Genomic DNA, 141931 nt, shown 5'->3' with positions numbered 1-141931 from the left:
CTAGAAAAAAATCTAGAAAAAAATCTAGAAAAAAAATCTAGAAAAAAAATCTAGAAAAAAAATCTAGACAAAAAATCTAGAAAAAAATCTAGAAAAAAAATCTAGAAAGAAAATCTAGAAAAAAAATCTAGAAAAAAATCTAGAAAAAAAATCTAGAAAAAAAATCTAGAAAAAAATCTAGAAAAAAAATCTATAAAATAAATCTAGAAAAAAATCTAGAAAAAAAATCTAGAAAAAAAATCTAGACAAAAAATCTAGAAAAAAATCTAGAAAAAAATTCTTGAAAAAAAATCTAGAAAAAAAATCTAGAAAAAAAATCTAGAAAAAAATCTAGAAAAAAAATCTAGAAAAAAATCTAGAAAAAAAATCTAGAAAAAAAATCTAGAAAAAAAATCTATAAAATAAATCTAGAAAAAAATCTAGAAAAAACATCTAGAAAAAAAATCTAGAAAAAAAATCTAGAAAAAAATCTAGAAAAAAATTCTTGAAAAAAAATCTAGAAAAAAAATCTAGAAAAAAAATCTAGAAAAAAATCTAGAAAAAAAATCTAGAAAAAAATCTAGAAAAAAAATCTAGAAAAAAAATCTAGAAAAAAAATCTGGAAAAATATCTAGAAAAAAAATCTAGACAAAAAATCTAGAAAAAAAATCTAGAAAAAAATCTTGAAAAAAAATCTTGAAAAAAAATCTAGAAAAAAAATCTTGAAAAAAATCTAGAAAAAAAATCTAGAAAAAAAATCTAGAAAAAAATCTAGAAAAAAAATCTAGAAAAAAATCTAGAAAAAAAATCTAGAAAAAAAATTTAGAAAATAAATCTCGAAAAGAATCTAGAAAAAAAATCTAGAAAAAAAATCTAGAAAAAAATCTAGAAAAAAAATCTAGGAAAAAAATCTAGAAAAAAAATCAAAAAAAAAATCTAGAAAAAAATCTAGAAAAAAAATCTAGAAAAAAAATCTAGATAAAAAATCTAGAAAAAAAATCTAGAAAAAAAATCTAGAAAAAAATCTAGAAAAAAAATCTAGAAAAAAATCTAGAAAAAAAATCTAGAAAAAAAATCTAGAAAAAAATCTAGAAAAAAATCTAGAAAAATATCTAGAAAAAAAATCTAGACAAAAAATCTAGAAAAAAAATCTAGAAAAAAATCTAGAAAAAAAATCTAGAAAAAAAATCTAGAAGAAAAATCTTGAAAAAAATCTAGAAAAAAAATCTTGAAAAAAATCTAGAAAAAAATCTAGAAAAAAAATCTAGAAAATAAATCTAGAAAAAAATCTAGAAAAAAAATCTAGAAAAAAAATCTAGAAAAAATTCTAGAAAAAAATCTAGAAAAAAATCTAGAAAAAAAATCTAGAAAAAAAATCTAGAAAAAAAATCTAGAAAAAAAATCTAGAAAAAAATCTAGAAAAAAAATCTAGAAAAAAAATCTAGAAAAAAATCTAGAAAAAAAATCTAGAAAAAAATCTAGAAAAAAAATCTAGACAAAAAATCTAGAAAAAAAATCTTGAAAAAAACCTAGAAAAAAAATCTAGAAAAAAATCTAGAAAAAAATCTAGAAAAAAAATCTAGAAAAAAAATCTAGAAAAAAAATCTAGACAAAAAATCTAGAAAAAAATCTAGAAAAAAAATCTAGAAAAGAAATCTAGAAAAAAAATCTAGAAAAAAATCTAGAAAAAAAATCTAGAAAAAAAATCTAGAAAAAAATCTAGAAAAAAAATCTAGAAAAAAATCTAGAAAAAAATTCTTGAAAAAAAATCTAGAAAAAAAATCTAGAAAAAAAATCTAGAAAAAAATCTAGAAAAAAAATCTAGAAAAAAATCTAGAAAAAAATTCTAGAAAAAAAATCTAGAAAAAAAATCTAGAAAAAAAATCTAGAAAAAAAATCTAGAAAAAAATCTAGAAAAAAAATCTAGAAAAAAATCTAGAAAAAAATCTAGAAAAAAAATCTAGAAAAAAAATCTAGAAAAAAAATCTAGAAAAAAATCTAGAAAAAAAATCTAGAAAAAAAATCTAGAAAAAAATCTAGAAAAAAATCTAGAAAAAAAATCTAGAAAAAAAATCTAGACAAAAAATCTAGAAAAAAATCTAGAAAAAAATCTAGAAAAGAAATCTAGAAAAAAAATCTAGAAAAAAATCTAGAAAAAAAATCTAGAAAAGAAATCTAGAAAAAAAATCTAGAAAAAAATCTAGAAAAAAAATCTAGAAAAAAATCTAGAAAAAAATTCTAGAAAAAAAATCTAGAAAAAAAATCTAGAAAAAAAATCTAGACAAAAAATCTAGAAAAAAAATCTAGAAAAAAATCTAGAAAAAAATTATTGAAAAAAATTATTGAAAAAAAATCTAGAAAAAAAATCTAGAAAAAAAATCTAGAAAAAAATCTAGAAAAAAAATCTAGAAAAAAATCTAGAAAAAAATCTAGAAAAAAAATCTAGAAAAAAAATCTAGAAAAAAAATCTAGAAAAAATTCTTGAAAAAAAATCTAGAAAAAAAATTTAGAAAATAAATCTCGAAAAGAATCTAGAAAAAAAATCTTGAAAAAAATCTAGACAAAAAATCTAGAAAAAAAATCTTGAAAAAAATCTAGAAAAAAAATCTAGAAAAAAAATCTAGAAAAAAATCTAGAAAAAAATTCTTGAAAAAAAATCTAGAAAAGAAATCTAGAAAAAAAATCTAGAAAAAAATCTAGAAAAAAAATCTAGAAAAAAATCTAGAAAAAAAATCTAGAAAAAAAATCTAGAAAAAAAATCTAGAAAAATATCTAGAAAAAAAATCTAGACAAAAAATCTAGAAAAAAAATCTAGAAAAAAATCTAGAAAAAAAATCTAGAAAAAAAATCTAGAAAAAAAATCTTGAAAAAAATCTAGAAAAAAAATCTAGAAAATAAATCTCGAAAAGAATCTAGAAAAAAAATCTAGAAAAAAAATCTAGAAAAAAATCTAGAAAAAAAATCTAGGAAAAAAATCTAGAAAAAAAATCTAGAAAAAAATCTAGAAAAAAATCTAGAAAAAAATCTAGAAAAAAAATCTAGAAAAAAAATCTAGAAAAAAAATCTAGAAAAAAAATCTAGAAAAAAAATCTAGACAAAAAATCTAGAAAAAAAATCTAGAAAAAAATCTAGAAAAAAAATCTAGAAAAAAATCTAGAAAGAAAATCTAGAAAAAAAATCTAGAAAAAAAATCTAGAAAAAAAATCTAGAAAAAAAATCTAGAAAAAAATCTAGAAAAAAAATCTATAAAATAAATCTAGAAAAAAATCTAGAAAAAAAATCTAGAAAAAAAATCTAGAAAAAAAATCTAGAAAAAAATCTAGAAAAAAATTCTTGAAAAAAAATCTAGAAAAAAAATCTAGAAAAAAAATCTAGAAAAAAATCTAGAAAAAAAATCTAGAAAAAAATCTAGAAAAAAAATCTAGAAAAAAAATCTAGAAAAAAAATCTGGAAAAATATCTAGAAAAAAAATCTAGACAAAAAATCTAGAAAAAAAATCTAGAAAAAAATCTTGAAAAAAAATCTTGAAAAAAATCTAGAAAAAAAATCTAGAAAATAAATCTAGAAAAAAATCTAGAAAAAAAATCTAGAAAAAAAATCTAGAAAAAATTATAGAAAAAAATCTAGAAAAAAATCTAGAAAAAAAATCTAGAAAAAAAATCTAGAAAAAAAATCTAGAAAAAAATCTAGAAAAAAAATCTAGAAAAAAAATCTAGAAAAAAATCTAGAAAAAAAATCTAGAAAAATATCTAGAAAAAAAATCTAGACAAAAAATCTAGAAAAAAAATCTAGAAAAATATCTAGAAAAAAAATCTAGACAAAAAATCTAGAAAAAAAATCTAGAAAAAAATCTAGAAAAAAAATCTTGAAAAAAAATCTAGAAAAAAATCTAGAAAAAAAATCTTGAAAAAAAATCTAGAAAAAGAATCTTGAAAAAAATCTAGAAAAAAAATCTAGAAAAAAAATCTAGAAAAAAATCTAGAAAAAAAATCTAGAAAAAAATCTAGAAAAAAAAATCTAGAAAAAAAATTTTGAAAATAAATCTCGAAAAGAATCTAGAAAAAAAATCTAGAAAAAAAATCTAGAAAAAAATCTAGAAAAAAAATCTAGGAAAAAAATCTAGAAAAAAAATCTAGACAAAAAATCTAGAAAAAAAATCTAGAAAAAAATCTAGAAAAAAAATCTAGAAAAAAATCTAGAAAGAAAATCTAGAAAAAAAATCTAGAAAAAAAATCTAGAAAAAAAATCTAGAAAAAAAATCTAGAAAAAAAATCTAGAAAAAAATCTAGAAAAAAAATCTAGAAAAATATCTAGAAAAAAAATCTAGACAAAAAATCTAGAAAAAAAATCTAGAAAAGAAATCTAGAAAAAAAATCTAGAAAAAAATCTAGAAAAAAAATCTAGAAAAAAAATCTAGAAAAAAATCTAGAAAAAAATCTAGAAAAAAATCTAGAAAAAAAATCTAGAAAAAAAATCTAGAAAAAAAATCTAGAAAAAAATCTAGAAAAAAAATCTAGAAAAGAAATCTAGAAAAAAAATCTAGAAAAAAATCTAGAAAAAAAATCTAGAAAAAAAATCTAGAAAAAAATCTAGAAAAAAAATCTAGAAAAAAATCTAGAAAAAAATTCTTGAAAAAAAATCTAGAAAAAAAATCTAGAAAAAAAATCTAGAAAAAAATCTAGAAAAAAAATCTAGAAAAAAATCTAGAAAAAAATTCTAGAAAAAAAATCTAGAAAAAAAATCTAGAAAAAAAATCTAGAAAAAAAATCTAGAAAAAAATCTAGAAAAAAAATCTAGAAAAAAATCTAGAAAAAAATCTAGAAAAAAAATCTAGAAAAATATCTAGAAAAAAAATCTAGACAAAAAATCTAGACAAAAAATCTAGAAAAAAATCTAGAAAAAAATCTAGAAAAAAATCTAGAAAAAAATTCTTGAAAAAAAATCTAGAAAAAAAATCTAGAAAAAAAATCTAGAAAAAAATCTAGAAAAAAAATCTAGAAAAAAATCTAGAAAAAAAATCTAGAAAAAAAATCTAGAAAAAAAATCTGGAAAAATATCTAGAAAAAAAATCTAGACAAAAAATCTAGAAAAAAAATCTAGAAAAAAATCTTGAAAAAAAATCTTGAAAAAAATCTAGAAAAAAAATCTAGAAAATAAATCTAGAAAAAAATCTAGAAAAAAAATCTAGAAAAAAAATCTAGAAAAAATTATAGAAAAAAATCTAGAAAAAAATCTAGAAAAAAAATCTAGAAAAAAAATCTAGAAAAAAAATCTAGAAAAAAATCTAGAAAAAAAATCTAGAAAAAAAATCTAGAAAAAAATCTAGAAAAAAAATCTAGAAAAATATCTAGAAAAAAAATCTAGACAAAAAATCTAGAAAAAAAATCTAGAAAAATATCTAGAAAAAAAATCTAGACAAAAAATCTAGAAAAAAAATCTAGAAAAAAATCTAGAAAAAAAATCTTGAAAAAAAATCTAGAAAAAAATCTAGAAAAAAAATCTTGAAAAAAAATCTAGAAAAAAAATCTTGAAAAAAATCTAGAAAAAAAATCTAGAAAAAAAATCTAGAAAAAAATCTAGAAAAAAAATCTAGAAAAAAATCTAGAAAAAAAAATCTAGAAAAAAAATTTTGAAAATAAATCTCGAAAAGAATCTAGAAAAAAAATCTAGAAAAAAAATCTAGAAAAAAATCTAGAAAAAAAATCTAGGAAAAAAATCTAGAAAAAAAATCTAGACAAAAAATCTAGAAAAAAAATCTAGAAAAAAATCTAGAAAAAAAATCTAGAAAAAAATCTAGAAAGAAAATCTAGAAAAAAAATCTAGAAAAAAAATCTAGAAAAAAAATCTAGAAAAAAAATCTAGAAAAAAAATCTAGAAAAAAATCTAGAAAAAAAATCTAGAAAAATATCTAGAAAAAAAATCTAGACAAAAAATCTAGAAAAAAAATCTAGAAAAGAAATCTAGAAAAAAAATCTAGAAAAAAATCTAGAAAAAAAATCTAGAAAAAAAATCTAGAAAAAAATCTAGAAAAAAATCTAGAAAAAAATCTAGAAAAAAAATCTAGAAAAAAAATCTAGAAAAAAAATCTAGAAAAAAATCTAGAAAAAAAATCTAGAAAAGAAATCTAGAAAAAAAATCTAGAAAAAAATCTAGAAAAAAAATCTAGAAAAAAAATCTAGAAAAAAATCTAGAAAAAAAATCTAGAAAAAAATCTAGAAAAAAATTCTTGAAAAAAAATCTAGAAAAAAAATCTAGAAAAAAAATCTAGAAAAAAATCTAGAAAAAAAATCTAGAAAAAAATCTAGAAAAAAATTCTAGAAAAAAAATCTAGAAAAAAAATCTAGAAAAAAAATCTAGAAAAAAAATCTAGAAAAAAATCTAGAAAAAAAATCTAGAAAAAAATCTAGAAAAAAATCTAGAAAAAAAATCTAGAAAAATATCTAGAAAAAAAATCTAGACAAAAAATCTAGACAAAAAATCTAGAAAAAAATCTAGAAAAAAAATCTAGAAAAAAATCTAGAAAAAAATTATTGAAAAAAAATCTAGAAAAAAAATCTAGAAAAAAATCTAGAAAAAAAATCTAGAAAAAAAATCTAGACAAAAAATCTAGAAAAAAAATCTAGAAAAAAAATCTAGAAAAAAAATCTAGAAAAAAAATCTAGACAAAAAATCTAGAAAAAAAATCTAGAAAAAAATCTAGAAAAAAATCTAGAAAGAAAATCTAGAAAAAAAATCTAGAAAAAAAATCTAGAAAAAAAATCTAGAAAAAAAATCTAGAAAAAAATCTAGAAAAAAAATCTATAAAATAAATCTAGAAAAAAATCTAGAAAAAAAATCTAGAAAAAAAATCTAGAAAAAAAATCTAGAAAAAAATCTAGAAAAAAATTCTTGAAAAAAAATCTAGGAAAAAAATCTAGAAAAAAAATCTAGAAAAAAATCTAGAAAAAAAATCTAGAAAAAAATCTAGAAAAAAAATCTAGAAAAAAAATCTAGAAAAAAAATCTGGAAAAATATCTAGAAAAAAAATCTAGACAAAAAAATCTAGAAAAAAAATCTAGAAAAAAATCTTGAAAAAAAATCTTGAAAAAAATCTAGAAAAAAAATCTAGAAAATAAATCTAGAAAAAAATCTAGAAAAAAAATCTAGAAAAAAAATCTAGAAAAAATTCTAGAAAAAAATCTAGAAAAAAATCTAGAAAAAAAATCTAGAAAAAAAATCTAGAAAAAAAATCTAGAAAAAAAATCTAGAAAAAAATCTAGAAAAAAAATCTAGAAAAAAAATCTAGAAAAAAATCTAGAAAAAAAATCTAGAAAAATATCTAGAAAAAAAATCTAGACAAAAAATCTAGAAAAAAAATCTAGAAAAAAATCTAGAAAAAAAATCTAGAAAAAAAATCTAGAAAAAAAATCTTGAAAAAAACCTAGAAAAAAAATCTAGAAAAAAATCTAGAAAAAAATCTAGAAAAAAAATCTAGAAAAAAAATCTAGAAAAGAAATCTAGAAAAAAATCTAGAAAAAAAATCTAGAAAAGAAATCTAGAAAAAAAATCTAGAAAAAAATCTAGAAAAAAAATCTAGAAAAAAAATCTAGAAAAAAATCTAGAAAAAAAATCTAGAAAAAAATCTAGAAGAAAATTCTTGAAAAAAAATCTAGAAAAAAATCTAGAAAAAAAATCTAGAAAAAAAATCTAGAAAAAAAATCTAGAAAAAAATCTAGAAAAAAAATCTAGAAAAAAATCTAGAAAAAAATCTAGAAAAAAAATCTAGAAAAATATCTAGAAAAAAAATCTAGACAAAAAATCTAGAAAAAAAATCTAGAAAAAAATCTAGAAAAAAAATCTAGAAAAAAATCTAGAAAAAAATTATTGAAAAAAAATCTAGAAAAAAAATCTAGAAAAAAATCTAGAAAAAAAATCTAGAAAAAAATCTAGAAAAAAATTCTAGAAAAAAAATCTAGAAAAAAAATCTAGAAAAAAAATCTAGACAAAAAATCTAGAAAAAAAATCTAGAAAAAAATCTAGAAAAAAATTATTGAAAAAAAATCTAGAAAAAAAATCTAGAAAAAAAATCTAGAAAAAAAATCTAGAAAAAAATCTAGAAAAAAAATCTAGAAAAAAATCTAGAAAAAAATTCTAGAAAAAAAAATCTAGAAAAAAATCTAGAAAAAAAATCTAGAAAAAAATCTAGAAAAAAAATCTAGAAAAAAAATCTAGAAAAAAAATTTAGAAAATAAATCTCGAAAAGAATCTAGAAAAAAAATCTAGAAAAAAATCTAGACAAAAAATCTAGAAAAAAAATCTTGAAAAAAATCTAGAAAAAAAATCTAGAAAAAAAATCTAGAAAAAAATCTAGAAAAAAATTCTTGAAAAAAAATCTAGAAAAAAAATCTAGAAAAAAAATCTAGAAGAAAATCTAGAAAAAAAATCTAGAAAAAAATCTAGAAAAAAAATCTAGAAAAAAAATCTAGAAAAAAAATCTAGAAAAATATCTAGAAAAAAAATCTAGACAAAAAATCTAGAAAAAAAATCTAGAAAAAAATCTAGAAAAAAAATCTTGAAAAAAAATCTAGAAAAAAAATCTAGAAAAAAATCTAGAAAAAAAATCTAGAAAAAAAATCTAGAAAAAAATCTAGAAAAAAAATCTAGAAAAAAATCTAGAAAAAAAATCTAGAAAAAAAATTTAGAAAATAAATCTCGAAAAGAATCTAGAAAAAAAATCTAGAAAAAAAATCTAGAAAAAAAATCTAGAAAAAAATCTAGAAAAAAAATCTAGAAAAAAATCTAGAAAAAAAATCTAGAAAAAAAATCTAGAAAAAAATCTAGAAAAAAATCTAGACAAAAAATCTAGAAAAAAAATCTAGAAAAAAATCTAGAAAAAAAATCTAGAAAAAAAATCTAGAAAAAAAATCTTGAAAAAAATCTAGAAAAAAAATCTAGAAAAAAAATCTAGAAAAAAAATCTAGAAAAAAAATCTAGAAAAAAAATCTAGAAAAAAAATCTAGACAAAAAATCTAGAAAAAAAATCTAGAAAAAAATCTAGAAAAAAAATCTAGAAAAAAATCTAGAAAGAAAATCTAGAAAAAAAATCTAGAAAAAAAATCTAGAAAAAAAATCTAGAAAAAAAATCTAGAAAAAAAATCTATAAAATAAATCTAGAAAAAAATCTAGAAAAAAAATCTAGAAAAAAAATCTAGACAAAAAATCTAGAAAAAAATCTAGAAAAAAATTCTTGAAAAAAAATCTAGAAAAAAAATCTAGAAAAAAAATCTAGAAAAAAATCTAGAAAAAAAATCTAGAAAAAAATCTAGAAAAAAAATCTAGAAAAAAAATCTAGAAAAAAAATCTATAAAATAAATCTAGAAAAAAATCTAGAAAAAAAATCTAGAAAAAAAATCTAGAAAAAAAATCTAGAAAAAAATCTAGAAAAAAATTCTTGAAAAAAAATCTAGAAAAAAAATCTAGAAAAAAAATCTAGAAAAAAATCTAGAAAAAAAATCTAGAAAAAAATCTAGAAAAAAAATCTAGAAAAAAAATCTAGAAAAAAAATCTGGAAAAATATCTAGAAAAAAAATCTAGAAAAAAAATCTATAAAATAAATCTAGAAAAAAATCTAGAAAAAAAATCTAGAAAAAAAATCTAGAAAAAAAATCTAGAAAAAAATCTAGAAAAAAATTCTTGAAAAAAAATCTAGAAAAAAAATCTAGAAAAAAAATCTAGAAAAAAATCTAGAAAAAAAATCTAGAAAAAAATCTAGAAAAAAAATCTAGAAAAAAAATCTAGAAAAAAAATCTGGAAAAATATCTAGAAAAAAAATCTAGACAAAAAATCTAGAAAAAAAATCTAGAAAAAAATCTTGAAAAAAAATCTTGAAAAAAAATCTAGAAAAAAAATCTTGAAAAAAATCTAGAAAAAAAATCTAGAAAAAAAATCTAGAAAAAAATCTAGAAAAAAATCTAGAAAAAAAATCTAGAAAAAAATCTAGAAAAAAAATCTAGGAAAAAAATCTAGAAAAAAAATCTAAAAAAAAATCTAGAAAAAAATCTAGAAAAAAAATCTAGAAAAAAAATCTAGAAAAAAAATCTAGAAAAAAAATCTAGAAAAAAAATCTAGAAAAAAATCTAGAAAAAAAATCTAGAAAAAAAATCTAGAAAAAAATCTAGAAAAAAAATCTAGAAAATAAATCTAGAAGAAAATCTAGAAAAAAAATCTAGAAAAAAAATCTATAAAAAATTCTAGAAAAAAATCTAGAAAAAAATCTAGAAAAAAAATCTAGAAAAAAAATCTAGAAAAAAAATCTAGAAAAAAAATCTAGGAAAAAATCTAGAAAAAAAATCTAGAAAAAAAATCTAGAAAAAAATCTAGAAAAAAAATCTAGAAAAATATCTAGAAAAAAAATCTAGACAAAAAATCTAGAAAAAAAATCTAGAAAAAAATCTAGAAAAAAAATCTAGAAAAAAAATCTAGAAAAAAAATCTTGAAAAAAACCTAGAAAAAAAATCTAGAAAAAAATCTAGAAAAAAATCTAGAAAAAAAATCTAGAAAAAAAATCTAGAAAAAAAATCTAGACAAAAAATCTAGAAAAAAATCTAGAAAAAAAATCTAGAAAAAAAATCTAGAAAAAAAATCTTGAAAAAAACCTAGAAAAAAAATCTAGAAAAAAATCTAGAAAAAAATCTAGAAAAAAAATCTAGAAAAAAAATCTAGAAAAAAAATCTAGACAAAAAATCTAGAAAAAAATCTAGAAAAAAAATCTAGAAAAGAAATCTAGAAAAAAAATCTAGAAAAAAATCTAGAAAAAAAATCTAGAAAAAAAATCTAGAAAAAAATCTAGAAAAAAAATCTAGAAAAAAATCTAGAAAAAAATTCTTGAAAAAAAATCTAGAAAAAAAATCTAGAAAAAAAATCTAGAAAAAAATCTAGAAAAAAAATCTAGAAAAAAATCTAGAAAAAAATTATAGAAAAAAAATCTAGAAAAAAAATCTAGAAAAAAAATCTAGAAAAAAAATCTAGAAAAAAATCTAGAAAAAAAATCTAGAAAAAAATCTAGAAAAAAATCTAGAAAAAAAATCTAGAAAAAAAATCTAGAAAAAAAATCTAGAAAAAAATCTAGAAAAAAAATCTAGAAAAAAAATCTAGAAAAAAATCTAGAAAAAAAATCTAGAAAAAAAATCTAGAAAAAAATCTAGAAAAAAAATCTAGAAAAATATCTAGAAAAAAAATCTAGATAAAAATCTAGAAAAAAAATCTAGAAAAAAATCTAGAAAAAAATTATTGAAAAAAAATCTAGAAAAAAAATCTAGAAAAAAAATCTAGAAAAAAATCTAGAAAAAAAATCTAGAAAAAAATCTAGAAAAAAATTCTAGAAAAAAAATCTAGAAAAAAAATCTAGAAAAAAAATCTAGACAAAAAATCTAGAAAAAAAATCTAGAAAAAAATCTAGAAAAAAATTATTGAAAAAAATTATTGAAAAAAAATCTAGAAAAAAAATCTAGAAAAAAAATCTAGAAAAAATTCTAGAAAAAAATCTAGAAAAAAAATCTAGAAATAAAATCTAGAAAAAATTCTTGAAAAAAAATCTAGAAATAAATCTAGAAAAAAAATCTAGAAAAAAAATCTAGAAAAAAAATCTAGAAAAATATCTAGAAAAAAAATCTAGACAAAAAATCTAGAAAAAAAACCTAGAAAAAAATCTAGAAAAAAAATCTTGAAAAAAAATCTAGAAAAAAAATCTTGAAAAAAATCTAGAAAAAAAATCTAGAAAAAAAATCTAGAAAAAAATCTAGAAAAAAAAATCTAGAAAAAAAATTTAGAAAATAAATCTCGAAAAGAATCTAGAAAAAAAATCTAGAAAAAAAATCTAGAAAAAAATCTAGAAAAAAAATCTAGGAAAAAAATCTAGAAAAAAAATCTAGAAAAAAATCTAGAAAAAAATCTAGAAAAAAAATCTAGAAAAAAAATCTAGAAAAAAAATCTAGAAAAAAATCTAGAAAAAAAATCTAGAAAAAAAATCTAGAAAAAAATCTAGAAAAAAATCTAGACAAAAAATCTAGAAAAAAAATCTAGAAAAAAATCTAGAAAAAAAATCTAGAAAAAAAATCTAGAAAAAAAATCTTGAAAAAAATCTAGAAAAAAAATCTTGAAAAAAATCTAGAAAAAAATTATTGAAAAAAATTATTGAAAAAAAATCTAGAAAAAAAATCTAGAAAAAAAATCTAGAAAAAATTCTTGAAAAAAAATCTAGAAAAAAAATTTAGAAAATAAATCTCGAAAAGAATCTAGAAAAAAAATCTTGAAAAAAATCTAGACAAAAAATCTAGAAAAAAAATCTTGAAAAAAATCTAGAAAAAAAATCTAGAAAAAAAATCTAGAAAAAAATCTAGAAAAAAATTCTTGAAAAAAAATCTAGAAAAAAAATCTAGAAAAAAAATCTAGAAAAAAATCTAGAAAAAAAATCTAGAAAAAAATCTAGAAAAAAAATCTAGAAAAAAAATCTAGAAAAAAAATCTAGAAAAATATCTAGAAAAAAAATCTAGAAAAAAAATCTAGAAAAATATCTAGAAAAAAAATCTAGACAAAAAATCTAGAAAAAAAATCTAGAAAAAAATCTAGAAAAAAAATCTTGAAAAAAAATCTAGAAAAAAAATCTTGAAAAAAATCTAGAAAAAAAATCTAGAAAAAAAATCTAGAAAAAAATCTAGAAAAAAAATCTAGAAAAAAATCTAGAAAAAAAAATCTAGAAAAAAAATTTAGAAAATAAATCTCGAAAAGAATCTAGAAAAAAAATCTAGAAAAAAAATCTAGAAAAAAATCTAGAAAAAAAATCTAGGAAAAAAATCTAGAAAAAAAATCTAGAAAAAAATCTAGAAAAAAATCTAGAAAAAAAATCTAGAAAAAAAATCTAGAAAAAAAATCTAGAAAAAAAATCTAGAAAAAAAATCTAGAAAAAAATCTAGAAAAAAAATCTAGAAAAAAATCTAGAAAAAAAATCTAGAAAAAAAATCTAGAAAAAAATCTAGAAAAAAATCTAGACAAAAAATCTAGAAAAAAAATCTAGAAAAAAATCTAGAAAAAAAATCTAGAAAAAAAATCTAGAAAAAAAATCTTGAAAAAAATCTAGAAAAAAAATCTTGAAAAAAATCTAGAAAAAAATCTAGAAAAAAAATCTAGAAAAAAAATCTAGAAAAAAAATCTAGAAAAAAAATCTAGACAAAAAATCTAGAAAAAAAATCTAGAAAAAAATCTAGAAAAAAAATCTAGAAAAAAATCTAGAAAGAAAATCTAGAAAAAAAATCTAGAAAAAAAATCTAGAAAAAAAATCTAGAAAAAAAATCTAGAAAAAAATCTAGAAAAAAAATCTATAAAATAAATCTAGAAAAAAATCTAGAAAAAAAATCTAGAAAAAAAATCTAGAAAAAAAATCTAGAAAAAAATCTAGAAAAAAATTCTTGAAAAAAAATCTAGAAAAAAAATCTAGAAAAAAAATCTAGAAAAAAATCTAGAAAAAAAATCTAGAAAAAAATCTAGAAAAAAATTCTAGAAAAAAAATCTAGAAAAAAAATCTAGAAAAAAAATCTAGAAAAAAATCTAGAAAAAAAATCTAGAAAAAAATCTAGAAAAAAAATCTAGAAAAAAAATCTAGAAAAAAAATCTAGAAAAATATCTAGAAAAAAAATCTAGAAAAAAAATCTAGAAAAATATCTAGAAAAAAAATCTAGACAAAAAATCTAGAAAAAAAATCTAGAAAAAAATCTAGAAAAAAAATCTTGAAAAAAAATCTAGAAAAAAAATCTTGAAAAAAATCTAGAAAAAAAATCTAGAAAAAAAATCTAGAAAAAAATCTAGAAAAAAATTCTAGAAAAAAAATCTAGAAAAAAAATCTAGAAAAAAAATCTAGAAAAAATTCTTGAAAAAAAATCTAGAAAAAAAATTTAGAAAATAAATCTCGAAAAGAATCTAGAAAAAAAATCTTGAAAAAAATCTAGACAAAAAATCTAGAAAAAAAATCTTGAAAAAAATCTAGAAAAAAAATCTAGAAAAAAAATCTAGAAAAAAATCTAGAAAAAAATTCTTGAAAAAAAATCTAGAAAAAAAATCTAGAAAAAAAATCTAGAAAAAAATCTAGAAAAAAATCTAGACAAAAAATCTAGAAAAAAAATCTAGAAAAAAATCTAGAAAAAAAATCTAGAAAAAAAATCTAGAAAAAAAATCTTGAAAAAAATCTAGAAAAAAAATCTTGAAAAAAATCTAGAAAAAAATTATTGAAAAAAATTATTGAAAAAAAATCTAGAAAAAAAATCTAGAAAAAAAATCTAGAAAAAATTCTTGAAAAAAAATCTAGAAAAAAAATTTAGAAAATAAATCTCGAAAAGAATCTAGAAAAAAAATCTTGAAAAAAATCTAGACAAAAAATCTAGAAAAAAAATCTTGAAAAAAATCTAGAAAAAAAATCTAGAAAAAAAATCTAGAAAAAAATCTAGAAAAAAATTCTTGAAAAAAAATCTAGAAAAGAAATCTAGAAAAAAAATCTAGAAAAAAATCTAGAAAAAAAATCTAGAAAAAAATCTAGAAAAAAAATCTAGAAAAAAAATCTAGAAAAAAAATCTAGAAAAATATCTAGAAAAAAAATCTAGAAAAAAAATCTAGAAAAATATCTAGAAAAAAAATCTAGACAAAAAATCTAGAAAAAAAATCTAGAAAAAAATCTAGAAAAAAAATCTTGAAAAAAAATCTTGAAAAAAAATCTTGAAAAAAATCTAGAAAAAAAATCTAGAAAAAAAATCTAGAAAAAAATCTAGAAAAAAAATCTAGAAAAAAATCTAGAAAAAAAAATCTAGAAAAAAAATTTAGAAAATAAATCTCGAAAAGAATCTAGAAAAAAAATCTAGAAAAAAAATCTAGAAAAAAATCTAGAAAAAAAATCTAGGAAAAAAATCTAGAAAAAAAATCTAGAAAAAAATCTAGAAAAAAATCTAGAAAAAAAATCTAGAAAAAAAATCTAGAAAAAAAATCTAGAAAAAAAATCTATAAAATAAATCTAGAAAAAAATCTAGAAAAAAAATCTAGAAAAAAAATCTAGAAAAAAAATCTAGAAAAAAATCTAGAAAAAAATTCTTGAAAAAAAATCTAGAAAAAAAATCTAGAAAAAAAATCTAGAAAAAAATCTAGAAAAAAAATCTAGAAAAAAATCTAGAAAAAAATTCTAGAAAAAAAATCTAGAAAAAAAATCTAGAAAAAAAATCTAGAAAAAAATCTAGAAAAAAAATCTAGAAAAAAATCTAGAAAAAAAATCTAGAAAAAAAATCTAGAAAAAAAATCTAGAAAAATATCTAGAAAAAAAATCTAGAAAAAAAATCTAGAAAAATATCTAGAAAAAAAATCTAGACAAAAAATCTAGAAAAAAAATCTAGAAAAAAATCTAGAAAAAAAATCTTGAAAAAAAATCTAGAAAAAAAATCTTGAAAAAAATCTAGAAAAAAAATCTAGAAAAAAAATCTAGAAAAAAATCTAGAAAAAAATTCTAGAAAAAAAATCTAGAAAAAAAATCTAGAAAAAAAATCTAGAAAAAATTCTTGAAAAAAAATCTAGAAAAAAAATTTAGAAAATAAATCTCGAAAAGAATCTAGAAAAAAAATCTTGAAAAAAATCTAGACAAAAAATCTAGAAAAAAAATCTTGAAAAAAATCTAGAAAAAAAATCTAGAAAAAAAATCTAGAAAAAAATCTAGAAAAAAATTCTTGAAAAAAAATCTAGAAAAAAAATCTAGAAAAAAAATCTAGAAAAAAATCTAGAAAAAAATCTAGACAAAAAATCTAGAAAAAAAATCTAGAAAAAAATCTAGAAAAAAAATCTAGAAAAAAAATCTAGAAAAAAAATCTTGAAAAAAATCTAGAAAAAAAATCTTGAAAAAAATCTAGAAAAAAATTATTGAAAAAAATTATTGAAAAAAAATCTAGAAAAAAAATCTAGAAAAAAAATCTAGAAAAAATTCTTGAAAAAAAATCTAGAAAAAAAATTTAGAAAATAAATCTCGAAAAGAATCTAGAAAAAAAATCTTGAAAAAAATCTAGACAAAAAATCTAGAAAAAAAATCTTGAAAAAAATCTAGAAAAAAAATCTAGAAAAAAAATCTAGAAAAAAATCTAGAAAAAAATTCTTGAAAAAAAATCTAGAAAAAAAATCTAGAAAAAAAATCTAGAAAAAAATCTAGAAAAAAAATCTAGAAAAAAATCTAGAAAAAAAATCTAGAAAAAAAATCTAGAAAAAAAATCTAGAAAAATATCTAGAAAAAAAATCTAGAAAAAAAATCTAGAAAAATATCTAGAAAAAAAATCTAGACAAAAAATCTAGAAAAAAAATCTAGAAAAAAATCTAGAAAAAAAATCTTGAAAAAAAATCTAGAAAAAAAATCTTGAAAAAAATCTAGAAAAAAAATCTAGAAAAAAAATCTAGAAAAAAATCTAGAAAAAAAATCTAGAAAAAAATCTAGAAAAAAAAATCTAGAAAAAAAATTTAGAAAATAAATCTCGAAAAGAATCTAGAAAAAAAATCTAGAAAAAAAATCTAGAAAAAAATCTAGAAAAAAAATCTAGGAAAAAAATCTAGAAAAAAAATCTAGAAAAAAATCTAGAAAAAAATCTAGAAAAAAAATCTAGAAAAAAAATCTAGAAAAAAAATCTAGAAAAAAAATCTAGAAAAAAAATCTAGAAAAAAATCTAGAAAAAAAATCTAGAAAAAAATCTAGAAAAAAAATCTAGAAAAAAAATCTAGAAAAAAATCTAGAAAAAAATCTAGACAAAAAATCTAGAAAAAAAATCTAGAAAAAAATCTAGAAAAAAAATCTAGAAAAAAAATCTAGAAAAAAAATCTTGAAAAAAATCTAGAAAAAAAATCTTGAAAAAAATCTAGAAAAAAATCTAGAAAAAAAATCTAGAAAAAAAATCTAGAAAAAAAATCTAGAAAAAAAATCTAGACAAAAAATCTAGAAAAAAAATCTAGAAAAAAATCTAGAAAAAAAATCTAGAAAAAAATCTAGAAAGAAAATCTAGAAAAAAAATCTAGAAAAAAAATCTAGAAAAAAAATCTAGAAAAAAAATCTAGAAAAAAATCTAGAAAAAAAATCTATAAAATAAATCTAGAAAAAAATCTAGAAAAAAAATCTAGAAAAAAAATCTAGAAAAAAAATCTAGAAAAAAATCTAGAAAAAAATTCTTGAAAAAAAATCTAGAAAAAAAATCTAGAAAAAAAATCTAGAAAAAAATCTAGAAAAAAAATCTAGAAAAAAATCTAGAAAAAAATTCTAGAAAAAAAATCTAGAAAAAAAATCTAGAAAAAAAATCTAGAAAAAAATCTAGAAAAAAAATCTAGAAAAAAATCTAGAAAAAAAATCTAGAAAAAAAATCTAGAAAAAAAATCTAGAAAAATATCTAGAAAAAAAATCTAGAAAAAAAATCTAGAAAAATATCTAGAAAAAAAATCTAGACAAAAAATCTAGAAAAAAAATCTAGAAAAAAATCTAGAAAAAAAATCTTGAAAAAAATCTAGAAAAAAATTATTGAAAAAAATTATTGAAAAAAAATCTAGAAAAAAAATCTAGAAAAAAAATCTAGAAAAAATTCTTGAAAAAAAATCTAGAAAAAAAATTTAGAAAATAAATCTCGAAAAGAATCTAGAAAAAAAATCTTGAAAAAAATCTAGACAAAAAATCTAGAAAAAAAATCTTGAAAAAAATCTAGAAAAAAAATCTAGAAAAAAAATCTAGAAAAAAATCTAGAAAAAAATTCTTGAAAAAAAATCTAGAAAAAAAATCTAGAAAAAAAATCTAGAAAAAAATCTAGAAAAAAAATCTAGAAAAAAATCTAGAAAAAAAATCTAGAAAAAAAATCTAGAAAAAAAATCTAGAAAAATATCTAGAAAAAAAATCTAGAAAAAAAATCTAGAAAAATATCTAGAAAAAAAATCTAGACAAAAAATCTAGAAAAAAAATCTAGAAAAAAATCTAGAAAAAAAATCTTGAAAAAAAATCTTGAAAAAAAATCTTGAAAAAAATCTAGAAAAAAAATCTAGAAAAAAAATCTAGAAAAAAATCTAGAAAAAAAATCTAGAAAAAAATCTAGAAAAAAAAATCTAGAAAAAAAATTTAGAAAATAAATCTCGAAAAGAATCTAGAAAAAAAATCTAGAAAAAAAATCTAGAAAAAAATCTAGAAAAAAAATCTAGGAAAAAAATCTAGAAAAAAAATCTAGAAAAAAATCTAGAAAAAAATCTAGAAAAAAAATCTAGAAAAAAAATCTAGAAAAAAAATCTAGAAAAAAAATCTATAAAATAAATCTAGAAAAAAATCTAGAAAAAAAATCTAGAAAAAAAATCTAGAAAAAAAATCTAGAAAAAAATCTAGAAAAAAATTCTTGAAAAAAAATCTAGAAAAAAAATCTAGAAAAAAAATCTAGAAAAAAATCTAGAAAAAAAATCTAGAAAAAAATCTAGAAAAAAATTCTAGAAAAAAAATCTAGAAAAAAAATCTAGAAAAAAAATCTAGAAAAAAATCTAGAAAAAAAATCTAGAAAAAAATCTAGAAAAAAAATCTAGAAAAAAAATCTAGAAAAAAAATCTAGAAAAATATCTAGAAAAAAAATCTAGAAAAAAAATCTAGAAAAATATCTAGAAAAAAAATCTAGACAAAAAATCTAGAAAAAAAATCTAGAAAAAAATCTAGAAAAAAAATCTTGAAAAAAAATCTAGAAAAAAAATCTTGAAAAAAATCTAGAAAAAAAATCTAGAAAAAAAATCTAGAAAAAAATCTAGAAAAAAATTCTAGAAAAAAAATCTAGAAAAAAAATCTAGAAAAAAAATCTAGAAAAAATTCTTGAAAAAAAATCTAGAAAAAAAATTTAGAAAATAAATCTCGAAAAGAATCTAGAAAAAAAATCTTGAAAAAAATCTAGACAAAAAATCTAGAAAAAAAATCTTGAAAAAAATCTAGAAAAAAAATCTAGAAAAAAAATCTAGAAAAAAATCTAGAAAAAAATTCTTGAAAAAAAATCTAGAAAAAAAATCTAGAAAAAAAATCTAGAAAAAAATCTAGAAAAAAATCTAGACAAAAAATCTAGAAAAAAAATCTAGAAAAAAATCTAGAAAAAAAATCTAGAAAAAAAATCTAGAAAAAAAATCTTGAAAAAAATCTAGAAAAAAAATCTTGAAAAAAATCTAGAAAAAAATTATTGAAAAAAATTATTGAAAAAAAATCTAGAAAAAAAATCTAGAAAAAAAATCTAGAAAAAATTCTTGAAAAAAAATCTAGAAAAAAAATTTAGAAAATAAATCTCGAAAAGAATCTAGAAAAAAAATCTTGAAAAAAATCTAGACAAAAAATCTAGAAAAAAAATCTTGAAAAAAATCTAGAAAAAAAATCTAGAAAAAAAATCTAGAAAAAAATCTAGAAAAAAATTCTTGAAAAAAAATCTAGAAAAAAAATCTAGAAAAAAAATCTAGAAAAAAATCTAGAAAAAAAATCTAGAAAAAAATCTAGAAAAAAATCTAGACAAAAAATCTAGAAAAAAAATCTAGAAAAAAATCTAGAAAAAAAATCTAGAAAAAAAATCTAGAAAAAAAATCTTGAAAAAAATCTAGAAAAAAAATCTTGAAAAAAATCTAGAAAAAAATCTAGAAAAAAAATCTAGAAAAAAAATCTAGAAAAAAAATCTAGAAAAAAAATCTAGACAAAAAATCTAGAAAAAAAATCTAGAAAAAAATCTAGAAAAAAAATCTAGAAAAAAATCTAGAAAGAAAATCTAGAAAAAAAATCTAGAAAAAAAATCTAGAAAAAAAATCTAGAAAAAAAATCTAGAAAAAAATCTAGAAAAAAAATCTATAAAATAAATCTAGAAAAAAATCTAGAAAAAAAATCTAGAAAAAAAATCTAGAAAAAAAATCTAGAAAAAAATCTAGAAAAAAATTCTTGAAAAAAAATCTAGAAAAAAAATCTAGAAAAAAAATCTAGAAAAAAATCTAGAAAAAAAATCTAGAAAAAAATCTAGAAAAAAATTCTAGAAAAAAAATCTAGAAAAAAAATCTAGAAAAAAAATCTAGAAAAAAATCTAGAAAAAAAATCTAGAAAAAAATCTAGAAAAAAAATCTAGAAAAAAAATCTAGAAAAAAAATCTAGAAAAATATCTAGAAAAAAAATCTAGAAAAAAAATCTAGAAAAATATCTAGAAAAAAAATCTAGACAAAAAATCTAGAAAAAAAATCTAGAAAAAAATCTAGAAAAAAAATCTTGAAAAAAATCTAGAAAAAAATTATTGAAAAAAATTATTGAAAAAAAATCTAGAAAAAAAATCTAGAAAAAAAATCTAGAAAAAATTCTTGAAAAAAAATCTAGAAAAAAAATTTAGAAAATAAATCTCGAAAAGAATCTAGAAAAAAAATCTTGAAAAAAATCTAGACAAAAAATCTAGAAAAAAAATCTTGAAAAAAATCTAGAAAAAAAATCTAGAAAAAAAATCTAGAAAAAAATCTAGAAAAAAATTCTTGAAAAAAAATCTAGAAAAAAAATCTAGAAAAAAAATCTAGAAAAAAATCTAGAAAAAAAATCTAGAAAAAAATCTAGAAAAAAAATCTAGAAAAAAAATCTAGAAAAAAAATCTAGAAAAATATCTAGAAAAAAAATCTAGAAAAAAAATCTAGAAAAATATCTAGAAAAAAAATCTAGACAAAAAATCTAGAAAAAAAATCTAGAAAAAAATCTAGAAAAAAAATCTTGAAAAAAAATCTTGAAAAAAAATCTTGAAAAAAATCTAGAAAAAAAATCTAGAAAAAAAATCTAGAAAAAAATCTAGAAAAAAAATCTAGAAAAAAATCTAGAAAAAAAAATCTAGAAAAAAAATTTAGAAAATAAATCTCGAAAAGAATCTAGAAAAAAAATCTAGAAAAAAAATCTAGAAAAAAATCTAGAAAAAAAATCTAGGAAAAAAATCTAGAAAAAAAATCTAGAAAAAAATCTAGAAAAAAATCTAGAAAAAAAATCTAGAAAAAAAATCTAGAAAAAAAATCTAGAAAAAAAATCTATAAAATAAATCTAGAAAAAAATCTAGAAAAAAAATCTAGAAAAAAAATCTAGAAAAAAAATCTAGAAAAAAATCTAGAAAAAAATTCTTGAAAAAAAATCTAGAAAAAAAATCTAGAAAAAAAATCTAGAAAAAAATCTAGAAAAAAAATCTAGAAAAAAATCTAGAAAAAAATTCTAGAAAAAAAATCTAGAAAAAAAATCTAGAAAAAAAATCTAGAAAAAAATCTAGAAAAAAAATCTAGAAAAAAATCTAGAAAAAAAATCTAGAAAAAAAATCTAGAAAAAAAATCTAGAAAAATATCTAGAAAAAAAATCTAGAAAAAAAATCTAGAAAAATATCTAGAAAAAAAATCTAGACAAAAAATCTAGAAAAAAAATCTAGAAAAAAATCTAGAAAAAAAATCTTGAAAAAAAATCTAGAAAAAAAATCTTGAAAAAAATCTAGAAAAAAAATCTAGAAAAAAAATCTAGAAAAAAATCTAGAAAAAAATTCTAGAAAAAAAATCTAGAAAAAAAATCTAGAAAAAAAATCTAGAAAAAATTCTTGAAAAAAAATCTAGAAAAAAAATTTAGAAAATAAATCTCGAAAAGAATCTAGAAAAAAAATCTTGAAAAAAATCTAGACAAAAAATCTAGAAAAAAAATCTTGAAAAAAATCTAGAAAAAAAATCTAGAAAAAAAATCTAGAAAAAAATCTAGAAAAAAATTCTTGAAAAAAAATCTAGAAAAAAAATCTAGAAAAAAAATCTAGAAAAAAATCTAGAAAAAAATCTAGACAAAAAATCTAGAAAAAAAATCTAGAAAAAAATCTAGAAAAAAAATCTAGAAAAAAAATCTAGAAAAAAAATCTTGAAAAAAATCTAGAAAAAAAATCTTGAAAAAAATCTAGAAAAAAATTATTGAAAAAAATTATTGAAAAAAAATCTAGAAAAAAAATCTAGAAAAAAAATCTAGAAAAAATTCTTGAAAAAAAATCTAGAAAAAAAATTTAGAAAATAAATCTCGAAAAGAATCTAGAAAAAAAATCTTGAAAAAAATCTAGACAAAAAATCTAGAAAAAAAATCTTGAAAAAAATCTAGAAAAAAAATCTAGAAAAAAAATCTAGAAAAAAATCTAGAAAAAAATTCTTGAAAAAAAATCTAGAAAAAAAATCTAGAAAAAAAATCTAGAAAAAAATCTAGAAAAAAAATCTAGAAAAAAATCTAGAAAAAAAATCTAGAAAAAAAATCTAGAAAAAAAATCTAGAAAAATATCTAGAAAAAAAATCTAGAAAAAAAATCTAGAAAAATATCTAGAAAAAAAATCTAGACAAAAAATCTAGAAAAAAAATCTAGAAAAAAATCTAGAAAAAAAATCTTGAAAAAAAATCTAGAAAAAAAATCTTGAAAAAAATCTAGAAAAAAAATCTAGAAAAAAAATCTAGAAAAAAATCTAGAAAAAAAATCTAGAAAAAAATCTAGAAAAAAAAATCTAGAAAAAAAATTTAGAAAATAAATCTCGAAAAGAATCTAGAAAAAAAATCTAGAAAAAAAATCTAGAAAAAAATCTAGAAAAAAAATCTAGGAAAAAAATCTAGAAAAAAAATCTAGAAAAAAATCTAGAAAAAAATCTAGAAAAAAAATCTAGAAAAAAAATCTAGAAAAAAAATCTAGAAAAAAAATCTAGAAAAAAAATCTAGAAAAAAATCTAGAAAAAAAATCTAGAAAAAAATCTAGAAAAAAAATCTAGAAAAAAAATCTAGAAAAAAATCTAGAAAAAAAATCTAGAAAAAAAATCTAGAAAAAAATCTAGAAAAAAATCTAGACAAAAAATCTAGAAAAAAAATCTAGAAAAAAATCTAGAAAAAAAATCTAGAAAAAAAATCTAGAAAAAAAATCTTGAAAAAAATCTAGAAAAAAAATCTTGAAAAAAATCTAGAAAAAAATTATTGAAAAAAATTATTGAAAAAAAATCTAGAAAAAAAATCTAGAAAAAAAATCTAGAAAAAATTCTTGAAAAAAAATCTAGAAAAAAAATTTAGAAAATAAATCTCGAAAAGAATCTAGAAAAAAAATCTTGAAAAAAATCTAGACAAAAAATCTAGAAAAAAAATCTTGAAAAAAATCTAGAAAAAAAATCTAGAAAAAAAATCTAGAAAAAAATCTAGAAAAAAATTCTTGAAAAAAAATCTAGAAAAAAAATCTAGAAAAAAAATCTAGAAAAAAATCTAGAAAAAAAATCTAGAAAAAAATCTAGAAAAAAAATCTAGAAAAAAAATCTAGAAAAAAAATCTAGAAAAATATCTAGAAAAAAAATCTAGAAAAAAAATCTAGAAAAATATCTAGAAAAAAAATCTAGACAAAAAATCTAGAAAAAAAATCTAGAAAAAAATCTAGAAAAAAAATCTTGAAAAAAAATCTTGAAAAAAAATCTTGAAAAAAATCTAGAAAAAAAATCTAGAAAAAAAATCTAGAAAAAAATCTAGAAAAAAAATCTAGAAAAAAATCTAGAAAAAAAAATCTAGAAAAAAAATTTAGAAAATAAATCTCGAAAAGAATCTAGAAAAAAAATCTAGAAAAAAAATCTAGAAAAAAATCTAGAAAAAAAATCTAGGAAAAAAATCTAGAAAAAAAATCTAGAAAAAAATCTAGAAAAAAATCTAGAAAAAAAATCTAGAAAAAAAATCTAGAAAAAAAATCTAGAAAAAAAATCTATAAAATAAATCTAGAAAAAAATCTAGAAAAAAAATCTAGAAAAAAAATCTAGAAAAAAAATCTAGAAAAAAATCTAGAAAAAAATTCTTGAAAAAAAATCTAGAAAAAAAATCTAGAAAAAAAATCTAGAAAAAAATCTAGAAAAAAAATCTAGAAAAAAATCTAGAAAAAAATTCTAGAAAAAAAATCTAGAAAAAAAATCTAGAAAAAAAATCTAGAAAAAAATCTAGAAAAAAAATCTAGAAAAAAATCTAGAAAAAAAATCTAGAAAAAAAATCTAGAAAAAAAATCTAGAAAAATATCTAGAAAAAAAATCTAGAAAAAAAATCTAGAAAAATATCTAGAAAAAAAATCTAGACAAAAAATCTAGAAAAAAAATCTAGAAAAAAATCTAGAAAAAAAATCTTGAAAAAAAATCTAGAAAAAAAATCTTGAAAAAAATCTAGAAAAAAAATCTAGAAAAAAAATCTAGAAAAAAATCTAGAAAAAAATTCTAGAAAAAAAATCTAGAAAAAAAATCTAGAAAAAAAATCTAGAAAAAATTCTTGAAAAAAAATCTAGAAAAAAAATTTAGAAAATAAATCTCGAAAAGAATCTAGAAAAAAAATCTTGAAAAAAATCTAGACAAAAAATCTAGAAAAAAAATCTTGAAAAAAATCTAGAAAAAAAATCTAGAAAAAAAATCTAGAAAAAAATCTAGAAAAAAATTCTTGAAAAAAAATCTAGAAAAAAAATCTAGAAAAAAAATCTAGAAAAAAATCTAGAAAAAAATCTAGACAAAAAATCTAGAAAAAAAATCTAGAAAAAAATCTAGAAAAAAAATCTAGAAAAAAAATCTAGAAAAAAAATCTTGAAAAAAATCTAGAAAAAAAATCTTGAAAAAAATCTAGAAAAAAATTATTGAAAAAAATTATTGAAAAAAAATCTAGAAAAAAAATCTAGAAAAAAAATCTAGAAAAAATTCTTGAAAAAAAATCTAGAAAAAAAATTTAGAAAATAAATCTCGAAAAGAATCTAGAAAAAAAATCTTGAAAAAAATCTAGACAAAAAATCTAGAAAAAAAATCTTGAAAAAAATCTAGAAAAAAAATCTAGAAAAAAAATCTAGAAAAAAATCTAGAAAAAAATTCTTGAAAAAAAATCTAGAAAAAAAATCTAGAAAAAAAATCTAGAAAAAAATCTAGAAAAAAAATCTAGAAAAAAATCTAGAAAAAAAATCTAGAAAAAAAATCTAGAAAAAAAATCTAGAAAAATATCTAGAAAAAAAATCTAGAAAAAAAATCTAGAAAAATATCTAGAAAAAAAATCTAGACAAAAAATCTAGAAAAAAAATCTAGAAAAAAATCTAGAAAAAAAATCTTGAAAAAAAATCTAGAAAAAAAATCTTGAAAAAAATCTAGAAAAAAAATCTAGAAAAAAAATCTAGAAAAAAATCTAGAAAAAAAATCTAGAAAAAAATCTAGAAAAAAAAATCTAGAAAAAAAATTTAGAAAATAAATCTCGAAAAGAATCTAGAAAAAAAATCTAGAAAAAAAATCTAGAAAAAAATCTAGAAAAAAAATCTAGGAAAAAAATCTAGAAAAAAAATCTAGAAAAAAATCTAGAAAAAAATCTAGAAAAAAAATCTAGAAAAAAAATCTAGAAAAAAAATCTAGAAAAAAAATCTAGAAAAAAAATCTAGAAAAAAATCTAGAAAAAAAATCTAGAAAAAAATCTAGAAAAAAAATCTAGAAAAAAAATCTAGAAAAAAATCTAGAAAAAAATCTAGACAAAAAATCTAGAAAAAAAATCTAGAAAAAAATCTAGAAAAAAAATCTAGAAAAAAAATCTAGAAAAAAAATCTTGAAAAAAATCTAGAAAAAAAATCTTGAAAAAAATCTAGAAAAAAATCTAGAAAAAAAATCTAGAAAAAAAATCTAGAAAAAAAATCTAGAAAAAAAATCTAGACAAAAAATCTAGAAAAAAAATCTAGAAAAAAATCTAGAAAAAAAATCTAGAAAAAAATCTAGAAAGAAAATCTAGAAAAAAAATCTAGAAAAAAAATCTAGAAAAAAAATCTAGAAAAAAAATCTAGAAAAAAATCTAGAAAAAAAATCTATAAAATAAATCTAGAAAAAAATCTAGAAAAAAAATCTAGAAAAAAAATCTAGAAAAAAAATCTAGAAAAAAATCTAGAAAAAAATTCTTGAAAAAAAATCTAGAAAAAAAATCTAGAAAAAAAATCTAGAAAAAAATCTAGAAAAAAAATCTAGAAAAAAATCTAGAAAAAAATTCTAGAAAAAAAATCTAGAAAAAAAATCTAGAAAAAAAATCTAGAAAAAAATCTAGAAAAAAAATCTAGAAAAAAATCTAGAAAAAAAATCTAGAAAAAAAATCTAGAAAAAAAATCTAGAAAAATATCTAGAAAAAAAATCTAGAAAAAAAATCTAGAAAAATATCTAGAAAAAAAATCTAGACAAAAAATCTAGAAAAAAAATCTAGAAAAAAATCTAGAAAAAAAATCTTGAAAAAAAATCTAGAAAAAAAATCTTGAAAAAAATCTAGAAAAAAAATCTAGAAAAAAAATCTAGAAAAAAATCTAGAAAAAAATTCTAGAAAAAAAATCTAGAAAAAAAATCTAGAAAAAAAATCTAGAAAAAATTCTTGAAAAAAAATCTAGAAAAAAAATTTAGAAAATAAATCTCGAAAAGAATCTAGAAAAAAAATCTTGAAAAAAATCTAGACAAAAAATCTAGAAAAAAAATCTTGAAAAAAATCTAGAAAAAAAATCTAGAAAAAAAATCTAGAAAAAAATCTAGAAAAAAATTCTTGAAAAAAAATCTAGAAAAAAAATCTAGAAAAAAAATCTAGAAAAAAATCTAGAAAAAAAATCTAGAAAAAAATCTAGAAAAAAAATCTAGAAAAAAAATCTAGAAAAAAAATCTAGAAAAATATCTAGAAAAAAAATCTAGAAAAAAAATCTAGAAAAATATCTAGAAAAAAAATCTAGACAAAAAATCTAGAAAAAAAATCTAGAAAAAAATCTAGAAAAAAAATCTTGAAAAAAAATCTAGAAAAAAAATCTTGAAAAAAATCTAGAAAAAAAATCTAGAAAAAAAATCTAGAAAAAAATCTAGAAAAAAAATCTAGAAAAAAATCTAGAAAAAAAAATCTAGAAAAAAAATTTAGAAAATAAATCTCGAAAAGAATCTAGAAAAAAAATCTAGAAAAAAAATCTAGAAAAAAATCTAGAAAAAAAATCTAGGAAAAAAATCTAGAAAAAAAATCTAGAAAAAAATCTAGAAAAAAATCTAGAAAAAAAATCTAGAAAAAAAATCTAGAAAAAAAATCTAGAAAAAAAATCTAGAAAAAAAATCTAGAAAAAAATCTAGAAAAAAAATCTAGAAAAAAATCTAGAAAAAAAATCTAGAAAAAAAATCTAGAAAAAAATCTAGAAAAAAATCTAGACAAAAAATCTAGAAAAAAAATCTAGAAAAAAATCTAGAAAAAAAATCTAGAAAAAAAATCTAGAAAAAAAATCTTGAAAAAAATCTAGAAAAAAAATCTTGAAAAAAATCTAGAAAAAAATCTAGAAAAAAAATCTAGAAAAAAAATCTAGAAAAAAAATCTAGAAAAAAAATCTAGACAAAAAATCTAGAAAAAAAATCTAGAAAAAAATCTAGAAAAAAAATCTAGAAAAAAATCTAGAAAGAAAATCTAGAAAAAAAATCTAGAAAAAAAATCTAGAAAAAAAATCTAGAAAAAAAATCTAGAAAAAAATCTAGAAAAAAAATCTATAAAATAAATCTAGAAAAAAATCTAGAAAAAAAATCTAGAAAAAAAATCTAGAAAAAAAATCTAGAAAAAAATCTAGAAAAAAATTCTTGAAAAAAAATCTAGAAAAAAAATCTAGAAAAAAAATCTAGAAAAAAATCTAGAAAAAAAATCTAGAAAAAAATCTAGAAAAAAAATCTAGAAAAAAAATCTAGAAAAAAAATCTGGAAAAATATCTAGAAAAAAAATCTAGACAAAAAATCTAGAAAAAAAATCTAGAAAAAAATCTTGAAAAAAAATCTTGAAAAAAATCTAGAAAAAAAATCTAGAAAATAAATCTAGAAAAAAATCTAGACAAAAAATCTAGAAAAAAAATCTAGAAAAAAATCTAGAAAAAAAATCTAGAAAAAAAATCTAGAAAAAAAATCTAGAAAAAAAATCTAGAAAAAAAATCTAGACAAAAAATCTAGAAAAAAAATCTAGAAAAAAATCTAGAAAAAAAATCTAGAAAAAAATCTAGAAAGAAAATCTAGAAAAAAAATCTAGAAAAAAAATCTAGAAAAAAAATCTAGAAAAAAAATCTAGAAAAAAATCTAGAAAAAAAATCTATAAAATAAATCTAGAAAAAAATCTAGAAAAAAAATCTAGAAAAAAAATCTAGACAAAAAATCTAGAAAAAAATCTAGAAAAAAATTCTTGAAAAAAAATCTAGAAAAAAAATCTAGAAAAAAAATCTAGAAAAATATCTAGAAAAAAAATCTAGACAAAAAATCTAGAAAAAAAATCTAGAAAAAAATCTAGAAAAAAAATCTTGAAAAAAAATCTAGAAAAAAAATCTTGAAAAAAATCTAGAAAAAAAATCTAGAAAAAAAATCTAGAAAAAAATCTAGAAAAAAAATCTAGAAAAAAATCTAGAAAAAAAAATCTAGAAAAAAAATTTAGAAAATAAATCTCGAAAAGAATCTAGAAAAAAAATCTAGAAAAAAAATCTAGAAAAAAATCTAGAAAAAAAATCTAGGAAAAAAATCTAGAAAAAAAATCTAGAAAAAAATCTAGAAAAAAATCTAGAAAAAAAATCTAGAAAAAAAATCTAGAAAAAAAATCTAGAAAAAAAATCTAGAAAAAAAATCTAGAAAAAAATCTAGAAAAAAAATCTAGAAAAAAATCTAGAAAAAAAATCTAGAAAAAAAATCTAGAAAAAAATCTAGAAAAAAATCTAGACAAAAAATCTAGAAAAAAAATCTAGAAAAAAATCTAGAAAAAAAATCTAGAAAAAAAATCTAGAAAAAAAATCTTGAAAAAAATCTAGAAAAAAAATCTTGAAAAAAATCTAGAAAAAAATCTAGAAAAAAAATCTAGAAAAAAAATCTAGAAAAAAAATCTAGAAAAAAAATCTAGACAAAAAATCTAGAAAAAAAATCTAGAAAAAAATCTAGAAAAAAAATCTAGAAAAAAATCTAGAAAGAAAATCTAGAAAAAAAATCTAGAAAAAAAATCTAGAAAAAAAATCTAGAAAAAAAATCTAGAAAAAAATCTAGAAAAAAAATCTATAAAATAAATCTAGAAAAAAATCTAGAAAAAAAATCTAGAAAAAAAATCTAGAAAAAAAATCTAGAAAAAAATCTAGAAAAAAATTCTTGAAAAAAAATCTAGAAAAAAAATCTAGAAAAAAAATCTAGAAAAAAATCTAGAAAAAAAATCTAGAAAAAAATCTAGAAAAAAAATCTAGAAAAAAAATCTAGAAAAAAAATCTGGAAAAATATCTAGAAAAAAAATCTAGACAAAAAATCTAGAAAAAAAATCTAGAAAAAAATCTTGAAAAAAAATCTTGAAAAAAATCTAGAAAAAAAATCTAGAAAATAAATCTAGAAAAAAATCTAGACAAAAAATCTAGAAAAAAAATCTAGAAAAAAATCTAGAAAAAAAATCTAGAAAAAAAATCTAGAAAAAAAATCTAGAAAAAAAATCTAGAAAAAAAATCTAGACAAAAAATCTAGAAAAAAAATCTAGAAAAAAATCTAGAAAAAAAATCTAGAAAAAAATCTAGAAAGAAAATCTAGAAAAAAAATCTAGAAAAAAAATCTAGAAAAAAAATCTAGAAAAAAAATCTAGAAAAAAATCTAGAAAAAAAATCTATAAAATAAATCTAGAAAAAAATCTAGAAAAAAAATCTAGAAAAAAAATCTAGACAAAAAATCTAGAAAAAAATCTAGAAAAAAATTCTTGAAAAAAAATCTAGAAAAAAAATCTAGAAAAAAAATCTAGAAAAAAATCTAGAAAAAAAATCTAGAAAAAAATCTAGAAAAAAAATCTAGAAAAAAAATCTAGAAAAAAAATCTATAAAATAAATCTAGAAAAAAATCTAGAAAAAAAATCTAGAAAAAAAATCTAGAAAAAAAATCTAGAAAAAAATCTAGAAAAAAATTCTTGAAAAAAAATCTAGAAAAAAAATCTAGAAAAAAAATCTAGAAAAAAATCTAGAAAAAAAATCTAGAAAAAAAATCTAGAAAAAAAATCTGGAAAAATATCTAGAAAAAAAATCTAGACAAAAAATCTAGAAAAAAAATCTAGAAAAAAATCTTGAAAAAAAATCTTGAAAAAAATCTAGAAAAAAAATCTAGAAAATAAATCTAGAAAAAAATCTAGACAAAAAATCTAGAAAAAAAATCTAGAAAAAAATCTAGAAAAAAAATCTAGAAAAAAAATCTAGAAAAAAAATCTAGAAAAAAAATCTAGAAAAAAAATCTAGACAAAAAATCTAGAAAAAAAATCTAGAAAAAAATCTAGAAAAAAAATCTAGAAAAAAATCTAGAAAGAAAATCTAGAAAAAAAATCTAGAAAAAAAATCTAGAAAAAAAATCTAGAAAAAAAATCTAGAAAAAAATCTAGAAAAAAAATCTATAAAATAAATCTAGAAAAAAATCTAGAAAAAAAATCTAGAAAAAAAATCTAGACAAAAAATCTAGAAAAAAATCTAGAAAAAAATTCTTGAAAAAAAATCTAGAAAAAAAATCTAGAAAAAAAATCTAGAAAAAAATCTAGAAAAAAAATCTAGAAAAAAATCTAGAAAAAAAATCTAGAAAAAAAATCTAGAAAAAAAATCTATAAAATAAATCTAGAAAAAAATCTAGAAAAAAAATCTAGAAAAAAAATCTAGAAAAAAAATCTAGAAAAAAATCTAGAAAAAAAATCTTGAAAAAAAATCTAGAAAAAAAATCTAGAAAAAAAATCTAGAAAAAAATCTAGAAAAAAAATCTAGAAAAAAATCTAGAAAAAAAATCTAGAAAAAAAATCTAGAAAAAAAATCTGGAAAAATATCTAGAAAAAAAATCTAGACAAAAAATCTAGAAAAAAAATCTAGAAAAAAATCTTGAAAAAAAATCTTGAAAAAAAATCTAGAAAAAAAATCTTGAAAAAAATCTAGAAAAAAAATCTAGAAAAAAAATCTAGAAAAAAATCTAGAAAAAAAATCTAGAAAAAAATCTAGAAAAAAAATCTAGAAAAAAAATTTAGAAAATAAATCTCGAAAAGAATCTAGAAAAAAAATCTAGAAAAAAAATCTAGAAAAAAATCTAGAAAAAAAATCTAGAAAAAAAATCTAGAAAAAAATCTTGAAAAAAAATCTTGAAAAAAATCTAGAAAAAAAATCTAGAAAATAAATCTAGAAAAAAATCTAGACAAAAAATCTAGAAAAAAAATCTAGAAAAAAATCTAGAAAAAAAATCTAGAAAAAAAATCTAGAAAAAAAATCTAGAAAAAAAATCTAGACAAAAAATCTAGAAAAAAAATCTAGAAAAAAATCTAGAAAAAAAATCTAGAAAAAAATCTAGAAAAAAATTCTTGAAAAAAAATCTAGAAAAAAAATCTAGAAAAAAAATCTAGAAAAAAATCTAGAAAAAAAATCTAGAAAAAAATCTAGAAAAAAAATCTAGAAAAAAAATCTAGAAAAAAAATCTAGAAAAATATCTAGAAAAAAAATCTAGAAAAAAAATCTAGAAAAATATCTAGAAAAAAAATCTAGACAAAAAATCTAGAAAAAAAATCTAGAAAAAAATCTAGAAAAAAAATCTTGAAAAAAAATCTAGAAAAAAAATCTTGAAAAAAATCTAGAAAAAAAATCTAGAAAAAAAATCTAGAAAAAAATCTAGAAAAAAAATCTAGAAAAAAATCTAGAAAAAAAAATCTAGAAAAAAAATTTAGAAAATAAATCTCGAAAAGAATCTAGAAAAAAAATCTAGAAAAAAAATCTAGAAAAAAATCTAGAAAAAAAATCTAGGAAAAAAATCTAGAAAAAAAATCTAGAAAAAAATCTAGAAAAAAATCTAGAAAAAAAATCTAGAAAAAAAATCTAGAAAAAAAATCTAGAAAAAAAATCTAGAAAAAAAATCTAGAAAAAAATCTAGAAAAAAAATCTAGAAAAAAATCTAGAAAAAAAATCTAGAAAAAAAATCTAGAAAAAAATCTAGAAAAAAATCTAGACAAAAAATCTAGAAAAAAAATCTAGAAAAAAATCTAGAAAAAAAATCTAGAAAAAAAATCTAGAAAAAAAATCTTGAAAAAAATCTAGAAAAAAAATCTTGAAAAAAATCTAGAAAAAAATCTAGAAAAAAAATCTAGAAAAAAAATCTAGAAAAAAAATCTAGAAAAAAAATCTAGACAAAAAATCTAGAAAAAAAATCTAGAAAAAAATCTAGAAAAAAAATCTAGAAAAAAATCTAGAAAGAAAATCTAGAAAAAAAATCTAGAAAAAAAATCTAGAAAAAAAATCTAGAAAAAAAATCTAGAAAAAAATCTAGAAAAAAAATCTATAAAATAAATCTAGAAAAAAATCTAGAAAAAAAATCTAGAAAAAAAATCTAGAAAAAAAATCTAGAAAAAAATCTAGAAAAAAATTCTTGAAAAAAAATCTAGAAAAAAAATCTAGAAAAAAAATCTAGAAAAAAATCTAGAAAAAAAATCTAGAAAAAAATCTAGAAAAAAAATCTAGAAAAAAAATCTAGAAAAAAAATCTGGAAAAATATCTAGAAAAAAAATCTAGACAAAAAATCTAGAAAAAAAATCTAGAAAAAAATCTTGAAAAAAAATCTTGAAAAAAATCTTGAAAAAAAATCTAGAAAATAAATCTAGAAAAAAATCTAGACAAAAAATCTAGAAAAAAAATCTAGAAAAAAATCTAGAAAAAAAATCTAGAAAAAAAATCTAGAAAAAAAATCTAGACAAAAAATCTAGAATAAAAATCTAGAAAAAAATCTAGAAAAAAAATCTAGAAAAAAATCTAGAAAGAAAATCTAGAAAAAAAATCTAGAAAAAAAATCTAGAAAAAAAATCTAGAAAAAAAATCTAGAAAAAAATCTAGAAAAAAAATCTATAAAATAAATCTAGAAAAAAATCTAGAAAAAAAATCTAGAAAAAAAATCTAGACAAAAAATCTAGAAAAAAATCTAGAAAAAAATTCTTGAAAAAAAATCTAGAAAAAAAATCTAGAAAAAAAATCTAGAAAAAAATCTAGAAAAAAAATCTAGAAAAAAATCTAGAAAAAAAATCTAGAAAAAAATCTAGAAAAAAAATCTATAAAATAAATCTAGAAAAAAATCTAGAAAAAAAATCTAGAAAAAAAATCTAGAAAAAAAATCTAGAAAAAAATCTAGAAAAAAATTCTTGAAAAAAAATCTAGAAAAAAAATCTAGAAAAAAAATCTAGAAAAAAATCTAGAAAAAAAATCTAGAAAAAAATCTAGAAAAAAAATCTAGAAAAAAAATCTAGAAAAAAAATCTGGAAAAATATCTAGAAAAAAAATCTAGACAAAAAATCTAGAAAAAAAATCTAGAAAAAAATCTTGAAAAAAAATCTTGAAAAAAAATCTAGAAAAAAAATCTTGAAAAAAATCTAGAAAAAAAATCTAGAAAAAAAATCTAGAAAAAAATCTAGAAAAAAAATCTAGAAAAAAATCTAGAAAAAAAATCTAGAAAAAAAATTTAGAAAATAAATCTCGAAAAGAATCTAGAAAAAAAATCTAGAAAAAAAATCTAGAAAAAAATCTAGAAAAAAAATCTAGAAAAAAAATCTAGAAAAAAATCTTGAAAAAAAATCTTGAAAAAAATCTAGAAAAAAAATCTAGAAAATAAATCTAGAAAAAAATCTAGACAAAAAATCTAGAAAAAAAATCTAGAAAAAAATCTAGAAAAAAAATCTAGAAAAAAAATCTAGAAAAAAAATCTAGAAAAAAAATCTAGAAAAAAAATCTAGAAAAAAAATCTAGACAAAAAATCTAGAAAAAAAATCTAGAAAAAAATCTAGAAAAAAAATCTAGAAAAAAATCTAGAAAGAAAATCTAGAAAAAAAATCTAGAAAAAAAATCTAGAAAAAAAATCTAGAAAAAAAATCTAGAAAAAAATCTAGAAAAAAAATCTATAAAATAAATCTAGAAAAAAATCTAGAAAAAAAATCTAGAAAAAAAATCTAGACAAAAAATCTAGAAAAAAATCTAGAAAAAAATTCTTGAAAAAAAATCTAGAAAAAAAATCTAGAAAAAAAATCTAGAAAAAAATCTAGAAAAAAAATCTAGAAAAAAATCTAGAAAAAAAATCTAGAAAAAAAATCTAGAAAAAAAATCTATAAAATAAATCTAGAAAAAAATCTAGAAAAAAAATCTAGAAAAAAAATCTAGAAAAAAAATCTAGAAAAAAATCTAGAAAAAAATTCTTGAAAAAAAATCTAGAAGAAAAATCTAGAAAAAAAATCTAGAAAAAAATCTAGAAAAAAAATCTAGAAAAAAATCTAGAAAAAAAATCTAGAAAAAAAATCTAGACAAAAAATCTAGAAAAAAAATCTTGAAAAAAATCTAGAAAAAAATCTAGAAAAAAAATCTAGAAAAAAAATCTAGAAAAAAAATCTAGAAAAAAAATCTAGACAAAAAATCTAGAAAAAAAATCTAGAAAAAAATCTAGAAAAAAAATCTAGAAAAAAATCTAGAAAGAAAATCTAGAAAAAAAATCTAGAAAAAAAATCTAGAAAAAAAATCTAGAAAAAAAATCTAGAAAAAAATCTAGAAAAAAAATCTATAAAATAAATCTAGAAAAAAATCTAGAAAAAAAATCTAGAAAAAAAATCTAGAAAAAAAATCTAGAAAAAAATCTAGAAAAAAATTCTTGAAAAAAAATCTAGAAAAAAAATCTAGAAAAAAAATCTAGAAAAAAATCTAGAAAAAAAATCTAGAAAAAAATCTAGAAAAAAAATCTAGAAAAAAAATCTAGAAAAAAAATCTGGAAAAATATCTAGAAAAAAAATCTAGACAAAAAATCTAGAAAAAAAATCTAGAAAAAAATCTTGAAAAAAAATCTTGAAAAAAATCTTGAAAAAAAATCTAGAAAATAAATCTAGAAAAAAATCTAGACAAAAAATCTAGAAAAAAAATCTAGAAAAAAATCTAGAAAAAAAATCTAGAAAAAAAATCTAGAAAAAAAATCTAGACAAAAAATCTAGAAAAAAAATCTAGAAAAAAATCTAGAAAAAAAATCTAGAAAAAAATCTAGAAAGAAAATCTAGAAAAAAAATCTAGAAAAAAAATCTAGAAAAAAAATCTAGAAAAAAAATCTAGAAAAAAATCTAGAAAAAAAATCTATAAAATAAATCTAGAAAAAAATCTAGAAAAAAAATCTAGAAAAAAAATCTAGACAAAAAATCTAGAAAAAAATCTAGAAAAAAATTCTTGAAAAAAAATCTAGAAAAAAAATCTAGAAAAAAAATCTAGAAAAAAATCTAGAAAAAAAATCTAGAAAAAAATCTAGAAAAAAAATCTAGAAAAAAATCTAGAAAAAAAATCTATAAAATAAATCTAGAAAAAAATCTAGAAAAAAAATCTAGAAAAAAAATCTAGAAAAAAAATCTAGAAAAAAATCTAGAAAAAAATTCTTGAAAAAAAATCTAGAAAAAAAATCTAGAAAAAAAATCTAGAAAAAAATCTAGAAAAAAAATCTAGAAAAAAATCTAGAAAAAAAATCTAGAAAAAAAATCTAGAAAAAAAATCTGGAAAAATATCTAGAAAAAAAATCTAGACAAAAAATCTAGAAAAAAAATCTAGAAAAAAATCTTGAAAAAAAATCTTGAAAAAAAATCTAGAAAAAAAATCTTGAAAAAAATCTAGAAAAAAAATCTAGAAAAAAAATCTAGAAAAAAATCTAGAAAAAAAATCTAGAAAAAAATCTAGAAAAAAAATCTAGAAAAAAAATTTAGAAAATAAATCTCGAAAAGAATCTAGAAAAAAAATCTAGAAAAAAAATCTAGAAAAAAATCTAGAAAAAAAATCTAGAAAAAAAATCTAGAAAAAAATCTTGAAAAAAAATCTTGAAAAAAATCTAGAAAAAAAATCTAGAAAATAAATCTAGAAAAAAATCTAGACAAAAAATCTAGAAAAAAAATCTAGAAAAAAATCTAGAAAAAAAATCTAGAAAAAAAATCTAGAAAAAAAATCTAGAAAAAAAATCTAGAAAAAAAATCTAGAAAAAAAATCTAGACAAAAAATCTAGAAAAAAAATCTAGAAAAAAATCTAGAAAAAAAATCTAGAAAAAAATCTAGAAAGAAAATCTAGAAAAAAAATCTAGAAAAAAAATCTAGAAAAAAAATCTAGAAAAAAAATCTAGAAAAAAATCTAGAAAAAAAATCTATAAAATAAATCTAGAAAAAAATCTAGAAAAAAAATCTAGAAAAAAAATCTAGACAAAAAATCTAGAAAAAAATCTAGAAAAAAATTCTTGAAAAAAAATCTAGAAAAAAAATCTAGAAAAAAAATCTAGAAAAAAATCTAGAAAAAAAATCTAGAAAAAAATCTAGAAAAAAAATCTAGAAAAAAAATCTAGAAAAAAAATCTATAAAATAAATCTAGAAAAAAATCTAGAAAAAAAATCTAGAAAAAAAATCTAGAAAAAAAATCTAGAAAAAAATCTAGAAAAAAATTCTTGAAAAAAAATCTAGAAAAAAAATCTAGAAAAAAAATCTAGAAAAAAATCTAGAAAAAAAATCTAGAAAAAAATCTAGAAAAAAAATCTAGAAAAAAAATCTAGACAAAAAATCTAGAAAAAAAATCTAGAAAAAAATCTTGAAAAAAAATCTTGAAAAAAAATCTAGAAAAAAAATCTTGAAAAAAATCTAGAAAAAAAATCTAGAAAAAAAATCTAGAAAAAAATCTAGAAAAAAAATCTAGAAAAAAATCTAGAAAAAAAATCTAGAAAAAAAATTTAGAAAATAAATCTCGAAAAGAATCTAGAAAAAAAATCTAGAAAAAAAATCTAGAAAAAAATCTAGAAAAAAAATCTAGGAAAAAAATCTAGAAAAAAAATCTAAAAAAAAATCTAGAAAAAAATCTAGAAAAAAAATCTAGAAAAAAAATCTAGAAAAAAAATCTAGAAAAAAAATCTAGAAAAAAAATCTAGAAAAAAATCTAGAAAAAAAATCTAGAAAAAAATCTAGAAAAAAAATCTAGAAAAAAAATCTAGAAAAAAATCTAGAAAAAAATCTAGAAAAATATCTAGAAAAAAAATCTAGACAAAAAATCTAGAAAAAAAATCTAGAAAAAAATCTAGAAAAAAAATCTACAAAAAAATCTAGAAAAAAAATCTAGAAAAAAAATCTAGAAAAAAAATCTAGAAAAAAATCTAGAAAAAAATTCTTGAAAAAAAATCTAGAAAAAAAATCTAGAAAAAAAATCTAGAAAAAAAATCTAGAAAAAAAATCTTGAAAAAAATCTAGAAAAAAAATCTTGAAAAAAATCTAGAAAAAAATCTAGAAAAAAAATCTAGAAAATAAATCTAGAAAAAAATCTAGAAAAAAAATCTAGAAAAAAAATCTAGAAAAAATTCTAGAAAAAAATCTAGAAAAAAATCTAGAAAAAAAATCTAGAAAAAAAATCTAGAAAAAAAATCTAGAAAAAAAATCTAGAAAAAAATCTAGAAAAAAAATCTAGAAAAAAAATCTAGAAAAAAATCTAGAAAAAAAATCTAGAAAAATATCTAGAAAAAAAATCTAGACAAAAAATCTAGAAAAAAAATCTAGAAAAAAATCTAGAAAAAAAATCTAGAAAAAAAATCTAGAAAAAAAATCTTGAAAAAAACCTAGAAAAAAAATCTTGAAAAAAATCTAGAAAAAAATCTAGAAAAAAAATCTAGAAAAAAAATCTAGAAAAAAAATCTAGACAAAAAATCTAGAAAAAAATCTAGAAAAAAAATCTAGAAAAGAAATCTAGAAAAAAAATCTAGAAAAAAATCTAGAAAAAAAATCTAGAAAAAAAATCTAGAAAAAAATCTAGAAAAAAAATCTAGAAAAAAATCTAGAAAAAAAATCTAGAAAAAAAATCTAGAAAAAAAATCTGGAAAAATATCTAGAAAAAAAATCTAGACAAAAAATCTAGAAAAAAAATCTAGAAAAAAATCTTGAAAAAAAATCTTGAAAAAAATCTTGAAAAAAAATCTAGAAAATAAATCTAGAAAAAAATCTAGACAAAAAATCTAGAAAAAAAATCTAGAAAAAAATCTAGAAAAAAAATCTAGAAAAAAAATCTAGAAAAAAAATCTAGACAAAAAATCTAGAAAAAAAATCTAGAAAAAAATCTAGAAAAAAAATCTAGAAAAAAATCTAGAAAGAAAATCTAGAAAAAAAATCTAGAAAAAAAATCTAGAAAAAAAATCTAGAAAAAAAATCTAGAAAAAAATCTAGAAAAAAAATCTATAAAATAAATCTAGAAAAAAATCTAGAAAAAAAATCTAGAAAAAAAATCTAGACAAAAAATCTAGAAAAAAATCTAGAAAAAAATTCTTGAAAAAAAATCTAGAAAAAAAATCTAGAAAAAAAATCTAGAAAAAAATCTAGAAAAAAAATCTAGAAAAAAATCTAGAAAAAAAATCTAGAAAAAAATCTAGAAAAAAAATCTATAAAATAAATCTAGAAAAAAATCTAGAAAAAAAATCTAGAAAAAAAATCTAGAAAAAAAATCTAGAAAAAAATCTAGAAAAAAATTCTTGAAAAAAAATCTAGAAAAAAAATCTAGAAAAAAAATCTAGAAAAAAATCTAGAAAAAAAATCTAGAAAAAAATCTAGAAAAAAAATCTAGAAAAAAAATCTAGAAAAAAAATCTGGAAAAATATCTAGAAAAAAAATCTAGACAAAAAATCTAGAAAAAAAATCTAGAAAAAAATCTTGAAAAAAAATCTTGAAAAAAAATCTAGAAAAAAAATCTTGAAAAAAATCTAGAAAAAAAATCTAGAAAAAAAATCTAGAAAAAAATCTAGAAAAAAAATCTAGAAAAAAATCTAGAAAAAAAATCTAGAAAAAAAATTTAGAAAATAAATCTCGAAAAGAATCTAGAAAAAAAATCTAGAAAAAAAATCTAGAAAAAAATCTAGAAAAAAAATCTAGAAAAAAAATCTAGAAAAAAATCTTGAAAAAAAATCTTGAAAAAAATCTAGAAAAAAAATCTAGAAAATAAATCTAGAAAAAAATCTAGACAAAAAATCTAGAAAAAAAATCTAGAAAAAAATCTAGAAAAAAAATCTAGAAAAAAAATCTAGAAAAAAAATCTAGAAAAAAAATCTAGAAAAAAAATCTAGAAAAAAAATCTAGACAAAAAATCTAGAAAAAAAATCTAGAAAAAAATCTAGAAAAAAAATCTAGAAAAAAATCTAGAAAGAAAATCTAGAAAAAAAATCTAGAAAAAAAATCTAGAAAAAAAATCTAGAAAAAAAATCTAGAAAAAAATCTAGAAAAAAAATCTATAAAATAAATCTAGAAAAAAATCTAGAAAAAAAATCTAGAAAAAAAATCTAGACAAAAAATCTAGAAAAAAATCTAGAAAAAAATTCTTGAAAAAAAATCTAGAAAAAAAATCTAGAAAAAAAATCTAGAAAAAAATCTAGAAAAAAAATCTAGAAAAAAATCTAGAAAAAAAATCTAGAAAAAAAATCTAGAAAAAAAATCTATAAAATAAATCTAGAAAAAAATCTAGAAAAAAAATCTAGAAAAAAAATCTAGAAAAAAAATCTAGAAAAAAATCTAGAAAAAAATTCTTGAAAAAAAATCTAGAAAAAAAATCTAGAAAAAAAATCTAGAAAAAAATCTAGAAAAAAAATCTAGAAAAAAATCTAGAAAAAAAATCTAGAAAAAAAATCTAGACAAAAAATCTAGAAAAAAAATCTAGAAAAAAATCTTGAAAAAAAATCTTGAAAAAAAATCTAGAAAAAAAATCTTGAAAAAAATCTAGAAAAAAAATCTAGAAAAAAAATCTAGAAAAAAATCTAGAAAAAAAATCTAGAAAAAAATCTAGAAAAAAAATCTAGAAAAAAAATTTAGAAAATAAATCTCGAAAAGAATCTAGAAAAAAAATCTAGAAAAAAAATCTAGAAAAAAATCTAGAAAAAAAATCTAGGAAAAAAATCTAGAAAAAAAATCTAAAAAAAAATCTAGAAAAAAATCTAGAAAAAAAATCTAGAAAAAAAATCTAGAAAAAAAATCTAGAAAAAAAATCTAGAAAAAAAATCTAGAAAAAAATCTAGAAAAAAAATCTAGAAAAAAATCTAGAAAAAAAATCTAGAAAAAAAATCTAGAAAAAAATCTAGAAAAAAATCTAGAAAAATATCTAGAAAAAAAATCTAGACAAAAAATCTAGAAAAAAAATCTAGAAAAAAATCTAGAAAAAAAATCTACAAAAAAATCTAGAAAAAAAATCTAGAAAAAAAATCTAGAAAAAAAATCTAGAAAAAAATCTAGAAAAAAATTCTTGAAAAAAAATCTAGAAAAAAAATCTAGAAAAAAAATCTAGAAAAAAAATCTAGAAAAAAAATCTTGAAAAAAATCTAGAAAAAAAATCTTGAAAAAAATCTAGAAAAAAATCTAGAAAAAAAATCTAGAAAATAAATCTAGAAAAAAATCTAGAAAAAAAATCTAGAAAAAAAATCTAGAAAAAATTCTAGAAAAAAATCTAGAAAAAAATCTAGAAAAAAAATCTAGAAAAAAAATCTAGAAAAAAAATCTAGAAAAAAAATCTAGAAAAAAATCTAGAAAAAAAATCTAGAAAAAAAATCTAGAAAAAAATCTAGAAAAAAAATCTAGAAAAATATCTAGAAAAAAAATCTAGACAAAAAATCTAGAAAAAAAATCTAGAAAAAAATCTAGAAAAAAAATCTAGAAAAAAAATCTAGAAAAAAAATCTTGAAAAAAACCTAGAAAAAAAATCTTGAAAAAAATCTAGAAAAAAATCTAGAAAAAAAATCTAGAAAAAAAATCTAGAAAAAAAATCTAGACAAAAAATCTAGAAAAAAATCTAGAAAAAAAATCTAGAAAAGAAATCTAGAAAAAAAATCTAGAAAAAAATCTAGAAAAAAAATCTAGAAAAAAAATCTAGAAAAAAATCTAGAAAAAAAATCTAGAAAAAAATCTAGAAAAAAATTCTTGAAAAAAAATCTAGAAAAAAAATCTAGAAAAAAAATCTAGAAAAAAATCTAGAAAAAAAATCTAGAAAAAAATCTAGAAAAAAATTCTAGAAAAAAAATCTAGAAAAAAAATCTAGAAAAAAAATCGAGAAAAAAAATCTAGAAAAAAATCTAGAAAAAAAATCTAGAAAAAAATCTAGAAAAAAATCTAGAAAAAAAATCTAGAAAAAAAATCTAGAAAAAAAATCTAGAAAAAAATCTAGAAAAAAAATCTAGAAAAAAAATCTAGAAAAAAATCTAGAAAAAAAATCTAGAAAAAAAATCTAGAAAAAAATCTAGAAAAAAAATCTAGAAAAATATCTAGAAAAAAAATCTAGACAAAAAATCTAGAAAAAAAATCAAGAAAAAAATCTAGAAAAAAAATCTAGAAAAAAATCTAGAAAAAAATTATTGAAAAAAAATCTAGAAAAAAAATCTAGAAAAAAAATCTAGAAAAAAATCTAGAAAAAAAATCTAGAAAAAAATCTAGAAAAAAATTCTAGAAAAAAAATCTAGAAAAAAAATCTAGAAAAAAAATCTAGAAAAAAAATCTAGAAAAAAATCTAGAAAAAAATTCTTGAAAAAAAATCTAGAAAAAAAATCTAGAAAAAAAATCTAGAAAAAAATCTAGAAAAAAAATCTAGAAAAAAATCTAGAAAAAAATTCTAGAAAAAAAATCTAGAAAAAAAATCTAGAAAAAAAATCTAGAAAAAAATCTAGAAAAAAAATCTAGAAAAAAAATCTAGAAAAAAAATCTTGAAAAAAATCTAGAAAAAAAATCTTGAAAAAAATCTAGAAAAAAATCTAGAAAAAAAATCTAGAAAAAAAATCTAGAAAAAAAATCTAGAAAAAAAATCTAGACAAAAAATCTAGAAAAAAAATCTAGAAAAAAAATCTAGAAAAAAATCTAGAAAAAAAATCTAGAAAAAAATCTAGAAAAAAATTCTTGAAAAAAAATCTAGAAAAAAAATCTAGAAAAAAAATCTAGAAAAAAATCTAGAAAAAAAATCTAGAAAAAAATCTAGAAAAAAATTCTAGAAAAAAAATCTAGAAAAAAAATCTAGAAAAAAAATCGAGAAAAAAAATCTAGAAAAAAATCTAGAAAAAAAATCTAGAAAAAAATCTAGAAAAAAATCTAGAAAAAAAATCTAGAAAAAAAATCTAGAAAAAAAATCTAGAAAAAAATCTAGAAAAAAAATCTAGAAAAAAAATCTAGAAAAAAATCTAGAAAAAAAATCTAGAAAAAAAATCTAGAAAAAAATCTAGAAAAAAAATCTAGAAAAATATCTAGAAAAAAAATCTAGACAAAAAATCTAGAAAAAAAATCAAGAAAAAAATCTAGAAAAAAAATCTAGAAAAAAATCTAGAAAAAAATTATTGAAAAAAAATCTAGAAAAAAAATCTAGAAAAAAAATCTAGAAAAAAATCTAGAAAAAAAATCTAGAAAAAAATCTAGAAAAAAATTCTAGAAAAAAAATCTAGAAAAAAAATCTAGAAAAAAAATCTAGAAAAAAAATCTAGAAAAAAATCTAGAAAAAAATTCTTGAAAAAAAATCTAGAAAAAAAATCTAGAAAAAAAATCTAGAAAAAAATCTAGAAAAAAAATCTAGAAAAAAATCTAGAAAAAAATTCTAGAAAAAAAATCTAGAAAAAAAATCTAGAAAAAAAATCTAGAAAAAAATCTAGAAAAAAAATCTAGAAAAAAAATCTAGAAAAAAAATCTTGAAAAAAATCTAGAAAAAAAATCTTGAAAAAAATCTAGAAAAAAATCTAGAAAAAAAATCTAGAAAAAAAATCTAGAAAAAAAATCTAGAAAAAAAATCTAGACAAAAAATCTAGAAAAAAAATCTAGAAAAAAATCTAGAAAAAAAATCTAGAAAAAAATCTAGAAAGAAAATCTAGAAAAAAAATCTAGAAAAAAAATCTATAAAAAAAATCTAGAAAAAAAATCTAGAAAAAAATCTAGAAAAAAAATCTAGAAAAAAAATCTAGAAAAATATCTAGAAAAAAAATCTAGACAAAAAATCTAGAAAAAAAATCTAGAAAAAAATCTAGAAAAAAAATCTTGAAAAAAAATCTAGAAAAAAAATCTTGAAAAAAATCTAGAAAAAAAATCTAGAAAAAAAATCTAGAAAAAAATCTAGAAAAAAATTCTAGAAAAAAAATCTAGAAAAAAAATCTAGAAAAAAAATCTAGAAAAAATTCTTGAAAAAAAATCTAGAAAAAAAATTTAGAAAATAAATCTCGAAAAGAATCTAGAAAAAAAATCTTGAAAAAAATCTAGACAAAAAATCTAGAAAAAAAATCTTGAAAAAAATCTAGAAAAAAAATCTAGAAAAAAAATCTAGAAAAAAATCTAGAAAAAAATTCTTGAAAAAAAATCTAGAAAAAAAATCTAGAAAAAAAATCTAGAAAAAAATCTAGAAAAAAAATCTAGAAAAAAATCTAGAAAAAAAATCTAGAAAAAAAATCTAGAAAAAAAATCTAGAAAAATATCTAGAAAAAAAATCTAGAAAAAAAATCTAGAAAAATATCTAGAAAAAAAATCTAGACAAAAAATCTAGAAAAAAAATCTAGAAAAAAATCTAGAAAAAAAATCTTGAAAAAAAATCTAGAAAAAAAATCTTGAAAAAAATCTAGAAAAAAAATCTAGAAAAAAAATCTAGAAAAAAATCTAGAAAAAAAATCTAGAAAAAAATCTAGAAAAAAAAATCTAGAAAAAAAATTTAGAAAATAAATCTCGAAAAGAATCTAGAAAAAAAATCTAGAAAAAAAATCTAGAAAAAAATCTAGAAAAAAAATCTAGGAAAAAAATCTAGAAAAAAAATCTAGAAAAAAATCTAGAAAAAAAATCTAGAAAAAAAATCTAGAAAAAAAATCTAGAAAAAAAATCTAGAAAAAAAATCTAGAAAAAAATCTAGAAAAAAAATCTAGAAAAAAAATCTAGAAAAAAATCTAGAAAAAAATCTAGACAAAAAATCTAGAAAAAAAATCTAGAAAAAAAATCTAGAAAAAAAATCTAGAAAAAAATCTAGAAAAAAAATCTAGAAAAAAATCTAGAAAAAAAATCTAGAAAAAAAATCTAGAAAAAAAATCTAGAAAAATATCTAGAAAAAAAATCTAGAAAAAAAATCTAGAAAAATATCTAGAAAAAAAATCTAGACAAAAAATCTAGAAAAAAAATCTAGAAAAAAATCTAGAAAAAAAATCTTGAAAAAAAATCTAGAAAAAAAATCTTGAAAAAAATCTAGAAAAAAAATCTAGAAAAAAAATCTAGAAAAAAATCTAGAAAAAAATTCTAGAAAAAAAATCTAGAAAAAAAATCTAGAAAAAAAATCTAGAAAAAATTCTTGAAAAAAAATCTAGAAAAAAAATTTAGAAAATAAATCTCGAAAAGAATCTAGAAAAAAAATCTTGAAAAAAATCTAGACAAAAAATCTAGAAAAAAAATCTTGAAAAAAATCTAGAAAAAAAATCTAGAAAAAAAATCTAGAAAAAAATCTAGAAAAAAATTCTTGAAAAAAAATCTAGAAAAAAAATCTAGAAAAAAAATCTAGAAAAAAATCTAGAAAAAAAATCTAGAAAAAAATCTAGAAAAAAAATCTAGAAAAAAAATCTAGAAAAAAAATCTAGAAAAATATCTAGAAAAAAAATCTAGAAAAAAAATCTAGAAAAATATCTAGAAAAAAAATCTAGACAAAAAATCTAGAAAAAAAATCTAGAAAAAAATCTAGAAAAAAAATCTTGAAAAAAAATCTAGAAAAAAAATCTTGAAAAAAATCTAGAAAAAAAATCTAGAAAAAAAATCTAGAAAAAAATCTAGAAAAAAAATCTAGAAAAAAATCTAGAAAAAAAAATCTAGAAAAAAAATTTAGAAAATAAATCTCGAAAAGAATCTAGAAAAAAAATCTAGAAAAAAAATCTAGAAAAAAATCTAGAAAAAAAATCTAGGAAAAAAATCTAGAAAAAAAATCTAGAAAAAAATCTAGAAAAAAAATCTAGAAAAAAAATCTAGAAAAAAAATCTAGAAAAAAAATCTAGAAAAAAAATCTAGAAAAAAATCTAGAAAAAAAATCTAGAAAAAAAATCTAGAAAAAAATCTAGAAAAAAATCTAGACAAAAAATCTAGAAAAAAAATCTAGAAAAAAATCTAGAAAAAAAATCTAGAAAAAAAATCTTGAAAAAAAATCTTGAAAAAAATCTAGAAAAAAAATCTTGAAAAAAATCTAGAAAAAAATCTAGAAAAAAAATCTAGAAAAAAAATCTAGAAAAAAAATCTAGAAAAAAAATCTAGACAAAAAATCTAGAAAAAAAATCTAGAAAAAAATCTAGAAAAAAAATCTAGAAAAAAATCTAGAAAGAAAATCTAGAAAAAAAATCTAGAAAAAAAATCTAGAAAAAAAATCTAGAAAAAAAATCTAGAAAAAAATCTAGAAAAAAAATCTATAAAATAAATCTAGAAAAAAATCTAGAAAAAAAATCTAGAAAGAAAATCTAGAAAAAAAATCTAGAAAAAAAATCTAGAAAAAAAATCTAGAAAAAAAATCTAGAAAAAAATCTAGAAAAAAAATCTATAAAATAAATCTAGAAAAAAATCTAGAAAAAAAATCTAGAAAAAAAATCTAGAAAAAAAATCTAGAAAAAAATCTAGAAAAAAATTCTTGAAAAAAATCTAGACAAAAAATCTAGAAAAAAATCTAGAAAAAAAATCTAGAAAAAAAATCTAGAAAAAAATCTAGAAAAAAATCTAGACAAAAAATCTAGAAAAAAAATCTAGAAAAAAATCTAGAAAAAAAATCTAGAAAAAAAATCTTGAAAAAAAATCTTGAAAAAAATCTAGAAAAAAAATCTTGAAAAAAATCTAGAAAAAAATCTAGAAAAAAAATCTAGAAAAAAAATCTAGAAAAAAAATCTAGAAAAAAAATCTAGACAAAAAATCTAGAAAAAAAATCTAGAAAAAAATCTAGAAAAAAAATCTAGAAAAAAATCTAGAAAGAAAATCTAGAAAAAAAATCTAGAAAAAAAATCTAGAAAAAAAATCTAGAAAAAAAATCTAGAAAAAAATCTAGAAAAAAAATCTATAAAATAAATCTAGAAAAAAATCTAGAAAAAAAATCTAGAAAAAAAATCTAGAAAAAAAATCTAGAAAAAAATCTAGAAAAAAATTCTTGAAAAAAAATCTAGAAAAAAAATCTAGAAAAAAAATCTAGAAAAAAATCTAGAAAAAAAATCTAGAAAAAAATCTAGAAAAAAAATCTAGAAAAAAAATCTAGAAAAAAAATCTGGAAAAATATCTAGAAAAAAAATCTAGACAAAAAATCTAGAAAAAAAATCTAGAAAAAAATCTTGAAAAAAAATCTTGAAAAAAATCTAGAAAAAAAATCTAGAAAATAAATCTAGAAAAAAATCTAGACAAAAAATCTAGAAAAAAAATCTAGAAAAAAATCTAGAAAAAAAATCTAGAAAAAAAATCTAGAAAAAAAATCTAGAAAAAAAATCTAGAAAAAAAATCTAGACAAAAAATCTAGAAAAAAAATCTAGAAAAAAATCTAGAAAAAAAATCTAGAAAAAAATCTAGAAAGAAAATCTAGAAAAAAAATCTAGAAAAAAAATCTAGAAAAAAAATCTAGAAAAAAAATCTAGAAAAAAATCTAGAAAAAAAATCTATAAAATAAATCTAGAAAAAAATCTAGAAAAAAAATCTAGAAAAAAAATCTAGACAAAAAATCTAGAAAAAAATCTAGAAAAAAATTCTTGAAAAAAAATCTAGAAAAAAAATCTAGAAAAAAAATCTAGAAAAAAATCTAGAAAAAAAATCTAGAAAAAAATCTAGAAAAAAAATCTAGAAAAAAAATCTAGAAAAAAAATCTATAAAATAAATCTAGAAAAAAATCTAGAAAAAAAATCTAGAAAAAAAATCTAGAAAAAAAATCTAGAAAAAAATCTAGAAAAAAATTCTTGAAAAAAAATCTAGAAAAAAAATCTAGAAAAAAAATCTAGAAAAAAATCTAGAAAAAAAATCTAGAAAAAAATCTAGAAAAAAAATCTAGAAAAAAAATCTAGAAAAAAAATCTGGAAAAATATCTAGAAAAAAAATCTAGACAAAAAATCTAGAAAAAAAATCTAGAAAAAAATCTTGAAAAAAAATCTTGAAAAAAAATCTAGAAAAAAAATCTTGAAAAAAATCTAGAAAAAAAATCTAGAAAAAAAATCTAGAAAAAAATCTAGAAAAAAAATCTAGAAAAAAATCTAGAAAAAAAATCTAGAAAAAAAATTTAGAAAATAAATCTCGAAAAGAATCTAGAAAAAAAATCTAGAAAAAAAATCTAGAAAAAAATCTAGAAAAAAAATCTAGAAAAAAAATCTAGAAAAAAATCTTGAAAAAAAATCTTGAATAAAATCTAGAAAAAAAATCTAGAAAATAAATCTAGAAAAAAATCTAGACAAAAAATCTAGAAAAAAAATCTAGAAAAAAATCTAGAAAAAAAATCTAGAAAAAAAATCTAGAAAAAAAATCTAGAAAAAAAATCTAGAAAAAAAATCTAGAAAAAAAATCTAGACAAAAAATCTAGAAAAAAAATCTAGAAAAAAATCTAGAAAAAAAATCTAGAAAAAAATCTAGAAAGAAAATCTAGAAAAAAAATCTAGAAAAAAAATCTAGAAAAAAAATCTAGAAAAAAAATCTAGAAAAAAATCTAGAAAAAAAATCTATAAAATAAATCTAGAAAAAAATCTAGAAAAAAAATCTAGAAAAAAAATCTAGACAAAAAATCTAGAAAAAAATCTAGAAAAAAATTCTTGAAAAAAAATCTAGAAAAAAAATCTAGAAAAAAAATCTAGAAAAAAATCTAGAAAAAAAATCTAGAAAAAAATCTAGAAAAAAAATCTAGAAAAAAAATCTAGAAAAAAAATCTATAAAATAAATCTAGAAAAAAATCTAGAAAAAAAATCTAGAAAAAAAATCTAGAAAAAAAATCTAGAAAAAAATCTAGAAAAAAATTCTTGAAAAAAAATCTAGAAAAAAAATCTAGAAAAAAAATCTAGAAAAAAATCTAGAAAAAAAATCTAGAAAAAAATCTAGAAAAAAAATCTAGAAAAAAAATCTAGAAAAAAAATCTGGAAAAATATCTAGAAAAAAAATCTAGACAAAAAATCTAGAAAAAAAATCTAGAAAAAAATCTTGAAAAAAAATCTTGAAAAAAAATCTAGAAAAAAAATCTTGAAAAAAATCTAGAAAAAAAATCTAGAAAAAAAATCTAGAAAAAAATCTAGAAAAAAAATCTAGAAAAAAATCTAGAAAAAAAATCTAGAAAAAAAATTTAGAAAATAAATCTCGAAAAGAATCTAGAAAAAAAATCTAGAAAAAAAATCTAGAAAAAAATCTAGAAAAAAAATCTAGGAAAAAAATCTAGAAAAAAAATCTAAAAAAAAATCTAGAAAAAAATCTAGAAAAAAAATCTAGAAAAAAAATCTAGAAAAAAAATCTAGAAAAAAAATCTAGAAAAAAAATCTAGAAAAAAATCTAGAAAAAAAATCTAGAAAAAAATCTAGAAAAAAAATCTAGAAAAAAAATCTAGAAAAAAATCTAGAAAAAAATCTAGAAAAATATCTAGAAAAAAAATCTAGACAAAAAATCTAGAAAAAATTCTAGAAAAAAATCTAGAAAAAAATCTAGAAAAAAAATCTAGAAAAAAAATCTAGAAAAAAAATCTAGAAAAAAAATCTAGAAAAAAATCTAGAAAAAAAATCTAGAAAAAAAATCTAGAAAAAAATCTAGAAAAAAAATCTAGAAAAATATCTAGAAAAAAAATCTAGACAAAAAATCTAGAAAAAAAATCTAGAAAAAAATCTAGAAAAAAAATCTAGAAAAAAAATCTAGAAAAAAAATCTTGAAAAAAACCTAGAAAAAAAATCTTGAAAAAAATCTAGAAAAAAATCTAGAAAAAAAATCTAGAAAAAAAATCTAGAAAAAAAATCTAGACAAAAAATCTAGAAAAAAATCTAGAAAAAAAATCTAGAAAAGAAATCTAGAAAAAAAATCTAGAAAAAAATCTAGAAAAAAAATCTAGAAAAAAAATCTAGAAAAAAATCTAGAAAAAAAATCTAGAAAAAAATCTAGAAAAAAATTCTTGAAAAAAAATCTAGAAAAAAAATCTAGAAAAAAAATCTAGAAAAAAATCTAGAAAAAAAATCTAGAAAAAAATCTAGAAAAAAATTCTAGAAAAAAAATCTAGAAAAAAAATCTAGAAAAAAAATCGAGAAAAAAAATCTAGAAAAAAATCTAGAAAAAAAATCTAGAAAAAAATCTAGAAAAAAATCTAGAAAAAAAATCTAGAAAAAAAATCTAGAAAAAAAATCTAGAAAAAAATCTAGAAAAAAAATCTAGAAAAAAAATCTAGAAAAAAATCTAGAAAAAAAATCTAGAAAAAAAATCTAGAAAAAAATCTAGAAAAAAAATCTAGAAAAATATCTAGAAAAAAAATCTAGACAAAAAATCTAGAAAAAAAATCAAGAAAAAAATCTAGAAAAAAAATCTAGAAAAAAATCTAGAAAAAAATTATTGAAAAAAAATCTAGAAAAAAAATCTAGAAAAAAAATCTAGAAAAAAATCTAGAAAAAAAATCTAGAAAAAAATCTAGAAAAAAATTCTAGAAAAAAAATCTAGAAAAAAAATCTAGAAAAAAAATCTAGAAAAAAAATCTAGAAAAAAATCTAGAAAAAAATTCTTGAAAAAAAATCTAGAAAAAAAATCTAGAAAAAAAATCTAGAAAAAAATCTAGAAAAAAAATCTAGAAAAAAATCTAGAAAAAAATTCTAGAAAAAAAATCTAGAAAAAAAATCTAGAAAAAAAATCTAGAAAAAAATCTAGAAAAAAAATCTAGAAAAAAATCTAGAAAAAAAATCTAGAAAAAAAATCTAGAAAAATATCTAGAAAAAAAATCTAGAAAAAAAATCTAGAAAAATATCTAGAAAAAAAATCTAGACAAAAAATCTAGAAAAAAAATCTAGAAAAAAATCTAGAAAAAAAATCTTGAAAAAAAATCTAGAAAAAAAATCTTGAAAAAAATCTAGAAAAAAAATCTAGAAAAAAAATCTAGAAAAAAATCTAGAAAAAAATTCTAGAAAAAAAATCTAGAAAAAAAATCTAGAAAAAAAATCTAGAAAAAATTCTTGAAAAAAAATCTAGAAAAAAAATTTAGAAAATAAATCTCGAAAAGAATCTAGAAAAAAAATCTTGAAAAAAATCTAGACAAAAAATCTAGAAAAAAAATCTAGAAAAAAATCTAGAAAAAAAATCTAGAAAAAAAATCTAGAAAAAAATCTAGAAAAAAATTCTTGAAAAAAAATCTAGAAAAAAAATCTAGAAAAAAAATCTAGAAAAAAATCTAGAAAAAAAATCTAGAAAAAAATCTAGAAAAAAAATCTAGAAAAAAAATCTAGAAAAAAAATCTAGAAAAATATCTAGAAAAAAAATCTAGAAAAAAAATCTAGAAAAATATCTAGAAAAAAAATCTAGACAAAAAATCTAGACAAAAAATCTAGAAAAAAATCTAGAAAAAAAATCTAGAAAAAAAATCTAGAAAAAAATCTAGAAAAAAAATCTAGAAAAAAAATCTAGAAAAAAATCTTGAAAAAAAATCTTGAAAAAAATCTAGAAAAAAAATCTAGAAAATAAATCTAGAAAAAAATCTAGACAAAAAATCTAGAAAAAAAATCTAGAAAAAAATCTAGAAAAAAAATCTAGAAAAAAAATCTAGAAAAAAAATCTAGAAAAAAAATCTAGAAAAAAAATCTAGAAAAAAAATCTAGACAAAAAATCTAGAAAAAAAATCTAGAAAAAAATCTAGAAAAAAAATCTAGAAAAAAATCTAGAAAGAAAATCTAGAAAAAAAATCTAGAAAAAAAATCTAGAAAAAAAATCTAGAAAAAAAATCTAGAAAAAAATCTAGAAAAAAAATCTATAAAATAAATCTAGAAAAAAATCTAGAAAAAAAATCTAGAAAAAAAATCTAGACAAAAAATCTAGAAAAAAATCTAGAAAAAAATTCTTGAAAAAAAATCTAGAAAAAAAATCTAGAAAAAAAATCTAGAAAAAAATCTAGAAAAAAAATCTAGAAAAAAATCTAGAAAAAAAATCTAGAAAAAAAATCTAGAAAAAAAATCTATAAAATAAATCTAGAAAAAAATCTAGAAAAAAAATCTAGAAAAAAAATCTAGAAAAAAAATCTAGAAAAAAATCTAGAAAAAAATTCTTGAAAAAAAATCTAGAAAAAAAATCTAGAAAAAAAATCTAGAAAAAAATCTAGAAAAAAAATCTAGAAAAAAATCTAGAAAAAAAATCTAGAAAAAAAATCTAGAAAAAAAATCTGGAAAAATATCTAGAAAAAAAATCTAGACAAAAAATCTAGAAAAAAAATCTAGAAAAAAATCTTGAAAAAAAATCTTGAAAAAAAATCTAGAAAAAAAATCTTGAAAAAAATCTAGAAAAAAAATCTAGAAAAAAAATCTAGAAAAAAATCTAGAAAAAAAATCTAGAAAAAAATCTAGAAAAAAAATCTAGAAAAAAAATTTAGAAAATAAATCTCGAAAAGAATCTAGAAAAAAAATCTAGAAAAAAAATCTAGAAAAAAATCTAGAAAAAAAATCTAGGAAAAAAATCTAGAAAAAAAATCTAAAAAAAAATCTAGAAAAAAATCTAGAAAAAAAATCTAGAAAAAAAATCTAGAAAAAAAATCTAGAAAAAAAATCTAGAAAAAAAATCTAGAAAAAAATCTAGAAAAAAAATCTAGAAAAAAATCTAGAAAAAAAATCTAGAAAAAAAATCTAGAAAAAAATCTAGAAAAAAATCTAGAAAAATATCTAGAAAAAAAATCTAGACAAAAAATCTAGAAAAAAAATCTAGAAAAAAATCTAGAAAAAAAATCTACAAAAAAATCTAGAAAAAAAATCTAGAAAAAAAATCTAGAAAAAAAATCTAGAAAAAAATCTAGAAAAAAATTCTTGAAAAAAAATCTAGAAAAAAAATCTAGAAAAAAAATCTAGAAAAAATTCTAGAAAAAAATCTAGAAAAAAATCTAGAAAAAAAATCTAGAAAAAAAATCTAGAAAAAAAATCTAGAAAAAAAATCTAGAAAAAAATCTAGAAAAAAAATCTAGAAAAAAAATCTAGAAAAAAATCTAGAAAAAAAATCTAGAAAAATATCTAGAAAAAAAATCTAGACAAAAAATCTAGAAAAAAAATCTAGAAAAAAATCTAGAAAAAAAATCTAGAAAAAAAATCTAGAAAAAAAATCTTGAAAAAAACCTAGAAAAAAAATCTTGAAAAAAATCTAGAAAAAAATCTAGAAAAAAAATCTAGAAAAAAAATCTAGAAAAAAAATCTAGACAAAAAATCTAGAAAAAAATCTAGAAAAAAAATCTAGAAAAGAAATCTAGAAAAAAAATCTAGAAAAAAATCTAGAAAAAAAATCTAGAAAAAAAATCTAGAAAAAAATCTAGAAAAAAAATCTAGAAAAAAATCTAGAAAAAAATTCTTGAAAAAAAATCTAGAAAAAAAATCTAGAAAAAAAATCTAGAAAAAAATCTAGAAAAAAAATCTAGAAAAAAATCTAGAAAAAAATTCTAGAAAAAAAATCTAGAAAAAAAATCTAGAAAAAAAATCGAGAAAAAAAATCTAGAAAAAAATCTAGAAAAAAAATCTAGAAAAAAATCTAGAAAAAAATCTAGAAAAAAAATCTAGAAAAAAAATCTAGAAAAAAAATCTAGAAAAAAATCTAGAAAAAAAATCTAGAAAAAAAATCTAGAAAAATATCTAGAAAAAAAATCTAGACAAAAAATCTAGAAAAAAAATCAAGAAAAAAATCTAGAAAAAAAATCTAGAAAAAAATCTAGAAAAAAATTATTGAAAAAAAATCTAGAAAAAAAATCTAGAAAAAAATCTAGAAAAAAAATCTAGAAAAAAATCTAGAAAAAAATTCTAGAAAAAAAATCTAGAAAAAAAATCTAGAAAAAAAATCTAGAAAAAAAATCTAGAAAAAAATCTAGAAAAAAATTCTTGAAAAAAAATCTAGAAAAAAAATCTAGAAAAAAAATCTAGAAAAAAATCTAGAAAAAAAATCTAGAAAAAAATCTAGAAAAAAATTCTAGAAAAAAAATCTAGAAAAAAAATCTAGAAAAAAAATCTAGAAAAAAATCTAGAAAAAAAATCTAGAAAAAAATCTAGAAAAAAAATCTAGAAAAAAAATCTAGAAAAATATCTAGAAAAAAAATCTAGAAAAAAAATCTAGAAAAATATCTAGAAAAAAAATCTAGACAAAAAATCTAGAAAAAAAATCTAGAAAAAAATCTAGAAAAAAAATCTTGAAAAAAAATCTAGAAAAAAAATCTTGAAAAAAATCTAGAAAAAAAATCTAGAAAAAAAATCTAGAAAAAAATCTAGAAAAAAATTCTAGAAAAAAAATCTAGAAAAAAAATCTAGAAAAAAAATCTAGAAAAAATTCTTGAAAAAAAATCTAGAAAAAAAATTTAGAAAATAAATCTCGAAAAGAATCTAGAAAAAAAATCTTGAAAAAAATCTAGACAAAAAATCTAGAAAAAAAATCTAGAAAAAAATCTAGAAAAAAAATCTAGAAAAAAAATCTAGAAAAAAATCTAGAAAAAAATTCTTGAAAAAAAATCTAGAAAAAAAATCTAGAAAAAAAATCTAGAAAAAAATCTAGAAAAAAAATCTAGAAAAAAATCTAGAAAAAAAATCTAGAAAAAAAATCTAGAAAAAAAATCTAGAAAAATATCTAGAAAAAAAATCTAGAAAAAAAATCTAGAAAAATATCTAGAAAAAAAATCTAGACAAAAAATCTAGAAAAAAAATCTAGAAAAAAATCTAGAAAAAAAATCTTGAAAAAAAATCTAGAAAAAAAATCTTAAAAAAAATCTAGAAAAAAAATCTAGAAAAAAAATCTAGAAAAAAATCTAGAAAAAAAATCTAGAAAAAAAATCTAGAAAAAAAATCTTGAAAAAAATCTAGAAAAAAATTCTTGAAAAAAAATCTAGAAAAAAAATCTAGAAAAAAAATCTTGAAAAAAATCTAGAAAAAAAATCTTGAAAAAAATCTAGAAAAAAATCTAGAAAAAAAATCTAGAAAAAAAATCTAGAAAAAAATCTAGAAAAAAAATCTAGAAAAAAAATCTAGAAAAAATTCTAGAAAAAAATCTAGAAAAAAATCTAGAAAAAAAATCTAGAAAAAAAATCTAGAAAAAAAATCTAGAAAAAAAATCTAGAAAAAAATCTAGAAAAAAAATCTAGAAAAAAAATCTAGAAAAAAATCTAGAAAAAAAATCTAGAAAAATATCTAGAAAAAAAATCTAGACAAAAAATCTAGAAAAAAAATCTAGAAAAAAATCTAGAAAAAAAATCTAGAAAAAAAATCTAGAAAAAAAATCTTGAAAAAAACCTAGAAAAAAAATCTTGAAAAAAATCTAGAAAAAAATCTAGAAAAAAAATCTAGAAAAAAAATCTAGAAAAAAAATCTAGACAAAAAATCTAGAAAAAAATCTAGAAAAAAAATCTAGAAAAGAAATCTAGAAAAAAAATCGAGAAAAAAATCTAGAAAAAAAATCTAGAAAAAAAATCTAGAAAAAAATCTAGAAAAAAAATCTAGAAAAAAATCTAGAAAAAAATTCTTGAAAAAAAATCTAGAAAAAAAATCTAGAAAAAAAATCTAGAAAAAAATCTAGAAAAAAAATCTAGAAAAAAATCTAGAAAAAAATTCTAGAAAAAAAATCTAGAAAAAAAATCTAGAAAAAAAATCGAGAAAAAAAATCTAGAAAAAAATCTAGAAAAAAAATCTAGAAAAAAATCTAGAAAAAAATCTAGAAAAAAAATCTAGAAAAAAAATCTAGAAAAAAAATCTAGAAAAAAATCTAGAAAAAAAATCTAGAAAAAAAATCTAGAAAAAAATCTAGAAAAAAAATCTAGAAAAAAAATCTAGAAAAAAATCTAGAAAAAAAATCTAGAAAAATATCTAGAAAAAAAATCTAGACAAAAAATCTAGAAAAAAAATCTAGAAAAAAATCTAGAAAAAAAATCTAGAAAAAAATCTAGAAAAAAATTATTGAAAAAAAATCTAGAAAAAAAATCTAGAAAAAAAATCTAGAAAAAAATCTAGAAAAAAAATCTAGAAAAAAATCTAGAAAAAAATTCTAGAAAAAAAATCTAGAAAAAAAATCTAGAAAAAAAATCTAGACAAAAAATCTAGAAAAAAAATCTAGAAAAAAATCTAGAAAAAAATTATTGAAAAAAATTATTGAAAAAAAATCTAGAAAAAAAATCTAGAAAAAAAATCTAGAAAAAAATCTAGAAAAAAAATCTAGAAAAAAATCTAGAAAAAAATTCTAGAAAAAAAATCTAGAAAAGAATCTAGAAAAAATATCTTGAAAAAAATCTAGACAAAAAATCTAGAAAAAAAATCTTGAAAAAAATCTAGAAAAAAAATCTAGAAAAAAAATCTAGAAAAAAATCTAGAAAAAAATTCTTGAAAAAAAATCTAGAAAAAAAATCTAGAAAAAAAATCTAGAAAAAAATCTAGAAAAAAAATCTAGAAAAAAATCTAGAAAAAAAATCTAGAAAAAAAATCTAGAAAAAAAATCTAGAAAAATATCTAGAAAAAAAATCTAGACAAAAAATCTAGAAAAAAAATCTAGAAAAAAATCTAGAAAAAAAATCTTGAAAAAAAATCTAGAAAAAAATCTAGAAAAAAAATCTAGAAAAAAATCTAGAAAAAAAAATCTAGAAAAAAAATTTAGAAAATAAATCTCGAAAAGAATCTAGAAAAAAAATCTAGAAAAAAAATCTAGAAAAAAATCTAGAAAAAAAATCTAGGAAAAAAATCTAGAAAAAAAATCTAGAAAAAAATCTAGAAAAAGATCTAGAAAAAAAATCTAGAAAAAAAATCTAGAAAAAAAATCTAGAAAAAAAATCTAGAAAAAAAATCTAGAAAAAAAATCTAGAAAAAAATCTAGAAAAAAAATCTAGAAAAAAATCTAGAAAAAAAATCTAGAAAAAAAATCTAGAAAAAAATCTAGAAAAAAATCTAGACAAAAAATCTAGAAAAAAAATCTAGAAAAAAATCTAGAAAAAAAATCTAGAAAAAAAATCTAGAAAAAAAATCTTGAAAAAAATCTAGAAAAAAAATCTTGAAAAAAATCTAGAAAAAAATCTAGAAAAAAAATCTAGAAAAAAAATCTAGAAAAAAAATCTAGAAAAAAAATCTAGACAAAAAATCTAGAAAAAAAATCTAGAAAAAAATCTAGAAAAAAAATCTAGAAAAAAATCTAGAAAGAAAATCTAGAAAAAAAATCTAGAAAAAAAATCTAGAAAAAAAATCTAGAAAAAAAATCTAGAAAAAAATCTAGAAAAAAAATCTATAAAATAAATCTAGAAAAAAATCTAGAAAAAAAATCTAGAAAAAAATCTAGAAAAAAAATCTAGAAAAAAATCTAGAAAAAAAATCTAGAAAAAAAATCTAGAAAAAAATCTAGAAAAAAATCTAGACAAAAAATCTAGAAAAAAAATCTAGAAAAAAATCTAGAAAAAAAATCTAGAAAAAAAATCTAGAAAAAAAATCTTGAAAAAAATCTAGAAAAAAAATCTTGAAAAAAATCTAGAAAAAAATCTAGAAAAAAAATCTAGAAAAAAAATCTAGAAAAAAAATCTAGAAAAAAAATCTAGACAAAAAATCTAGAAAAAAAATCTAGAAAAAAATCTAGAAAAAAAATCTAGAAAAAAATCTAGAAAGAAAATCTAGAAAAAAAATCTAGAAAAAAAATCTAGAAAAAAAATCTAGAAAAAAAATCTAGAAAAAAATCTAGAAAAAAAATCTATAAAATAAATCTAGAAAAAAATCTAGAAAAAAAATCTAGAAAAAAATTCTTGAAAAAAAATCTAGAAAAAAAATCTAGAAAAAAAATCTAGAAAAAAATCTAGAAAAAAAATCTAGAAAAAAATCTAGAAAAAAAATCTAGAAAAAAAATCTAGAAAAAAAATCTGGAAAAATATCTAGAAAAAAAATCTAGACAAAAAATCTAGAAAAAAAATCTAGAAAAAAATCTTGAAAAAAAATCTTGAAAAAAATCTAGAAAAAAAATCTAGAAAATAAATCTAGAAAAAAATCTTGAAAAAAAATCTAGAAAAAAAATCTAGAAAAAATTCTAGAAAAAAATCTAGAAAAAAATCTAGAAAAAAAATCTAGAAAAAAAATCTAGAAAAAAAATCTAGAAAAAAAATCTAGAAAAAAAATCTAGAAAAAAAATCTAGAAAAAAAATCTAGAAAAAAATCTAGAAAAAAAATCTAGAAAAATATCTAGAAAAAAAATCTAGACAAAAAATCTAGAAAAAAAATCTAGAAAAAAATCTAGAAAAAAAATCTAGAAAAAAAATCTAGAAAAAAAATCTTGAAAAAAACCTAGAAAAAAAATCTAGAAAAAAATCTAGAAAAAAATCTAGAAAAAAAATCTAGAAAAAAAATCTAGAAAAAAAATCTAGAAAAAAATCTAGAAAAAAAATCTAGAAAAGAAATCTAGAAAAAAAATCTAGAAAAAAATCTAGAAAAAAAATCTAGAAAAAAAATCTAGAAAAAAATCTAGAAAAAAAATCTAGAAAAAAAATCTAGAAAAAAAATCTAGAAAAAAAATCTAGAAAAAAAATCTAGAAAAAAATCTAGAAAAAAAATCTAGAAAAATATCTAGAAAAAAAATCTAGACAAAAAATCTAGAAAAAAAATCTAGAAAAAAATCTAGAAAAAAAATCTAGAAAAAAAATCTAGAAAAAAAATCTTGAAAAAAACCTAGAAAAAAAATCTAGAAAAAAATCTAGAAAAAAATCTAGAAAAAAAATCTAGAAAAAAAATCTAGAAAAAAAATCTAGAAAAAAATCTAGAAAAAAAATCTAGAAAAGAAATCTAGAAAAAAAATCTAGAAAAAAATCTAGAAAAAAAATCTAGAAAAAAAATCTAGAAAAAAATCTAGAAAAAAAATCTAGAAAAAAATCTAGAAAAAAATTCTTGAAAAAAAATCTAGAAAAAAAATCTAGAAAAAAAATCTAGAAAAAAATCTAGAAAAAAAATCTAGAAAAAAATCTAGAAAAAAATTCTAGAAAAAAAATCTAGAAAAAAAATCTAGAAAAAAAATCTAGAAAACAAATCTAGAAAAAAATCTAGAAAAAAAATCTAGAAAAAAATCTAGAAAAAAATCTAGAAAAAAAATCTAGAAAAATATCTAGAAAAAAAATCTAGACAAAAAATCTAGAAAAAAAATCTAGAAAAAAATCTAGAAAAAAAATCTAGAAAAAAATCTAGAAAAAAATCTAGAAAAAAAATCTAGAAAAATATCTAGAAAAAAAATCTAGACAAAAAATCTAGAAAAAAAATCTAGAAAAAAATCTAGAAAAAAATCTAGAAAAAAAATCTAGAAAAAAAATCTAGAAAAAAAATCTAGAAAAAAATCTAGAAAAAAAATCTAGAAAAGAAATCTAGAAAAAAAATCTAGAAAAAAATCTAGAAAAAAAATCTAGAAAAAAAATCTAGAAAAAAATCTAGAAAAAAAATCTAGAAAAAAATCTAGAAAAAAATTCTTGAAAAAAAATCTAGAAAAAAAATCTAGAAAAAAAATCTAGAAAAAAATCTAGAAAAAAAATCTAGAAAAAAATCTAGAAAAAAATTCTAGAAAAAAAATCTAGAAAAAAAATCTAGAAAAAAAATCTAGAAAACAAATCTAGAAAAAAATCTAGAAAAAAAATCTAGAAAAAAATCTAGAAAAAAATCTAGAAAAAAAATCTAGAAAAATATCTAGAAAAAAAATCTAGACAAAAAATCTAGAAAAAAAATCTAGAAAAAAATCTAGAAAAAAAATCTAGAAAAAAATCTAGAAAAAAATTATTGAAAAAAAATCTAGAAAAAAATCTAGAAAAAAATTATTGAAAAAAAATCTAGAAAAAAAATCTAGAAAAAAAATCTAGAAAAAAAATCTAGAAAAAAAATCTAGAAAAAAATCTAGAAAAAAAATCTAGAAAAAAATCTAGAAAAAAATTCTTGAAAAAAAATCTAGAAAAAAAATCTAGAAAAAAAATCTAGAAAAAAATCTAGAAAAAAAATCTAGAAAAAAATCTAGAAAAAAATTCTAGAAAAAAAATCTAGAAAAAAAATCTAGAAAAAAAATCTAGAAAACAAATCTAGAAAAAAATCTAGAAAAAAAATCTAGAAAAAAATCTAGAAAAAAATCTAGAAAAAAAATCTAGAAAAATATCTAGAAAAAAAATCTAGACAAAAAATCTAGAAAAAAAATCTAGAAAAAAATCTAGAAAAAAAATCTAGAAAAAAATCTAGAAAAAAATTATTGAAAAAAAATCTAGAAAAAAATCTAGAAAAAAATTATTGAAAAAAAATCTAGAAAAAAAATCTAGAAAAAAAATCTAGAAAAAAAATCTAGAAAAAAATCTAGAAAAAAAATCTAGAAAAAAATCTAGAAAAAAATTCTAGAAAAAAAATCTAGACAAAAAATCTAGAAAAAAAATCTAGAAAAAAATCTAGAAAAAAAATCTTGAAAAAAAATCTAGAAAAAAAATCTTGAAAAAAATCTAGAAAAAAAATCTAGAAAAAAAATCTAGAAAAAAATCTAGAAAAAAAATCTTGAAAAAAATCTAGAAAAAAATCTAGAAAAAAAATCTAGAAAAAAAATCTAGAAAAAAAATCTAGAAAAAAAATCTAGACAAAAAATCTAGAAAAAAAATCTAGAAAAAAATCTAGAAAAAAAATCTTGAAAAAAATCTAGAAAAAAAATCTAGAAAATAAATCTCGAAAAGAATCTAGAAAAAAAATCTAGAAAAAAAATCTAGAAAAAAATCTAGAAAAAAAATCTAGGAAAAAAATCTAGAAAAAAAATCTAGAAAAAAATCTAGAAAAAAATCTAGAAAAAAAATCTAGAAAAAAAATCTAGAAAAAAAATCTAGAAAAAAAATCTAGAAAAAAAATCTAGAAAAAAATCTAGAAAAAAAATCTAGAAAAAAATCTAGAAAAAAAATCTAGAAAAAAAATCTAGAAAAAAATCTAGAAAAAAATCTAGACAAAAAATCTAGAAAAAAAATCTAGAAAAAAATCTAGAAAAAAAATCTAGAAAAAAAATCTAGAAAAAAAATCTTGAAAAAAATCTAGAAAAAAAATCTTGAAAAAAATCTAAAAAAAAATCTAGAAAAAAAATCTAGACAAAAAATCTAGAAAAAAAATCTAGAAAAAAATCTAGAAAAAAAATCTAGAAAAAAATCTAGAAAGAAAATCTAGAAAAAAAATCTAGAAAAAAAATCTAGAAAAAAAATCTAGAAAAAAAATCTAGAAAAAAATCTAGAAAAAAAATCTATAAAATAAATCTAGAAAAAAATCTAGAAAAAAAATCTAGAAAAAAAATCTAGAAAAAAAATCTAGAAAAAAATCTAGAAAAAAATTCTTGAAAAAAAATCTAGAAAAAAAATCTAGAAAAAAAATCTAGAAAAAAATCTAGAAAAAAAATCTAGAAAAAAATCTAGAAAAAAAATCTAGAAAAAAAATCTAGAAAAAAAATCTGGAAAAATATCTAGAAAAAAAATCTAGACAAAAAATCTAGAAAAAAAATCTAGAAAAAAATCTTGAAAAAAAATCTTGAAAAAAATCTAGAAAAAAAATCTAGAAAATAAATCTAGAAAAAAATCTAGACAAAAAATCTAGAAAAAAAATCTAGAAAAAAATCTAGAAAAAAAATCTAGAAAAAAAATCTAGAAAAAAAATCTAGAAAAAAAATCTAGAAAAAAAATCTAGAAAAAAAATCTAGAAAAAAAATCTAGACAAAAAATCTAGAAAAAAAATCTAGAAACAAAAATCTAGAAAAAAAATCTTGAAAAAAATCTAGAAAAAAAATCTTGAAAAAAATCTAGAAAAAAATCTAGAAAAAAAATCTAGAAAAAAAATCTAGAAAAAAAATCTAGAAAAAAAATCTAGACAAAAAATCTAGAAAAAAAATCTAGAAAAAAATCTAGAAAAAAAATCTAGAAAAAAATCTAGAAAGAAAATCTAGAAAAAAAATCTAGAAAAAAAATCTAGAAAAAAAATCTAGAAAAAAAATCTAGAAAAAAATCTAGAAAAAAAATCTATAAAATAAATCTAGAAAAAAATCTAGAAAAAAAATCTAGAAAAAAAATCTAGAAAAAAAATCTAGAAAAAAATCTAGAAAAAAATTCTTGAAAAAAAATCTAGAAAAAAAATCTAGAAAAAAAATCTAGAAAAAAATCTAGAAAAAAAATCTAGAAAAAAATCTAGAAAAAAAATCTAGAAAAAAAATCTAGAAAAAAAATCTGGAAAAATATCTAGAAAAAAAATCTAGACAAAAAATCTAGAAAAAAAATCTAGAAAAAAATCTTGAAAAAAAATCTTGAAAAAAATCTAGAAAAAAAATCTAGAAAATAAATCTAGAAAAAAATCTAGACAAAAAATCTAGAAAAAAAATCTAGAAAAAAATCTAGAAAAAAAATCTAGAAAAAAAATCTAGAAAAAAAATCTAGAAAAAAAATCTAGAAAAAAAATCTAGAAAAAAAATCTAGACAAAAAATCTAGAAAAAAAATCTAGAAAAAAATCTAGAAAAAAAATCTAGAAAAAAAATCTAGACAAAAAATCTAGAAAAAAAATCTAGAAAAAAATCTAGAAAAAAAATCTAGAAAAAAATCTAGAAAAAAAATCTAGAAAAAAAATCTATAAAATAAATCTAGAAAAAAATCTAGAAAAAAAATCTAGAAAAAAAATCTAGAAAAAAAATCTAGAAAAAAATCTAGAAAAAAATTCTTGAAAAAAAATCTAGAAAAAAAATCTAGAAAAAAAATCTAGAAAAAAATCTAGAAAAAAAATCTAGAAAAAAATCTAGAAAAAAAATCTAGAAAAAAAATCTAGAAAAAAAATCTGGAAAAATATCTAGAAAAAAAATCTAGACAAAAAATCTAGAAAAAAAATCTAGAAAAAAATCTTGAAAAAAAATCTTGAAAAAAATCTAGAAAAAAAATCTAGAAAATAAATCTAGAAAAAAATCTAGACAAAAAATCTAGAAAAAAAATCTAGAAAAAAATCTAGAAAAAAAATCTAGAAAAAAAATCTAGAAAAAAAATCTAGAAAAAAAATCTAGAAAAAAAATCTAGAAAAAAAATCTAGACAAAAAATCTAGAAAAAAAATCTAGAAAAAAATCTAGAAAAAAAATCTAGAAAAAAAATCTAGACAAAAAATCTAGAAAAAAAATCTAGAAAAAAATCTAGAAAAAAAATCTAGAAAAAAATCTAGAAAAAAAATCTAGAAAAAAAATCTAGACAAAAAATCTAGAAAAAAAATCTAGAAAAAAATCTAGAAAAAAAATCTAGAAAAAAATCTAGAAAGAAAATCTAGAAAAAAAATCTAGAAAAAAAATCTAGAAAAAAAATCTAGAAAAAAAATCTAGAAAAAAATCTAGAAAAAAAATCTATAAAATAAATCTAGAAAAAAATCTAGAAAAAAAATCTAGAAAAAAAATCTAGAAAAAAAATCTAGAAAAAAATCTAGAAAAAAATTCTTGAAAAAAAATCTAGAAAAAAAATCTAGAAAAAAAATCTAGAAAAAAATCTAGAAAAAAAATCTAGAAAAAAATCTAGAAAAAAAATCTAGAAAAAAAATCTAGAAAAAAAATCTGGAAAAATATCTAGAAAAAAAATCTAGACAAAAAATCTAGAAAAAAAATCTAGAAAAAAATCTTGAAAAAAAATCTTGAAAAAAATCTAGAAAAAAAATCTAGAAAATAAATCTAGAAAAAAATCTAGACAAAAAATCTAGAAAAAAAATCTAGAAAAAAGTCTAGAAAAAAAATCTAGAAAAAAAATCTAGAAAAAAAATCTAGAAAAAAAATCTAGAAAAAAAATCTAGAAAAAAAATCTAGAAAAAAAATCTAGACAAAAAATCTAGAAAAAAAATCTAGAAAAAAAATCTAGAAAAAAAATCTTGAAAAAAATCTAGAAAAAAAATCTTGAAAAAAATCTAGAAAAAAATCTAGAAAAAAAATCTAGAAAAAAAATCTAGAAAAAAAATCTAGAAAAAAAATCTAGACAAAAAATCTAGAAAAAAAATCTAGAAAAAAATCTAGAAAAAAAATCTAGAAAAAAATCTAGAAAGAAAATCTAGAAAAAAAATCTAGAAAAAAAATCTAGAAAAAAAATCTAGAAAAAAAATCTAGAAAAAAATCTAGAAAAAAAATCTATAAAATAAATCTAGAAAAAAATCTAGAAAAAAAATCTAGAAAAAAAATCTAGAAAAAAAATCTAGAAAAAAATCTAGAAAAAAATTCTTGAAAAAAAATCTAGAAAAAAAATCTAGAAAAAAAATCTAGAAAAAAATCTAGAAAAAAAATCTAGAAAAAAATCTAGACAAAAAATCTAGAAAAAAAATCTAGAAAAAAAATCTGGAAAAATATCTAGAAAAAAAATCTAGACAAAAAATCTAGAAAAAAAATCTAGAAAAAAATCTTGAAAAAAAATCTTGAAAAAAATCTAGAAAAAAAATCTAGAAAATAAATCTAGAAAAAAATCTAGACAAAAAATCTAGAAAAAAAATCTAGAAAAAAATCTAGAAAAAAAATCTAGAAAAAAAATCTAGAAAAAAAATCTAGAAAAAAAATCTAGAAAAAAAATCTAGAAAAAAAATCTAGACAAAAAATCTAGAAAAAAAATCTAGAAAAAAATCTAGAAAAAAAATCTAGAAAAAAATCTAGAAAGAAAATCTAGAAAAAAAATCTAGAAAAAAAATCTAGAAAAAAAATCTAGAAAAAAAATCTAGAAAAAAATCTAGAAAAAAAATCTATAAAATAAATCTAGAAAAAAATCTAGAAAAAAAATCTAGAAAAAAAATCTAGACAAAAAATCTAGAAAAAAATCTAGAAAAAAATTCTTGAAAAAAAATCTAGAAAAAAAATCTAGAAAAAAAATCTAGAAAAAAATCTAGAAAAAAAATCTAGAAAAAAATCTAGAAAAAAAATCTAGAAAAAAAATCTAGAAAAAAAATCTATAAAATAAATCTAGAAAAAAATCTAGAAAAAAAATCTAGAAAAAAAATCTAGAAAAAAAATCTAGAAAAAAATCTAGAAAAAAATTCTTGAAAAAAAATCTAGAAAAAAAATCTAGAAAAAAAATCTAGAAAAAAATCTAGAAAAAAAATCTAGAAAAAAATCTAGAAAAAAAATCTAGAAAAAAAATCTAGAAAAAAAATCTGGAAAAATATCTAGAAAAAAAATCTAGACAAAAAATCTAGAAAAAAAATCTAGAAAAAAATCTAGAAAAAAAATCTAGAAAAAAAATCTAGACAAAAAATCTAGAAAAAAAATCTAGAAAAAAATCTAGAAAAAAAATCTAGAAAAAAATCTAGAAAAAAAATCTAGAAAAAAAATCTATAAAATAAATCTAGAAAAAAATCTAGAAAAAAAATCTAGAAAAAAAATCTAGAAAAAAAATCTAGAAAAAAATCTAGAAAAAAATTCTTGAAAAAAAATCTAGAAAAAAAATCTAGAAAAAAAATCTAGAAAAAAATCTAGAAAAAAAATCTAGAAAAAAATCTAGAAAAAAAATCTAGAAAAAAAATCTAGAAAAAAAATCTGGAAAAATATCTAGAAAAAAAATCTAGACAAAAAATCTAGAAAAAAAATCTAGAAAAAAATCTTGAAAAAAAATCTTGAAAAAAATCTAGAAAAAAAATCTAGAAAATAAATCTAGAAAAAAATCTAGACAAAAAATCTAGAAAAAAAATCTAGAAAAAAATCTAGAAAAAAAATCTAGAAAAAAAATCTAGAAAAAAAATCTAGAAAAAAAATCTAGAAAAAAAATCTAGAAAAAAAATCTAGACAAAAAATCTAGAAAAAAAATCTAGAAAAAAATCTAGAAAAAAAATCTAGAAAAAAAATCTAGACAAAAAATCTAGAAAAAAAATCTAGAAAAAAATCTAGAAAAAAAATCTAGAAAAAAATCTAGAAAAAAAATCTAGAAAAAAAATCTAGACAAAAAATCTAGAAAAAAAATCTAGAAAAAAATCTAGAAAAAAAATCTAGAAAAAAATCTAGAAAGAAAATCTAGAAAAAAAATCTAGAAAAAAAATCTAGAAAAAAAATCTAGAAAAAAAATCTAGAAAAAAATCTAGAAAAAAAATCTATAAAATAAATCTAGAAAAAAATCTAGAAAAAAAATCTAGAAAAAAAATCTAGAAAAAAAATCTAGAAAAAAATCTAGAAAAAAATTCTTGAAAAAAAATCTAGAAAAAAAATCTAGAAAAAAAATCTAGAAAAAAATCTAGAAAAAAAATCTAGAAAAAAATCTAGAAAAAAAATCTAGAAAAAAAATCTAGAAAAAAAATCTGGAAAAATATCTAGAAAAAAAATCTAGACAAAAAATCTAGAAAAAAAATCTAGAAAAAAATCTTGAAAAAAAATCTTGAAAAAAATCTAGAAAAAAAATCTAGAAAATAAATCTAGAAAAAAATCTAGACAAAAAATCTAGAAAAAAAATCTAGAAAAAAATCTAGAAAAAAAATCTAGAAAAAAAATCTAGAAAAAAAATCTAGAAAAAAAATCTAGAAAAAAAATCTAGAAAAAAAATCTAGAAAAAAAATCTAGACAAAAAATCTAGAAAAAAAATCTAGAAAAAAAATCTAGAAAAAAAATCTTGAAAAAAATCTAGAAAAAAAATCTTGAAAAAAATCTAGAAAAAAATCTAGAAAAAAAATCTAGAAAAAAAATCTAGAAAAAAAATCTAGAAAAAAAATCTAGACAAAAAATCTAGAAAAAAAATCTAGAAAAAAATCTAGAAAAAAAATCTAGAAAAAAATCTAGAAAGAAAATCTAGAAAAAAAATCTAGAAAAAAAATCTAGAAAAAAAATCTAGAAAAAAAATCTAGAAAAAAATCTAGAAAAAAAATCTATAAAATAAATCTAGAAAAAAATCTAGAAAAAAAATCTAGAAAAAAAATCTAGAAAAAAAATCTAGAAAAAAATCTAGAAAAAAATTCTTGAAAAAAAATCTAGAAAAAAAATCTAGAAAAAAAATCTAGAAAAAAATCTAGAAAAAAAATCTAGAAAAAAATCTAGACAAAAAATCTAGAAAAAAAATCTAGAAAAAAAATCTGGAAAAATATCTAGAAAAAAAATCTAGACAAAAAATCTAGAAAAAAAATCTAGAAAAAAATCTTGAAAAAAAATCTTGAAAAAAATCTAGAAAAAAAATCTAGAAAATAAATCTAGAAAAAAATCTAGACAAAAAATCTAGAAAAAAAATCTAGAAAAAAATCTAGAAAAAAAATCTAGAAAAAAAATCTAGAAAAAAAATCTAGAAAAAAAATCTAGAAAAAAAATCTAGAAAAAAAATCTAGACAAAAAATCTAGAAAAAAAATCTAGAAAAAAATCTAGAAAAAAAATCTAGAAAAAAATCTAGAAAGAAAATCTAGAAAAAAAATCTAGAAAAAAAATCTAGAAAAAAAATCTAGAAAAAAAATCTAGAAAAAAATCTAGAAAAAAAATCTATAAAATAAATCTAGAAAAAAATCTAGAAAAAAAATCTAGAAAAAAAATCTAGACAAAAAATCTAGAAAAAAATCTAGAAAAAAATTCTTGAAAAAAAATCTAGAAAAAAAATCTAGAAAAAAAATCTAGAAAAAAATCTAGAAAAAAAATCTAGAAAAAAATCTAGAAAAAAAATCTAGAAAAAAAATCTAGAAAAAAAATCTATAAAATAAATCTAGAAAAAAATCTAGAAAAAAAATCTAGAAAAAAAATCTAGAAAAAAAATCTAGAAAAAAATCTAGAAAAAAATTCTTGAAAAAAAATCTAGAAAAAAAATCTAGAAAAAAAATCTAGAAAAAAATCTAGAAAAAAAATCTAGAAAAAAATCTAGAAAAAAAATCTAGAAAAAAAATCTAGAAAAAAAATCTGGAAAAATATCTAGAAAAAAAATCTAGACAAAAAATCTAGAAAAAAAATCTAGAAAAAAATCTACAAAAAAATCTAGAAAAAAAATCTAGACAAAAAATCTAGAAAAAAAATCTAGAAAAAAATCTAGAAAAAAAATCTAGAAAAAAAATCTAGAAAAAAAATCTAGAAAAAAAATCTAGAAAAAAAATCTAGAAAAAAAATCTAGAAAAAAAATCTAGACAAAAAATCTAGAAAAAAAATCTAGAAAAAAAATCTAGAAAAAAAATCTTGAAAAAAATCTAGAAAAAAAATCTTGAAAAAAATCTAGAAAAAAATCTAGAAAAAAAATCTAGAAAAAAAATCTAGAAAAAAAATCTAGAAAAAAAATCTAGACAAAAAATCTAGAAAAAAAATCTAGAAAAAAATCTAGAAAAAAAATCTAGAAAAAAATCTAGAAAGAAAATCTAGAAAAAAAATCTAGAAAAAAAATCTAGAAAAAAAATCTAGAAAAAAAATCTAGAAAAAAATCTAGAAAAAAAATCTATAAAATAAATCTAGAAAAAAATCTAGAAAAAAAATCTAGAAAAAAAATCTAGAAAAAAAATCTAGAAAAAAATCTAGAAAAAAATTCTTGAAAAAAAATCTAGAAAAAAAATCTAGAAAAAAAATCTAGAAAAAAATCTAGAAAAAAAATCTAGAAAAAAATCTAGACAAAAAATCTAGAAAAAAAATCTAGAAAAAAAATCTGGAAAAATATCTAGAAAAAAAATCTAGACAAAAAATCTAGAAAAAAAATCTAGAAAAAAATCTTGAAAAAAAATCTTGAAAAAAATCTAGAAAAAAAATCTAGAAAATAAATCTAGAAAAAAATCTAGACAAAAAATCTAGAAAAAAAATCTAGAAAAAAATCTAGAAAAAAAATCTAGAAAAAAAATCTAGAAAAAAAATCTAGAAAAAAAATCTAGAAAAAAAATCTAGAAAAAAAATCTAGACAAAAAATCTAGAAAAAAAATCTAGAAAAAAATCTAGAAAAAAAATCTAGAAAAAAATCTAGAAAGAAAATCTAGAAAAAAAATCTAGAAAAAAAATCTAGAAAAAAAATCTAGAAAAAAAATCTAGAAAAAAATCTAGAAAAAAAATCTATAAAATAAATCTAGAAAAAAATCTAGAAAAAAAATCTAGAAAAAAAATCTAGACAAAAAATCTAGAAAAAAATCTAGAAAAAAATTCTTGAAAAAAAATCTAGAAAAAAAATCTAGAAAAAAAATCTAGAAAAAAATCTAGAAAAAAAATCTAGAAAAAAATCTAGAAAAAAAATCTAGAAAAAAAATCTAGAAAAAAAATCTATAAAATAAATCTAGAAAAAAATCTAGAAAAAAAATCTAGAAAAAAAATCTAGAAAAAAAATCTAGAAAAAAATCTAGAAAAAAATTCTTGAAAAAAAATCTAGAAAAAAAATCTAGAAAAAAAATCTAGAAAAAAATCTAGAAAAAAAATCTAGAAAAAAATCTAGAAAAAAAATCTAGAAAAAAAATCTAGAAAAAAAATCTGGAAAAATATCTAGAAAAAAAATCTAGACAAAAAATCTAGAAAAAAAATCTAGAAAAAAATCTACAAAAAAATCTAGAAAAAAAATCTAGACAAAAAATCTAGAAAAAAATCTAGAAAAAAAATCTAGAAAAGAAATCTAGAAAAAAAATCTAGAAAAAAATCTAGAAAAAAAATCTAGAAAAAAAATCTAGAAAAAAATCTAGAAAAAAAATCTAGAAAAAAATCTAGAAAAAAATTCTTGAAAAAAAATCTAGAAAAAAAATCTAGAAAAAAAATCTAGAAAAAAAATCTAGAAAAAAATCTAGAAAAAAAATCTAGAAAAAAATCTAGAAAAAAATCTAGAAAAAAAATCTAGAAAAAAAATCTAGAAAAAAAATCTAGAAAAAAAATCTAGACAAAAAATCTAGAAAAAAAATCTAGAAAAAAATCTAGAAAAAAAATCTAGAAAAAAATCTAGAAAGAAAATCTAGAAAAAAAATCTAGAAAAAAAATCTAGAAAAAAAATCTAGAAAAAAAATCTAGAAAAAAATCTAGAAAAAAAATCTATAAAATAAATCTAGAAAAAAATCTAGAAAAAAAATCTAGAAAAAAAATCTAGAAAAAAAATCTAGAAAAAAATCTAGAAAAAAATTCTTGAAAAAAAATCTAGAAAAAAAATCTAGAAAAAAAATCTAGAAAAAAAATCTAGAAAAAAATCTAGAAAGAAAATCTAGAAAAAAAATCTAGAAAAAAAATCTAGAAAAAAAATCTAGAAAAAAAATCTAGAAAAAAATCTAGAAAAAAAATCTATAAAATAAATCTAGAAAAAAATCTAGAAAAAAAATCTAGAAAAAAAATCTAGACAAAAAATCTAGAAAAAAATCTAGAAAAAAATTCTTGAAAAAAAATCTAGAAAAAAAATCTAGAAAAAAAATCTAGAAAAAAATCTAGAAAAAAAATCTAGAAAAAAATCTAGAAAAAAAATCTAGAAAAAAAATCTAGAAAAAAAATCTATAAAATAAATCTAGAAAAAAATCTAGAAAAAAAATCTAGAAAAAAAATCTAGAAAAAAAATCTAGAAAAAAATCTAGAAAAAAATTCTTGAAAAAAAATCTAGAAAAAAAATCTAGAAAAAAAATCTAGAAAAAAATCTAGAAAAAAAATCTAGAAAAAAATCTAGAAAAAAAATCTAGAAAAAAAATCTAGAAAAAAAATCTGGAAAAATATCTAGAAAAAAAATCTAGACAAAAAATCTAGAAAAAAAATCTAGAAAAAAATCTACAAAAAAATCTAGAAAAAAAATCTAGACAAAAAATCTAGAAAAAAATCTAGAAAAAAAATCTAGAAAAGAAATCTAGAAAAAAAATCTAGAAAAAAATCTAGAAAAAAAATCTAGAAAAAAAATCTAGAAAAAAATCTAGAAAAAAAATCTAGAAAAAAATCTAGAAAAAAATTCTTGAAAAAAAATCTAGAAAAAAAATCTAGAAAAAAAATCTAGAAAAAAAATCTAGAAAAAAATCTAGAAAAAAAATCTAGAAAAAAATCTAGAAAAAAATCTAGAAAAAAAATCTAGAAAAAAAATCTAGAAAAAAAATCTAGAAAAAAAATCTAGACAAAAAATCTAGAAAAAAAATCTAGAAAAAAATCTAGAAAAAAAATCTAGAAAAAAATCTAGAAAGAAAATCTAGAAAAAAAATCTAGAAAAAAAATCTAGAAAAAAAATCTAGAAAAAAAATCTAGAAAAAAATCTAGAAAAAAAATCTATAAAATAAATCTAGAAAAAAATCTAGAAAAAAAATCTAGAAAAAAAATCTAGAAAAAAAATCTAGAAAAAAATCTAGAAAAAAATTCTTGAAAAAAAATCTAGAAAAAAAATCTAGAAAAAAAATCTAGAAAAAAATCTACAAAAAAAATCTAGAAAAAAATCTAGAAAAAAATTCTAGAAAAAAAATCTAGAAAAAAAATCTAGAAAAAAAATCTAGAAAAAAATCTAGAAAAAAAATCTAGAAAAAAATCTAGAAAAAAAATCTAGAAAAAAAATCTAGAAAAAAAATCTAGAAAAATATCTAGAAAAAAAATCTAGAAAAAAAATCTAGAAAAATATCTAGAAAAAAAATCTAGACAAAAAATCTAGAAAAAAAATCTAGAAAAAAATCTAGAAAAAAAATCTTGAAAAAAAATCTAGAAAAAAAATCTAGAAAAAAATCTAGAAAAAAATTCTTGAAAAAAAATCTAGAAAAAAAATCTAGAAAAAAAATCTAGAAAAAAATCTAGAAAAAAAATCTAGAAAAAAATCTAGAAAAAAAATCTAGAAAAAAAATCTAGAAAAAAAATCTAGAAAAATATCTAGAAAAAAAATCTAGAAAAAAAATCTAGAAAAATATCTAGAAAAAAAATCTAGACAAAAAATCTAGAAAAAAAATCTAGAAAAAAATCTAGAAAAAAAATCTTGAAAAAAAATCTAGAAAAAAAATCTTGAAAAAAATCTAGAAAAAAAATCTAGAAAAAAAATCTAGAAAAAAATCTAGAAAAAAAATCTAGAAAAAAATCTAGAAAAAAAAATCTAGAAAAAAAATTTAGAAAATAAATCTCGAAAAGAATCTAGAAAAAAAATCTAGAAAAAAAATCTAGAAAAAAATCTAGAAAAAAAATCTAGGAAAAAAATCTAGAAAAAAAATCTAGAAAAAAATCTAGAAAAAAATCTAGAAAAAAAATCTAGAAAAAAAATCTAGAAAAAAAATCTAGAAAAAAAATCTAGAAAAAAAATCTAGAAAAAAATCTAGAAAAAAAATCTAGAAAAAAATCTAGAAAAAAAATCTAGAAAAAAAATCTAGAAAAAAATCTAGAAAAAAATCTAGACAAAAAATCTAGAAAAAAAATCTAGAAAAAAATCTAGAAAAAAAATCTAGAAAAAAAATCTAGAAAAAAAATCTTGAAAAAAATCTAGAAAAAAAATCTTGAAAAAAATCTAGAAAAAAATCTAGAAAAAAAATCTAGAAAAAAAATCTAGAAAAAAAATCTAGAAAAAAAATCTAGACAAAAAATCTAGAAAAAAAATCTAGAAAAAAATCTAGAAAAAAAATCTAGAAAAAAATCTAGAAAGAAAATCTAGAAAAAAAATCTAGAAAAAAAATCTAGAAAAAAAATCTAGAAAAAAAATCTAGAAAAAAATCTAGAAAAAAAATCTATAAAATAAATCTAGAAAAAAATCTAGAAAAAAAATCTAGAAAAAAAATCTAGAAAAAAAATCTAGAAAAAAATCTAGAAAAAAATTCTTGAAAAAAAATCTAGAAAAAAAATCTAGAAAAAAAATCTAGAAAAAAATCTAGAAAAAAAATCTAGAAAAAAATCTAGAAAAAAAATCTAGAAAAAAAATCTAGAAAAAAAATCTGGAAAAATATCTAGAAAAAAAATCTAGACAAAAAATCTAGAAAAAAAATCTAGAAAAAAATCTTGAAAAAAAATCTTGAAAAAAATCTAGAAAAAAAATCTAGAAAATAAATCTAGAAAAAAATCTAGACAAAAAATCTAGAAAAAAAATCTAGAAAAAAATCTAGAAAAAAAATCTAGAAAAAAAATCTAGAAAAAAAATCTAGAAAAAAAATCTAGAAAAAAAATCTAGAAAAAAAATCTAGACAAAAAATCTAGAAAAAAAATCTAGAAAAAAATCTAGAAAAAAAATCTAGAAAAAAATCTAGAAAGAAAATCTAGAAAAAAAATCTAGAAAAAAAATCTAGAAAAAAAATCTAGAAAAAAAATCTAGAAAAAAATCTAGAAAAAAAATCTATAAAATAAATCTAGAAAAAAAATCTAGAAAAAAAATCTAGAAAAAAAATCTGGAAAAATATCTAGAAAAAAAATCTAGACAAAAAATCTAGAAAAAAAATCTAGAAAAAAATCTACAAAAAAATCTAGAAAAAAAATCTAGACAAAAAATCTAGAAAAAAATCTAGAAAAAAAATCTAGAAAAGAAATCTAGAAAAAAAATCTAGAAAAAAATCTAGAAAAAAAATCTAGAAAAAAAATCTAGAAAAAAATCTAGAAAAAAAATCTAGAAAAAAATCTAGAAAAAAATTCTTGAAAAAAAATCTAGAAAAAAAATCTAGAAAAAAAATCTAGAAAAAAAATCTAGAAAAAAATCTAGGAAAAAAATCTAGAAAAAAATCTAGAAAAAAATCTAGAAAAAAAATCTAGAAAAAAAATCTAGAAAAAAAATCTAGAAAAAAAATCTAGACAAAAAATCTAGAAAAAAAATCTAGAAAAAAATCTAGAAAAAAAATCTAGAAAAAAATCTAGAAAGAAAATCTAGAAAAAAAATCTAGAAAAAAAATCTAGAAAAAAAATCTAGAAAAAAAATCTAGAAAAAAATCTAGAAAAAAATCTAGAAAAAAAATCTATAAAATAAATCTAGAAAAAAAATCTAGAAAAAAAATCTAGAAAAAAAATCTGGAAAAATATCTAGAAAAAAAATCTAGACAAAAAATCTAGAAAAAAAATCTAGAAAAAAATCTACAAAAAAATCTAGAAAAAAAATCTAGACAAAAAATCTAGAAAAAAATCTAGAAAAAAAATCTAGAAAAGAAATCTAGAAAAAAAATCTAGAAAAAAATCTAGAAAAAAAATCTAGAAAAAAAATCTAGAAAAAAATCTAGAAAAAAAATCTAGAAAAAAATCTAGAAAAAAATTCTTGAAAAAAAATCTAGAAAAAAAATCTAGAAAAAAAATCTAGAAAAAAAATCTAGAAAAAAATCTAGAAAAAAAATCTAGAAAAAAATCTAGAAAAAAATCTAGAAAAAAAATCTAGAAAAAAAATCTAGAAAAAAAATCTAGAAAAAAAATCTAGACAAAAAATCTAGAAAAAAAATCTAGAAAAAAATCTAGAAAAAAAATCTAGAAAAAAATCTAGAAAGAAAATCTAGAAAAAAAATCTAGAAAAAAAATCTAGAAAAAAAATCTAGAAAAAAAATCTAGAAAAAAATCTAGAAAAAAAATCTATAAAATAAATCTAGAAAAAAATCTAGAAAAAAAATCTAGAAAAAAAATCTAGAAAAAAAATCTAGAAAAAAATCTAGAAAAAAATTCTTGAAAAAAAATCTAGAAAAAAAATCTAGAAAAAAAATCTAGAAAAAAATCTAGAAAAAAAATCTAGAAAAAAATCTAGAAAAAAATTCTAGAAAAAAAATCTAGAAAAAAAATCTAGAAAAAAAATCTAGAAAAAAATCTAGAAAAAAAATCTAGAAAAAAATCTAGAAAAAAAATCTAGAAAAAAAATCTAGAAAAAAAATCTAGAAAAATATCTAGAAAAAAAATCTAGAAAAAAAATCTAGAAAAATATCTAGAAAAAAAATCTAGACAAAAAATCTAGAAAAAAAATCTAGAAAAAAATCTAGAAAAAAAATCTTGAAAAAAAATCTAGAAAAAAAATCTAGAAAAAAATCTAGAAAAAAATTCTTGAAAAAAAATCTAGAAAAAAAATCTAGAAAAAAAATCTAGAAAAAAATCTAGAAAAAAAATCTAGAAAAAAATCTAGAAAAAAAATCTAGAAAAAAAATCTAGAAAAAAAATCTAGAAAAATATCTAGAAAAAAAATCTAGAAAAAAAATCTAGAAAAATATCTAGAAAAAAAATCTAGACAAAAAATCTAGAAAAAAAATCTAGAAAAAAATCTAGAAAAAAAATCTTGAAAAAAAATCTAGAAAAAAAATCTTGAAAAAAATCTAGAAAAAAAATCTAGAAAAAAAATCTAGAAAAAAATCTAGAAAAAAAATCTAGAAAAAAATCTAGAAAAAAAAATCTAGAAAAAAAATTTAGAAAATAAATCTCGAAAAGAATCTAGAAAAAAAATCTAGAAAAAAAATCTAGAAAAAAATCTAGAAAAAAAATCTAGGAAAAAAATCTAGAAAAAAAATCTAGAAAAAAATCTAGAAAAAAATCTAGAAAAAAAATCTAGAAAAAAAATCTAGAAAAAAAATCTAGAAAAAAAATCTAGAAAAAAAATCTAGAAAAAAATCTAGAAAAAAAATCTAGAAAAAAATCTAGAAAAAAAATCTAGAAAAAAAATCTAGAAAAAAATCTAGAAAAAAATCTAGACAAAAAATCTAGAAAAAAAATCTAGAAAAAAATCTAGAAAAAAAATCTAGAAAAAAAATCTAGAAAAAAAATCTAGAAAAAAAATCTAGAAAAAAAATCTAGAAAAAAATCTAGAAAAAAATCTAGAAAAAAATCTAGAAAAAAAATCTATAAAATAAATCTAGAAAAAAATCTAGAAAAAAAATCTAGAAAAAAAATCTAGAAAAAAAATCTAGAAAAAAATCTAGAAAAAAATTCTTGAAAAAAAATCTAGAAAAAAAATCTAGAAAAAAAATCTAGAAAAAAATCTAGAAAAAAAATCTAGAAAAAAATCTAGAAAAAAAATCTAGAAAAAAAATCTAGAAAAAAAATCTGGAAAAATATCTAGAAAAAAAATCTAGACAAAAAATCTAGAAAAAAAATCTAGAAAAAAATCTTGAAAAAAAATCTTGAAAAAAATCTAGAAAAAAAATCTAGAAAATAAATCTAGAAAAAAATCTAGACAAAAAATCTAGAAAAAAAATCTAGAAAAAAATCTAGAAAAAAAATCTAGAAAAAAAATCTAGAAAAAAAATCTAGAAAAAAAATCTAGAAAAAAAATCTAGAAAAAAAATCTAGACAAAAAATCTAGAAAAAAAATCTAGAAAAAAATCTAGAAAAAAAATCTAGAAAAAAATCTAGAAAGAAAATCTAGAAAAAAAATCTAGAAAAAAAATCTAGAAAAAAAATCTAGAAAAAAAATCTAGAAAAAAATCTAGAAAAAAAATCTATAAAATAAATCTAGAAAAAAATCTAGAAAAAAAATCTAGAAAAAAAATCTAGACAAAAAATCTAGAAAAAAATCTAGAAAAAAATTCTTGAAAAAAAATCTAGAAAAAAAATCTAGAAAAAAAATCTAGAAAAAAATCTAGAAAAAAAATCTAGAAAAAAATCTAGAAAAAAAATCTAGAAAAAAAATCTAGAAAAAAAATCTATAAAATAAATCTAGAAAAAAATCTAGAAAAAAAATCTAGAAAAAAAATCTAGAAAAAAAATCTAGAAAAAAATCTAGAAAAAAATTCTTGAAAAAAAATCTAGAAAAAAAATCTAGAAAAAAAATCTAGAAAAAAATCTAGAAAAAAAATCTAGAAAAAAATCTAGAAAAAAATTCTTGAAAAAAAATCTAGAAAAAAAATCTAGAAAAAAATCTAGAAAAAAAATCTAGAAAAAAAATCTAGAAAAAAAATCTGGAAAAATATCTAGAAAAAAAATCTAGAAAATAAATCTAGAAAAAAATCTAGACAAAAAATCTAGAAAAAAAATCTAGAAAAAAATCTAGAAAAAAAATCTAGAAAAAAAATCTAGAAAAAAAATCTAGAAAAAAAATCTAGAAAAAAAATCTAGAAAAAAAATCTAGACAAAAAATCTAGAAAAAAAATCTAGAAAAAAATCTAGAAAAAAAATCTAGAAAAAAATCTAGAAAGAAAATCTAGAAAAAAAATCTAGAAAAAAAATCTAGAAAAAAAATCTAGAAAAAAAATCTAGAAAAAAATCTAGAAAAAAAATCTATAAAATAAATCTAGAAAAAAATCTAGAAAAAAAATCTAGAAAAAAAATCTAGACAAAAAATCTAGAAAAAAATCTAGAAAAAAATTCTTGAAAAAAAATCTAGAAAAAAAATCTAGAAAAAAAATCTAGAAAAAAATCTAGAAAAAAAATCTAGAAAAAAATCTAGAAAAAAAATCTAGAAAAAAAATCTAGAAAAAAAATCTATAAAATAAATCTAGAAAAAAATCTAGAAAAAAAATCTAGAAAAAAAATCTAGAAAAAAAATCTAGAAAAAAATCTAGAAAAAAATTCTTGAAAAAAAATCTAGAAAAAAAATCTAGAAAAAAAATCTAGAAAAAAATCTAGAAAAAAAATCTAGAAAAAAATCTAGAAAAAAATTCTTGAAAAAAAATCTAGAAAAAAAATCTAGAAAAAAATCTAGAAAAAAAATCTAGAAAAAAAATCTAGAAAAAAAATCTGGAAAAATATCTAGAAAAAAAATCTAGACAAAAAATCTAGAAAAAAAATCTAGAAAAAAATCTTGAAAAAAAATCTTGAAAAAAAATCTAGACAAAAAATCTAGAAAAAAAATCTAGAAAAAAATCTAGAAAAAAAATCTAGAAAAAAATCTAGAAAGAAAATCTAGAAAAAAAATCTAGAAAAAAAATCTAGAAAAAAAATCTAGAAAAAAAATCTAGAAAAAAATCTAGAAAAAAAATCTATAAAATAAATCTAGAAAAAAATCTAGAAAAAAAATCTAGAAAAAAAATCTAGAAAAAAAATCTAGAAAAAAATCTAGAAAAAAATTCTTGAAAAAAATCTAGAAAAAAAATCTAGAAAATAAATCTAGAAAAAAATCTAGACAAAAAATCTAGAAAAAAAATCTAGAAAAAAATCTAGAAAAAAAATCTAGAAAAAAAATCTAGAAAAAAAATCTAGAAAAAAATCTAGAAAAAAAATCTAGAAAAAAATCTAGAAAAAAAATCTAGAAAAAAAATCTAGAAAAAAATCTAGAAAAAAATCTAGAAAAATATCTAGAAAAAAAATCTAGACAAAAAATCTAGAAAAAAAATCTAGAAAAAAATCTAGAAAAAAAATCTACAAAAAAATCTAGAAAAAAAATCTAGAAAAAAAATCTAGAAAAAAAATCTAGAAAAAAATCTAGAAAAAAATTCTTGAAAAAAAATCTAGAAAAAAAATCTAGAAAAAAAATCTAGAAAAAAAATCTAGAAAAAAAATCTTGAAAAAAATCTAGAAAAAAAATCTTGAAAAAAATCTAGAAAAAAATCTAGAAAAAAAATCTAGAAAATAAATCTAGAAAAAAATCTAGAAAAAAAATCTAGAAAAAAAATCTAGAAAAAATTCTAGAAAAAAATCTAGAAAAAAATCTAGAAAAAAAATCTAGAAAAAAAATCTAGAAAAAAAATCTAGAAAAAAAATCTAGAAAAAAATCTAGAAAAAAAATCTAGAAAAAAAATCTAGAAAAAAATCTAGAAAAAAAATCTAGAAAAATATCTAGAAAAAAAATCTAGACAAAAAATCTAGAAAAAAAATCTAGAAAAAAATCTAGAAAAAAAATCTAGAAAAAAAATCTAGAAAAAAAATCTTGAAAAAAACCTAGAAAAAAAATCTTGAAAAAAATCTAGAAAAAAATCTAGAAAAAAAATCTAGAAAAAAAATCTAGAAAAAAAATCTAGACAAAAAATCTAGAAAAAAATCTAGAAAAAAAATCTAGAAAAGAAATCTAGAAAAAAAATCTAGAAAAAAATCTAGAAAAAAAATCTAGAAAAAAAATCTAGAAAAAAATCTAGAAAAAAAATCTAGAAAAAAATCTAGAAAAAAATTCTTGAAAAAAAATCTAGAAAAAAAATCTAGAAAAAAAATCTAGAAAAAAATCTAGAAAAAAAATCTAGAAAAAAATCTAGAAAAAAATTATAGAAAAAAAATCTAGAAAAAAAATCTAGAAAAAAAATCGAGAAAAAAAATCTAGAAAAAAATCTAGAAAAAAAATCTAGAAAAAAATCTAGAAAAAAATCTAGAAAAAAAATCTAGAAAAAAAATCTAGAAAAAAAATCTAGAAAAAAATCTAGAAAAAAATTCTTGAAAAAAAATCTAGAAAAAAAATCTAGAAAAAAAATCTAGAAAAAAAATCTAGAAAAAAAATCTTGAAAAAAATCTAGAAAAAAAATCTTGAAAAAAATCTAGAAAAAAATCTAGAAAAAAAATCTAGAAAATAAATCTAGAAAAAAATCTAGAAAAAAAATCTAGAAAAAAAATCTAGAAAAAATTCTAGAAAAAAATCTAGAAAAAAATCTAGAAAAAAAATCTAGAAAAAAAATCTAGAAAAAAAATCTAGAAAAAAAATCTAGAAAAAAATCTAGAAAAAAAATCTAGAAAAAAAATCTAGAAAAAAATCTAGAAAAAAAATCTAGAAAAATATCTAGAAAAAAAATCTAGACAAAAAATCTAGAAAAAAAATCTAGAAAAAAATCTAGAAAAAAAATCTAGAAAAAAAATCTAGAAAAAAAATCTTGAAAAAAACCTAGAAAAAAAATCTTGAAAAAAATCTAGAAAAAAATCTAGAAAAAAAATCTAGAAAAAAAATCTAGAAAAAAAATCTAGACAAAAAATCTAGAAAAAAATCTAGAAAAAAAATCTAGAAAAGAAATCTAGAAAAAAAATCTAGAAAAAAATCTAGAAAAAAAATCTAGAAAAAAAATCTAGAAAAAAATCTAGAAAAAAAATCTAGAAAAAAATCTAGAAAAAAATTCTTGAAAAAAAATCTAGAAAAAAAATCTAGAAAAAAAATCTAGAAAAAAATCTAGAAAAAAAATCTAGAAAAAAATCTAGAAAAAAATTCTAGAAAAAAAATCTAGAAAAAAAATCTAGAAAAAAAATCGAGAAAAAAAATCTAGAAAAAAATCTAGAAAAAAAATCTAGAAAAAAATCTAGAAAAAAATCTAGAAAAAAAATCTAGAAAAAAAATCTAGAAAAAAAATCTAGAAAAAAATCTAGAAAAAAAATCTAGAAAAAAAATCTAGAAAAAAAATCTAGAAAAAAAATCTAGAAAAAAAATCTAGAAAAAAATCTAGAAAAAAAATCTAGAAAAATATCTAGAAAAAAAATCTAGACAAAAAATCTAGAAAAAAAATCTAGAAAAAAATCTAGAAAAAAAATCTAGAAAAAAATCTAGAAAAAAATTATTGAAAAAAAATCTAGAAAAAAAATCTAGAAAAAAAATCTAGAAAAAAAATCTAGAAAAAAATCTAGAAAAAAAATCTAGAAAAAAATCTAGAAAAAAAATCTAGAAAAAAAATCTAGAAAAAAAATCTAGAAAAAAATCTAGACAAAAAATCTAGAAAAAAAATCTAGAAAAAAATCTAGAAAAAAATTATTGAAAAAAATTATTGAAAAAAAATCTAGAAAAAAAATCTAGAAAAAAAATCTAGAAAAAAATCTAGAAAAAAAATCTAGAAAAAAATCTAGAAAAAAATTCTAGAAAAAAAATCTAGAAAAAAAATCTAGAAAAAAAATCTAGAAAAAATTCTTGAAAAAAAATCTAGAAAAAAAATTTAGAAAATAAATCTCGAAAAGAATCTAGAAAAAAAATCTTGAAAAAAATCTAGACAAAAAATCTAGAAAAAAAATCTTGAAAAAAATCTAGAAAAAAAATCTAGAAAAAAAATCTAGAAAAAAATCTAGAAAAAAATTCTTGAAAAAAAATCTAGAAAAAAAATCTAGAAAAAAAATCTAGAAAAAAATCTAGAAAAAAAATCTAGAAAAAAATCTAGAAAAAAAATCTAGAAAAAAAATCTAGAAAAAAAATCTAGAAAAATATCTAGAAAAAAAATCTAGACAAAAAATCTAGAAAAAAAATCTAGAAAAAAATCTAGAAAAAAAATCTTGAAAAAAAATCTAGAAAAAAAATCTTGAAAAAAATCTAGAAAAAAAATCTAGAAAAAAAATCTAGAAAAAAATCTAGAAAAAAAATCTAGAAAAAAATCTAGAAAAAAAAATCTAGAAAAAAAATTTAGAAAATAAATCTCGAAAAGAATCTAGAAAAAAAATCTAGAAAAAAAATCTAGAAAAAAATCTAGAAAAAAAATCTAGGAAAAAAATCTAGAAAAAAAATCTAGAAAAAAATCTAGAAAAAGATCTAGAAAAAAAATCTAGAAAAAAAATCTAGAAAAAAAATCTAGAAAAAAAATCTAGAAAAAAAATCTAGAAAAAAAATCTAGAAAAAAATCTAGAAAAAAAATCTAGAAAAAAATCTAGAAAAAAAATCTAGAAAAAAAATCTAGAAAAAAATCTAGAAAAAAATCTAGACAAAAAATCTAGAAAAAAAATCTAGAAAAAAATCTAGAAAAAAAATCTAGAAAAAAAATCTAGAAAAAAAATCTTGAAAAAAATCTAGAAAAAAAATCTTGAAAAAAATCTAGAAAAAAATCTAGAAAAAAAATCTAGAAAAAAAATCTAGAAAAAAAATCTAGAAAAAAAATCTAGACAAAAAATCTAGAAAAAAAATCTAGAAAAAAATCTAGAAAAAAAATCTAGAAAAAAAATCTTGAAAAAAATCTAGAAAAAAAATCTAGACAAAAAATCTAGAAAAAAAATCTAGAAAAAAAATCTAGAAAAAAATCTAGAAAAAAAATCTAGAAAAATATCTAGAAAAAAAATCTAGACAAAAAATCTAGAAAAAAAATCTAGAAAAAAATCTAGAAAAAAAATCTAGAAAAAAATCTAGAAAAAAATTATTGAAAAAAAATCTAGAAAAAAAATCTAGAAAAAAAATCTAGAAAAAAATCTAGAAAAAAAATCTAGAAAAAAATCTAGAAAAAAATTCTAGAAAAAAAATCTAGAAAAAAAATCTAGAAAAAAAATCTAGAAAACAAATCTAGAAAAAAATCTAGAAAAAAAATCTAGAAAAAAATCTAGAAAAAAATCTAGAAAAAAAATCTAGAAAAATATCTAGAAAAAAAATCTAGACAAAAAATCTAGAAAAAAAATCTAGAAAAAAATCTAGAAAAAAAATCTAGAAAAAAATCTAGAAAAGAATTATTGAAAAAAAATCTAGAAAAAAATCTAGAAAAAAATTATTGAAAAAAAATCTAGAAAAAAAATCTAGAAAAAAAATCTAGAAAAAAAATCTAGAAAAAAATCTAGAAAAAAAATCTAGAAAAAAATCTAGAAAAAAATTCTAGAAAAAAAATCTAGACAAAAAATCTAGAAAAAAAATCTAGAAAAAAATCTAGAAAAAAAATCTTGAAAAAAAATCTAGAAAAAAAATCTTGAAAAAAATCTAGAAAAAAAATCTAGAAAAAAAATCTTGAAAAAAATCTAGAAAAAAAATCTTGAAAAAAATCTAGAAAAAAATCTAGAAAAAAAATCTAGAAAAAAAATCTAGAAAAAAAATCTAGACAAAAAATCTAGAAAAAAAATCTAGAAAAAAATCTAGAAAAAAAATCTAGAAAAAAATCTAGAAAGAAAATCTAGAAAAAAAATCTAGAAAAAAAATCTAGAAAAAAAATCTAGAAAAAAAATCTTGAAAAAAACCTAGAAAAAAAATCTAGAAAAAAATCTAGAAAAAAATCTAGAAAAAAAATCTAGAAAAAAAATCTAGAAAACAAATCTAGAAAAAAATCTAGAAAAAAAATCTAGAAAAAAATCTAGAAAAAAATCTAGAAAAAAAATCTAGAAAAATATCTAGAAAAAAAATCTAGACAAAAAATCTAGAAAAAAAATCTAGAAAAAAATCTAGAAAAAAAATCTAGAAAAAAATCTAGAAAAAAATTATTGAAAAAAAATCTAGAAAAAAAATCTAGAAAAAAAATCTAGAAAAAAATCTAGAAAAAAATCTAGAAAAAAAATCTAGAAAAAAATCTAGAAAAAAATCTAGAAAAAAATCTAGAAAAAAATTATTGAAAAAAAATCTAGAAAGAAAATCTAGAAAAAAAATCTAGAAAAAAAATCTAGAAAAAAAATCTAGAAAAAAAATCTAGAAAAAAATCTAGAAAAAAAATCTATAAAATAAATCTAGAAAAAAATCTAGAAAAAAAATCTAGAAAAAAAATCTAGAAAAAAAATCTAGAAAAAAATCTAGAAAAAAATTCTTGAAAAAAATCTAGAAAAAAAATCTAGAAAATAAATCTAGAAAAAAATCTAGACAAAAAATCTAGAAAAAAAATCTAGAAAAAAAATCTAGAAAAAAATCTAGAAAAAAAATCTAGAAAAAAATCTAGAAAAAAATTCTAGAAAAAAAATCTAGACAAAAAATCTAGAAAAAAAATCTAGAAAAAAATCTAGAAAAAAAATCTTGAAAAAAAATCTAGAAAAAAAATCTTGAAAAAAATCTAGAAAAAAAATCTAGAAAAAAAATCTTGAAAAAAATCTAGAAAAAAAATCTTGAAAAAAATCTAGAAAAAAATCTAGAAAAAAAATCTAGAAAAAAAATCTTGAAAAAAATCTAGAAAAAAAATCTAGAAAGAAAATCTAGAAAAAAAATCTAGAAAAAAAATCTAGAAAAAAAATCTAGAAAAAAAATCTTGAAAAAAACCTAGAAAAAAAATCTAGAAAAAAATCTAGAAAAAAATCTAGAAAAAAAATCTAGAAAAAAAATCTAGAAAACAAATCTAGAAAAAAATCTAGAAAAAAAATCTAGAAAAAAATCTAGAAAAAAATCTAGAAAAAAAAAAATCTAGAAAAAAATCTAGAAAAAAATTCTAGAAAAAAAATCTAGACAAAAAATCTAGAAAAAAAATCTAGAAAAAAATCTAGAAAAAAAATCTTGAAAAAAAATCTAGAAAAAAAATCTTGAAAAAAATCTAGAAAAAAAATCTAGAAAAAAAATCTAGAAAAAAATCTAGAAAAAAAATCTTGAAAAAAATCTAGAAAAAAATCTAGAAAAAAAATCTAGAAAAAAAATCTAGAAAAAAAATCTAGAAAAAAAATCTAGACAAAAAATCTAGAAAAAAAATCTAGAAAAAAATCTAGAAAAAAAATCTTGAAAAAAATCTAGAAAAAAAATCTAGAAAATAAATCTAGAAAAAAATCTTGAAAAAAAATCTAGAAAAAAAATCTAGAAAAAATTCTAGAAAAAAATCTAGAAAAAAATCTAGAAAAAAAATCTAGAAAAAAAATCTAGAAAAAAAATCTAGAAAAAAAATCTAGAAAAAAATCTAGAAAAAAAATCTAGAAAAAAAATCTAGAAAAAAATCTAGAAAAAAAATCTAGAAAAATATCTAGAAAAAAAATCTAGACAAAAAATCTAGAAAAAAAATCTAGAAAAAAATCTAGAAAAAAAATCTAGAAAAAAAATCTAGAAAAAAAATCTTGAAAAAAACCTAGAAAAAAAATCTAGAAAAAAATCTAGAAAAAAATCTAGAAAAAAAATCTAGAAAAAAAATCTAGAAAAAAAATCTAGAAAAAAATCTAGAAAAAAAATCTAGAAAAGAAATCTAGAAAAAAAATCTAGAAAAAAATCTAGAAAAAAAATCTAGAAAAAAAATCTAGAAAAAAATCTAGAAAAAAAATCTAGAAAAAAATCTAGAAAAAAATTCTTGAAAAAAAATCTAGAAAAAAAATCTAGAAAAAAAATCTAGAAAAAAATCTAGAAAAAAAATCTAGAAAAAAATCTAGAAAAAAATTCTAGAAAAAAAATCTAGAAAAAAAATCTAGAAAAAAAATCTAGAAAACAAATCTAGAAAAAAATCTAGAAAAAAAATCTAGAAAAAAATCTAGAAAAAAATCTAGAAAAAAAATCTAGAAAAATATCTAGAAAAAAAATCTAGACAAAAAATCTAGAAAAAAAATCTAGAAAAAAATCTAGAAAAAAAATCTAGAAAAAAATCTAGAAAAGAATTATTGAAAAAAAATCTAGAAAAAAATCTAGAAAAAAATTATTGAAAAAAAATCTAGAAAAAAAATCTAGAAAAAAAATCTAGAAAAAAAATCTAGAAAAAAATCTAGAAAAAAAATCTAGAAAAAAATCTAGAAAAAAATTCTAGAAAAAAAATCTAGACAAAAAATCTAGAAAAAAAATCTAGAAAAAAATCTAGAAAAAAAATCTTGAAAAAAAATCTAGAAAAAAAATCTTGAAAAAAATCTAGAAAAAAAATCTAGAAAAAAAATCTTGAAAAAAATCTAGAAAAAAAATCTTGAAAAAAATCTAGAAAAAAATCTAGAAAAAAAATCTAGAAAAAAAATCTAGAAAAAAAATCTAGACAAAAAATCTAGAAAAAAAATCTAGAAAAAAATCTAGAAAAAAAATCTAGAAAAAAATCTAGAAAGAAAATCTAGAAAAAAAATCTAGAAAAAAAATCTAGAAAAAAAATCTAGAAAAAAAATCTAGAAAAAAATCTAGAAAAAAAATCTATAAAATAAATCTAGAAAAAAATCTAGAAAAAAAATCTAGAAAAAAATTCTTGAAAAAAAATCTAGAAAAAAAATCTAGAAAAAAAATCTAGAAAAAAATCTAGAAAAAAAATCTAGAAAAAAAATCTAGAAAAAAAATCTGGAAAAATATCTAGAAAAAAAATCTAGACAAAAAATCTAGAAAAAAAATCTAGAAAAAAATCTTGAAAAAAAATCTTGAAAAAAATCTAGAAAAAAAATCTAGAAAATAAATCTAGAAAAAAATCTTGAAAAAAAATCTAGAAAAAAAATCTAGAAAAAATTCTAGAAAAAAATCTAGAAAAAAATCTAGAAAAAAAATCTAGAAAAAAAATCTAGAAAAAAAATCTAGAAAAAAAATCTAGAAAAAAATCTAGAAAAAAAATCTAGAAAAAAAATCTAGAAAAAAATCTAGAAAAAAAATCTAGAAAAATATCTAGAAAAAAAATCTAGACAAAAAATCTAGAAAAAAAATCTAGAAAAAAATCTAGAAAAAAAATCTAGAAAAAAAATCTAGAAAAAAAATCTTGAAAAAAACCTAGAAAAAAAATCTAGAAAAAAATCTAGAAAAAAATCTAGAAAAAAAATCTAGAAAAAAAATCTAGAAAAAAAATCTAGAAAAAAATCTAGAAAAAAAATCTAGAAAAGAAATCTAGAAAAAAAATCTAGAAAAAAATCTAGAAAAAAAATCTAGAAAAAAAATCTAGAAAAAAATCTAGAAAAAAAATCTAGAAAAAAATCTAGAAAAAAATTCTTGAAAAAAATTCTAGAAAAAAAATCTAGAAAAAAAATCTAGAAAAAAAATCTAGAAAAAAATCTAGAAAAAAAATCTAGAAAAAAATCTAGAAAAAAATCTAGAAAAAAAATCTAGAAAAATATCTAGAAAAAAAATCTAGACAAAAAATCTAGAAAAAAAATCTAGAAAAAAATCTAGAAAAAAAATCTAGAAAAAAATCTAGAAAAAAATTATTGAAAAAAAATCTAGAAAAAAAATCTAGAAAAAAAATCTAGAAAAAAAATCTAGAAAAAAATCTAGAAAAAAAATCTAGAAAAAAATCTAGAAAAAAATCTAGAAAAAAAATCTAGAAAAATATCTAGAAAAAAAATCTAGACAAAAAATCTAGAAAAAAAATCTAGAAAAAAATCTAGAAAAAAAATCTAGAAAAAAATCTAGAAAAAAATTATTGAAAAAAAATCTAGAAAAAAAATCTAGAAAAAAAATCTAGAAAAAAAATCTAGAAAAAAATCTAGAAAAAAAATCTAGAAAAAAATCTAGAAAAAAATTCTAGAAAAAAAATCTAGACAAAAAATCTAGAAAAAAAATCTAGACAAAAAATCTAGAAAAAAAATCTAGAAAAAAATCTAGAAAAAAATTATTGAAAAAAAATCTAGAAAAAAAATCTAGAAAAAAAATCTAGAAAAAAAATCTAGAAAAAAATCTAGAAAAAAAATCTAGAAAAAAATCTAGAAAAAAATTCTAGAAAAAAAATCTAGAAAAAAATCTAGAAAAAAAATCTAGAAAAAAATCTAGAAAAAAAATCTAGAAAAAAAATCTAGAAAAAAAATTTAGAAAATAAATCTCGAAAAGAATCTAGAAAAAAAATCTAGAAAAAAATCTAGACAAAAAATCTAGAAAAAAAATCTTGAAAAAAATCTAGAAAAAAAATCTAGAAAAAAAATCTAGAAAAAAATCTAGAAAAAAATTCTTGAAAAAAAATCTAGAAAAAAAATCTAGAAAAAAAATCTAGAAAAAAATCTAGAAAAAAAATCTAGAAAAAAATCTAGAAAAAAAATCTAGAAAAAAAATCTAGAAAAAAAATCTAGAAAAAAATCTAGAAAAAAAATCTAGACAAAAAATCTAGAAAAAAAATCTAGAAAAAAATCTAGAAAAAAAATCTTGAAAAAAAATCTAGAAAAAAAATCTTGAAAAAAATCTAGAAAAAAAATCTAGAAAAAAAATCTAGAAAAAAATCTAGAAAAAAAATCTAGAAAAAAATCTAGAAAAAAAATCTAGAAAAAAAATTTAGAAAATAAATCTCGAAAAGAATCTAGAAAAAAAATCTAGAAAAAAAATCTAGAAAAAAATCTAGAAAAAAAATCTAGGAAAAAAATCTAGAAAAAAAATCTAGAAAAAAATCTAGAAAAAAATCTAGAAAAAAAATCTAGAAAAAAAATCTAGAAAAAAAATCTAGAAAAAAAATCTAGAAAAAAAATCTAGAAAAAAATCTAGAAAAAAAATCTAGAAAAAAAATCTTGAAAAAAATCTAGAAAAAAAATCTAGAAAAAAATCTAGAAAAAAATCTAGAAAAAAAATCTAGAAAAAAAATCTAGAAAAAAAATCTAGAAAAAAAATCTAGACAAAAAATCTAGAAAAAAAATCTAGAAAAAAATCTAGAAAAAAAATCTAGAAAAAAATCTAGAAAGAAAATCTAGAAAAAAAATCTAGAAAAAAAATCTAGAAAAAAAATCTAGAAAAAAAATCTAGAAAAAAATCTAGAAAAAAAATCTAGAAAAAAAATCTAGAAAAAAAATCTAGAAAAAAATCTAGAAAAAAAATCTAGAAAAAAAATCTAGAAAAAAAATCTAGAAAAAAATCTAGAAAAAAATCTAGAAATAAAATCTATAAAATAAATCTAGAAAAAAATCTAGAAAAAAAATCTAGAAAAAAAATCTAGAAAAAAATCTAGAAAAAAAATCTAGAAAAAAAATCTAGAAAAAAATTTTAGAAAAATATCTAGAAAAAAAATCTAGACAAAAAATCTAGAAAAAAAATCTAGAAAAAAATCTAGAAAAAAAATCTTGAAAAAAAATCTAGAAAAAAAATCTTGAAAAAAATCTAGAAAAAAAATCTTGAAAAAAAATCTAGAAAAAAATCTAGAAAAAAATCTAGAAAAAAAATCTAGAAAAAAAATCTAGAAAAAAAATCTAGAAAAAAAATCTAGACAAAAAATCTAGAAAAAAAATCTTGAAAAAAATCTAGAAAAAAAATCTAGAAAAAAAATCTAGAAAAAAAATCTAGAAAAAAAATCTAGAAAAAAATCTAGAAAAAAAATCTAGAAAAAAAATCTAGAAAAAAAATCTAGAAAAAAAATCTAGAAAAAAATCTAGAAATAAAATCTAGAAAAAAAAATCTAGAAAAAAATCTAGAAAAAAAATCTAGAAAAAAATCTAGAAAAAAAATCTAGAAAAAAAATCTAGAAAAAAAATCTAGAAAAAAATCTAGAAAAAAAATCTAGACAAAAAATCTAGAAAAAAAATCTAGAAAAAAATCTAGAAAAAAAATCTTGAAAAAAAATCTAGAAAAAAAATCTTGAAAAAAATCTAGAAAAAAAATCTAGAAAAAAAATCTAGAAAAAAATCTAGAAAAAAAATCTAGAAAAAAATCTAGAAAAAAAATCTAGAAAAAAAATTTAGAAAATAAATCTCGAAAAGAATCTAGAAAAAAAATCTAGAAAAAAAATCTAGAAAAAAATCTAGAAAAAAAATCTAGGAAAAAAATCTAGAAAAAAAATCAAGAAAAAAATCTAGAAAAAAATCTAGAAAAAAAATCTAGAAAAAAAATCTAGAAAAAAAATCTAGAAAAAAAATCTAGAAAAAAAATCTAGAAAAAAATCTAGAAAAAAAATCTAGAAAAAAATCTAGAAAAAAAATCTAGAAAAAAAATCTAGAAAAAAATCTAGAAAAAAATCTAGACAAAAAATCTAGAAAAAAAATCTAGAAAAAAATCTAGAAAAAAAATCTAGAAAAAAATCTAGAAAAAAAATCTAGAAAAAAAATCTAGAAAAAAAATCTAGAAAAAAAATCTAGACAAAAAATCTAGAAAAAAAATCTAGAAAAAAATCTAGAAAAAAAATCTAGAAAAAAATCTAGAAAGAAAATCTAGAAAAAAAATCTAGAAAAAAAATCTAGAAAAAAAATCTAGAAAAAAAATCTAGAAAAAAATCTAGAAAAAAAATCTATAAAATAAATCTAGAAAAAAATCTAGAAAAAAAATCTAGAAAAAAAATCTAGAAAAAAATCTATAAAATAAATCTAGAAAAAAATCTAGAAAAAAAATCTAGAAAAAAAATCTAGAAAAAAATCTTGAAAAAAAATCTAGAAAAATATCTAGAAAAAAAATCTAGACAAAAAATCTAGAAAGCAAATCTAGAAAAAAATCTAGAAAAAAAATCTAGAAAAAAAATCTAGAAAAAAAATCTTGAAAAAAATCTTGAAAAAAAATCTAGAAAAAAATCTAGAAAAAAATCTAGAAAAAAAATCTAGAAAAAAATCTAGAAAAAAAATCTAGAAAAAAAATCTAGACAAAAAATCTAGAAAAAAAATCTTGAAAAAAATCTAGAAAAAAAATCTAGAAAAAAAATCTAGAAAAAAAATCTAGAAAAAAAATCTAGAAAAAAATCTAGAAAAAAAATCTAGAAAAAAAATCTAGAAAAAAAATCTAGAAAAAAAATCTAGAAAAAAAATCTTGAAAAAAATCTTGAAAAAAAATCTAGAAAAAAATCTAGAAAAAAATCTAGAAAAAAAATCTAGAAAAAAATCTAGAAAAAAAATCTAGAAAAAAAATCTAGACAAAAAATCTAGAAAAAAAATCTTGAAAAAAATCTAGAAAAAAAATCTAGAAAAAAAATCTAGAAAAAAAATCTAGAAAAAAAATCTAGAAAAAAATCTAGAAAAAAAATCTAGAAAAAAAATCTAGAAAAAAAATCTAGAAAAAAAATCTAGAAAAAAATCTAGAAATAAAATCTATAAAATAAATCTTGAAAAAAATCTAGAAAAAAAATCTAGAAAAAAAATCTAGAAAAAAATCTAGAAAAAAAATCTAGAAAAAAAATCTAGAAAAAAAATCTAGAAAAATATCTAGAAAAAAAATCTAGACAAAAAATCTAGAAAAAAAATCTAGAAAAAAATCTAGAAAAAAAATCTTGAAAAAAAATCTAGAAAAAAAATCTTGAAAAAAATCTAGAAAAAAAATCTTGAAAAAAAATCTAGAAAAAAAATCTAGAAAAAAAATCTAGAAAAAAAATCTAGAAAAAAAATCTAGAAAAAAAATCTAGAAAAATATCTAGAAAAAAAATCTAGACAAAAAATCTAGAAAAAAAATCTAGAAAAAAAATCTAGAAAAAAAATCTAGAAAAAAAATCTAGAAAAAAAATCTAGAAAAAAAATCTAGAAAAATATCTAGAAAAAAAATCTAGACAAAAAATCTAGAAAAAAAATCTAGAAAAAAATCTAGAAAAAAAATCTTGAAAAAAAATCTAGAAAAAAAATCTAGAAAAAAAATCTAGAAAAAAATCTAGAAAAAAAATCTAGAAAAATATCTAGAAAAAAAATCTAGACAAAAAATCTAGAAAAAAAATCTAGAAAAAAATCTAGAAAAAAAATCTAGAAAAAAAATCTTGAAAAAAATCTAGAAAAAAAATCTAGAAAAAAATCTTGAAAAAAATCTTGAAAAAAATCTAGAAAAAAAATCTAGAAAAAAAATCTAGAAAAAAAATCTAGACAAAAAATCTAGAAAAAAAATCTTGAAAAAAATCTAGAAAAAAAATCTAGAAAAAAAATCTAGAAAAAAATCTTGAAAAAAATCTAGAAAAAAAATCTAGAAAAAAAATCTAGAAAAAAAATCTAGAAAAAAATCTAGAAAAAAAATCTAGAAAAAAAATCTAGAAAAAAAATCTAGAAAAAAAATCTAGGAAAAAATCTAGAAATAAAATCTATAAAATAAATCTAGAAAAAAATCTAGAAAAAAAATCTAGAAAAAAAATCTAGAAAAAAAATCTAGAAAAAAAATCTAGAAAAAAATTATTGAAAAAAAATCTAGAAAAAAAATCTAGAAAAAAAATCTAGAAAAAAATCTAGAAAAAAAATCTAGAAAATAAATCTAGAAAAAAATCTAGAAAAAAAATCTAGAAAAAAAATCTAGAAAAAAAATCTAGACAAAAAATCTAGAAACAAAATCTTGAAAAAAATCTAGAAAAAAAATCTAGAAAAAAAATCTAGAAAAAAATCTTGAAAAAAATCTAGAAAAAAAATCTAGAAAAAAAATCTAGAAAAAAAATCTAGAAAAAAATCTAGAAAAAAAATCTAGAAAAAAAATCTAGAAAAAAAATCTAGAAAAAAAATCTAGGAAAAAATCTAGAAATAAAATCTATAAAATAAATCTAGAAAAAAATCTAGAAAAAAAATCTAGAAAAAAAATCTAGAAAAAAAATCTAGAAAAAAAATCTAGAAAAAAATTATTGAAAAAAAATCTAGAAAAAAAATCTAGAAAAAAAATCTAGAAAAAAATCTAGAAAAAAAATCTAGAAAATAAATCTAGAAAAAAATCTAGAAAAAAAATCTAGAAAAAAAATCTAGAAAAAAAATCTAGAAAAAAATCTAGAAAAAAATCTAGAAAAAAAATCTAGAAAAAAAATCTAGAAAAATATCTAGAAAAAAAATCTAGACAAAAAATCTAGAAAAAAATCTAGAAAAAAATTATAGAAAAAAAATCTAGAAAAAAAATCTAGAAAAAAAATCTAGAAAAAAAATCTAGAAAAAAAATCTAGAAAAAAAATCTAGAAAAAAATCTAGAAAAAAAATCTAGAAAAAAAATCTAGAAAAAAAATCTAGAAAAAAATCTAGAAAAAAAATCTAGAAAAAAAATCTAGAAAAAAATCTTGAAAAAAATCTAGAAAAAAAATCTAGAAAAAAAATCTAGAAAAAAATCTAGAAAAAAAATCTAGAAAAAAAATCTAGAAAAAAAATCTAGAAAAAAAATCTAGGAAAAAATCTAGAAATAAAATCTATAAAATAAATCTAGAAAAAAATCTAGAAAAAAAATCTAGAAAAAAAATCTAGAAAAAAAATCTAGAAAAAAAATCTAGAAAAAAATTATTGAAAAAAAATCTAGAAAAAAAATCTAGAAAAAAAATCTAGAAAAAAATCTAGAAAAAAAATCTAGAAAATAAATCTAGAAAAAAATCTAGAAAAAAAATCTAGAAAAAAAATCTAGAAAAAAAATCTAGAAAAAAATCTAGAAAAAAATCTAGAAAAAAAATCTAGAAAAAAAATCTAGAAAAATATCTAGAAAAAAAATCTAGACAAAAAATCTAGAAAAAAATCTAGAAAAAAATTATAGAAAAAAAATCTAGAAAAAAAATCTAGAAAAAAAATCTAGAAAAAAAATCTAGAAAAAAAATCTAGAAAAAAAATCTAGAAAAAAATCTAGAAAAAAAATCTAGAAAAAAAATCTAGAAAAAAATCTAGAAAAAAAATCTAGACAAAAAATCTAGAAAAAAAATCTAGAAAAAAATCTAGAAAAAAAATCTAGAAAAAAAATCGAGAAGAAAATCTAGAAAAAAAATCTAGAAAAAAATCTAGAAAAAAATTATTGAAAAAAAATCTAGAAAAAAAATCTAGAAAATAAATCTAGAAAAAAATCTAGAAAAAAAATCTAGAAAAAAAATCTATAAAATAAATCTAGAAAAAAATCTAGAAAAAAAATCTAGAAAAAAAATCTAGAAAAAAATCTAGAAAAAAAATCTAGAAAAATTTCTAGAAAAAAAATCTAGACAAAAAATCTAGAAAAAAAATCTAGAAAAAAATCTAGAAAAAATATCTAGAAAAAAAATCTAGACAAAAAATCTAGAAAAAAAATCTAGAAAAAAAATCTAGAAAAAAAATCTAGAAAAAAATCTAGAAAAAAATCTAGAAAAAAAATCTAGAAAAAAAATCTAGAAAAATATCTAGAAAAAAAATCTAGACAAAAAATCTAGAAAAAAATCTAGAAAAAAATTATAGAAAAAAAATCTAGAAAAAAAATCTAGAAAAAAAATCTAGAAAAAAAATCTAGAAAAAAAATCTAGAAAAAAAATCTAGAAAAAAATCTAGAAAAAAAATCTAGAAAAAAAATCTAGAAAAAAATCTAGAAAAAAAATCTAGACAAAAAATCTAGAAAAAAAATCTAGAAAAAAAATCTAGAAAAAAATCTAGAAAAAAAATCTAGAAAAAAAATCGAGAAGAAAATCTAGAAAAAAAATCTAGAAAAAAATCTAGAAAAAAATTATTGAAAAAAAATCTAGAAAAAAAATCTAGAAAATAAATCTAGAAAAAAATCTAGAAAAAAAATCTAGAAAAAAAATCTAGAAAAAAATCTAGAAAAAAAATCTAGAAAAAAAATCTAGAAAAAAATCTAGAAAAAAAATCTAGACAAAAAATCTAGAAAAAAAATCTAGAAAAAAAATCTAGAAAAAAATCTAGAAAAAAAATCTAGAAAAAAAATCGAGAAGAAAATCTAGAAAAAAAATCTAGAAAAAAATCTAGAAAAAAATTATTGAAAAAAAATCTAGAAAAAAAATCTAGAAAATAAATCTAGAAAAAAATCTAGAAAAAAAATCTAGAAAAAAAATCTATAAAATAAATCTAGAAAAAAATCTAGAAAAAAAATCTAGAAAAAAAATCTAGAAAAAAATCTAGAAAAAAAATCTAGAAAAATTTCTAGAAAAAAAATCTAGACAAAAAATCTAGAAAAAAAATCTAGAAAAAAATCTAGAAAAAATATCTAGAAAAAAAATCTAGACAAAAAATCTAGAAAAAAAATCTAGAAAAAAAATCTAGAAAAAAAATCTAGAAAAAAATCTAGAAAAAAATCTAGAAAAAAAATCTAGAAAAAAAATCTAGAAAAATATCTAGAAAAAAAATCTAGACAAAAAATCTAGAAAAAAATCTAGAAAAAAAATCTAGAAAAAAAATCTAGAAAAAAAATCTAGAAAAAAAATCTAGAAAAAAATCTAGAAAAAAAATCTAGAAAAAAAATCTAGAAAAAAATCTAGAAAAAAAATCTAGACAAAAAATCTAGAAAAAAAATCTAGAAAAAAAATCTAGAAAAAAATCTAGAAAAAAAATCTAGAAAAAAAATCGAGAAGAAAATCTAGAAAAAAAATCTAGAAAAAAATCTAGAAAAAAATTATTGAAAAAAAATCTAGAAAAAAAATCTAGAAAATAAATCTAGAAAAAAATCTAGAAAAAAAATCTAGAAAAAAAATCTATAAAATAAATCTAGAAAAAAATCTAGAAAAAAAATCTAGAAAAAAAATCTAGAAAAAAATCTAGAAAAAAAATCTAGAAAAATATCTAGAAAAAAAATCTAGACAAAAAATCTAGAAAAAAAATCTAGAAAAAAATCTAGAAAAAAAATCTAGAAAAAAAATCTAGAAAAAAAATCTAGAAAAAAAATCTAGAAAAAAAATCTAGAAAAAAAATCTAGAAATATATCTAGAAAAAAAATCTAGACAAAAAATCTGAAAAAAAATCTAGAAAAAAATCTAGAAAAAAAATCTTGAAAAAAAATCTAGAAAAAAAATCTAGAAAAAAAATCTAGAAAAAAATCTAGAAAAAAAATCTAGAAAAATATCTAGAAAAAAAATCTAGACAAAAAATCTAGAAAAAAAATCTAGAAAAAAATCTAGAAAAAAAATCTAGAAAAAAAATCTTGAAAAAAATCTAGAAAAAAAATCTAGAAAAAAATCTTGAAAAAAATCTTGAAAAAAATCTTGAAAAAAATCTAGAAAAAAAATCTAGAAAAAAAATCTAGAAAAAAAATCTAGACAAAAAATCTAGAAAAAAAATCTTGAAAAAAATCTAGAAAAAAAATCTAGAAAAAAAATCTAGAAAAAAATCTTGAAAAAAATCTAGAAAAAAAATCTAGAAAAAAAATCTAGAAAAAAAATCTAGAAAAAAATCTAGAAAAAAATCTAGAAAAAAAATCTAGAAAAAAAATCTAGAAAAAAAATCTAGGAAAAAATCTAGAAATAAAATCTATAAAATAAATCTAGAAAAAAATCTAGAAAAAAAATCTAGAAAAAAAATCTAGAAAAAAATCTAGAAAAAAAATCTAGAAAAAAAATCTAGAAAAAAAATCTAGAAAAAAATTATTGAAAAAAAATCTAGAAAAAAAATATAGAAAAAAAATCTAGAAAAAAATCTAGAAAAAAAATCTAGAAAATAAATCTAGAAAAAAATCTAGAAAAAAAATCTAGAAAAAAAATCTAGAAAAATATCTAGAAAAAAAATCTAGACAAAAAATCTAGAAAAAAATCTAGAAAAAAATTATAGAAAAAAAATCTAGAAAAAAAATCTAGAAAAAAAATCTAGAAAAAAAATCTAGAAAAAAAATCTAGAAAAAAAATCTAGAAAAAAATCTAGAAAAAAAATCTAGAAAAAAAATCTAGAAAAAAATCTAGAAAAAAAATCTAGACAAAAAATCTAGAAAAAAAATCTAGAAAAAAAATCTAGAAAAAAATCTAGAAAAAAAATCTAGAAAAAAAATCGAGAAGAAAATCTAGAAAAAAAATCTAGAAAAAAATCTAGAAAAAAATTATTGAAAAAAAATCTAGAAAAAAAATCTAGAAAATAAATCTAGAAAAAAATCTAGAAAAAAAATCTAGAAAAAAAATCTATAAAATAAATCTAGAAAAAAATCTAGAAAAAAAATCTAGAAAAATATCTAGAAAAAAAATCTAGACAAAAAATCTAGAAAAAAAATCTAGAAAAAAATCTAGAAAAAAAATCTAGAAAAAAATCTAGAAAAAAAATCTAGAAAAGAAATCTTGAAAAAAATCTAGAAAAAAAATCTAGAAAAAAATCTTGAAAAAAATCTTGAAAAAAATCTTGAAAAAAATCTAGAAAAAAAATCTAGAAAAAAAATCTAGAAAAAAAATCTAGACAAAAAATCTAGAAAAAAAATCTAGAAAAAAAATCTAGAAAAAAATCTTGAAAAAAATCTAGAAAAAAAATCTAGAAAAAAAATCTAGAAAAAAAATCTAGAAAAAAATCTAGAAAAAAATCTAGAAAAAAAATCTAGAAAAAAAATCTAGAAAAAAAATCTAGGAAAAAATCTAGAAATAAAATCTATAAAATAAATCTAGAAAAAAATCTAGAAAAAAAATCTAGAAAAAAAATCTAGAAAAAAATCTAGAAAAAAAATCTAGAAAAAAAATCTAGAAAAAAAATCTAGAAAAAAATTATTGAAAAAAAATCTAGAAAAAAAATATAGAAAAAAAATCTAGAAAAAAATCTAGAAAAAAAATCTAGAAAATAAATCTAGAAAAAAATCTAGAAAAAAAATCTAGAAAAAAAATCTAGAAAAAAAATCTAGAAAAAAATCTAGAAAAAAATCTAGAAAAAAAATCTAGAAAAAAAATCTAGAAAAATATCTAGAAAAAAAATCTAGACAAAAAATCTAGAAAAAAATCTAGAAAAAAATTATAGAAAAAAAATCTAGAAAAAAAATCTAGAAAAAAAATCTAGAAAAAAAATCTAGAAAAAAAATCTAGAAAAAAAATCTAGAAAAAAATCTAGAAAAAAAATCTAGAAAAAAAATCTAGAAAAAAATCTAGAAAAAAAATCTAGACAAAAAATCTAGAAAAAAAATCTAGAAAAAAAATCTAGAAAAAAATCTAGAAAAAAAATCTAGAAAAAAAATCGAGAAGAAAATCTAGAAAAAAAATCTAGAAAAAAATCTAGAAAAAAATTATTGAAAAAAAATCTAGAAAAAAAATCTAGAAAATAAATCTAGAAAAAAATCTAGAAAAAAAATCTAGAAAAAAAATCTATAAAATAAATCTAGAAAAAAATCTAGAAAAAAAATCTAGAAAAAAAATCTAGAAAAAAATCTAGAAAAAAAATCTAGAAAAATATCTAGAAAAAAAATCTAGACAAAAAATCTAGAAAAAAAATCTAGAAAAAAATCTAGAAAAAAAATCTAGAAAAAAATCTAGAAAAAAAATCTAGAAAAGAAATCTTGAAAAAAATCTAGAAAAAAAATCTAGAAAAAAATCTTGAAAAAAATCTTGAAAAAAATCTTGAAAAAAATCTAGAAAAAAAATCTAGAAAAAAAATCTAGAAAAAAAATCTAGACAAAAAATCTAGAAAAAAAATCTTGAAAAAAATCTAGAAAAAAAATCTAGAAAAAAAATCTAGAAAAAAATCTTGAAAAAAATCTAGAAAAAAAATCTAGAAAGAAAATCTAGAAAAAAAATCTAGAAAAAAATCTAGAAAAAAATCTAGAAAAAAAATCTAGAAAAAAAATCTAGAAAAAAAATCTAGGAAAAAATCTAGAAATAAAATCTATAAAATAAATCTAGAAAAAAATCTAGAAAAAAAATCTAGAAAAAAAATCTAGAAAAAAATCTAGAAAAAAAATCTAGAAAAAAAATCTAGAAAAAAAATCTAGAAAAAAATTATTGAAAAAAAATCTAGAAAAAAAATATAGAAAAAAAATCTAGAAAAAAATCTAGAAAAAAAATCTAGAAAATAAATCTAGAAAAAAATCTAGAAAAAAAATCTAGAAAAAAAATCTAGAAAAAAAATCTAGAAAAAAATCTAGAAAAAAATCTAGAAAAAAAATCTAGAAAAAAAATCTAGAAAAATATCTAGAAAAAAAATCTAGACAAAAAATCTAGAAAAAAATCTAGAAAAAAATTATAGAAAAAAAATCTAGAAAAAAAATCTAGAAAAAAAATCTAGAAAAAAAATCTAGAAAAAAAATCTAGAAAAAAAATCTAGAAAAAAATCTAGAAAAAAAATCTAGAAAAAAAATCTAGAAGAAAATCTAGAAAAAAAATCTAGAAAAAAATCTAGAAAAAAATTATTGAAAAAAAATCTAGAAAAAAAATCTAGAAAATAAATCTAGAAAAAAATCTAGAAAAAAAATCTAGAAAAAAAATCTATAAAATAAATCTAGAAAAAAATCTAGAAAAAAAATCTAGAAAAAAAATCTAGAAAAAAATCTAGAAAAAAAATCTAGAAAAATATCTAGAAAAAAAATCTAGACAAAAAATCTAGAAAAAAAATCTAGAAAAAAATCTAGAAAAAAAATCTAGAAAAAAAATCTAGAAAAAAATCTTGAAAAAAATCTTGAAAAAAATCTAGAAAAAAAATCTAGAAAAAAAATCTAGAAAAAAAATCTAGACAAAAAATCTAGAAAAAAAATCTTGAAAAAAATCTAGAAAAAAAATCTAGAAAAAAAATCTAGAAAAAAATCTTGAAAAAAATCTAGAAAAAAAATCTAGAAAAAAAATCTAGAAAAAAAATCTAGAAAAAAATGTAGAAAAAAAATCTAGAAAAAAAATCTAGAAAAAAAATCTAGAAAAAAAATCTAGAAAAAAATCTAGAAATAAAATCTATAAAATAAATCTAGAAAAAAATCTAGAAAAAAAATCTAGAAAAAAATCTAGAAATAAAATCTATAAAATAAATCTAGAAAAAAATCTAGAAAAAAAATCTAGACAAAAAATCTAGAAAAAAAATCTTGAAAAAAATCTAGAAAAAAAATCTAGAAAAAAAATCTAGAAAAAAATCTTGAAACAAATCTAGAAAAAAAATCTAGAAAAAAAATCTAGAAAAAAAATCTAGAAAAAAATCTAGAAAAAAAATCTAGAAAAAAAATCTAGAAAAAAAATCTAGAAAAAAATCTAGAAAAAAAATCTAGAAAAAAAATCTAGAAAAAAAATCTAGAAAAAAAATCTAGAAAAAAATTATTGAAAAAAAATCTAGAAAAAAAATCTAGAAAAAAAATCTAGAAAAAAATCTAGAAAAAAATCTAGAAAAAAAATCTAGACAAAAAATCTAGAAAAATAATCTAGAAAAATATCTAGAAAAAAATCTAGAAAAAAAATCTAGAAAAAAAATCTAGAAAAAAATTCTTGAAAAAAAATCTAGAAAAAAAATCTAGAAAAAAAATCTAGAAAAAAATCTAGAAAAAAAATCTAGAAAAAAAATCTAGAAAAAAAATCTAGAAAAAAAATCTAGAAAAAAATCTAGAAAAAAATCTAGAAAAAAAATCTAGAAAAAAAATCTAGAAAAATATCTAGAAAAAAAATCTAGACAAAAAATCTAGAAAAAAATCTAGAAAAAAATTCTAGAAAAAAAATCTAGAAAAAAAATCTAGAAAAAAAATCTAGAAAAAAATCTAGAAAAAAAATCTAGAAAAAAAATCTAGAAAAAAATCTAGAAAAAAAATCTAGACAAAAAATCTAGAAAAAAAATCTAGAAAAAAAATCTAGAAAAAAATATAGAAAAAAAATCTTGAAAAAAAATCTAGAAGAAAATCTAGAAAAAAAATCTAGAAAAAAATCTAGAAAAAAATTATTGAAAAAAAATCTAGAAAAAAATCTAGAAAAAAAATCTAGAAAATAAATCTAGAAAAAAATCTAGAAAAAAAATCTAGAAAAAAAATCTAGAAAAAAAATCTAGAAAAAAATCTAGAAAAAAATCTAGAAAAAAAATCTAGAAAAAAAATCTAGAAACAAAAACCTAGAAAAAAAATCTAGAAAAAAATCTAGAAAAAAAATCTATAAAATAAATCTAGAAAAAAATCTAGAAAAAAAATCTAGAAAAAAAATCTAGAAAAAAATCTAGAAAAAAAATCTAGAAAAAAATCTAGAAAAAAAATCTAGACAAAAAATCTAGAAAAAAAATCTAGAAAAAAATCTAGAAAAAAAATCTAGAAAAAAAATCTTGAAAAAAATCTAGAAAAAAAATCTAGAAAAAAATCTAGAAAAAAATCTAGAAAAAAAATCTAGAAAAAAAATCTAGAAAAATATCTAGAAAAAAAATCTAGACAAAAAATCTAGAAAATAAATCTAGAAAAAAATTATTGAAAAAAAATCTAGAAAAAAAATCTAGAAAAAAAATCTAGAAAAAAATATAGAAAAAAAATCTTGAAAAAAAATCTAGAAGAAAATCTAGAAAAAAAATCTAGAAAAAAATCTAGAAAAAAATTATTGAAAAAAAATCTAGAAAAAAATCTAGAAAAAAAATCTAGAAAATAAATCTAGAAAAAAATCTATAAAATAAATCTAGAAAAAAATCTAGAAAAAAAATCTAGAAAAAAAATCTAGAAAAAAATCTAGAAAAAAAATCTAGAAAAAAATCTAGAAAAAAAATCTAGACAAAAAATCTAGAAAAAAAATCTAGAAAAAAATCTAGAAAAAAAATCTAGAAAAAAAATCTAGAAAAAAATCTAGAAAAAAAATCTAGAAAAAAAATCTAGAAAAAAATCTAGAAAAATATCTAGAAAAAAAATCTAGAAAAAAAATCTAGAAAAATATCTAGAAAAAAAATCTAGACAAAAAATCTAGAAAAAAATCTAGAAAAAAATTCTAGAAAAAAAATCTAGAAAAAAAATCTAGAAAAAAAATCTAGAAAAAAATCTAGAAAAAAAATCTAGAAAAAAAATCTAGAAAAAAAATCTAGAAAAAAAATCTAGAAAAAAAATCTAGAAAAAAATCTAGAAAAAAAATCTAGAAAAAAAATCTAGAAAAAAATCTAGAAAAAAATCTAGAAAAAAAATCTAGAAAAAAAATCTAGAAAAATATTTAGAAAAAAAATCTAGACAAAAAATCTAGAAAAAAAATCTAGAAGAAAATCTAGAAAAAAAATCTAGAAAAAAATCTAGAAAAAAAATCTAGAAAAAAATATAGAAAAAAAATCTTGAAAAAAAATCTAGAAGAAAATCTAGAAAAAAAATCTAGAAAAAAATCTAGAAAAAAATTATTGAAAAAAAATCTAGAAAAAAATCTAGAAAAAAAATCTAGAAAATAAATCTAGAAAAAAATCTAGAAAAAAAATCTAGAAAAAAAATCTAGAAAAAAAATCTAGAAAAAAATCTAGAAAAAAATCTAGAAAAAAAATCTAGAAAAAAAATCTAGAAACAAAAACCTAGAAAAAAAATCTAGAAAAAAAATCTAGAAAAAAAATCTAGAAAAATATCTAGAAAAAAAATCTAGACAAAAAATCTAGAAAAAAAATCTAGAAAAAAATTATTGAAAAAAAATCTAGAAAAAAAATCTAGAAAAAAAATCTAGAAAAAAATCTAGAAAAAAAATCTAGAAAAAAAATCTAGAAAAAAATCTAGAAAAAAATCTAGAAAAAAAATCTAGAAAAAAAATCTAGAAAAATATCTAGAAAAAAAATCTAGACAAAAAATCTAGAAAAAAAATCTAGAAAAAAAATCTAGAAAAAAAATCTAGAAAAAAATCTAGAAAAAAAATCTAGAAAAAAAATCTAGAAAAAAATCTAGAAAAAAATCTAGAAAAAAAATCTAGAAAAAAAATCTAGAAAAATATTTAGAAAAAAAATCTAGACAAAAAATCTAGAAAAAAATCTAGAAAAAAATTCTAGAAAAAAAATCTAGAAAAAAAATCTAGAAAAAAAATCTAGAAAAAAATCTAGAAAAAAAATCTAGAAAAAAAATCTAGAAAAAAATCTAGAAAAAAAATCTAGACAAAAAATCTAGAAAAAAAATCTAGAAAAAAAATCTAGAAAAAAATCTAGAAAAGAAATCTAGAAAAAAAATCGAGAAGAAAATCTAGAAAAAAAATCTAGAAAAAAATCTAGAAAAAAATTATTGAAAAAAAATCTAGAAAAAAAATCTAGAAAATAAATCTAGAAAAAAATCTAGAAAAAAAATCTAGAAAAAAAATCTATAAAATAAATCTAGAAAAAAATCTAGAAAAAAAATCTAGAAAAAAAATCTAGAAAAAAATCTAGAAAAAAAATCTAGAAAAATATCTAGAAAAAAAATCTAGACAAAAAATCTAGAAAAAAAATCTAGAAAAAAATCTAGAAAAAAAATCTAGAAAAAAAATCTTGAAAAAAATCTAGAAAAAAAATCTAGAAAAAAATCTTGAAAAAAATCTTGAAAAAAATCTAGAAAAAAAATCTAGAAAAAAAATCTAGAAAAAAAATCTAGACAAAAAATCTAGAAAAAAAATCTTGAAAAAAATCTAGAAAAAAATTCTAGACAAAAAATCTAGAAAAAAAATCTAGAAAAAAAATCTAGAAAAAAATCTAGAAAAAAAATCTAGAAAAAAAATCTAGAAAAAAAATCTAGAAAAAAAATCTAGAAGAAAATCTAGAAAAAAAATCTAGAAAAAAATCTAGAAAAAAATTATTGAAAAAAAATCTAGAAAAAAATCTAGAAAAAAAATCTAGAAAATAAATCTAGAAAAAAATCTAGAAAAAAAATCTAGAAAAAAAATCTAGAAAAAAAATCTAGAAAAAAATCTAGAAAAAAAATCTAGAAAAAAATCTAGAAAAAAAATCTAGACAAAAAATCTAGAAAAAAAATCTAGAAAAAAATCTAGAAAAAAAATCTAGAAAAAAAATCTTGAAAAAAATCTAGAAAAAAAATCTAGAAAAAAATCTAGAAAAAAATCTTGAAAAAAATCTAGAAAAAAAATCTAGAAAAAAATCTAGAAAAAAAATCTAGAAAAAAAATCTTGAAAAAAATCTAGAAAAAAAATCTAGAAAAAAAATCTAGAAAAAAATCTTGAAAAAAAATCTAGAAAAAAAATCTAGAAAAAAATCTAGAAAAAAAATCTAGAAAAAAATCTAGAAAAAAAATCTAGAAAAAAAATCTAGAAAAATATCTAGAAAAAAAATCTAGACAAAAAATCTAGAAAAAAAATCTAGAAAAAAATTATTGAAAAAAAATCTAGAAAAAAAATCTAGAAAAAAAATCTAGAAAAAAATCTAGAAAAAAAATCTAGAAAAAAAATCTAGAAAAAAATCTAGAAAAAAATCTAGAAAAAAAATCTAGAAAAAAAATCTAGAAAAATATCTAGAAAAAAAATCTAGACAAAAAATCTAGAAAAAAAATCTAGAAAAAAAATCTAGAAAAAAAATCTAGAAAAAAATCTAGAAAAAAAATCTAGAAAAAAAATCTAGAAAAAAATCTAGAAAAAAATCTAGAAAAAAAATCTAGAAAAAAAATCTAGAAAAATATTTAGAAAAAAAATCTAGACAAAAAATCTAGAAAAAAATCTAGAAAAAAATTCTAGAAAAAAAATCTAGAAAAAAAATCTAGAAAAAAAATCTAGAAAAAAATCTAGAAAAAAAATCTAGAAAAAAAATCTAGAAAAAAATCTAGAAAAAAAATCTAGACAAAAAATCTAGAAAAAAAATCTAGAAAAAAAATCTAGAAAAAAATCTAGAAAAGAAATCTAGAAAAAAAATCGAGAAGAAAATCTAGAAAAAAAATCTAGAAAAAAATCTAGAAAAAAATTATTGAAAAAAAATCTAGAAAAAAAATCTAGAAAATAAATCTAGAAAAAAATCTAGAAAAAAAATCTAGAAAAAAAATCTATAAAATAAATCTAGAAAAAAATCTAGAAAAAAAATCTAGAAAAAAAATCTAGAAAAAAATCTAGAAAAAAAATCTAGAAAAATATCTAGAAAAAAAATCTAGACAAAAAATCTAGAAAAAAAATCTAGAAAAAAATCTAGAAAAAAAATCTAGAAAAAAAATCTTGAAAAAAATCTAGAAAAAAAATCTAGAAAAAAATCTTGAAAAAAATCTTGAAAAAAATCTAGAAAAAAAATCTAGAAAAAAAATCTAGAAAAAAAATCTAGACAAAAAATCTAGAAAAAAAATCTTGAAAAAAATCTAGAAAAAAATTCTAGACAAAAAATCTAGAAAAAAAATCTAGAAAAAAAATCTAGAAAAAAATCTAGAAAAAAAATCTAGAAAAAAAATCTAGAAAAAAAATCTAGAAAAAAAATCTAGAAGAAAATCTAGAAAAAAAATCTAGAAAAAAATCTAGAAAAAAATTATTGAAAAAAAATCTAGAAAAAAAATCTAGAAAAAAAATCTAGAAAATAAATCTAGAAAAAAATCTAGAAAAAAAATCTAGAAAAAAAATCTAGAAAAAAAATCTAGAAAAAAATCTAGAAAAAAAATCTAGAAAAAAATCTAGAAAAAAAATCTAGACAAAAAATCTAGAAAAAAAATCTAGAAAAAAATCTAGAAAAAAAATCTAGAAAAAAAATCTTGAAAAAAATCTAGAAAAAAAATCTAGAAAAAAATCTAGAAAAAAATCTTGAAAAAAATCTAGAAAAAAAATCTAGAAAAAAATCTAGAAAAAAAATCTAGACAAAAAATCTAGAAAAAAAATCTTGAAAAAAATCTAGAAAAAAAATCTAGAAAAAAAATCTAGAAAAAAATCTTGAAAAAAAATCTAGAAAAAAAATCTAGAAAAAAATCTAGAAAAAAAATCTAGAAAAAAATCTAGAAAAAAAATCTAGAAAAAAAATCTAGAAAAAAAATCTAGAAAAAAAATCTAGAAAATAAATCTAGAAAAAAAATCTAGAAAATAAATCTAGAAAAAAATCTAGAAAAAAAATCTAAAAAATCTAGAAAAAAAATCTAGAAAAAAATCTAGAAAAAAAATCTAGAAAATAAATCTAGAAAAAAATCTAGAAAAAAAATCTAGAAAAAAAATCTAGAAAAAAAATCTAGAAAAAAATCTAGAAAAAAATCTAGAAAAAAAATCTAGAAAAAAAATCTAGAAACAAAAACCTAGAAAAAAAATCTAGAAAAAAATCTAGAAAAAAAATCTATAAAATAAATCTAGAAAAAAATCTAGAAAAAAAATCTAGAAAAAAAATCTAGAAAAAAATCTAGAAAAAAAATCTAGAAAAAAATCTAGAAAAAAAATCTAGACAAAAAATCTAGAAAAAAAATCTAGAAAAAAATCTAGAAAAAAAATCTAGAAAAAAAATCTTGAAAAAAATCTAGAAAAAAAATCTAGAAAAAAATCTTGAAAAAAAATCTAGAAAAAAAATCTAGAAAAAAATCTAGAAAAAAAATCTAGAAAAAAATCTAGAAAAAAAATCTAGAAAAAAAATCTAGAAAAAAAATCTAGAAAAAAAATCTAGAAAATAAATCTAGAAAAAAAATCTAGAAAATAAATCTAGAAAAAAATCTAGAAAAAAAATCTAAAAAATCTAGAAAAAAAATCTAGAAAAAAATCTAGAAAAAAAATCTAGAAAATAAATCTAGAAAAAAATCTAGAAAAAAAATCTAGAAAAAAAATCTAGAAAAAAAATCTAGAAAAAAATCTAGAAAAAAATCTAGAAAAAAAATCTAGAAAAAAAATCTAGAAACAAAAACCTAGAAAAAAAATCTAGAAAAAAATCTAGAAAAAAAATCTATAAAATAAATCTAGAAAAAAATCTAGAAAAAAAATCTAGAAAAAAAATCTAGAAAAAAATCTAGAAAAAAAATCTAGAAAAAAATCTAGAAAAAAAATCTAGACAAAAAATCTAGAAAAAAAATCTAGACAAAAAATCTAGAAAAAAAATCTAGAAAAAAAATCTAGAAAAAAATCTAGAAAAAAAATCTTGAAAAAAAATCTAGAAGAAAATCTAGAAAAAAAATCTAGAAAAAAATCTAGAAAAAAATTATTGAAAAAAAATCTAGAAAAAAATCTAGAAAAAAAATCTAGAAAAAAAATCTAGAAAAAAATCTAGAAAAAAAATCTAGAAAAAAAATCTAGAAAAAAAATCTAGAAAAAAATCTAGAAAAAAAATCTAGAAAAAAATCTAGAAAAAAAATCTAGACAAAAAATCTAGAAAAAAAATCTAGAAAAAAATCTAGAAAAAAAATCTAGAAAAAAAATCTTGAAAAAAATCTAGAAAAAAAATCTAGAAAAAAATCTAGAAAAAAATCTTGAAAAAAATCTAGAAAAAAAATCTAGAAAAAAATCTAGAAAAAAAATCTAGACAAAAAATCTAGAAAAAAAATCTTGAAAAAAATCTAGAAAAAAAATCTAGAAAAAAAATCTAGAAAAAAATCTTGAAAAAAAATCTAGAAAAAAAATCTAGAAAAAAATCTAGAAAAAAAATCTAGAAAAAAATCTAGAAAAAAAATCTAGAAAAAAAATCTAGAAAAAAAATCTAGAAAAAAAATCTAGAAAATAAATCTAGAAAAAAAATCTAGAAAATAAATCTAGAAAAAAATCTAGAAAAAAAATCTAAAAAATCTAGAAAAAAAATCTAGAAAAAAATCTAGAAAAAAAATCTAGAAAATAAATCTAGAAAAAAATCTAGAAAAAAAATCTAGAAAAAAAATCTAGAAAAAAATCTAGAAAAAAATCTAGAAAAAAAATCTAGAAAAAAATCTAGAAAAAAATCTAGAAAAAAAATCTAGAAAAAAAATCTAGAAACAAAAACCTAGAAAAAAAATCTAGAAAAAAATCTAGAAAAAAAATCTATAAAATAAATCTAGAAAAAAATCTAGAAAAAAAATCTAGAAAAAAAATCTAGAAAAAAATCTAGAAAAAAAATCTAGAAAAAAATCTAGAAAAAAAATCTAGACAAAAAATCTAGAAAAAAAATCTAGAAAAAAATCTAGAAAAAAAATCTAGAAAAAAAATCTTGAAAAAAATCTAGAAAAAAAATCTAGAAAAAAATCTAGAAAAAAATCTTGAAAAAAATCTAGAAAAAAAATCTAGAAAAAAAATCTAGAAAAAAAATCTAGACAAAAAATCTAGAAAAAAAATCTTGAAAAAAATCTAGAAAAAAAATCTAGAAAAAAAATCTAGAAAAAAATCTTGAAAAAAATCTAGAAAAAAAATCTAGACAAAAAATCTAGAAAAAAAATCTTGAAAAAAATCTAGAAAAAAAATCTAGAAAAAAAATCTAGAAAAAAATCTTGAAAAAAATCTAGAAAAAAAATCTAGAAAAAAAATCTAGAAAAAAAATCTAGAAAAAAATCTAGAAAAAAAATCTAGAAAAAAAATCTAGAAAAAAAATCTAGAAAAAAAATCTAGAAAATAAATCTAGAAAAAAAATCTAGAAAATAAATCTAGAAAAAAATCTAGAAAAAAAATCTAAAAAATCTAGAAAAAAAATCTAGAAAAAAATCTAGAAAAAAAATCTAGAAAATAAATCTAGAAAAAAATCTAGAAAAAAATTATTGAAAAAAAATCTAGAAAAAAAATCTAGAAAAAAAATCTAGAAAAAAATCTAGAAAAAAAATCTAGAAAAAAAATCTAGAAAAAAATCTAGAAAAAAAATCTAGAAAAAAAATCTAGAAAAAAATCTAGAAAAAAAATCTAGACAAAAAATCTAGAAAAAAAAATCTAGAAAAAAAATCTAGAAAAAAATCTAGAAAAAAAATCTAGAAAAAAAATCTAGAAGAAAATCTAGAAAAAAAATCTAGAAAAAAATCTAGAAAAAAATTATTGAAAAAAAATCTAGAAAAAAATCTAGAAAAAAATCTAGAAAATAAATCTAGAAAAAAATCTAGAAAAAAAATCTAGAAAAAAAATCTAGAAAAAAAATCTAGAAAAAAATCTAGAAAAAAATCTAGAAAAAAAATCTAGAAAAAAAATCTAGAAACAAAAACCTAGAAAAAAAATCTAGAAAAAAATCTAGAAAAAAAATCTATAAAATAAATCTAGAAAAAAATCTAGAAAAAAAATCTAGAAAAAAAATCTAGAAAAAAATCTAGAAAAAAAATCTAGAAAAATATCTAGAAAAAAAATCTAGAAAAAAATCTAGAAAAAAATCTAGAAAAAAATCTTGAAAAAAATCTAGAAAAAAAATCTAGAAAAAAAATCTAGAAAAAAAATCTAGACAAAAAATCTAGAAAAAAAATCTTGAAAAAAATCTAGAAAAAAAATCTAGAAAAAAAATCTAGAAAAAAATCTTGAAAAAAATCTAGAAAAAAAATCTAGAAAAAAAATCTAGAAAAAAAATCTAGAAAAAAATCTAGAAAAAAAATCTAGAAAAAAAATCTAGAAAAAAAATCTAGAAAAAAAATCTAGAAAAAAATCTAGAAATAAAATCTATAAAATAAATCTAGAAAAAAATCTAGAAAAAAAATCTAGAAAAAAAATCTAGAAAAAAATCTAGAAAAAAAATCTAGAAAAAAAATCTAGAAAAAAAATCTAGAAAAAAATTATTGAAAAAAAATCTAGAAAAAAAATCTAGAAAGAAAATCTAGAAAAAAAATCTAGAAAAAAAATCTAGAAAATAAATCTAGAAAAAAAATCTAGAAAATAAATCTAGAAAAAAATATAGAAAAAAAATCTAAAAAATATAGAAAAAAAATCTAGAAAAAAATCTAGAAAAAAAAATCTAGAAAATAAATCTAGAAAAAAATCTAGAAAAAAATTATTGAAAAAAAATCTAGAAAAAAAATCTAGAAAAAAAATCTAGAAAAAAATCTAGAAAAAAAATCTAGAAAAAAAATCTAGAAAAAAATCTAGAAAAAAATCTAGAAAAAAAATCTAGAAAAAAAATCTAGAAAACAATCTAGAAAAAAAATCTAGACAAAAAATCTAGAAAAAAATCTAGAAAAAAATTCTAGAAAAAAAATCTAGAAAAAAAATCTAGAAAAAAAATCTAGAAAAAAATCTAGAAAAAAAATCTAGAAAAAAATCTAGAAAAATATCTAGAAAAAAAATCTAGACAAAAAATCTAGAAAAAAAATCTAGAAAAAAAATCTAGAAAAAAATCTAGAAAAAAACTCTAGAAAAAAAATCTAGAAAAAAAATCTAGAAACAAAAACATAGAAAAAAAATCTAGAAAAAAATCTAGAAAAAAAATCTAGAAAAAAAATCTAGAAAATAAATCTAGAAAAAAATCTAGAAAAAAAATCTAGAAAAAAAATCTAGAAAAAAAATCTAGAAAAAAATCTAGAAAAAAATCTAGAAAAAAAATCTAGAAAAAAAATCTAGAAACAAAAACCTAGAAAAAAAATCTAGAAAAAAATCTAGAAAAAAAATCTATAAAATAAATCTAGAAAAAAATCTAGAAAAAAAATCTAGAAAAAAAATCTAGAAAAAAATCTAGAAAAAAAATCTAGAAAAAAATCTAGAAAAAAAATCTAGACAAAAAAATCTAGAAAAAAAATCTAGAAAAAAATCTAGAAAAAAAATCTAGAAAAAAAATCTTGAAAAAAATCTAGAAAAAAAATCTAGAAAAAAATCTAGAAAAAAATCTTGAAAAAAATCTAGAAAAAAATTCTAGAAAAAAATCTAGAAAAAAAATCTAGACAAAAAATCTAGAAAAAAAATCTTGAAAAAAATCTAGAAAAAAAATCTAGAAAAAAAATCTAGAAAAAAATCTTGAAAAAAAATCTAGAAAAAAATCTAGAAAAAAATCTAGAAAAAAATCTAGAAAAAAATCTAGAAAAAAAATCTAGAAAAAAAATCTAGAAAAAAAATCTAGAAAAAAAATCTAGAAAATAAATCTAGAAAAAAATCTAGAAAAAAAATCTAAAAAATCTAGAAAAAAAATCTAGAAAAAAATCTAGAAAAAAAATCTAGAAAATAAATCTAGAAAAAAATCTAGAAAAAAAATCTAGAAAAAAAATCTAGAAAAAAAATCTAGAAAAAAATCTAGAAAAAAATCTAGAAAAAAAATCTAGAAAAAAAATCTAGAAACAAAAACCTAGAAAAAAAATCTATAAAAAAATCTAGAAAAAAAATCTATAAAATAAATCTAGAAAAAAATCTAGAAAAAAAATCTAGAAAAAAAATCTAGAAAAAAATCTAGAAAAAAAATCTAGAAAAAAATCTAGAAAAAAAATCTAGACAAAAAATCTAGAAAAAAATCTAGAAAAAAATCTAGAAAATAAATCTAGAAAAAAATCTAGAAAAAAAATCTAGAAAAAAAATCTAGAAAAAAAATCTAGAAAAAAATCTAGAAAAAAATCTAGAAAAAAAATCTAGAAAAAAAATCTAGAAACAAAAACCTAGAAAAAAAATCTAGAAAAAAATCTAGAAAAAAAATCTATAAAATAAATCTAGAAAAAAATCTAGAAAAAAAATCTAGAAAAAAAATCTAGAAAAAAATCTAGAAAAAAAATCTAGAAAAATATCTAGAAAAAAAATCTAGAAAAAAATCTAGAAAAAAATCTAGAAAAAAATCTTGAAAAAAATCTAGAAAAAAAATCTAGAAAAAAAATCTAGAAAAAAAATCTAGACAAAAAATCTAGAAAAAAAATCTTGAAAAAAATCTAGAAAAAAAATCTAGAAAAAAAATCTAGAAAAAAATCTTGAAAAAAATCTAGAAAAAAAATCTAGAAAAAAAATCTAGAAAAAAAATCTAGAAAAAAATCTAGAAAAAAAATCTAGAAAAAAATCTAGAAAAAAAATCTAGAAAAAAAATCTTGAAAAAAATCTAGAAAAAAAATCTAGAAAAAAATCTAGAAAAAAATCTTGAAAAAAATCTAGAAAAAAAATCTAGAAAAAAATCTAGAAAAAAAATCTAGACAAAAAATCTAGAAAAAAAATCTTGAAAAAAATCTAGAAAAAAAATCTAGAAAAAAAATCTAGAAAAAAATCTTGAAAAAAAATCTAGAAAAAAAATCTAGAAAAAAATCTAGAAAAAAAATCTAGAAAAAAATCTAGAAAAAAAATCTAGAAAAAAAATCTAGAAAAAAAATCTAGAAAAAAAATCTAGAAAATAAATCTAGAAAAAAAATCTAGAAAATAAATCTAGAAAAAAATCTAGAAAAAAAATCTAGAAAAAAAATCTTGAAAAAAATCTAGAAAAAAATCTAGAAAAAAAATCTATAAAATAAATCTAGAAAAAAATCTAGAAAAAAAATCTAGAAAAAAAATCTAGAAAAAAATCTAGAAAAAAAATCTAGAAAAAAATCTAGAAAAAAAATCTAGACAAAAAATCTAGAAAAAAATCTAGAAAAAAATCTAGAAAATAAATCTAGAAAAAAATCTAGAAAAAAAATCTAGAAAAAAAATCTAGAAAAAAAATCTAGAAAAAAATCTAGAAAAAAATCTAGAAAAAAAATCTAGAAAAAAAATCTAGAAACAAAAACCTAGAAAAAAAATCTAGAAAAAAATCTAGAAAAAAAATCTATAAAATAAATCTAGAAAAAAATCTAGAAAAAAAATCTAGAAAAAAAATCTAGAAAAAAATCTAGAAAAAAAATCTAGAAAAATATCTAGAAAAAAAATCTAGAAAAAAATCTAGAAAAAAATCTAGAAAAAAATCTTGAAAAAAATCTAGAAAAAAAATCTAGAAAAAAAATCTAGAAAAAAAATCTAGACAAAAAATCTAGAAAAAAAATCTTGAAAAAAATCTAGAAAAAAAATCTAGAAAAAAAATCTAGAAAAAAATCTTGAAAAAAATCTAGAAAAAAAATCTAGAAAAAAATTCTAGAAAAAAAATCTAGAAAAAAATCTAGAAAAAAAATCTAGAAAAAAAATCTAGAAAAAAAATCTAGAAAAAAAATCTAGAAAAAAATCTAGAAATAAAATCTATAAAATAAATCTAGAAAAAAATCTAGAAAAAAAATCTAGAAAAAAAATCTAGAAAAAAATCTAGAAAAAAAATCTAGAAAAAAAATCTAGAAAAAAAATCTAGAAAAAAATTATTGAAAAAAAATCTAGAAAAAAAATCTAGAAAAAAAATCTAGAAAAAAATCTAGAAAAAAAATCTAGAAAATAAATCTAGAAAAAAAATCTAGAAAATAAATCTAGAAAAAAATATAGAAAAAAAATCTAAAAAATATAGAAAAAAAATCTAGAAAAAAATCTAGAAAAAAAAATCTAGAAAATAAATCTAGAAAAAAATCTAGAAAAAAATTATTGAAAAAAAATCTAGAAAAAAAATATAGAAAAAAAATCTAGAAAAAAATCTAGAAAAAAAATCTAGAAAAAAAATCTAGAAAAAAATCTAGAAAAAAATCTAGAAAAAAAATCTAGAAAAAAAATCTAGAAAACAATCTAGAAAAAAAATCTAGACAAAAAATCTAGAAAAAAATCTAGAAAAAAATTCTAGAAAAAAAATCTAGAAAAAAAATCTAGAAAAAAAATCTAGAAAAAAATCTAGAAAAAAAATCTAGAAAAAAATCTAGAAAAATATCTAGAAAAAAAATCTAGACAAAAAATCTAGAAAAAAAATCTACAAAAAAAATCTAGAAAAAAATCTAGAAAAAAAATCTAGAAAAAAAATCTAGAAAAAAAATCTAGAAACAAAAACATAGAAAAAAAATCTAGAAAAAAATCTAGAAAAAAAATCTAGAAAATAAATCTAGAAAAAAATCTAGAAAAAAAATCTAGAAAAAAAATCTAGAAAAAAATCTAGAAAAAAAATCTAGAAAAATATCTAGAAAAAAAATCTAGAAAAAAATCTAGAAAAAAATCTAGAAAAAAATCTTGAAAAAAATCTAGAAAAAAAATCTAGAAAAAAAATCTAGAAAAAAAATCTAGACAAAAAATCTAGAAAAAAAAACTTGAAAAAAATCTAGAAAAAAAATCTAGAAAAAAAATCTAGAAAAAAATCTTGAAAAAAATCTAGAAAAAAAATCTAGAAAAAAAATCTAGAAAAAAAATCTAGAAAAAAATCTAGAAAAAAAATCTAGAAAAAAAATCTAGAAAAAAAATCTAGAAAAAAAATCTAGAAAAAAAATCTAGAAAAAAAATCTTGAAAAAAATCTAGAAAAAAAATCTAGAAAAAAAATCTAGAAAAAAAATCTAGAAAAAAATCTAGAAAAAAAATCTAGAAAAAAAATCTAGAAAAAAAATCTAGAAAAAAAATCTAGAAAAAAATCTAGAAATAAAATCTATAAAATAAATCTAGAAAAAAATCTAGAAAAAAATCTAGAAAAAAAATCTAGAAAATAAATCTAGAAAAAAAATCTAGAAAATAAATCTAGAAAAAAATATAGAAAAAAAATCTAAAAAATCTAGAAAAAAAATCTAGAAAAAAATCTAGAAAAAAAATCTAGACAAAAAATCTAGAAAAAAAATCTTGAAAAAAATCTAGAAAAAAAATCTAGAAAAAAAATCTAGAAAAAAATCTTGAAAAAAAATCTAGAAAAAAAATCTAGAAAAAAATCTAGAAAAAAATCTAGAAAAAAATCTAGAAAAAAAATCTAGAAAAAAAATCTAGAAAAAAAATCTAGAAAAAAAATCTAGAAAATAAATCTAGAAAAAAAATATAGAAAATAAATCTAGAAAAAAATCTAGAAAAAAAATCTAAAAAATCTAGAAAAAAAATCTAGAAAAAAATCTAGAAAAAAAATCTAGAAAATAAATCTAGAAAAAAATCTAGAAAAAAAATCTAGAAAAAAAATCTAGAAAAAAAATCTAGAAAAAAATCTAGAAAAAAATCTAGAAAAAAAATCTAGAAAAAAAATCTAGAAACAAAAACCTAGAAAAAAAATCTAGAAAAAAATCTAGAAAAAAAATCTATAAAATAAATCTAGAAAAAAATCTAGAAAAAAAATCTAGAAAAAAAATCTAGAAAAAAATCTAGAAAAAAAATCTAGAAAAAAATCTAGAAAAAAAATCTAGACAAAAAATCTAGAAAAAAATCTAGAAAAAAATCTAGAAAATAAATCTAGAAAAAAATCTAGAAAAAAAATCTAGAAAAAAAATCTAGAAAAAAAATCTAGAAAAAAATCTAGAAAAAAATCTAGAAAAAAAATCTAGAAAAAAAATCTAGAAACAAAAACCTAGAAAAAAAATCTAGAAAAAAATCTAGAAAAAAAATCTATAAAATAAATCTAGAAAAAAATCTAGAAAAAAAATCTAGAAAAAAAATCTAGAAAAAAATCTAGAAAAAAAATCTAGAAAAATATCTAGAAAAAAAATCTAGAAAAAAATCTAGAAAAAAATCTAGAAAAAAATCTTGAAAAAAATCTAGAAAAAAAATCTAGAAAAAAAATCTAGACAAAAAATCTAGAAAAAAAATCTTGAAAAAAATCTAGAAAAAAAATCTAGAAAAAAAATCTAGAAAAAAATCTTGAAAAAAATCTAGAAAAAAAATCTAGAAAAAAAATCTAGAAAAAAAATCTAGAAAAAAATCTAGAAAAAAAATCTAGAAAAAAAATCTAGAAAAAAAATCTAGATAAAAAATCTAGAAAAAAATCTAGAAATAAAATCTATAAAATAAATCTAGAAAAAAATCTAGAAAAAAAATCTAGAAAAGAAATCTAGAAAAAAATCTAGAAAAAAAATCTAGAAAAAAAATCTAGAAAAAAAATCTAGAAAAAAATTATTGAAAAAAAATCTAGAAAAAAAATCTAGAAAAAAAATCTAGAAAAAAATCTAGAAAAAAAATCTAGAAAATAAATCTAGAAAAAAAATCTAGAAAATAAATCTAGAAAAAAATATAGAAAAAAAATCTAAAAAATATAGAAAAAAAATCTAGAAAAAAATCTAGAAAAAAAAATCTAGAAAATAAATCTAGAAAAAAATCTAGAAAAAAATTATTGAAAAAAAATCTAGAAAAAAAATATAGAAAAAAAATCTAGAAAAAAATCTAGAAAAAAAATCTAGAAAAAAAATCTAGAAAAAAATCTAGAAAAAAATCTAGAAAAAAAATCTAGAAAAAAAATCTAGAAAAAAAATCTAGAAAAAAAATCTAGACAAAAAATCTAGAAAAAAATCTAGAAAAAAATTCTAGAAAAAAAATCTAGAAAAAAAATCTAGAAAAAAAATCTAGAAAAAAATCTAGAAAAAAAATCTAGAAAAAAATCTAGAAAAATATCTAGAAAAAAAATCTAGACAAAAAATCTAGAAAAAAAATCTAGAAAAAAAATCTAGAAAAAAATCTAGAAAAAAAATCTAGAAAAAAAATCTAGAAAAAAAATCTAGAAACAAAAACATAGAAAAAAAATCTAGAAAAAAATCTAGAAAAAAAATCTAGAAAATAAATCTAGAAAAAAATCTAGAAAAAAAATCTAGAAAAAAAATCTAGAAAAAAATCTAGAAAAAAAATCTAGAAAAATATCTAGAAAAAAAATCTAGAAAAAAAATCTAGAAAAAAAATCTAGAAAAAAAATCTAGAAAAAAAATCTAGACAAAAAATCTAGAAAAAAAAACTTGAAAAAAATCTAGAAAAAAAATCTAGAAAAAAAATCTAGAAAAAAATCTTGAAAAAAATCTAGAAAAAAAATCTAGAAAAAAAATCTAGAAAAAAAATCTAGAAAAAAATCTAGAAAAAAAATCTAGAAAAAAAATCTAGAAAAAAAATCTAGAAAAAAAATCTAGAAAAAAATCTAGAAATAAAATCTATAAAATAAATCTAGAAAAAAATCTAGAAAAAAAATCTAGAAAAAAAATCTAGAAAAAAATCTAGAAAAAAAATCTAGAAAAAAAATCTAGAAAAAAAATCTAGAAAAAAATTATTGAAAAAAAATCTAGAAAAAAAATCTAGAAAAAAAATCTAGAAAAAAATCTAGAAAAAAAATCTAGAAAATAAATCTAGAAAAAAAATCTAGAAAATAAATCTAGAAAAAAATATAGAAAAAAAATCTAAAAAATCTAGAAAAAAAATCTAGAAAAAAATCTAGAAAAAAAAATCTAGAAAATAAATCTAGAAAAAAATCTAGAAAAAAATTATTGAAAAAAAATCTAGAAAAAAAATATAGAAAAAAAATCTAGAAAAAAATCTAGAAAAAAAATCTAGAAAAAAAATCTAGAAAAAAATCTAGAAAAAAATCTAGAAAAAAAATCTAGAAAAAAAATCTAGAAAACAATCTAGAAAAAAAATCTAGACAAAAAATCTAGAAAAAAATCTAGAAAAAAATTCTAGAAAAAAAATCTAGAAAAAAAATCTAGAAAAAAAATCTAGAAAAAAATCTAGAAAAAAAATCTAGAAAAAAATCTAGAAAAATATCTAGAAAAAAAATCTAGACAAAAAATCTAGAAAAAAAATCTAGAAACAAAAACATAGAAAAAAAATCTAGAAAAAAATCTAGAAAAAAAATCTAGAAAATAAATCTAGAAAAAAATCTAGAAAAAAAATCTAGAAAAAAAATCTAGAAAAAAATCTAGAAAAAAAATCTAGAAAAATATCTAGAAAAAAAATCTAGAAAAAAAATCTAGAAAAAAAATCTAGAAAAAAAATCTAGAAAAAAAATCTAGACAAAAAATCTAGAAAAAAAAACTTGAAAAAAATCTAGAAAAAAAATCTAGAAAAAAAATCTAGAAAAAAATCTTGAAAAAAATCTAGAAAAAAAATCTAGAAAAAAAATCTAGAAAAAAATCTAGAAAAAAAATCTAGAAAAAAAATCTAGAAAAAAAATCTAGAAAAAAAATCTAGAAAAAAATCTAGAAATAAAATCTATAAAATAAATCTAGAAAAAAATCTAGAAAAAAAATCTAGAAAAAAAATCTAGAAAAAAATCTAGAAAAAAAATCTAGAAAAAAAATCTAGAAAAAAAATCTAGAAAAAAATTATTGAAAAAAAATCTAGAAAAAAAATCTAGAAAAAAAATCTAGAAAAAAATCTAGAAAAAAAATCTAGAAAATAAATCTAGAAAAAAAATCTAGAAAATAAATCTAGAAAAAAATATAGAAAAAAAATCTAAAAAATCTAGAAAAAAAATCTAGAAAAAAATCTAGAAAAAAAAATCTAGAAAATAAATCTAGAAAAAAATCTAGAAAAAAATTATTGAAAAAAAATCTAGAAAAAAAATATAGAAAAAAAATCTAGAAAAAAATCTAGAAAAAAAATCTAGAAAAAAAATCTAGAAAAAAATCTAGAAAAAAATCTAGAAAAAAAATCTAGAAAAAAAATCTAGAAAAAAATCTAGAAAAAAAATCTAGACAAAAAATCTAGAAAAAAATCTAGAAAAAAATTCTAGAAAAAAAATCTAGAAAAAAAATCTAGAAAAAAAATCTAGAAAAAAATCTAGAAAAAAAATCTAGAAAAAAATCTAGAAAAATATCTAGAAAAAAAATCTAGACAAAAAATCTAGAAAAAAAATCTAGAAACAAAAACATAGAAAAAAAATCTAGAAAAAAATCTAGAAAAAAAATCTAGAAAATAAATCTAGAAAAAAATCTAGAAAAAAAATCTAGAAAAAAAATCTAGAAAAAAATCTAGAAAAAAAATCTAGAAAAATATCTAGAAAAAAAATCTAGAAAAAAAATCTAGAAAAAAAATCTAGAAAAAAAATCTAGAAAAAAAATCTAGACAAAAAATCTAGAAAAAAAAACTTGAAAAAAATCTAGAAAAAAAATCTAGAAAAAAAATCTAGAAAAAAATCTTGAAAAAAATCTAGAAAAAAAATCTAGAAAAAAAATCTAGAAAAAAAATCTAGAAAAAAATCTAGAAAAAAAATCTAGAAAAAAAATCTAGAAAAAAAATCTAGAAAAAAAATCTAGAAAAAAATCTAGAAATAAAATCTATAAAATAAATCTAGAAAAAAATCTAGAAAAAAAATCTAGAAAAAAAATCTAGAAAAAAATCTAGAAAAAAAATCTAGAAAAAAAATCTAGAAAAAAAATCTAGAAAAAAATTATTGAAAAAAAATCTAGAAAAAAAATCTAGAAAAAAAATCTAGAAAAAAATCTAGAAAAAAAATCTAGAAAATAAATCTAGAAAAAAAATCTAGAAAATAAATCTAGAAAAAAATATAGAAAAAAAATCTAAAAAATCTAGAAAAAAAATCTAGAAAAAAATCTAGAAAAAAAAATCTAGAAAATAAATCTAGAAAAAAATCTAGAAAAAAATTATTGAAAAAAAATCTAGAAAAAAAATATAGAAAAAAAATCTAGAAAAAAATCTAGAAAAAAAATCTAGAAAAAAAATCTAGAAAAAAATCTAGAAAAAAATCTAGAAAAAAAATCTAGAAAAAAAATCTAGAAAAAAATCTAGAAAAAAAATCTAGACAAAAAATCTAGAAAAAAATCTAGAAAAAAATTATAGAAAAAAAATCTAGAAAAAAAATCTAGAAAAAAAATCTAGAAAAAAATCTAGAAAAAAAATCTAGAAAAAAATCTAGAAAAATATCTAGAAAAAAAATCTAGACAAAAAATCTAGAAAAAAAATCTAGAAAAAAAATCTAGAAAAAAATCTAGAAAAAAAATCTAGAAAAAAAATCTAGAAAAAAAATCTAGAAACAAAAACATAGAAAAAAAATCTAGAAAAAAATCTAGAAAAAAAATCTAGAAAATAAATCTAGAAAAAAATCTAGAAAAAAATTATTGAAAAAAAATCTAGAAAAAAAATCTAGAAAAAAATCTAGAAAAAAATCTAGAAAAAAAATCTAGAAAAAAAATCTAGAAAAAAATCTAGAAAAAAATCTAGAAAAAAAATCTAGAAAAAAAATCTAGAAAAAAAATCTAGAAAAAAATCTAGAAAAAAAATCTAGACAAAAAATCTAGAAAAAAATCTAGAAAAAAATTATAGAAAAAAAATCTAGAAAAAAAATCTAGAAAAAAAATCTAGAAAAAAATCTAGAAAAAAAATCTAGAAAAAAATCTAGAAAAATATCTAGAAAAAAAATCTAGACAAAAAATCTAGAAAAAAAATCTAGAAAAAAAATCTAGAAAAAAATCTAGAAAAAAAATCTAGAAAAAAAATCTAGAAAAAAAATCTAGAAACAAAAACATAGAAAAAAAATCTAGAAAAAAATCTAGAAAAAAAATCTAGAAAATAAATCTAGAAAAAAATCTAGAAAAAAATTATTGAAAAAAAATCTAGAAAAAAAATCTAGAAAAAAATCTAGAAAAAAATCTAGAAAAAAAATCTAGAAAAAAAATCTAGAAAAAAATCTAGAAAAAAATCTAGAAAAAAAATCTAGAAAAAAAATCTAGAAAAATATCTAGAAAAAAAATCTAGACAAAAAATCTAGAAAAAAATCTAGAAAATAAATCTAGAAAAAAATCTAGAAAAAAATTATTGAAAAAAAATCTAGAAAAAAAATATAGAAAAAAAATCTAGAAAAAAATCTAGAAAAAAAATCTAGAAAAAAAATCTAGAAAAAAATCTAGAAAAAAATCTAGAAAAAAAATCTAGAAAAAAAATCTAGAAAAAAATCTAGAAAAAAAATCTAGACAAAAAATCTAGAAAAAAATCTAGAAAAAAATTCTAGAAAAAAAATCTAGAAAAAAAATCTAGAAAAAAAATCTAGAAAAAAATCTAGAAAAAAAATCTAGAAAAAAATCTAGAAAAATATCTAGAAAAAAAATCTAGACAAAAAATCTAGAAAAAAAATCTAGAAACAAAAACATAGAAAAAAAATCTAGAAAAAAATCTAGAAAAAAAATCTAGAAAATAAATCTAGAAAAAAATCTAGAAAAAAAATCTAGAAAAAAAATCTAGAAAAAAATCTAGAAAAAAAATCTAGAAAAATATCTAGAAAAAAAATCTAGAAAAAAAATCTAGAAAAAAAATCTAGAAAAAAAATCTAGAAAAAAAATCTAGACAAAAAATCTAGAAAAAAAAACTTGAAAAAAATCTAGAAAAAAAATCTAGAAAAAAAATCTAGAAAAAAATCTTGAAAAAAATCTAGAAAAAAAATCTAGAAAAAAAATCTAGAAAAAAAATCTAGAAAAAAATCTAGAAAAAAAATCTAGAAAAAAAATCTAGAAAAAAAATCTAGAAAAAAAATCTAGAAAAAAATCTAGAAATAAAATCTATAAAATAAATCTAGAAAAAAATCTAGAAAAAAAATCTAGAAAAAAAATCTAGAAAAAAATCTAGAAAAAAAATCTAGAAAAAAAATCTAGAAAAAAAATCTAGAAAAAAATTATTGAAAAAAAATCTAGAAAAAAAATCTAGAAAAAAAATCTAGAAAAAAATCTAGAAAAAAAATCTAGAAAATAAATCTAGAAAAAAAATCTAGAAAATAAATCTAGAAAAAAATATAGAAAAAAAATCTAAAAAATCTAGAAAAAAAATCTAGAAAAAAATCTAGAAAAAAAAATCTAGAAAATAAATCTAGAAAAAAATCTAGAAAAAAATTATTGAAAAAAAATCTAGAAAAAAAATATAGAAAAAAAATCTAGAAAAAAATCTAGAAAAAAAATCTAGAAAAAAAATCTAGAAAAAAATCTAGAAAAAAATCTAGAAAAAAAATCTAGAAAAAAAATCTAGAAAAAAATCTAGAAAAAAAATCTAGACAAAAAATCTAGAAAAAAATCTAGAAAAAAATTCTAGAAAAAAAATCTAGAAAAAAAATCTAGAAAAAAAATCTAGAAAAAAATCTAGAAAAAAAATCTAGAAAAAAATCTAGAAAAATATCTAGAAAAAAAATCTAGACAAAAAATCTAGAAAAAAAATCTAGAAAAAAAATCTAGAAAAAAATCTAGAAAAAAAATCTAGAAAAAAAATCTAGAAAAAAAATCTAGAAACAAAAACATAGAAAAAAAATCTAGAAAAAAATCTAGAAAAAAAATCTAGAAAATAAATCTAGAAAAAAATCTAGAAAAAAATTATTGAAAAAAAATCTAGAAAAAAAATCTAGAAAAAAATCTAGAAAAAAATCTAGAAAAAAAATCTAGAAAAAAAATCTAGAAAAAAATCTAGAAAAAAATCTAGAAAAAAAATCTAGAAAAAAAATCTAGAAAAATATCTAGAAAAAAAATCTAGACAAAAAATCTAGAAAAAAATCTAGAAAAAAATTCTAGAAAAAAAATCTAGAAAAAAAATCTAGAAAAAAAATCTAGAAAAAAAATCTAGAAAAAAAATCTAGAAAAAAATCTAGAAAAAAATCTAGACAAAAAATCTAGAAAAAAAATCTAGAAAAAAAATCTAGAAAAAAATCTAGAAAAAAAATCTAGAAAAATATCTAGAAAAAAAATCTAGAAAAAAATCTAGAAAAAAATCTAGAAAAAAATCTTGAAAAAAATCTAGAAAAAAAATCTAGAAAAAAAATCTAGAAAAAAAATCTAGACAAAAAATCTAGAAAAAAAAACTTGAAAAAAATCTAGAAAAAAAATCTAGAAAAAAAATCTAGAAAAAAATCTTGAAAAAAATCTAGAAAAAAAATCTAGAAAAAAAATCTAGAAAAAAAATCTAGAAAAAAATCTAGAAAAAAAATCTAGAAAAAAAATCTAGAAAAGAAATCTAGAAAAAAAATCTAGAAAAAAATCTAGAAATAAAATCTATAAAATAAATCTAGAAAAAAATCTAGAAAAAAAATCTAGAAAAAAAATCTAGAAAAAAATCTAGAAAAAAAATCTAGAAAAAAAATCTAGAAAAAAATCTAGAAATAAAATCTATAAAATAAATCTAGAAAAAAAATCTAGAAAAAAAATCTAGAAAAAAATCTAGAAAAAAAATCTAGAAAAAAAATCTAGAAAAAAATCTAGAAAAAAAATCTAGAAAAAAATCTAGAAAAAAAATCTAGAAAATAAATCTAGAAAAAAAATCTAGAAAATAAATCTAGAAAAAAATATAGAAAAAAAATCTAAAAAATCTAGAAAAAAAATCTAGAAAAAAATCTAGAAAAAAAAATCTAGAAAATAAATCTAGAAAAAAATCTAGAAAAAAATTATTGAAAAAAAATCTAGAAAAAAAATCTAGAAAAAAAATCTAGAAAAAAATCTAGAAAAAAAATCTAGAAAAAAAATCTAGAAAAAAATCTAGAAAAAAATCTAGAAAAAAAATCTAGAAAAAAAATCTAGAAAAAAATCTAGAAAAAAAATCTAGACAAAAAATCTAGAAAAAAATCTAGAAAAAAATTCTAGAAAAAAAATCTAGAAAAAAAATCTAGAAAAAAAATCTAGAAAAAAATCTAGAAAAAAAATCTAGAAAAAAATCTAGAAAAATATCTAGAAAAAGAATCTAGACAAAAAATCTAGAAAAAAAATCTAGAAAAAAAATCTAGAAAAAAATCTAGAAAAAAAATCTAGAAAAAAAATCTAGAAAAAAAATCTAGAAACAAAAACATAGAAAAAAAATCTAGAAAAAAATCTAGAAAAAAAATCTAGAAAATAAATCTAGAAAAAAATCTAGAAAAAAATTATTGAAAAAAAATCTAGAAAATAAATCTAGAAAAAAATCTAGAAAAAAATCTAGAAAAAAATCTAGAAAAAAAATCTAGAAAAAAAATCTAGAAAAATATCTAGAAAAAAAATCTAGACAAAAAATCTAGAAAAAAATCTAGAAAAAAATTCTAGAAAAAAAATCTAGAAAAAAAATCTAGAAAAAAAATCTAGAAAAAAAATCTAGAAAAAAAATCTAGAAAAAAATCTAGAAAAAAATCTAGACAAAAAATCTAGAAAAAAAATCTAGAAAAAAAATCTAGAAAAAAATCTAGAAAAAAAATCTAGAAAAAAAATCTAGAAGAAAATCTAGAAAAAAAATCTAGAAAAAAATCTAGAAAAAAATTATTGAAAAAAAATCTAGAAAAAAATCTAGAAAAAAAATCTAGAAAATAAATCTAGAAAAAAATCTAGAAAAAAAATCTAGAAAAAAAATCTAGAAAAAATTCTAGAAAAAAATCTAGAAAAAAATCTAGAAAAAAAATCTAGAAAAAAAATCTAGAAAAAAAATCTAGAAAAAAAATCTAGAAAAAAATCTAGAAAAAAAATCTAGAAAAAAATCTAGAAAAAAATTATTGAAAAAAAATCTAGAAAAAAATCTAGAAAAAAAATCTAGAAAATAAATCTAGAAAAAAATCTAGAAAAAAAATCTAGAAAAAAAATCTAGAAAAAATTCTAGAAAAAAATCTAGAAAAAAATCTAGAAAAAAAATCTAGAAAAAAAATCTAGAAAAAAAATCTAGAAAAAAAATCTAGAAAAAAATCTAGAAAAAAAATCTATAAAATAAATCTAGAAAAAAATCTAGAAAAAAAATCTAGAAAAAAAATCTAGAAAAAAATCTAGAAAAAAAATCTAGAAAAATATCTAGAAAAAAAATCTAGACAAAAAATCTAGAAAAAAAATCTAGAAAAAAATCTAGAAAAAAAATCTAGAAAAAAAATCTAGAAAAAAAATCTTGAAAAAAATCTAGAAAAAAAATCTAGAAAAAAATCTAGAAAAAAATCTAGAAAAAAAATCTAGAAAAAAAATCTAGAAAAAAAATCTAGACAAAAAATCTAGAAAAAAATCTAGAAAAAAAATCTAGAAAAGAAATCTAGAAAAAAAATCTAGAAAAAAATCTAGAAAAAAAATCTAGAAAAAAAATCTAGAAAAAAAATCTAGAAAAAAATCTAGAAAAAAAATCTATAAAATAAATCTAGAAAAAAATCTAGAAAAAAAATCTAGAAAAAAAATCTAGAAAAAAATCTAGAAAAAAAATCTAGAAAAATATCTAGAAAAAAAATCTAGACAAAAAATCTAGAAAAAAAATCTAGAAAAAAATCTAGAAAAAAAATCTAGAAAAAAATCTAGAAAAAAATCTAGAAAAAAAATCTAGAAAAAAAATCTAGAAAAAAAATCTAGACAAAAAATCTAGAAAAAAATCTAGAAAAAAAATCTAGAAAAGAAATCTAGAAAAAAAATCTAGAAAAAAATCTAGAAAAAAAATCTAGAAAAAAAATCTAGAAAAAAATCTAGAAAAAAAATCTAGAAAAATAATCTAGAAAAAAATTCTTGAAAAAAAATCTAGAAAAAAAATCTAGAAAAAAAATCTAGAAAAAAATCTAGAAAAAAAATCTAGAAAAAAATCTAGAAAAAAATCTAGAAAAAAATCTAGACAAAAAATCTAGAAAAAAAATCTAGAAAAAAAATCTAGAAAAAAATCTAGAAAAAAAATCTAGAAAAAAAATCTAGAAGAAAATCTAGAAAAAAAATCTAGAAAAAAATCTAGAAAAAAATTATTGAAAAAAAATCTAGAAAAAAATCTAGAAAAAAAATCTAGAAAAAAATCTAGAAAAAAATTATTGAAAAAAAATCTAGAAAAAAATCTAGAAAAAAAATCTAGAAAATAAATCTAGAAAAAAATCTAGAAAAAAAATCTAGAAAAAAAATCTAGAAAAAATTCTAGAAAAAAATCTAGAAAAAAATCTAGAAAAAAAATCTAGAAAAAAAATCTAGAAAAAAAATCTAGAAAAAAATCTAGAAAAAAAATCTATAAAATAAATCTAGAAAAAAATCTAGAAAAAAAATCTAGAAAAAAAATCTAGAAAAAAATCTAGAAAAAAAATCTAGAAAAATATCTAGAAAAAAAATCTAGACAAAAAATCTAGAAAAAAAATCTAGAAAAAAATCTAGAAAAAAAATCTAGAAAAAAAATCTAGAAAAAAAATCTTGAAAAAAATCTAGAAAAAAAATCTAGAAAAAAATCTAGAAAAAAATCTAGAAAAAAAATCTAGAAAAAAAATCTAGAAAAAAAATCTAGACAAAAAATCTAGAAAAAAATCTAGAAAAAAAATCTAGAAAAGAAATCTAGAAAAAAAATCTAGAAAAAAATCTAGAAAAAAAATCTAGAAAAAAAATCTAGAAAAAAAATCTAGAAAAAAATCTAGAAAAAAAATCTATAAAATAAATCTAGAAAAAAATCTAGAAAAAAAATCTAGAAAAAAAATCTAGAAAAAAATCTAGAAAAAAAATCTAGAAAAATATCTAGAAAAAAAATCTAGACAAAAAATCTAGAAAAAAAATCTAGAAAAAAATCTAGAAAAAAAATCTAGAAAAAAATCTAGAAAAAAATCTAGAAAAAAAATCTAGAAAAAAAATCTAGAAAAAAATCTAGAAAAAAAATCTAGAAAAGAAATCTAGAAAAAAAATCTAGAAAAAAATCTAGAAAAAAAATCTAGAAAAAAAATCTAGAAAAAAATTCTTGAAAAAAAATCTAGAAAAAAAATCTAGAAAAAAAATCTAGAAAAAAATCTAGAAAAAAAATCTAGAAAAAAATCTAGAAAAAAATTCTAGAAAAAAAATCTAGAAAAAAAATCTAGAAAAAAAATCTAGAAAAAAAATCTAGAAAAAAATCTAGAAAAAAAATCTAGAAAAAAAATCTAGAAAAAAAATCTAGACAAAAAATCTAGAAAAAAATCTAGAAAAAAATTCTAGAAAAAAAATCTAGAAAAAAAATCTAGAAAAAAAATCTAGAAAAAAAATCTAGAAAAAAATCTAGAAAAAATCTAGACAAAAAATCTAGAAAAAAAATCTAGAAAAAAAATCTAGAAAAAAAATCTAGAAAAAAATCTAGAAAAAAAATCTAGAAAAAAATCTAGAAAAATATCTAGAAAAAAAATCTAGACAAAAAATCTAGAAAAAAAATCTAGAAAAAAAATCTAGAAAAAAAATCTAGAAACAAAAACATAGAAAAAAAATCTAGAAAAAAATCTAGAAAAAAAATCTAGAAAATAAATCTAGAAAAAAATCTAGAAAAAAAATCTAGAAAAAAAATCTAGAAAAAAATCTAGAAAAAAAATCTAGAAAAATATCTAGAAAAAAAATCTAGAAAAAAAATCTAGAAAAAAAATCTAGAAACAAAAACATAGAAAAAAAATCTAGAAAAAAATCTAGAAAAAAAATCTAGAAAAAAAATCTAGAAAAAAAATCTAGAAAAAAAATCTAGAAAAAAATCTAGAAAAAAAATCTATAAAATAAATCTAGAAAAAAATCTAGAAAAAAAATCTAGAAAAAAAATCTAGAAAAAAATCTAGAAAAAAAATCTAGAAAAATATCTAGAAAAAAAATCTAGACAAAAAATCTAGAAAAAAAATCTAGAAAAAAATCTAGAAAAAAAATCTAGAAAAAAAATCTAGAAAAAAAATCTTGAAAAAAATCTAGAAAAAAAATCTAGAAAAAAATCTAGAAAAAAATCTAGAAAAAAAATCTAGAAAAAAAATCTAGAAAAAAAATCTAGACAAAAAATCTAGAAAAAAATCTAGAAAAAAAATCTAGAAAAGAAATCTAGAAAAAAAATCTAGAAAAAAATCTAGAAAAAAAATCTAGAAAAAAAATCTAGAAAAAAAATCTAGAAAAAAATCTAGAAAAAAAATCTATAAAATAAATCTAGAAAAAAATCTAGAAAAAAAATCTAGAAAAAAAATCTAGAAAAAAATCTAGAAAAAAAATCTAGAAAAATATCTAGAAAAAAAATCTAGACAAAAAATCTAGAAAAAAAATCTAGAAAAAAATCTAGAAAAAAAATCTAGAAAAAAATCTAGAAAAAAATCTAGAAAAAAAATCTAGAAAAAAAATCTAGAAAAAAATCTAGAAAAAAAATCTAGAAAAGAAATCTAGAAAAAAAATCTAGAAAAAAATCTAGAAAAAAAATCTAGAAAAAAAATCTAGAAAAAAATCTAGAAAAAAAATCTAGAAAAATAATCTAGAAAAAAATTCTTGAAAAAAAATCTAGAAAAAAAATCTAGAAAAAAAATCTAGAAAAAAATCTAGAAAAAAAATCTATAAAATAAATCTAGAAAAAAATCTAGAAAAAAAATCTAGAAAAAAAATCTAGAAAAAAATCTAGAAAAAAAATCTAGAAAAATATCTAGAAAAAAAATCTAGACAAAAAATCTAGAAAAAAAATCTAGAAAAAAATCTAGAAAAAAAATCTAGAAAAAAATCTAGAAAAAAATCTAGAAAAAAAATCTAGAAAAAAAATCTAGAAAAAAATCTAGAAAAAAAATCTAGAAAAGAAATCTAGAAAAAAAATCTAGAAAAAAATCTAGAAAAAAAATCTAGAAAAAAAATCTAGAAAAAAATCTAGAAAAAAAATCTAGAAAAATAATCTAGAAAAAAATTCTTGAAAAAAAATCTAGAAAAAAAATCTAGAAAAAAAATCTAGAAAAAAATCTAGAAAAAAAATCTAGAAAAAAATCTAGAAAAAAATTCTAGAAAAAAAATCTAGAAAAAAAATCTAGAAAAAAAATCTAGAAAAAAAATCTAGAAAAAAATCTAGAAAAAAAATCTAGAAAAAAATCTAGAAAAAAATCTAGAAAAAAAATCTAGAAAAAAAATCTAGAAAAAAAATCTAGAAAAAAAATCTAGAAAAAAATCTAGAAAAAAAATCTAGAAAAAAAATCTAGACAAAAAATCTAGAAAAAAATCTAGAAAAAAATTCTAGAAAAAAAATCTAGAAAAAAAATCTAGAAAAAAAATCTAGAAAAAAAATCTAGAAAAAAATCTAGAAAAAATCTAGACAAAAAATCTAGAAAAAAAATCTAGAAAAAAAATCTAGAAAAAAAATCTAGAAAAAAATCTAGAAAAAAAATCTAGAAAAAAATCTAGAAAAATATCTAGAAAAAAAATCTAGACAAAAAATCTAGAAAAAAAATCTAGAAAAAAAATCTAGAAAAAAAATCTAGAAACAAAAACATAGAAAAAAAATCTAGAAAAAAATCTAGAAAAAAAATCTAGAAAATAAATCTAGAAAAAAATCTAGAAAAAAAATCTAGAAAAAAAATCTAGAAAAAAATCTAGAAAAAAAATCTAGAAAAATATCTAGAAAAAAAATCTAGAAAAAAAATCTAGAAAAAAAATCTAGAAACAAAAACATAGAAAAAAAATCTAGAAAAAAATCTAGAAAAAAAATCTAGAAAATAAATCTAGAAAAAAATCTAGAAAAAAAATCTAGAAAAAAAATCTAGAAAAAAATCTAGAAAAAAAATCTAGAAAAATATCTAGAAAAAAAATCTAGAAAAAAATCTAGAAAAAAATCTAGAAAAAAATCTTGAAAAAAATCTAGAAAAAAAATCTAGAAAAAAAATCTAGAAAAAAAAATCTAGACAAAAAATCTAGAAAAAAAAACTTGAAAAAAATCTAGAAAAAAAATCTAGAAAAAAAATCTAGAAAAAAATCTTGAAAAAAATCTAGAAAAAAAATCTAGAAAAAAAATCTAGAAAAAAAATCTAGAAAAAAATCTAGAAAAAAAATCTAGAAAAATATCTAGAAAAAAAATCTAGAAAAAAAATCTAGAAAAAAAATCTAGAAACAAAAACATAGAAAAAAAATCTAGAAAAAAATCTAGAAAAAAAATCTAGAAAATAAATCTAGAAAAAAATCTAGAAAAAAAATCTAGAAAAAAAATCTAGAAAAAAATCTAGAAAAAAAATCTAGAAAAATATCTAGAAAAAAAATCTAGAAAAAAATCTAGAAAAAAAATCTAGAAAAAAATCTTGAAAAAAATCTAGAAAAAAAATCTAGAAAAAAAATCTAGAAAAAAAAATCTAGACAAAAAATCTAGAAAAAAAAACTTGAAAAAAATCTAGAAAAAAAATCTAGAAAAAAAATCTAGAAAAAAATCTTGAAAAAAATCTAGAAAAAAAATCTAGAAAAAAAATCTAGAAAAAAAATCTAGAAAAAAATCTAGAAAAAAAATCTAGAAAAAAAATCTAGAAAAAAAATCTAGAAAAAAAATCTAGAAAAAAATCTAGAAATAAAATCTATAAAATAAATCTAGAAAAAAATCTAGAAAAAAATCTAGAAAAAAAATCTAGAAAAATATCTAGAAAAAAAATCTAGAAAAAAATCTAGAAAAAAATCTAGAAAAAAATCTTGAAAAAAATCTAGAAAAAAAATCTAGAAAAAAAATCTAGAAAAAAAATCTAGACAAAAAATCTAGAAAAAAAAACTTGAAAAAAATCTAGAAAAAAAATCTAGAAAAAAAATCTAGAAAAAAAATCTAGAAAAAAATCTAGAAATAAAATCTATAAAATAAATCTAGAAAAAAATCTAGAAAAAAAATCTAGAAAAAAAATCTAGAAAAAAATCTAGAAAAAAATTCTAGAAAAAAATTCTAGAAAAAAAATCTAGAAAAAAAATCTAGAAAAAAATCTAGAAAAAAAATCTAGAAAAAAATCTAGAAAAATATCTAGAAAAAAAATCTAGACAAAAAATCTAGAAAAAAAATCTAGAAAAAAAATCTAGAAAAAAATCTAGAAAAAAAATCTAGAAAAAAAATCTAGAAAAAAAATCTAGAAACAAAAACATAGAAAAAAAATCTAGAAAAAAATCTAGAAAAAAAATCTAGAAAATAAATCTAGAAAAAAAATCTAGAAAAAAAATCTAGAAAAATATCTAGAAAAAAAATCTAGACAAAAAATCTAGAAAAAAATCTAGAAAAAAATTCTAGAAAAAAAATCTAGAAAAAAAATCTAGAAAAAAAATCTAGAAAAAAAATCTAGAAAAAAAATCTAGAAAAAAATCTAGAAAAAAATCTAGACAAAACATCTAGAAAAAAAATCTAGAAAAAAAATCTAGAAAAAAATCTAGAAAAAAAATCTAGAAAAAAAATCTAGAAGAAAATCTAGAAAAAAAATCTAGAAAAAAATCTAGAAAAAAAATCTAGAAAATAAATCTAGAAAAAAATCTAGAAAAAAAATCTAGAAAAAAAATCTAGAAAAAAATCTAGAAAAAAAATCTAGAAAAAAAATCTAGAAAAAAATCTAGAAAAAAAATCTAGAAAATAAATCTAGAAAAAAATCTAGAAAAAAAATCTAGAAAAAAAATCTAGAGAAAATTCTAGAAAAAAATCTAGAAAAAAATCTAGAAAAAAAATCTAGAAAAAAAATCTAGAAAAAAAATCTAGAAATAAAATCTAGAAAAAAATCTAGAAAAAAAATCTATAAAATAAATCTAGAAAAAAATCTAGACAAAAAATCTAGACAAAAAATCTAGAAAAAAATCTAGAAAAAAAATCTAGAAAAGAAATCTAGAAAAAAAATCTAGAAAAAAATCTAGAAAAAAAATCTAGAAAAAAAATCTAGAAAAAAATCTAGAAAAAAAATCTAGAAAAAAAATCTAGAAAAAAATCTAGAAAAAAAATCTAGAAAAAAATCTAGAAAAAAATTCTAGAAAAAAAATCTAGAAAAAAAATCTAGAAAAAAAATCTAGAAAAAAAATCTAGAAAAAAATCTAGAAAAAAAATCTAGAAAAAAATCTAGAAAAAAATCTAGAAAAAAAATTTAGAAAAAAAATCTAGAAAAAAAATCTAGAAAAAAAATCTAGAAAAAAATCTAGAAAAAAAATCTAGAAAAAAAATCTAGACAAAAAATCTAGAAAAAAATCTAGAAAAAAATTCTAGAAAAAAAATCTAGAAAAAAAATCTAGAAAAAAAATCTAGAAAAAAAATCTAGAAAAAAAATCTAGAAAAAAATCTAGAAAAAATCTAGACAAAAAATCTAGAAAAAAAATCTAGAAAAAAAATCTAGAAAAAAATCTAGAAAAAAAATCTAGAAAAAAAATCTAGAAGAAAATCTAGAAAAAAAATCTAGAAAAAAATCTAGAAAAAAATTATTGAAAAAAAATCTAGAAAAAAATCTAGAAAAAAAATCTAGAAAAAAAATCTAGAAAAAATTCTAGAAAAAAAATCTAGAAAAAAAATCTAGAAAAAATTCTAGAAAAAAATCTAGAAAAAAAATCTAGAAAATAAATCTAGAAAAAAATCTAGAAAAAAAATCTAGAAAAAAAATCTAGAAAAATTTCTAGAAAAAAATCTAGAAAAAAATCTAGAAAAAAAATCTAGAAAAAAAATCTAGAAAAAAAATCTAGAAAAAAAATCTAGAAAAAAATCTAGAAAAAAAATCTATAAAATAAATCTAGAAAAAAATCTAGAAAAAAAATCTAGAAAAAAAATCTAGAAAAAAATCTAGAAAAAAAATCTAGAAAAATATCTAGAAAAAAAATCTAGACAAAAAATCTAGAAAAAAAATCTAGAAAAAAATCTAGAAAAAAAATCTAGAAAAAAAATCTAGAAAAAAAATCTAGAAAAAAATCTAGAAAAAAAATCTAGAAAAAAAATCTAGAAAAAAAATCTAGAAACAAAAACATAGAAAAAAAATCTAGAAAAAAATCTAGAAAAAAAATCTAGAAAATAAATCTAGAAAAAAATCTAGAAAAAAATTATTGAAAAAAAATCTAGAAAAAAAATCTAGACAAAAATCTAGAAAAAAATCTAGAAAAAAAATCTAGAAAAAAAATCTAGAAAAAAATCTAGAAAAAAATCTAGAAAAAAAATCTAGAAAAAAAATCTAGAAAAATATCTAGAAAAAAAATCTAGACAAAAAATCTAGAAAAAAATCTAGAAAAAAATTCTAGAAAAAAAATCTAGAAAAAAAATCTAGAAAAAAAATCTAGAAAAAAAATCTAGAAAAAAAATCTAGAAAAAAATCTAGAAAAAAATCTAGACAAAAAATCTAGAAAAAAAATCTAGAAAAAAAATCTAGAAAAAAATCTAGAAAAAAAATCTAGAAAAAAAATCTAGAAGAAAATCTAGAAAAAAAATCTAGAAAAAAATCTAGAAAAAAAATCTAGAAAATAAATCTAGAAAAAAATCTAGAAAAAAAATCTAGAAAAAAAATCTAGAAAAAAATCTAGAAAAAAAATCTAGAAAAAAAATCTAGAAAAAAATCTAGAAAAAAAATCTAGAAAATAAATCTAGAAAAAAATCTAGAAAAAAAATCTAGAAAAAAATCTAGAAAAAAATCTAGAAAAAAAATCTAGAAAAAAAATCTAGAAAAAAAATCTAGAAAAAAAATCTAGAAAAAAAATCTAGAAAAAAATCTAGAAAAAAAATCTAGAAAAATATCTAGAAAAAAAATCTAGAAAAAAAATCTAGAAAAAAAATCTAGAAACAAAAACATAGAAAAAAAATCTAGAAAAAAATCTAGAAAAAAAATCTAGAAAATAAATCTAGAAAAAAATCTAGAAAAAAAATCTAGAAAAAAAATCTAGAAAAAAATCTAGAAAAAAAATCTAGAAAAATATCTAGAAAAAAAATCTAGAAAAAAATCTAGAAAAAAAATCTAGAAAAAAATCTTGAAAAAAATCTAGAAAAAAAATCTAGAAAAAAAATCTAGAAAAAAAAATCTAGACAAAAAATCTAGAAAAAAAAACTTGAAAAAAATCTAGAAAAAAAATCTAGAAAAAAAATCTAGAAAAAAATCTTGAAAAAAATCTAGAAAAAAAATCTAGAAAAAAAATCTAGAAAAAAAATCTAGAAAAAAATCTAGAAAAAAAATCTAGAAAAAAAATCTAGAAAAAAAATCTAGAAAAAAAATCTAGAAAAAAATCTAGAAATAAAATCTATAAAATAAATCTAGAAAAAAATCTAGAAAAAAATCTAGAAAAAAAATCTAGAAAAATATCTAGAAAAAAAATCTAGAAAAAAATCTAGAAAAAAATCTAGAAAAAAATCTTGAAAAAAATCTAGAAAAAAAATCTAGAAAAAAAATCTAGAAAAAAAATCTAGACAAAAAATCTAGAAAAAAAAACTTGAAAAAAATCTAGAAAAAAAATCTAGAAAAAAAATCTAGAAAAAAAATCTAGAAAAAAATCTAGAAATAAAATCTATAAAATAAATCTAGAAAAAAATCTAGAAAAAAAATCTAGAAAAAAAATCTAGAAAAAAATCTAGAAAAAAATTCTAGAAAAAAATTCTAGAAAAAAAATCTAGAAAAAAAATCTAGAAAAAAATCTAGAAAAAAAATCTAGAAAAAAATCTAGAAAAATATCTAGAAAAAAAATCTAGACAAAAAATCTAGAAAAAAAATCTAGAAAAAAAATCTAGAAAAAAATCTAGAAAAAAAATCTAGAAAAAAAATCTAGAAAAAAAATCTAGAAACAAAAACATAGAAAAAAAATCTAGAAAAAAATCTAGAAAAAAAATCTAGAAAATAAATCTAGAAAAAAAATCTAGAAAAAAAATCTAGAAAAATATCTAGAAAAAAAATCTAGACAAAAAATCTAGAAAAAAATCTAGAAAAAAATTCTAGAAAAAAAATCTAGAAAAAAAATCTAGAAAAAAAATCTAGAAAAAAAATCTAGAAAAAAAATCTAGAAAAAAATCTAGAAAAAAATCTAGACAAAACATCTAGAAAAAAAATCTAGAAAAAAAATCTAGAAAAAAATCTAGAAAAAAAATCTAGAAAAAAAATCTAGAAGAAAATCTAGAAAAAAAATCTAGAAAAAAATCTAGAAAAAAAATCTAGAAAATAAATCTAGAAAAAAATCTAGAAAAAAAATCTAGAAAAAAAATCTAGAAAAAAATCTAGAAAAAAAATCTAGAAAAAAAATCTAGAAAAAAATCTAGAAAAAAAATCTAGAAAATAAATCTAGAAAAAAATCTAGAAAAAAAATCTAGAAAAAAAATCTAGAGAAAATTCTAGAAAAAAATCTAGAAAAAAATCTAGAAAAAAAATCTAGAAAAAAAATCTAGAAAAAAAATCTAGAAATAAAATCTAGAAAAAAATCTAGAAAAAAAATCTATAAAATAAATCTAGAAAAAAATCTAGACAAAAAATCTAGACAAAAAATCTAGAAAAAAATCTAGAAAAAAAATCTAGAAAAGAAATCTAGAAAAAAAATCTAGAAAAAAATCTAGAAAAAAAATCTAGAAAAAAAATCTAGAAAAAAATCTAGAAAAAAAATCTAGAAAAAAAATCTAGAAAAAAATCTAGAAAAAAAATCTAGAAAAAAATCTAGAAAAAAATTCTAGAAAAAAAATCTAGAAAAAAAATCTAGAAAAAAAATCTAGAAAAAAAATCTAGAAAAAAATCTAGAAAAAAAATCTAGAAAAAAATCTAGAAAAAAATCTAGAAAAAAAATTTAGAAAAAAAATCTAGAAAAAAAATCTAGAAAAAAAATCTAGAAAAAAATCTAGAAAAAAAATCTAGAAAAAAAATCTAGACAAAAAATCTAGAAAAAAATCTAGAAAAAAATTCTAGAAAAAAAATCTAGAAAAAAAATCTAGAAAAAAAATCTAGAAAAAAAATCTAGAAAAAAAATCTAGAAAAAAATCTAGAAAAAATCTAGACAAAAAATCTAGAAAAAAAATCTAGAAAAAAAATCTAGAAAAAAATCTAGAAAAAAAATCTAGAAAAAAAATCTAGAAGAAAATCTAGAAAAAAAATCTAGAAAAAAATCTAGAAAAAAATTATTGAAAAAAAATCTAGAAAAAAATCTAGAAAAAAAATCTAGAAAAAAAATCTAGAAAAAATTCTAGAAAAAAAATCTAGAAAAAAAATCTAGAAAAAATTCTAGAAAAAAATCTAGAAAAAAAATCTAGAAAATAAATCTAGAAAAAAATCTAGAAAAAAAATCTAGAAAAAAAATCTAGAAAAATTTCTAGAAAAAAATCTAGAAAAAAATCTAGAAAAAAAATCTAGAAAAAAAATCTAGAAAAAAAATCTAGAAAAAAAATCTAGAAAAAAATCTAGAAAAAAAATCTATAAAATAAATCTAGAAAAAAATCTAGAAAAAAAATCTAGAAAAAAAATCTAGAAAAAAATCTAGAAAAAAAATCTAGAAAAATATCTAGAAAAAAAATCTAGACAAAAAATCTAGAAAAAAAATCTAGAAAAAAATCTAGAAAAAAAATCTAGAAAAAAAATCTAGAAAAAAAATCTAGAAAAAAATCTAGAAAAAAAATCTAGAAAAAAAATCTAGAAAAAAAATCTAGAAACAAAAACATAGAAAAAAAATCTAGAAAAAAATCTAGAAAAAAAATCTAGAAAATAAATCTAGAAAAAAATCTAGAAAAAAATTATTGAAAAAAAATCTAGAAAAAAAATCTAGACAAAAATCTAGAAAAAAATCTAGAAAAAAAATCTAGAAAAAAAATCTAGAAAAAAATCTAGAAAAAAATCTAGAAAAAAAATCTAGAAAAAAAATCTAGAAAAATATCTAGAAAAAAAATCTAGACAAAAAATCTAGAAAAAAATCTAGAAAAAAATTCTAGAAAAAAAATCTAGAAAAAAAATCTAGAAAAAAAATCTAGAAAAAAAATCTAGAAAAAAAATCTAGAAAAAAATCTAGAAAAAAATCTAGACAAAAAATCTAGAAAAAAAATCTAGAAAAAAAATCTAGAAAAAAATCTAGAAAAAAAATCTAGAAAAAAAATCTAGAAGAAAATCTAGAAAAAAAATCTAGAAAAAAATCTAGAAAAAAAATCTAGAAAATAAATCTAGAAAAAAATCTAGAAAAAAAATCTAGAAAAAAAATCTAGAAAAAAATCTAGAAAAAAAATCTAGAAAAAAAATCTAGAAAAAAATCTAGAAAAAAAATCTAGAAAATAAATCTAGAAAAAAATCTAGAAAAAAAATCTAGAAAAAAATCTAGAAAAAAATCTAGAAAAAAAATCTAGAAAAAAAATCTAGAAAAAAAATCTAGAAAAAAAATCTAGAAAAAAATCTAGAAAAAAAATCTATAAAATAAATCTAGAAAAAAATCTAGAAAAAAAATCTAGAAAAAAAATCTAGAAAAAAATCTAGAAAAAAAATCTAGAAAAATATCTAGAAAAAAAATCTAGACAAAAAATCTAGAAAAAAAATCTAGAAAAAAATCTAGAAAAAAAATCTAGAAAAAAAATCTAGAAAAAAAATCTTGAAAAAAATCTAGAAAAAAAATCTAGAAAAAAATCTAGAAAAAAATCTAGAAAAAAAATCTAGAAAAAAAATCTAGAAAAAAAATCTAGACAAAAAATCTAGAAAAAAATCTAGAAAAAAAATCTAGAAAAGAAATCTAGAAAAAAAATCTAGAAAAAAATCTAGAAAAAAAATCTAGAAAAAAAATCTAGAAAAAAATCTAGAAAAAAAATCTAGAAAAATAATCTAGAAAAAAATTCTTGAAAAAAAATCTAGAAAAAAAATCTAGAAAAAAAATCTAGAAAAAAATCTAGAAAAAAAATCTAGAAAAAAATCTAGAAAAAAATTCTAGAAAAAAAATCTAGAAAAAAAATCTAGAAAAAAAATCTAGAAAAAAAATCTAGAAAAAAATCTAGAAAAAAAATCTAGAAAAAAATCTAGAAAAAAATCTAGAAAAAAAATCTAGAAAAAAAATCTAGAAAAAAAATCTAGAAAAAAAATCTAGAAAAAAATCTAGAAAAAAAATCTAGAAAAAAAATCTAGACAAAAAATCTAGAAAAAAATCTAGAAAAAAATTCTAGAAAAAAAATCTAGAAAAAAAATCTAGAAAAAAAATCTAGAAAAAAAATCTAGAAAAAAAATCTAGAAAAAAATCTAGAAAAAATCTAGACAAAAAATCTAGAAAAAAAATCTAGAAAAAAAATCTAGAAAAAAATCTAGAAAAAAAATCTAGAAAAAAAATCTAGAAGAAAATCTAGAAAAAAAATCTAGAAAAAAATCTAGAAAAAAATTATTGAAAAAAAATCTAGAAAAAAATCTAGAAAAAAAATCTAGAAAATAAATCTAGAAAAAAATCTAGAAAAAAAATCTAGAAAAAAAATCTAGAAAAAATTCTAGAAAAAAATCTAGAAAAAAAATCTAGAAAATAAATCTAGAAAAAAATCTAGAAAAAAAATCTAGAAAAAAAATCTAGAAAAAATTCTAGAAAAAAATCTAGAAAAAAATCTAGAAAAAAAATCTAGAAAAAAAATCTAGAAAAAAAATCTAGAAAAAAAATCTAGAAAAAAATCTAGAAAAAAAATCTATAAAATAAATCTAGAAAAAAATCTAGAAAAAAAATCTAGAAAAAAAATCTAGAAAAAAATCTAGAAAAAAAATCTAGAAAAATATCTAGAAAAAAAATCTAGACAAAAAATCTAGAAAAAAAATCTAGAAAAAAATCTAGAAAAAAAATCTAGAAAAAAAATCTAGAAAAAAAATCTTGAAAAAAATCTAGAAAAAAAATCTAGAAAAAAATCTAGAAAAAAATCTAGAAAAAAAATCTAGAAAAAAAATCTAGAAAAAAAATCTAGACAAAAAATCTAGAAAAAAATCTAGAAAAAAAATCTAGAAAAGAAATCTAGAAAAAAAAATCTAGAAAAAAATCTAGAAAAAAAATCTAGAAAAAAAATCTAGAAATAAATCTAGAAAAAAAATCTAGAAAAATAATCTAGAAAAAAATTCTTGAAAAAAAATCTAGAAAAAAAATCTAGAAAAAAAATCTAGAAAAAAATCTAGAAAAAAAATCTAGAAAAAAATCTAGAAAAAAATTCTAGAAAAAAAATCTAGAAAAAAAATCTAGAAAAAAATCTAGAAAAAAAATCTAGAAAAAAATCTAGAAAAAAATCTAGAAAAAAAATCTAGAAAAAAAATCTAGAAAAAAAATCTAGAAAAAAAATCTAGAAAAAAATCTAGAAAAAAAATCTAGAAAAAAAATCTAGAAAAAAATCTAGAAAAAAAATCTAGAAAAAAAATCTAGAAAAAAATCTAGAAAAAAAATCTAGAAAAATATCTAGAAAAAAAATCTAGACAAAAAATCTAGAAAAAAAATCTAGAAAAAAATCTAGAAAAAAAATTTAGAAAAAAATCTAGAAAAAAAATCTAGAAAAAAAATCTAGAAAAAAAATCTAGAAAAATATCTAGAAAAAAAATCTAGAAAAAAATCTAGAAAAAAAATCTTGAAAAAAAATCTAGAAAAAAAATCTTGAAAAAAATCTAGAAAAAAAATCTAGAAAAAAAATCTAGAAAAAAATCTAGAAAAAAAATCTAGAAAAAAATTCTTGAAAAAAAATCTAGAAAAAAAATTTAGAAAATAAATCTCGAAAAGAATCTAGAAAAAAAATCTAGAAAAAAAATCTAGAAAAAAATCTAGAAAAAAATCTAGAAAAAAAATCTAGAAAAAAAATCTAGAAAAAAATCTAGAAAAAAAATCTAGAAAATAAATCTAGAAAAAAATCTAGAAAAAAAATCTAGAAAAAAATCTAGAAAAAAATCTAGAAAAAAATTATTGAAAAAAAATCTAGAAAAAAAATCTAGAAAAAAAATCTAGAAAAAAATCTAGAAAAAAAATCTAGAAAATAAATCTAGAAGAAAATCTAGAAAAAAAATCTAGAAAAAAAATCTAGAAAATAAATCTAGAAAAAAATTTTGAAAAAAAATCTAGAAAATAAATCTAGAAAAAAATCTAGAAAAAAAATCTAGAAAAATATCTAGATAAAAAATCGAAAAAAAAAATCGGAAAAAAATCGGAAAAAATCGGAAAAAATCGGTAAAAAATTCGGAAAAAAAATTCGGAAAAAATCGGAAAAAAATCGGGAAAAATTGGAAAAAAATCGGAAAAAAAATCGGAAAAAAATCGGGAAAAATCTAGAAAAAAAATTTAGAAAAAAATCTAGAAAAAAAATCTAGAAAAAAAATCTAGAAAAAAAATCTAGAAAAATATCTAGAAAAAAAATCTAGACAAAAAATCTAGAAAAAAAATCTTGAAAAAAAATCTAGAAAAAAAATCTTGAAAAAAATCTAGAAAAAAAATCTAGAAAAAAATCTAGAAAAAAAATCTAGAAAAAAAATCTAGAAAAAAATCTAGAAAAAAAATCTAGAAAAATAATCTAGAAAAAAATTCTTGAAAAAAAATCTAGAAAAAAAATCTAGAAAAAAAATCTAGAAAAAAATCTAGAAAAAAAATCTAGAAAAAAATCTAGAAAAAAATTCTAGAAAAAAAATCTAGAAAAAAAATCTAGAAAAAAAATCTAGAAAAAAAATCTAGAAAAAAATCTAGAAAAAAAATCTAGAAAAAAATCTAGAAAAAAATCTAGAAAAAAAATCTAGAAAAAAAATCTAGAAAAAAAATCTAGAAAAAAAATCTAGAAAAAAATCTAGAAAAAAAATCTAGAAAAAAAATCTAGACAAAAAATCTAGAAAAAAATCTAGAAAAAAATTCTAGAAAAAAAATCTAGAAAAAAAATCTAGAAAAAAAATCTAGAAAAAAAATCTAGAAAAAAAATCTAGAAAAAAATCTAGAAAAAATCTAGACAAAAAATCTAGAAAAAAAATCTAGAAAAAAAATCTAGAAAAAAATCTAGAAAAAAAATCTAGAAAAAAAATCTAGAAGAAAATCTAGAAAAAAAATCTAGAAAAAAATCTAGAAAAAAATTATTGAAAAAAAATCTAGAAAAAAATCTAGAAAAAAAATCTAGAAAATAAATCTAGAAAAAAATCTAGAAAAAAAATCTAGAAAAAAAATCTAGAAAAAATTCTAGAAAAAAATCTAGAAAAAAAATCTAGAAAATAAATCTAGAAAAAAATCTAGAAAAAAAATCTAGAAAAAAAATCTAGAAAAAATTCTAGAAAAAAATCTAGAAAAAAATCTAGAAAAAAAATCTAGAAAAAAAATCTAGAAAAAAAATCTAGAAAAAAAATCTAGAAAAAAATCTAGAAAAAAAATCTATAAAATAAATCTAGAAAAAAATCTAGAAAAAAAATCTAGAAAAAAAATCTAGAAAAAAATCTAGAAAAAAAATCTAGAAAAATATCTAGAAAAAAAATCTAGACAAAAAATCTAGAAAAAAAATCTAGAAAAAAATCTAGAAAAAAAATCTAGAAAAAAAATCTAGAAAAAAAATCTTGAAAAAAATCTAGAAAAAAAATCTAGAAAAAAATCTAGAAAAAAATCTAGAAAAAAAATCTAGAAAAAAAATCTAGAAAAAAAATCTAGACAAAAAATCTAGAAAAAAATCTAGAAAAAAAATCTAGAAAAGAAATCTAGAAAAAAAAATCTAGAAAAAAATCTAGAAAAAAAATCTAGAAAAAAAATCTAGAAATAAATCTAGAAAAAAAATCTAGAAAAATAATCTAGAAAAAAATTCTTGAAAAAAAATCTAGAAAAAAAATCTAGAAAAAAAATCTAGAAAAAAATCTAGAAAAAAAATCTAGAAAAAAATCTAGAAAAAAATTCTAGAAAAAAAATCTAGAAAAAAAATCTAGAAAAAAATCTAGAAAAAAAATCTAGAAAAAAATCTAGAAAAAAATCTAGAAAAAAAATCTAGAAAAAAAATCTAGAAAAAAAATCTAGAAAAAAAATCTAGAAAAAAATCTAGAAAAAAAATCTAGAAAAAAAATCTAGAAAAAAATCTAGAAAAAAAATCTAGAAAAAAAATCTAGAAAAAAATCTAGAAAAAAAATCTAGAAAAATATCTAGAAAAAAAATCTAGACAAAAAATCTAGAAAAAAAATCTAGAAAAAAATCTAGAAAAAAAATTTAGAAAAAAATCTAGAAAAAAAATCTAGAAAAAAAATCTAGAAAAAAAATCTAGAAAAATATCTAGAAAAAAAATCTAGACAAAAAATCTAGAAAAAAAATCTAGAAAAAAATCTAGAAAAAAAATCTTGAAAAAAAATCTAGAAAAAAAATCTTGAAAAAAATCTAGAAAAAAAATCTAGAAAAAAAATCTAGAAAAAAATCTAGAAAAAAAATCTAGAAAAAAATTCTTGAAAAAAAATCTAGAAAAAAAATTTAGAAAATAAATCTCGAAAAGAATCTAGAAAAAAAATCTAGAAAAAAAATCTAGAAAAAAATCTAGAAAAAAATCTAGAAAAAAAATCTAGAAAAAAAATCTAGAAAAAAATCTAGAAAAAAAATCTAGAAAATAAATCTAGAAAAAAATCTAGAAAAAAAATCTAGAAAAAAATCTAGAAAAAAATCTAGAAAAAAATTATTGAAAAAAAATCTAGAAAAAAAATCTAGAAAAAAAATCTAGAAAAAAATCTAGAAAAAAAATCTAGAAAATAAATCTAGAAGAAAATCTAGAAAAAAAATCTAGAAAAAAAATCTAGAAAATAAATCTAGAAAAAAATTTTGAAAAAAAATCTAGAAAATAAATCTAGAAAAAAATCTAGAAAAAAAATCTAGAAAAATATCTAGATAAAAAATCGAAAAAAAAAATCGGAAAAAAATCGGAAAAAATCGGAAAAAATCGGTAAAAAATTCGGAAAAAAAATTCGGAAAAAATCGGAAAAAAATCGGGAAAAATTGGAAAAAAATCGGAAAAAAAATCGGAAAAAAATCGGGAAAAATCTAGAAAAAAAATTTAGAAAAAAATCTAGAAAAAAAATCTAGAAAAAAAATCTAGAAAAAAAATCTAGAAAAATATCTAGAAAAAAAATCTAGACAAAAAATCTAGAAAAAAAATCTTGAAAAAAAATCTAGAAAAAAAATCTTGAAAAAAATCTAGAAAAAAAATCTAGAAAAAAAATCTAGAAAAAAATCTAGAAAAAAAATCTAGAAAAAAATTCTTGAAAAAAAATCTAGAAAAAAAATTTAGAAAATAAATCTCGAAAAGAATCTAGAAAAAAAATCTAGAAAAAAAATCTAGAAAAAAATCTAGAAAAAAATCTAGAAAAAAAATCTAGAAAAAAAATCTAGAAAAAAATCTAGAAAAAAAATCTAGAAAATAAATCTAGAAAAAAATCTAGAAAAAAAATCTAGAAAAAAATCTAGAAAAAAATCTAGAAAAAAATTATTGAAAAAAAATCTAGAAAAAAAATCTAGAAAAAAAATCTAGAAAAAAATCTAGAAAAAAAATCTAGAAAATAAATCTAGAAGAAAATCTAGAAAAAAAATCTAGAAAAAAAATCTAGAAAATAAATCTAGAAAAAAATTTTGAAAAAAAATCTAGAAAATAAATCTAGAAAAAAATCTAGAAAAAAAATCTAGAAAAATATCTAGATAAAAAATCGAAAAAAAAAATCGGAAAAAAATCGGAAAAAATCGGAAAAAATCGGTAAAAAATTCGGAAAAAAAATTCGGAAAAAATCGGAAAAAAATCGGGAAAAATTGGAAAAAAATCGGAAAAAAAATCGGAAAAAAATCGGGAAAAATCTAGAAAAAAAATTTAGAAAAAAATCTAGAAAAAAAATCTAGAAAAAAAATCTAGAAAAAAAATCTAGAAAAATATCTAGAAAAAAAATCTAGACAAAAAATCTAGAAAAAAAATCTTGAAAAAAAATCTAGAAAAAAAATCTTGAAAAAAATCTAGAAAAAAAATCTAGAAAAAAAATCTAGAAAAAAATCTAGAAAAAAAATCTAGAAAAAAATTCTTGAAAAAAAATCTAGAAAAAAAATTTAGAAAATAAATCTCGAAAAGAATCTAGAAAAAAAATCTAGAAAAAAAATCTAGAAAAAAATCTAGAAAAAAATCTAGAAAAAAAATCTAGAAAAAAAATCTAGAAAAAAATCTAGAAAAAAAATCTAGAAAATAAATCTAGAAAAAAATCTAGAAAAAAAATCTAGAAAAAAATCTAGAAAAAAATCTAGAAAAAAATTATTGAAAAAAAATCTAGAAAAAAAATCTAGAAAAAAAATCTAGAAAAAAATCTAGAAAAAAAATCTAGAAAATAAATCTAGAAGAAAATCTAGAAAAAAAATCTAGAAAAAAAATCTAGAAAATAAATCTAGAAAAAAATTTTGAAAAAAAATCTAGAAAATAAATCTAGAAAAAAATCTAGAAAAAAAATCTAGAAAAATATCTAGATAAAAAATCGAAAAAAAAAATCGGAAAAAAATCGGAAAAAATCGGAAAAAATCGGTAAAAAATTCGGAAAAAAAATTCGGAAAAAATCGGAAAAAAATCGGGAAAAATTGGAAAAAAATCGGAAAAAAAATCGGAAAAAAATCGGGAAAAATCTGAAAAAATCGGAAAAAAAATCGGGAAAAATCGGAAAAAAAATCGGAAACAAATCGGAAAAAAATCGGGAAAAATTCGAGAAAAATTCGGGATAAATCGGAAATAAAATCGGAAAAATCGGAAAAAAATCGGAAAAATCGGAAAAAAATCGGAAAAAATCGGAACAAAATCGGAAAAAAATCGGGAGAAAATCGGGAAAAATCGGAAAAAAAATCGGAAAAAAATCGGAAAAAATCGGAAAAAAATCGGAAAAAAATCGGAAAAAAAATCGGAAAAAAATCGGAAAAAATCGGAAAAAATTGGAAAAAAAATCGGGAAAAAAATCGGAAAAAAATCGGGAAAAATCGAAAAAAATCGGAATAAAATCGGAAAAAATCGGAAAAAAATCGGAAAAAATCGGAACAAAATCGGAAAAAAATTCGGAAAAAAAATTCTGAAAAAAACGGAAAAAATCGGAAAAAAATCGGGAAAAATTCGAGAAAAATTCGGGATAAATCGGAAATAAAATCGGAAAAATCGGAAAAAAAATCGGGAAAATCGGAAAAAAATCGGAAAATATCGGAACAAAATCGGAAAAAAATCGGGAGAAAATCGTGAAAAATCGGAAAAAAAATCGGAAAAAAATCGGAAAAAATCGGAAAAAAATCGGAAAAAAATCGGAAAAAAAATCGGGAAAAAAATCGGAAAAAAATCGGAAAAAATCGGAAAAAAATTGGAAAAAAAATCGGGAAAAAAATCGGAAAAAAATCGGGAAAAATCGTT

This window comes from Oncorhynchus mykiss, chromosome 12, assembly GCF_057628025.1.
Source record: "Oncorhynchus mykiss isolate SJ-2025 chromosome 12, ASM5762802v1, whole genome shotgun sequence".
Classification (NCBI taxonomy): domain Eukaryota; kingdom Metazoa; phylum Chordata; class Actinopteri; order Salmoniformes; family Salmonidae; genus Oncorhynchus; species Oncorhynchus mykiss.
This window is presented reverse-complemented; position numbering follows the sequence as displayed.